Genomic DNA, 121,629 nt, shown 5'->3' with positions numbered 1-121,629 from the left:
TTTCCATCAAACAATGAACTCAACAGATGAATAGGAGGCACATGTCTTCGGAGGAACTGAGATATGGAGGCGCTTCGGTTTAGATCAAGGTCACTCAGATGGGATGTTCCATCAGCACCTCCCTTCAGGAACTGTCGGGGGAGTAACTCACCTATCAGCAACAGACGGGGGCTGTCCGGTTCAGCTCAAAGTCTGCTGTCAGACACACACACACACACACACACACACTCACAATCGCTCACCAAAATACAGAAACACAACCGCACAGGCGCAGACTCACACACCTCATAACCTCCCTGCTGTCGCTCAGCGACAGGGGGCTTTCAGACCGAGGTTTGTGGCGGTCATGAGGCACTGAGAAGAGGAAGAGAGAAGATGAAAAGAGAGATATGAAGAGGAAAATAGTTAAAAGTGTCCGACTTACCCAATATTTCCAGACAGATTTAGACTGCTCTGTTGTTTTCTTTTCCTTTCTTTAGCTATCTCAGAGGAATTGAATGGAGGGCAATAGTGTTTCAGGAGTTTGAATGTCCACAAAAAGAACTCCTCAATGCAAACAAAAGATTTTTTTTTAAATCCAAGACAGTAACATTCCAACAATCTCTGTCTTTGCAGTCGCATTAGTGAATTATGAGGCTCAGTAAGAAATATAACATTTGATGCGGCATTAAATGGACATAAGGGAGACGGGGTCAAATCAAAAGGTGAGTTACATCTGGCAGCAGTTAGTATAGAAGTGTCACATGGCAATTGTCTGAATGCCGCTTCAGTTGAGCATATCCTGTACCAGACAGCTACCATTACAAATCTCTTCAGAGATCTAGGTTTGGATTTGTCCATGCAGGACTTCAGTAGAAAGGTCCAGCCCGATGTGAGAGAGGGAGAGGAAAATGCACCTCGTTCACTCACATGGACTCTCACAACAGGGGTGTCCAAGGCGTTGATTGCGAAGGTGGAGCATGAAGAAAAATGTCTGTCATCTGATTGTTGACTGGTTTTAGATCTCTCCTCCTCGAACATACAACCACAATGTGGCCTATTGCTTAAAAGCAGGAAGGACCGCATGAAATTTTTGATCTCTAATTATCGTTATTTTTTTTATGTTAATAGAGAATCCACCAGTCTCATTACTTTCCCAATCTGATACTTAGATTTTTTTGGTATAAAGTATTCTTTATGATAGACAATAATACATTATTTGTTGATCCTCCCGTGGATGGCGCTGATTTCATTTGTTTGAGCCCCACAACCCCGATGTGCTCCAGATGTCTGCAGTGGTCACTTAACTGTGGCATGTTGTCTCTCAGATTGTTGTAGCTCCAGTAGTGGATCGTTATGTTGTTTTTTTTGTCTGAAACATAATGTCAGAACAGCAGGACATACTGCATATCCAAAAGTTTTTAAAAGCTTGATGCATGGTTACACACCAGAGATTTTTTGTCTCAAGCAGCAATTAAAGCCGCTCTCCATGAGTCATTCGCCGAAGATATATCACTCTTCTTGTATCTTGTGGATACCTGTGCATTTATAAAATCATCTTTACTGCTCATATTACTGGCAACCTTCTCAGGTCTCCATTAAACCGCATGCAGTCTCTCCTAGACCATCTTTAAAGGCCAGTTTTGGAGTGTACCATTTTAGTGCAGCTAAAACTTTACACTTGCTTTCAGTCTGGCACAGCAACACGATGCTTCGACCATAACTTTAACTAGGTTGATCTAAATACGGTCGGTGTGAAAGCAGCATTACTGAACCCCCAGCAGTAACCCACATCTTCACTTTTAGATGTCTCATCAAACTGGTTGCATTGAATGTAGCTCTGATCCTCCATCTCCTAAAATGCTGGAATTGTACATGGAAATAACAGTTGTACAGTTTTTGCTTCTTTTTTCTTTTTTTTTTTATTCAATTTTACCACATAGATAACATTTTAGGCACTATCTTGCTAATGCTGCTACAGTGGTGTTATTTCATGTCCTTCCAATCAGGACATCCACTGTTAAACATGTTTGAAAAATGTACTGATCAATTTATTGTGTCAAACAATTATGACATCTGTGTGGTAGAGCTATGATGTGCTAAACAGGGTTTTTGGTACTCTGAGTAAACCATGTAGCTGCATTTTCAATGTGGATTTACCCAGTTTAAGGTCATGGAGGCTGGAACTATTCTAGACAGCATGATGTAAAATACAGAATACACCTCGGGTGTCCTTACACAGAGAGATCAGTAATCACATGATGTCTCACTCGAGGATCACACAGATTCCCCAGTTCTTCCAGTCAGAATGTCTGGAATGTGAAGAGAAAACAGGGGAAATACAGGGAGATTACACAAACTCTTCACAGAAAGAAAAAGTTTAAGGAACTCCTGAGAGGAGCCAGTTCAGGCCTTTCCTTGAAATGTCCCAGGATCTGCTGTAGATCTTGTGTCTTTGTTGACAGGTGCTGCATGAATTTTTTTGGTGGGTTGAAGTGTCTGGGTTTTTTTCTCTGCCTGGTCCACACTGAGTCATGATGGCACTAAACGGTAAAAAAAAAAAAAAATTCTAGTGGATGGACAAAAATATGATGCTGACTAATATTCTTATTCAGCTGTGGTTGGTAGAGCAGGTCGTCTTCAAATCTTAAGGTTGCAGTTCAATCTTCCACCTCACCCAGATGTCAAACTGTCCTTCAGGAAGACACTGAGCCCCTGAATTACTCCCAGTAGAGATTGAGTGTATGCACTGCAGCCGTCAGTGAGTTAATGTGTCTGTGAGTGTGAATGGGTGAACGTGAAAGACTGCTGAAGCAAATGGAATGCATTCGCCGCTCCTCTAAGTCCCTGTTATAGGCCGTACCATATCTTTTTGTCCTCACAGTTTCATCTCTGTATTACTGCATGCAATTTTTTTTTCCTTCAATTTTCTTCTCATCTCTTCATCCATTTTACCTCGCACTTGGCGGGTTATTACCACAGACCCAAGTCAGTGTTGTGTTGAATGCGAAGTTGTTTGGATGAGCAATTCACTCGATATCAACAAAGGAGAAATCCATTGTGGACAGGCATGTTTTCAGCAGGCACACAACTCCACTCTCGCTCTTGTTAAAATATACACGTTTCACTTTACTCATTATTTGTATCATACTTTCATAAACATTTGCTGGAACTGCACATGTAGGAAAGATATCTCATCTTTCGTGCTTTTCTGTGTCTTCCTGTGTGTTCTCCTGCCTGATTGTGTTCACGATTATCAGCAAGTGCTTGTCATGAACACAGTTACAAATCAAAGGACATATTTTTCATCTTATTATCCTCCTCACTTGTCTGCACTTGCTTTGTTGGTGACTGTAGCGATCTGCTGACGTCAAAAGGAATGCCAGATGCTGATTTCGAAAGCCTCCCATGAAGAGCTGACAGGCTTCTGTTTATTATGTTACTTTCAAAAAAATCTAACCGACGTCTTGTGAAAAACAATTAACACACAGTCAGACTGAGCGCCGCATCCGATCAAGCTCATTGCTGCAACACCTGAGATTTCCTTCCTTTTTAAAAAAAATCTGATCCCCAATCCTTGGCTTCTTTTCTTCGGCCTGCCAGTACATGTTGGATTCATTCATGCCGAGCAATATTGCATAATTTGTGTCGTCAGCGGAGCATTCTCATGTCATGCACACCCCTCGGCAATTCCACTGTTTCATAGGTTGAATTCACTGTGGTTTTAACATCAAGTGCCGACCAGATGGTTCAGTTTATGCGAAACAGTTGCTTGTAGTAATGAAATTGTCACAGGTTTAATTCACTGTGTTTTAGACCCGTTTGGTTTGTTGTTTTTGCTCCAAAGACATTAGTTTGTTGGTCCACTTTCAACACTGTGATATTTTTTTAGTGGTTATTTTCGGAAAGCCTATTGTGCAGTAGCCGCCTTGTAGCAAATGGCAGCTGAGAAGATTACCCTCCGTAAATGAACAGAAGAATGTTTAAGCGCACAAAGAAGACTGGAGTGAAAGACAAAATTGAACCACTAAAGTTAATCGCCTCACATGTTGAGTCACTGTTTGAAAATGGGTCACCTCTGGGAGACACACCCTACAGTGTGTTTGATCAGTTGTACTTGGTTAGCCTAGAAAAGCATCCCAGATTACAGTGAAAATAAGTTAAAGTACTTCCGAACAATACTCAAAATTGGTCCAAAGTTATTTCAGTTTGCTAATGGACTCAAACAGCTGTCTCCAGGGTAGGAATCCTGCTTCAGATCAATCTAACCAACCCTGGCCTCTTTCATGCAGATTTTCCAGCATCTTCACCACCTCCCTTGACTTCTTTGTTTGTGCTAATCAATGAAGCCCAAGGGCGCCGTGTGCATATCTTCCCAATGCCGGCGGCTTCGACGAAATGGCAACATTAGACTCCGAGGGAGGCAAAGCGCAGCGCCTGATTCATCAGGTGGCCGAAAACATGACTGCAAATGAATAGTGAGGCTGCTTTGCTTGCTGGATGAGTAAACAGACCACTGTTTGCTAACAAATTAGATGTAAACAATGAATTCAGAGCAAAGGCGTTAAAACGCTACACTGGGTTGCGCTGATTGGACTTTGTTGAAAGGCAGTAAATGATACCCGACAGAGTGGATATGTATACGGTAATGGAGTGATATATTTAAACTGTTAGACATATCTGAACAACTGTGGATAAAAAAAAAAAAAAAAAAAAAATATTTTATTTTCTGTCACAATGACTGTTTAATGAACAGTGTAGTTTAATCCTCCTGGAGTGTATGTGGATGTAATTTATGAGGAACGGCACGCTGAGGAAAAGTTTTTGCTTTGGTTTTTCAGATTGCTGCACTGGCATTCGTCCCCACTGTGAAGATGGATGGTCTCCATTCAAGTGAAGGAGAGCTGTATTTTATCATGCAGTGCTGGTGTTCAACTGACAGTAGCACTGTGTGAAGTGTTAATATTTTGTGTTGTTGCTTCGCCCAAATATCTACATTGTACTACACAGCAATTTCCCTTGCTTGTGACCCCTCAGTCGAAGTGTTGAAAAACAAAACAAAGCAAAAGATGATGTAAATGAAATGCAGAAAAACAACAAGAAGTAGCGATAATGAAGGATGAAAATATAAAAGCATTTAGAGTAAGAGAATAAAACTGACCAAAAAAAAAGGATGCTTTAGTGAAAGGCAGCAGCACACAGAGAAAAGTCTTCAGCTTGTTCTCAATGAACTCTTCTGCGTGATGTTTGGTTCTGACGCTGGCAACGGAAAGGAGGCTTGATCTAGATAACCTGAGAGCTTTGGAAAGTATCTTGACCCTTAACAATGCAGAGCTTAGTAGATCAGTGGTGGTATATTAGTCAATTTTCTGACTTTCAGCACAATACAGCCAATACAAAGACCTGAAAATTGTACTTAAGTGATTTTCATGGGAAGTTCAGCTGTGGTCTTTTAATGATGACCAGAAAATAAAACATGAGTAGTCCAGTAAGTGAATGCATACCATATTTGTAGATTTTGTTAAACTGCTTTATAACTTCAGTTTTAAGTTGAGCACAAACTCGTTTTGTTTTTGTTTGTTTTTTTACCATTTTGGCTCCAAAAACTTTGACTTCCTTTATTTATCTATTTTTTTTGTCTTTGTTTAAGCTGAAGAAAGTTCTGGCAATCCAGTTGTAAATCTTTGTCTCACATGCACAGCTATGATAACATATGTTTTTGTTATCCAGAGTCTTAGCCAGTGGAAGAACATAGATGAAACAAAAGTGATCTGAGGATGGAGCCTTGTGAAACTCTAATAATACAGTATCTATTTGTTTAGAGCAAACTCGAAACTAGCTACTGAAATAAAGAAGTCCTTGTGCTGTGGGTAGGATTTCAAGTTGAACATCCAGCACTGGATCGATGGACGACAGTTGGCCATGATTACAAATCCAATTTAGTCAGTCGGTGGCACTGAAAAGTAAGCCAGACTAAGGCAAGTGAGATTTATGCTTGTTTCATCACTGTTCCTTTTCACAATAGTTCATTCACAATCCGGTCACATCACGGAGTTATTGTGCCACAGCAAGTCAAGTTATTAAAAACAAAACCAGATTGTCGTTATTTCTTTCTCATGATGCAACACTTTGGTAAAAGGTCCATCTGTAAGCATCTCGTGATACCTGGATTTAGCAAAGGAATAAAGGTGTTTTAAGTTAGTTATTACCTAGTATTCATTATTAGGGGCCAGTCGTTTTCAGTATGGGTTCCACACCAACACCAGATTGTGCACAACTAGAGATGCAGTTAATGCAATGATGAGATCTCAGAACACTAGATAAGCTTAAAAAAAAGCATAGAGGTATAAAAAGACTATTAAATATTTCTATTGGAAGGAGAATTTGTAAAAACCCTAAAGTGCTGGATGAGTCATCAATCATTCAACACAATGCAGAACATATTTTGTATATCAGATTTCATTTTCAGATGATATCATGCATTGATAAAGAGATCAACGGATAACAAGCTCCTGGACACAAGATAAAAATGATGCATTTTTTTAATTCCTTCAAAACTCTGCAGATTCTCCCCATGGGGCACTGTTTAGTTCACGCTTCCACAAATCTCCTACTCAATTAGAAGTTGTTGTTGCTATTCTTGACAGTAAGTAGTGCAGGCTGGTCTTTAATGTCACGTAACAGAAATTTGCAGGTAGTCAGATGCTTTGTATCTGCGACGTGTGTCCACGCTTAATCCGTTTTGCACATTCATTCATAGATGTACGCTCTCCCTCTCTCTCTCTCTCTCTCTCTCTCTCTCTCTCTCTCTCTCTCTTCCGCACATACCAATGTCCCTCCAAAGACTCTCACATCTGACAGCTGGAGGTCAGGCAGGTCAAGTTGATTGCTGCTGCAACAGCTTTGATCTCAGACTTAGTGTGATAATTTCCCGGACTGAGTTCTACTGGTCTGTGTGGCTCACTGGATTCCACAGTGTACCAGGGACAAGGCTCCTCTGCAGCAAAGAATGAAACCGTCCCCGTTGCATTTATGTCTAATTCCTCTCAAAGGAAGCCCTGTCATACTTGTCGGGGGAGCAAGGGACTTTCTAAATAGCTTGTTTGGTTTCCAGTGTTTTTTTTTTTTTTTTTTTAATTGGACATAATCAGCAAATGCATAAACAAAGTCTCACAAATCAGCAGTCATTTCACTATATACTAAACAATGTGTGCGATTTTAATCCACATTGTTGCAATTCGAGTACGCATTGTTCCGAACGGTGCGAAGTAGACCTGAGATATCATCCCTCTTTCTGCAGCTGTATCACCACGGCACATGGCCTCTGAATTGTTCTCTTACTATCTGACGCCTCCGTGTCAGGACAGTTTCATAACCGTTAAACCTCTTCACTGCATGATTGTCTTAGTACACAAATGATTCCGACAAAGCTGCTGCACCCAGTTGAGTGGGATTGACCTTGTTGCCTTGCCTCTGAAAAGAAAACAAAAGTTGAGGACAAACTGCTCAACAATCGACAGCGTTTCAAATTTACTGAAACTAAGAAAACACGCTTTCCAATGGTAACATGAGCAAGAACAGCGACAACATGGCAGCACCGCATCAACTTTTAAATGAAGCAATAATAAATCATTCATTTCTAATAATGATTATTCAACAAAAAAACAAAGTTGGATCTTTGACTTGTGTGTTTGAATTTTGGGAGGGGTGTCTCAGTAATTTGGGTGGGTTGTCTTCCAGTCAGCTGAATTTGGGCTTTTGATTGGATGCTTTTCCAGTTGGTAATACTATCAGACTTAAACATGATGCTTAAGTGGTTTGGACATTTGTATGTTCTTCCTGTGTGTGCATGGGTTTTACAGAGTCCAAAAACATGCTTAGTATTTAATTGCGTGAGCGTTAAATGTCTACTTGTTTAAATGTGAGTGTGTGACTGTCTGTCCAGGGTGTTTCCTGCACTTTGTAATGCTGAACTGGACAAAGAAAATGGATTGACAGACGTTATCAGAGAGGTTATGGCAAATGTGCAGTGAACCGCTAATGTGCACCAGGTGTGTCCACGACCATCTGTGCAATACTTTGGTTTCCACCAGAAGCACAGAAGAGAATGAACCCACACAGGAAGTAGCCACAGGAGGCACACTGCAACTCCGTTCTTTTCCAAAATAATCATCTCTCATCGAGGGACGGATCGTATTTCACTTCTTAATTCAACATTGCATCATACCTGGAGACAAAACACAGACATCAGGGGGCACAAAGGAAAGAAACAAAAATCAAGACCAATGACTAAAAACTCCAAATCAACAAGTCAGCATGCGTGCATGCACGTGTATGTGCAAATGGAGGAATGCAACAAATCATGAAAAGCACTTTGAGGCTGCTGATGCGCCACAAATTTTGCCACATAAGTATCATCCATTTGCCATAGCACTGGACTGAGGAGAAATCATTAGGGAATAACTTATTCATCACAAATGAGTTGCAAACAATAAACTTTGTCAGATGTGACATCAATAGCACTTTCTGACAAATTAGCCTGTTTTCTGTATCTAAGGACGTTGTGAATGAACTGTCACATCCTGACTTACTTCATTATCAGGGTCTTTACAATCTCGCGGTGCTGTCAAACATGATTGCTGTTTTACATTCAAGAGGTGTTTTATTCACCTTGGCTTAAAATGGGACAAAGGCATGCTGATATGCTGTAATCTCTTGATTTGGACAAAGCGGCACGATAACCATAAACAACATGATGCTTCTTTTCTTTTCACAAAAGCCACAGATTTTAAAATAAGCCCCAAGCGCAGAGAGAAGTATCTATTCAGCCTCTGAAAGCGTTTAGAATCTGACACTTCACCACATTCACAGGATGTGATGTTTATGGTAGCAGTGAATTGATTCCGACACAGACGATGTCCTTTTGTATTCTTTGTGTTTGTTCTGTCACCACTCTGCGTGTTCCTGCGTGAGGCTGGGCATGACACAACGTGGGCGGCGAACAATGCAGATACAACAGTGGTGTTTATCGTAATCCCGGGATTTTAATGAACGAAGACACCAATCAAACTGTTAATGCATGTCTAGACTACTTCCAGACAGATTCCCATCCTGGGAGAATCCCAAGGTTTCGTTGAGGTAATGCTGTCGTATTTAGGGATTTAGGGTGTTGAAATAACAAAGTGATACTGTATTTTGTAATAAGTCTGCTTGGGATAGCAAAAAACGGACTCCTGCGGTCACCTTTTTGTGTGGTGGTGTGTTTTCTGTGAGCGGACATCAGACTGTTTCAGTGACGCTATTTGTCTCACATGATCTGTGGCCCACTGCTGACATTCATGCTCTCCTATCTGAGTTTCACACACTGAGTTTCCTCCACCCCTCTCTTGTCTTGTCTTCTGCTTTTGTCCTAACTGCTCCTGACAGGAAACATGTTTTCTGTATTTGACTTTCAATAGTCAGTACAGGCATAAAAAAAAATAAATAAAATGTCCTTTCACTCTGGGTGCAGCAGAGGACTCGGACTGTTTGGATTTTTCTTGCTTCTCTGCAGCCAGTGAGCATAGATGGGTCGTAAAAATTATGCAGCGAAGGTCAAGACAGCATGAAGGTGAAACACACAGTAGTGTGCACTGGCAGATTAGTTAGCACTCATTTCTGTCTATCTCCTCTGAGTATTTTCATTTTATAAGGCTCTGGTTGATGTGGAATCCACTCTGGCGCTTTATGTAAAACCACTGCCCTCTAATGTTCTGTAATGAAAGCACAGCCACATCTATTCCTAGCTGTAACCCCAGGTGGTGAAGCATACTTGTTATTTTTAGTGATGTTCAAAAGTAAGGGTTTTTTTTTTTTTCTTTCGTTCTTCTTTTTTCCTTTTTCCCAACCCAGCCAAATTTTTCAAACTGCTCATCTCTGTCTCAGATGCGCACTGGATTGGAAAGCCCAAGATTGACAATCACACTTCCCAAGATAAATCTTCTGCCAGTTAACTTGCTGGGGAGTCACTGCACTTCCACAGTGTTTTGAAGAGTGCTCGGGTTGATAGCGCGGCTCCTTGAAAGGTTTTTAAAAGTTTGCCCAGCCATGCTTGTCAACAGTGGACGGATGATAGCCAAGCTGGTGCACAGACGTCAGTGGAGAAAACCTTTCAGCCAAGGGCCTCGTAAACATGTTCGATCACTTTGCTTTTTTTATAATTGAGACATTTCGCCGTGGAGTTGAAATGCTTGATGCAGAGATGTTCTCTTAATGAACATCCATATCTCAGCACTTTCCCCCTCATTTTAACCCATTATATCCTCAAATCTCCTTTTTTTTTTTTAAAGATGACTTCAAATGATTCAGTTTATTCTTGAGAGCGGTGCCAGATATACTGCAATTTGCTGTACTCCTGTGACAGCCGCGCTCTTCTAACTCTCAATGGTTATTGCATCAGAAGAATGAATGAGAGCAGTGGTGGTGAGATTGGGCCCAGAGGGGGAAACAGTGGTACTAATGGGACCTTAATGAAAATCTCAAGTATGCTCATTAATGTAGAAATATACACACATAATGCACATGGGCAGGCAGGCTGATCCAGCCTCTGTTGCACACCCCTATGCAAACATTCATGCGGGGGAAAAACAGATGGGTTTGTCACATCACCTCCCTTTTTATGCTCTGCTTTTATCTCCCCTCTCACACCCATCACTTAAAGCAGTTTTCGGTATAATTAGGAAGAAACAAATAATAGTTTGTCACCATCACTCTCTGCATAAATGATAAGACAGTCTGTATAGGATTCCTCCTGTTCTCTTTGCAACCCTCCTGGTTGATTAGGCGGAGCAGGTGTTTTCTTGACATTTTTTTTTCTGCCTTCTTTTCTACTAGTAATTGATTCCATTAAGTCAGGCATGCTGGAGGAATTCATTATGCGATTAGTGAGGTGCAGGTTGTTGGGATGGAGTCTACAGATCGCACAGTGAGATGGGCAGAGAAAGACAAAGCTAATTTGTCACAATTCTTCACAGTCAGATGCCTTGATAATTTCTGTCCCCACAGACCCGCAGTGGTGACCCACCTGAACACTGGACTGGATCCTCTGGAGTCCTTTAGGTGCGGAGAGAATGGAGGAGTCTTGATCACACTCGCAAGGGAACAATCTGCAGGAAAGCGGAATATGAATATTAAATGAAACGTATCTTTGTATGCATATCTTCAATTTTTTTTGTAGAGTTTTTGTAGAGTTTGGAAAGAATTGCAGACCTCCTGGGTGATCTGTTATCGTTTCTGCTTGGCTCAGCCTGAAGAAGACAGTCTGTCCGCGGTGCAGTGGCTCCCTCTGGTGGCTGAATCAGAGCTGCACCTCCATGGTCACTGAACGGCTCCTGCGGATCCTGAAACAATCAGCAGTGAAATTATATAATTTGCTTCGTGTGTTTGAAGCTGTAATTAATGCTTCTGTTGGGGTACAGTCTTTGTGAGGTTTGCATGTTATTCTGTGCATCTGTGGGCTTTATCTGGATGCTCCTACCTCTTTCCAGAGTCCAAAAACATGTACTTAAGATTAATCGGTGGCTCTAAATGGCAAGGAGGTATAAATGTGTGTGTATGGTCGTCAGTTTGACTGGTGACCTTTCCGGTGTGTATCCTGTCTTTCGGACTTTCCCATAGTCGGCTGGGATTGGCTCCAGGCCCCAGTGACCCGAAGTGGATAAAGCACTGAGAATTTGGAAGGATGTCTGAAATTCTAAGTCAGTGTTGTCCAATCAACAGTCAGTCCTGGGTCCTGGAGGGCATCAGTCCGGCATGTATTTGACATTTCCCTGCTCGACAGTCTTGATTGTGATGAGTGGCTCATTACCAGGCTTTCTGCAGGGCTTGCTTATGACATATTCACCAGATTCAGTTGTCTCTATGCAGTGCTACATCTAAAATGTCCCCCAAAGTCAAAACTGGACACCACCGGAGATACAATTAACAAATTTCTTGTCTATGCAACTATATTCTTCTTTATTTCAGCTACTTTGGGCTTTTGAAGGAAAACCTACCTGGCTGTCATCTCACAGTCAATGTTCAGAGAACAGCAAAACAAACCTTAGTAACTTTGTCTGCTGTATAAAGGGTTAGTTCAATATGTGAAATAATAATTAAAAAAGAGGTGCTGTGTTTTGAAATTGACATGGAGCCATAGTTAATTCATGTATTGTTTTTTTTGACCTCCAGCTAAAATGTGACTCTGTCAACCCAACCATGTCACCGCTTGTTGCTATTAACCTATTGAATCACAAAATCCCTCTTCAGCTGTTTTCCCCTTGTTGCAGCACTAATTAACTTCTCGAGTCTTTTGTTGCTTCAGTCCTGACTTTTTCAAAGATATGTTGTTGCTGTTCTGAAACAATCTTATTTTCAACAACTAATGCGTCTATGTCTCTAGATTTATGAGTGTTACATATCATTGCGTTCTGTTTTAATTCACACACACATCATTCCGACATGTATTAAATCACAACCCTTAAAATAACTGCCTGTTTTCATGAGTCTTTTCTGCAGGGAGCTTAAAAATGGTGCTATATTTGTAGGGAATACCTGAACAGTTAACCTAACACAACCCCAGATAGCCTGCTGACCCCCGAGATACGGCACATAAACTCTGGGAGTCTCTCAGAAAAGAAACAAATCAGGAACAGCTATTAGTTAACATCCAGCTAAAGACTCGCCCCTTTTAAAAGAATTACACTTTAGAAGCACATCTAACAGTAACATACATGTTTTTCTCTTCACTCCTGTAATGAAGAGCTTAACGCTCCCTCGGGCTGAGTGTTGCTCATTTAATTATTCTTAGGATATACCGTTCCTCCATTAATGATTTCATCATATCGATATTTCCTCCTAAAAGCGTTGCCCCACAGTACCAAGCTAAACTTGTAGCCCCAAGGTTAGCTCATGAATAATACAAGACAGAAAACAGTTCTTTCTCAGCAAATTTTACTGCAAACACATCCATATACTTTATATGGACTTTATTTATATAGCACGTTGTACTGCTTCAGCAGTCCTTTAAACCACCGGCCTCATTCACAAACCACAATTATTCTCATACACACATCAAAGGCGATTGGCTGGGAAGCGAGGGTGCTTTGCTTACAGACCATTAAGTGTAAGTCAGGAATCAGTGTTTCCCCCACAAAGATGCTTTAACACATTCAGGTCGGAATGGGGATCGAGCCGCCAGACATGGCATCAGTTGACCCAACTGAGCCACAAATGCCCCAATTAGGAATTTTGAAAGATATCTCTTACAATTAAAAACAGTTGACACAAAATTAATTATACTTTGTAACATTGTAGCTGTTTTCACAAAACATGACTAACATCCTTGGATTTCTTTCAGTGATGTTTTATGGATCATTATAATGAGAAAGTAATATTGTCTAAAGTAGCATTTTGGATTGGATTCCTTGTCCACATAATGGAAAAATGCCTATTGTAGTTACCACAATGGAAAAGAGTGACAGCAATTTTCACAAAGTGTCCTATTTGTTCTTTCTAAATCTTCAAAAGTCTCCTAGAGGCAACATTTTGTGAAACGTTTTGACTGTATCGGGTTCTTCATAATAATGCTGGACCGAGCTCTCTAACACAGAATTACCCACAGACGGATATCCGGAATATTGTCACATTCATCATAAATCCAGGTGTCTGTAGCGATAAGCTATTTGATATCTTTTCTTTTCTACAGCTTCATTTTTATCAACTCCATTAACATTGTTCCAGTTTGAATAAGACTTTTTTCTAATGATATAAGTTAATGTTACCAAATTAATCAAAATGAATATCTAAAAAAAAAAAAAATTAAATTAAATAGAGCTTTGACTCACTTTAAAACAAGATGCCTTTCAAGAAATTGTCACCTTTTCTCAACTTAGTTGAATTCAATTTTCAAGTACTGAGGATGTCATCTTCCCTCTCTGAAGAGACCATTAGTCACTTTCACAACTCTTTTGAAAAGGTATGAAGCAAGTATTCAAACTCAGTCAATTTGTGTGGATTTGCAGGAAACTCTGGCGTCTGTGTGTAGGATTATATAAGAGAGGGAGCCTGAGCTGAAGGTGTTTGTGTATGACCCTGTCGTTGTTTCCGTGGAAACAGGTGAAATGAATTCTATTTGATCTGACATGAAAGTCATGGTGGTCAGTCTGCTGTGGCCTGAAATGACATACGCACACATGCACATAGACATGCACAGTAAGGACCTGAAAGTGTTAGTCTAAGTGTAATTTTTCCAATGAGGATTTTTTTTCTTAAAAATAATCAATAGGGGATGTTTGTAAGCAGACTTGTATTCATGGATTTGCAATATGTTTCTTATAAATGATCTATATGGCAGTGCTGAGAATACCTATGTTAAATGTGCTCCTTTTCATACTGATAAAACATTCATTTCATAAGTTACTGTTCAGCTTTCTGCATATTTCAATCAGTATCTGGTCCAGAATCCCAGTATGAGCCTAATGAACTCATTTGAATTGCTGAATATGCTCAACATTTCTGAAATTCTGTGTAACCTTGCAGACATTTTTTTAGTCTGAATCATATTAATTGTTACACAATATTTGTAAGGTAAATATGAGGATACGCTGGTGGCTGATTTGTTGCAGCATGCAGCAGGAAAAAAATAAACCAGAAAACTTGTTTTTATTTTGTATGTCCTGCATATCTTGGCAATGTTTTCAAAAAATATTTGTGCCATGGTACTGATGCACACTGTAAACCTGAACAAGTTCAGAAAACTCAAAATTTTAGTCGTAACTGATTACATAAGAAACTGTCAAATGTCAAATGAACTGTCAAAGATGCTGTCAATCTGTTGAGTCACATTATGCTTAAAAAATGTGTTCAGTTGACTCAATCTATATTCTAAGTCAACATATTTTTCTAATTCCATAAAGTTAATGTTTATGTCTACTTCATACTTAAATGATTTGACTTAACGATACTTGTAAAATTAAATTATATCCACATAAATGGATGACACTTACATAGCGCTTATACACTGCACTGACAGAGCCAAAGTGCTTTACATTCACACACAGAGGCGGCTGGGGGAAAAATACGGTTCCGTTGTTGCCCAAGGACACTTCGACATGCAGACAGAGAAGACAGGAATTGATCACACGACCCTTGATTGTGAGATGACACTCTCTCCACTGAACCACAGTCGCCCACATACAAATTTAATGCACAAGACCCCTGTTTTCAGTTTGTAATGCTCAAACCCAATGCAGCTGCTATGGACCAGGGGTCCAGCAGATCGCCACTCAAGCCGTTGCATGATGGCTCATGGAAAGATCAAGAGGTTCTGTCCTGGAAAGACATGCCAAAAAAGTAACTGTGCAGATAGAGTTGTGTACATGTAACTGTAAATCTGTTACCATGTATGTATGATTGTGCTGTGTTCAGTGTGGTTCAGGCATGGAAAACTGATCTGGAGGTTAATATTTCTGTAGAGGGATGGAATAAATCCTGCTTAATGGCACAAAAACTATCTATTAACACCAGATTCAGACTGCTGCAATACAATGGTTATTTATAACGTGTATTACACCTGTAAAACTTCATTATTTTAGTCCGAATATTCCAGATGTGTGTGTGAAATGTGGCAGGGAAAAGGGACTCTTTTTCATTGTATGTCGCAATGTGTGGAACTTCAATTGTTTTGGAAAGAAATCACGGATGTGATTTCTGACCTTAATCAGTTGTAAGGCACCACTGGACGGCAGACTTTGTATTCTACACATCTTCCCAAACACTTTCAGAGGCACATTAAATGACAGGAAACTCGTGCATTTTTGTTTATTACAGGCCAAACACATTATTGCTTTACACTGGAAAGACATTGAGAGACCGAAAGTAATAAATGGATCAAACTGATGTCCAGCAGTCTGGCTTTGGAGAAACTGACCTATGTTCAAAAGGAAAACTTGAAGACTTTAATGAAATTTGGTTACCCTTTCTTCTCGCCTTGTGGAAAATGTCGACATGTAAACAACTTTGCTGCATTTGAGTGAAATGCGTGTTTTAGGGTGAGGGGATGGTGTTTATGTTTGTACGTATTTTTGTTTTTCTTTGTATTGTGACTTCATGTTTCAAAGTAAAATTTCAATAAAATATTTGTGAGAAAAACCTTGCAAATGCTTTGAAGATCCCAAAAACATTTAAAGTAAGACATATTAAGGCTGTACTTCTAAGAACAGACCGGAGTTTGTATTAGAACCACGGCATTGTTCAGGAAATGCTTCAAGAAAGCACTATGTGTGAGCTCACTTTGTAATCCACAATGTTGATTGATATGTATATAGCTACAACAGAAGTGATGTGTTAGAAAACTCTTCAAATTTTAGTCATTAAGTCACTTGACACTGAGTTCTTATTAAGAAATTATACATACAACATATCTAAACCCTAGATACAGTTGTGGATGCATGGCTTCTTACATAAATAGGACTTATCTCAGTAATGATCGGAGGGATTTTCTACTGATCTACTGAATTTCACTCCAATTATAATTATCATTTTAACTTTATTTGTCTCTGCTGACAAACTATCACCCCTGTCCGAGCGTCTCAACCGGTGTAAGATTTGTGACTGAGCCTTTCAAAGCGGTTTGCATGTGGAGTATTTTTACACTCAATGCTTTTTAGAATAAGTCAAAAACTAATGCAACGGTCATGACACAACTGTAATTAAGGTTACTTACATTACTTTAAGTCTAGGCTGTCCAGTCTTGTAAATTCTAACATACTGTCCTGATGAGGAATTATCGGAGTTTTGGGAAATTAATGACAATTAAACCATTGTTATACTGATATTAGATGAGATTTTATTCTGGTTTGATATACAAGAGCGTTCCCTTGACTTATGTGTCTATTTTCAATGATGTCAGCAAATACAATTATTCAGGGTCTAATTCCCAAAGCAGCATTTTAACAACCATAACATGATATTTAAGCACTTTCAGAACGCTCCACCCCAAAGAGCGCCTCTGAAAAGACCTGAGGGTCGAGGCATTTGAATTCACGGCGCTAATGATTCATTTCCCTTTTCCCAGTTCTGTTTTACTTCTCTCTTTTATGCAAATATAATCTCCCATCCCGTTTCTGTCCTCCGTATCTCTGTGTCAAGTGCTGCTTCATAATATGTGATGTGACTTAGGATAATGATGCACTCAGACGCTATGGTATATTTCTGTGTGGTGTGTGTGTGTGTGTGTGTGTGTGTGTGTGTGTGTGTGTGTTCTTGTATTTCTATCCTTGTCGGGGCCAAATGTCCCCACATGGATAGCAAAACGTGGAACAACGTGCCTTGTGGGGACCTTTTTTCCGGTCCTAAGTAGGAGAAACAGTGTTTTCTTGACCATGTTGTTGTTACTGAAAAAAGTAAAAGTGCAAAAACATTTCTTTAGGGTTAGGCTTTGTTGTGGTGTGGGTTAGGGTTAGGGTAAGGGTCAGGGTTAGGGGCTAGACATGAATGGGAGTCAATGGACGGTCCCCACAAGGATAGAAATACAAGACTGTGTGTGTGTGTGTGTGTGTGTGTGTGTGTGTGTGTGTGTGTGTGTGTGTGTGTGTGTGTGTGTGTGTGTGTGTGTGTGAGTGTGTGTGTGCGCAGTTGTACCATTTAAAGTTACAAAAACTGTGATGAATTTAGGATGCGTCTCCAGAGTCTGGTAAGCAGCAGACTATAGCGAAGTGCTTTGTAAAAACATTCCTGTTTTGCTTACACCAATCACAGTACATTATTAATAAACACGGAGGGTATTTGTACAACATATTGCAGTCATCTTCCAGTGACTGCCTGCATATTTCATGGTCCAGATGAACTGCTGTACGCTCACCGTGAGCTTTCCTTCATAGCATTCCCGTGGTTTGGTCTTCATTTCAAAGCAAATATCACAGGCGAACAATTTGCTAGATGCTGTAAGACAACTGTAAGCCTCAAATCAATGCAGTTACTTCAGAAATTATTAATGTTTCTTTGACTTTCCAAGAATTAAGTTGAATGTTCCTCGAAGTAAACACTGCAATGAACGTTGATGTGAGATTTTCTGTAATATTTTTTTCTGTTAATGTCAAGAAACATTTTCAAACAATTTTTTTTAATAATATGAAGTTTGCATGTTCTCCCGGAGTGTGGATTTTCTTCAGGTATTCCAAAGTCACCTACATGTGATGTCAGTCCTGTAGCTCAAATTGTCCTTAGATATGAATGTGTATGTGACTGTCTGTCTATATAGACTGGCAATGTGTCCAAAGTTCACCCTGCACTAAGCTTGCTCAACTGATGGATTGATTGATTGATTGATGATTGATTGATTGATTGATTGATTGATTCCAGTGAAGCAGAGCAGGTAGTATGCTCTGGTTCATATATCATTTTACTGAAGCACAACGCAGCATTAACTTATATTTCCATGAATAAACACTGCAATGAAAGTCCGTGTTGCTTAATATGGTTGTTTTTTTTTCTGTTGTATCATCGTCATAGCGAAACAAAAAGAAATGTCGATGGTGTTCACCCAGCAAACCCAAATACGTTTGCACATGCTCTGATTCCTTTCCACAGCCTAAAAACGTGTTATTAGTGACTCCAAAATCATCTGCAGGTGTAAATGTGAGTGTGTGGGGATGTTCGTGCTGTGATGGACCGGCCCCTGTCCGGGGTGGGCCCTGCTGTCACCCGTCGTCAGATGGGATCGACTCAAACGCTCTGCAACCTTTACTTGAATAAACCGGAGATAGAAGATGAGTGGTCGGTGTTTCCGTTTATTTATTTCTTTATTTATTTTTATGTAAGCCACTGACTCACCAAATTATTCCAAACAAACCATGGATGGTTGAAAAAAACTAAACAATAAATATTTTGTCTTAAATTATTACAAATCTGTGTTTTATTCCCAAATGTCACGTTAGATAAGAATTAGCTTAAAAAACTGTTTTTTTTCTGTGGAAATTCACAAGGATTCTTGTATATCTATCTGAATTCACCAACTATTTTTCTATTTCTTTGTTTTGTGTTGTTTCCCTTTTTATTGATGTCTACTCTTTAGTATCTCTCCTTTCTTCTCCATCAGTGATGCAATAAGTCTTTGTTCCAATAATAGATGATGGGAAGAGTTTTGACAGACTTTCATATTTCTGACAGATCCATAAGATTTTACTTTGTCCTTACCAATGCCAATACACTTACCTGCAACATATCTTTCACTTTATGGCACATGGAAAAAAAGAAAAAGAACTATTGCATGCCCCCCCTCACCCCCACCATCCCCTTCCCAACACACACACACACACACCACACAATCTAGGTCACCTTGATGTGTGGAGCTGAGCTCAGCTGTGTGTGTGTGTTTCCGTGTGCACATTTACAGTAAGTGTTTATGCAACCTTGTAGTTTGTGTTTTCGTCCTGTTCTGGCCCCCCTCATGGCCACATGACTCCAGAGAGTTGACTCATTAGACTGGCTGTAAATCACTTAGCTCCGACTAATTGAATTGTAGAAGCTGAAGGGAGATGCACTTACATCCTTGTTTGCATCTGCGTCGATACATTTTTAAAGCAGACAGAGCCGAGCGTCCGCAGTTAGTATTTAATGATAATTCACCGTGAGTGAAAGGATGTGGAGGGTAAATAAATGAATATGAGCTGTCATCCCAGTGTAATTTGCATAGAGGGCGGGCATCCAAAAATCTATCAACAATGATAAACAAAGCAACAACTCCTGAAGGCTTTATTTTTAGCTATTTAACATCCTAAGTGTCACAAACCACCCATGAAACCATCTAAACAGAGCAAAAAGTCCTTCAGCCTTAAGATCCTTGAACACCACAAGGAAGATGGGACAAGGGCAATGTCACAGCAGGGCACAGGATTTGGAAGTGTTTGGACATGGTTGCATAAAGGAAGGGTCAGTCTGCACTGTTATTTCAGCTTGTAATTGTAAAACACTTTTAAAATTAAATAACAAAGCTTTTGTAAATGGTTTTTCAGGTGAGAAATTAAAAATTGGGGGATATGCCTTCTTTGTCTTTGGCGTGCCTTTTCAGTTTATGATCAATGATGCTGAACAGAAAAAAGAAACCTGGCTTTACTTTGTCCCCAGGGAACATGGTCCGTGCATGAAGTATAATTCATTGTTCCACGTGATCACAGGACACCATCCAAGCCCTTTCTAATTTATCCTCCCCATGTTATTTCAGTGATGGCATTTAGTTTCCTGACTCTATTAAGCTGGAAAGGGTTTGAAAAAGCAATAATGAAACCCAATATGCTGAAATTGGTTCGTACGTATGTGGACTGACTCTGTATAAAGTCATTTTGAGCACAAGTGAGGGTGCTCCACATCCACACGGCTGCATTGACAATAATAATAATAATAATAATAATAATAATAATAATAATAATAATAATGATAATAAGAATAAGAATAAGAATAAGAATGTTTTTTTTAACTGTGTTTAGATAAAAAGAGAAAAAAAATCCCTCATTGGAGAGGAGGTGCGTAAGAGTATTAGTATTGGCATGACCCAAACAAATGGAAATGCAGCCACACACACACACACACACACACACACACACACACACACACACACACACACCAGTAGTAGTAGTGGGCTGTCTCTTTGGCTCAGTACCCCACTAGTGATCTCCGTGAGAGGAGACGGTGATGACGCCAGCGCGTAAGTCGGCATCTGGAGACGAGAGGTGCTCCGGTTGCCCGGTTTGAACGGTGAACACAAGTGCCTGCCTCCAGCGCACACCCAGCAGCAGCTCCTCGTCCTCAGGACCCGGGGAAGGCTGCGGTTACGCGCGCGTCCCCAGTTGGATCGTCTGATGCCGCGCTATGTCTCCCTGACCATCGCCACGGGTTTTTTTTTTCTGACAGCCCTGCTTTAAATGCTTTGCAGTTTACAGGACGGTAAACTTTACGAGCCAGCGGGTCACACTGGACCAATTAAAAGTGGGGGAAAGATATCAATCTACACGGGTGAAAATGTCCACGACGCGCCAGCACAGCTCCGCGGCGCCGAACCAGAGCCACCTTTCCGCGGAAACCTACGGCGCGACGGACCCCTCCGGGAGACAGACGCGCCTCGTGCTTTTCGGTCTGTGCCTGGCCATAGCCGCCGTCACTTTGGTCGGAGGTGTGTACTCGCTGCTCTCCCGCCTCCGGATGAGGAAGAAGACCTCCCTGTGTGTGATCGTGGCTTCCATGTCGGTGGACGACCTGCTCAGCGTGGTGCCCCTCTGCCTCTTCATGCTCCTGCAGTGGGAGACCGACGGGGGCGAAGGGTCGGGCAGCCTGTGCACTTTGTCCGGACTTCTCTACGTTTTCCAAGGCGTTTCCAGCAATATGAAGGCTTGTCTCATCGCAGCCTACACTTTTTATGTCACCAAGAGGTTCGGGGGTGCTCCGGTCCGCGCGCCGGCCGCTCGGGGTGATGTGGGCCGTGGCGGGCGTGTGGGCGGTCAGCCTGGCCGTCAGCGTGCTGCCTCTGTGCGGATGGGGCAGCTTCGCCCCGGTGTCTCTGGGCTGTTTCCCGGAGAGCGACAGTTTTTACACCCTCCTGCTCTTCTCCTTGTACTCGCTGTGCTTCTGCGGCTTGCTGTTCTTCTTCGTCCCGCTCACCTACCAGCTGCTGTGCTCCACGGAGCCCCAGAGGACCCTGCTGTGCCCCGGGTACATGGACATGGCGCGGGGGCTGAGCGGCTCCGCCGGCCTCTGCGATCTCCAGTCCTTCTCCCGGACAGCCTAAACAAAAGTTTCGGTGCGTACAACGAGCTGAGCCCCAGTTCGTGCGGGACGGAGCTCCGGGAGAGGGAGGACGGCGGTCTGTCCCCGGGGTCAGCCCGGGGGAAGAGGGCGGCTGCTGTCGGGGACACTCCGGTGGGGTTTGCGCAGAAGCGCTTCTCCATGATCTTGGCTGTTGTCAGAGTTATTCTGTGGATGCCAATGATGGTAAGATGGAAATCTTATCTTACAGTATTAATGATTAAAGAATATCTTTTTCGAAACGAATAACTTTTTTTTGTTTAAAAATAGGAATGTATTTTTCTGTTTGCATTGCTCTTTATTCTTGATGGATTTTTGTGTCTAGATAATTGTGACAGAGGATACTTGATTACTTCTAAAGAAGCTTAAAAAATCTAATTGAAGATGAGATATGGAAAATGTCGTACACTACCAGGGAAAACACCCTTTTCCACAGTGAATAACTCGGAATTGTCAACCTTCCCACTGTGAGAAATACTTCTGAACCCAGTCAAAACTGTGTAAGGTGGGAATGATTGGAGAGCTTTGAAAAGTCAATCTGGCATCAAACAATCCAGTTGTGTTTTTAATTTCACTTGAGAAATGGTATTTATGAATTATTTAATGAACCATCAAAGCCTCAACTGAAGTGAAAATAGCTTTGATTGACTTGGAAACACATAATACCAACTACAAACAGCAGCATTTCCATATGTGGAACTGATGTCTGTCAGTAATAATGAACTTCCAAGCATCTGTTCATCCTTGTGTTGGATTAAATTGACTCAGCTTGGCCAAATCATAACATTCTTTGTTCTTAAATATAGCCAATCAAAGAAAAATAGGACCATCATATTATGAAATACAATCATGATTACCTCACCTGTTTGTGTGTAGACTGTTTGCCATATTGGTTTATATGTAGCTAAAAGTCAGAAGACAGTGGCATCCTGAAATACTATCATATTGTCTTTTCAAAGCCATTTCTAAGAAATAAATAAGTAAATAAATAAATGATTTCCCTTAAAATGTATCTTAAATTAATTTGCAGTCACAAAGATACCCTTCATGTCAGCTGAGGTGAGTTTAAGAACAAAATGTTTATGGTAGTAGACATAAATTGAAATATTTAAAATGAATGAAACACTTTTGAAACAATTAATTGTCTCATCAAGACTGAATAAAGACATTTTAGTGTTTTTTCCTGCAAGAATATAGTGAAATCATACTCAAGTATAGTTGTAAGGCCACTAGTATTCAGGGTTTCCTTGAGATGCAATGAAAAATGCTTTGAGTTTAAATTAAACTATTTATTTCATGTACCTCCAAAAATGAACATAAGCAATAAAGGCACAGTCAACATCAAGATATACCATATGTCAGCAGTCAGTGGTTGGAAAAACTATAAATATACAATGAATTTTCCTGTTTTTTCATCCCAGTAATTATACTACTTTGGTGTTGCCTTTACAAATTGAAAGCTCGCTCTTATTGACATTGCTGGGCATTTATTTCAGGGATCAGCACAAGAAAAATGTTTCACTTGTTGCTGAACCACATAACAATTTAACTTTCTGATTAAAAAAAAAAAATTAAAGTCTTTCGTCAAATAGACACAGCACACCACTTTAAATCTTTTCATTTTGTATTTTGTAACACCACTGACAATATTAAATTCAACCAAAGAAAATTAAAATCCCCCCAAAAAAGACAACCCAGTGTGAGTGAGCAGTGTGTGTAATTTCTTTTCATTCATGCGCCACCCTCCCACCATTTCCTCATGCATATTGAATCACAGACTCCTGGGTGAATTAATTTCCCCTACCCTTTCGTTCACAGACTTCGGTGTTGGTGCGCCATGCGGTGAACGCACGCAGCTCTTCCCTGGAGACCCTGAGCTTCTTTCTCACTCTGCTTGCCCCTGTGGTCACTCCGCTATTCGTGCTGTCGGAGCGCTGGATCCACATGCCGTGTGGCTGCTTCATTAACTGCAAACAGGATCCACCACAGGAGCCCTCAGGTAGATGATGACGAAATACAAGTGTAGCAGATACGCACAGCATTTGTATTACTGAGCGAGCTCATTTACATGATAGTGGAGTAAAATTGTTCTTTCTGTTTACAGCGATGAAAAGAAGATTTGAGTTCAACCTTTCCCTCCAACAAGGCTATGGGGTGTACAAGTTGTCACATGCCACCATGTCTCACAGCAGCTCTACTAATGAGAAGTCTGCTTATCACAGCCTTTTTAACTGTGACTTCCCAAATGCACGCCTTGATGCACTGGAAAGCGGTGGCCTCTCAAGCCTTGGGCCCAATTTCGATTTCAGCACCACATGTGCGGTGGACAGCTCCTCTCATGCAGACCTTCTTTTGGAAGCGGTGGCAGGTGGCGGCGAAGCGCTGGCTGAGTGCCCTCCACTTCCCCACGAGATCGCCAGAGATGATGAGGATTTCCGCTGCGTCCCCTCGCTGCCCCACATCACCGGGAACAGGATCACAATCTTATTGACACATCGTCTGTGTTCGAGGGAGCGGAGAGGAGGCTGTCGCATGAGGAGTGTCGGAAAATTGAGCTGACAGACTGGGAATGGTTGCAGGAGTAAATCGGAGAGAACACCCAGACAGGTACACCACTGTCCAGTGCAGCGTCTCCATTAGTCTTATCTCAAACCGTTAAATTAGGTAATTTGTATCTGTCATTCTGAAGTTTATGGCTGACTTTAATCTTTTTTTTTCCACACCTTCGCAATGTTTCTTTCCAGAAGTAGCCTAATAACTGCTGCTTTACCATGCAACATACGACTGTGTGCTTCAGTGGTTAATGTGGAGGATTTTTTTTATTATTTCACTCACTGTGTTTACATCGTTGTATAAAAAAACATGAAATGTTGTTTTATTACGGTGCACCTGTGCAAAGATAGGCACATAGATGGTATATGCCTGAAAGGTATCAGTACACTGTTAGTTTACTTCAAAGAAGAGTTTTAAGCAGAGAGAGGAGTCTGTGTTTGTTGGCTTGTCTCTTTTTTCTTCTTATCTTCTTATTACCCTCTCTCCTCTCCTCTCCTCTCCTCTCCTCTGCTCTCCTCCCCCATATCTTCATCTGTGCTATGCCTCAATGGGCTCTGACTAATAGAGCAATTGATCAAGTTACTATCATATGCTTACCCTGTTATTCAAAAACCGGTGTGCATTCATTGCTGCTCAACAGAGTGTAAAATCAGACCACAAAGTTCAGTTTTATTCATCGATTTAGTCTGAGGATGGTTGTTCAAGGCAATTTTAACAGTTAACAGTTTCAGTGTGAATGAAATATATCCATTGAAGGTTAGCTCCCTTGTGTGTGTTATGTGCGTGAATGCTTTTGTGCAAGCTTCTCTTTGATTATGAGTCCAAATGAAAACAAGATGAAAAATAAATAGGCTAGTTTTAGATTCACGCTTTAGTTCAGATTTAATCAGACACATATTGTACTCAGTAAACAGAATGAAGCACTGTCTGTCTGCCAAGGCTTAAAGTTGTCTCATAAACTTATGATTTATTCAGCTATTAATTCTTCACTTTCTTACAGCGATTGTGAAGTCGAGAAGTGTAAACAGAACAGCTCAAGACAGTTTGCTACAGACACACAGACCTCAGCCCTCTAATCCATTTTTAATCCACTTCTTTTTCTTTTTCGTTGACATTGTGTGCTGTTGTAATACCACGAGCTTAATTCTCTTTGTATTTTGCTACACCCAACTGAATTGTTAAACAAGGACAAAACAGCATTGCCTAATGATTAATGTATCCTGGCACTGGAGATTCCAGACAAAGATGAGAGAGTAGCCTTACTCTGCTCCCATGAAACAACAGAGCAGCCACAGGCATTACCTTTGAAAACAAATTGTGGCTTTAACAACAATTGCACGATAAGGTTGCGTTAGTCTTGCAAAAGCTTAACTGGGACATGAACAGATGTTTGAAACATGTGCGCGGTAAACACACATGCACTCACTTCATCTCTGTCTCTATTTCTCTTCCTCTGCTCTACTTATAAGTTTGAAATGTTTTGGCTTGAAAATCACCAGAGGGTGGAAAATCCATGGAGCATGCATCTACAGCTTGGCTTTGGCACTCACTTTGCATCATGTATAAGTCTGAGACGCTCACTACTGGCTTTTGCATGTGTGTGTGTGTGTGTGTGTGTGTGTGTGTGTGTGTGTGTGTGTGTGTGTGTGTGTGTGTGTGTGTGTGTGTGTGTGTGTGTGTCAGTGCTTGTCCTACTTATCAGTTTCTCGGTTGCAAAGTTAGTTCCCTATGTCTCCTCAGGCCTGATTTATTGATCAGTGTGTAAAGAAACCCACAATTAATTATGGGTTTCATAAATGGACCAACACACTGCATGTATAAATATTGTAACCTATCTAAACAAATGTAACCAAAGTGACAAAAATGATATCATACCCATACTCATAAAACTTCTATTTCCCAATCCCCCAAAAAACACTGAAGTAAATTCTACCGTATATACGCTGTGTCGGGAACAAAAACCCAAACAACAGATGAATCCTGTCGCTGAAAGAGTTGTAATTTATAATGTTTCCTGCCTGTGTGTTGTTCCTCGTTAGTGGACCAGATGTCATTACCCGGTGCCTTTTCTCCTCACTGTTAGCCCCTCTGGCCTTCTGCATCCACAGGGAGAGGTGGAATTAAGGCTTAAAGACATCTTTACCCTCTCTGTGACTTTATACTCTGTTAGTGAAGCACAGAGCCGGGGTGCACTCACAAGCCTTCGCCCTGAGGGGAAATGGAGATCTAATGTGCATTCAAATGCAGAAAACAGGAACCCGCTCACTCTTCTGAGAGCACTGTAAAATAAATGTTTCTCTCACAAACAAGATTAGAATGTATACAATTACAACAGCAGATATTGATTTTTGAATAGACTTGAGCATAACACAACCTCAATCAATATACAACAGCCTCAATAGGATCTGTAAAATCACAGAAAATACCTTATAGGGCTGGATTACTTATTAAACATGGTGTGTTTAATGTTGTTAAGCAAATGGACGCAATCATATTTAGGGTAACACCATTCCTGATCGGATCAAGTATACAGGCTTAGAGGTTCTAGAAAGGAGCTTCTGTTCAGAGGTTTGAGGGTAATTCTCTCGCTGTCGACAGGTTGTCGCTGTGGCCCTTTTGAGCAAGGCGTTACCCACACTGCACTGCAACAAACAAGGAAACGTTAGACACAGTGCTAAACATGCTCACAACAATCCGCCTCTTGGTAGCTCTACATGAAGATTTAGAATCTCTTTTGCAAACTGTATTATCTAGTGCTAACTTATCCTTTTTGAATTGATAATTTTACTGGACCAGTGAAGGAATCGCTGGGGCTAATAGATCAGTATTATGAATGCTATTCCTCGCGGTGCTGTGGTTATGAAGTTTTGAACATCAGCTGTGATTGAAGACTTTTCATAAACAAATACGTTGGCATCTCCACCACAATCGGCTCGACTGGCCCTTTGGGAAACATGGGTGCTTAATAATTCCATCATCATTCATTCAAACATGTCTTCCGGTCTCTCACACATCAATATTGCAAACAAAGACAATGATTATTTCCTTCCCTGCTTGTTTTAAAGTAGTTCACATCAGTGCAGAGTTACATTTCATAAAATTTGTTTGCGGAAACTCTTGTGTCCATTAATGTCCTTCCCACACCGACGGGTTCTGAATATTATTAGATTTACTTGACAGTTTGTTGTTGGCTCAACATCATCGCCTCTCTCTGCCTCCCCTCTCACAATAATGCCAACACTGACAGTAAAAAAGACAGAGAGAGACCAAGAGATTGACAACCTCTTTGTCTCTATTGTGCGTCACAGTCCCAATCAGATCATTACATTGAACTAATCTAAATAATTTAGAGGCTTGATGAGACCTGCTACAGTCTCCCTGCTGTCGCACCGCAGGATGCGTCTCCATTTGCCTGTAGGCTTTTTTGCATTTTCTCAAACGCATTTTCTTGACACAGGCTCACTTTGATACACTCCACAGTAACGTAATCTCTATAAGACAAATTAAAGAATACCAACAAAATCTGCAAGATGATTAAAAATGTGTCTAACACAAATAAACCCTGGAGGAAGAAATAAGGCAAGCCTACAGGAAACCCGGACGAAAATGGGTTGCTGCATTTTCATTAAAATGACATTATTCAAATCAAATTACTGAATGAAAAACTGATAACGGGTCAGTGAGGAATTGTTCATGCCTCTGTTTTTTTTTTTTTCTTTCTTTCTTGCTGTGAACCTGAGAGATCTGCATGGATCCCTACGATCTAATTTTAGCTGCAGGGCACTGCAGATTGGTCTCTTACATGTAAGCCTCATTAACTCTTGGGACAGACTTGATTGGTCAACATCTCGCTGCACTTGACATCATGGGTGCGATTCATCCTCAATTAGCTCAAACAGCTGAAATGAGCCGCATGGCGATCGCTTCAGCGGCGCGAGGCCTCACACACACGTTGCAACACGATCAGCTCATGAGTAGGCTAGTGTGTCGAAATATTGTGTTCAACCAAGTTAATATGTGAAGATCTTGCTGGGATGTTCTCTTACTGTTTTGTTCCTGTTGTTTTTCTATGCAGAGGTCGTCGGGCGGCCTGTCAATCCCTCTGTGTGCCTTTCAAGGCACGGTGTCTCTGCAAGCTCCCACAGGGAAGACGCTGTCTCTCTCCACCTATGAGGTTAGCAGTGACGGGCTCAAAATATCCCCAAACAACGCCAAGAAGGTAACCACCCTCACTGCTTCATTCACATTTCTTTTCAAACACCAGTGGTGATTCATGTGCAAGGCAGATCAACAAAGAACTGTTTAGCCTATATACTAATAGAAAAAAAATTACGAAATAGTGAATTAGTGTGAATGGTTTCCTCAAAACCAGTCTTCATCATATTTTGCCACTATACCAAAATAAATTTGTTTGGTGCCACAGAACATGTTTAACGGTTAAAGCTCGTGTCCGGAGTTTCCATTTGTTTCAAATGTATGTATCATTTTTTAACAGAGCTGAAATGTGTTAGTCTGGTTCGATACTATAATAATATTAGCATAAAGCAATATAAAAACTTATTTGTGAGTTCTGCCTTCGTCTCATAGACCCCCATGTTATCCGAAAAAGCGCCGGTCAGCTTCAGCCAACAGATTTCGAGCTTCCGCTTTGTCATGCTGTCAATCAACGTGTGCGCGCAGCCAGAGAGACTTTATGCTTACCTCAGATATATCCATTGTCTGCTAAATATCCACCGTAAACAGGTAAACATGTAGGATGCTGTAGGACTCACAGGCACTTGTTTTTACCCCACAGGTAATGCGCGAGCACAATTAAAGGGGCGTAGCTTGGTCGCTCACGAACGCAGAGGGAGGGCGGAACCTCCAGATGTTGGATTAAAAAAAAACTCTCTTTCAAAACTCTGGACACGAGCTTTAAACTGAAAATAACAAATTCTCTATAGCTCTACTATACGTGAAAATTGTAGACAGTTAATGAAGTTTTACTTGGTTTGGGTTTGGTGGCTCTTCTAATTCTTTAAGTAGTCCTAACATTTTAGGAGTTTTTTGCTGCTTTAGCTGTCTGTTGTTATGTAGTGGCTTTAACAATTCGGCAGTTTAGGTAGTTTTTGCTCGGAGCGAGACAAAGACACTCCATTTGAGGTATAGTCTTGTGGAAAATAAAACAAGATTTAAAAAATAAAGAAGTTATTTATATATCATTTTTTAAGGTTTCTGTCTGCAGTAGAAAATCAAATATTCTTCTGAAAAGCCTTACCAGCTGTTGCACATGTTCCCATAAATACATGGTTCTTCTAGGTTGTGTATTTTTCACAGTTCTGTCCAGTTCCAGGAGCTGAAGTCCGCTGACTGCTGGCCACTCCATGTTTTCAAGCTTATACCATCTTGTTCTTTGTTCCTGAATTAGTTCTGGCATAACTTGAATTTATAGCTTGAAATTGGGGTATTTTTCAAAAAAATAAATGAGGACAATTATTTCCTCAGTCATGGTGTGATTATTGTTTTCCACTTCATTTCAAGATAAATTATGAGATTCAAATGGTCGTACAGTTTTTGCATTGCTCATATTTTGCCCTTCTCCGTCTCAAAGGTTGAAGTATATCGCTCCAAGTCGGTTGGCCATGAGCCTAGTGCAGACGATCCAGCATCAGGCGGCCAAGCCGGAGACGTGAATGTCAGCCGCGTAGGGATGGGGATGGAGATTGGCATGGGCATGGGGATGGGGATTGGAGGCGGCGTCGGGGATACCAATGTCAAGATCCACCTGGAGGTTCTGGAGATCTGCGACAACGAGGAGGCAATGGACAGTGTCTCCATCATCTCCAACATCAGCCAGTCCTCCACCCACGCCCGCTCGCCGTCGCTGCGCTACTCCAGAAGGGAGAACCGTTTTGTCTCCTGCGACCTGGGCGAGACGGCCTCCTACTCTCTGCTCATTCCCAACAGTGGCAACACAGAGGTAGAGACCATCAATATCACGATACCGGACACTGTGGAAGCCCACCGGCAGAACAGCCGGCGACAGACGCAGGAGAGCTCGGGGTATCAGGAGGAGATCCAGCTACTCAATGAAGCCTACAGAAAGCAAGCTGGGGAGAGAGACGAGTGACAAAGCGACACAGAGTAGGCTCTCAGGAGGCAGATGGCGAATGCTGCAAGATAAATTTTCTTAATCATTCCGCATTAACCTCTTTCTGGTCATTACTGTAATGAAGCTGACAGGTGACCTGAGTAGAGAATCATGAACTGTCATGAAAATCTGTTTACATCCTCTTGTACTTTCTCCCACGCGAGCACACCTTTCACCTCCTTGTAGATTACACAGGGATAGATTAGCTTGTGCGAGGACAGCTAGTTATAGTTTGTGGCGAACGTGAGAGAAACCGACGAGGTGTGGGGGGGAGGGAAAGAGTATTTTAGCAGCGTCCCCGCTCAGACTCTCACCATATGGCAGCCTGTCGTCACCGAGCAGAGACAGCACGAGAGGGGAGAAAAAAAATCACTTAGACTGAGAAAAGGAGGAGCTCTGGTCTGATCATATGTCTGATATGAAACAGCTCCAGCGGACTACGTCACTGGTGACTCAGCCGCGAAAGGGAGGGGTCACCTGACCCGTGTATCTGACTCATCCGAGCGTGCGTCGTCCTTTTTAATGTATGAGAAGAAGCCCTGCCCGCAAGAGTAAAGGCATACGTACGACAGCGATGTCTAATAATGTCACTGACCGGAATGCAGTATTGATGTTTCTCTCAAGCGAATGTGTTGAATCTGCATATATTTATTAGAATTGTGTTTTTCCTGGCACCCAGCTCCAATACCTATCATGTATTTCACAATTCTTGTTGCTACTATCCAATTTGAGATAGACGACTCATCCCTGTTGAAAATCCAAACATTAAGCGGGAGAATAGAAAGGAAAGCAGAAACATTTGAGGTGGACGGTTATCAAGGAAGAGGTTGAGGGGATTCTTATGCATAATAGCGTTCTGCCTCGTGCGTGTTTGGTGCGATTCAGATGAGTGACTGTGCATATTTTACTACATTAGGCAGCATATGAATGTACATTTCAGAGTCACTTTGGGGGATCATCTCTCCGCTCTGCGTTCACTTTGCATCCAATCAGCAAACCACTGGGACCTCTCACACACGCACAAATACAGGACTGTGGTGAAATTTTCTGCCCAGGTATTGTGCATTTCACTGCTTGTTTTAAAGGCAACATGGACTCTGAACATCTCTCAGAATCAAACAAATCTTTATTCTCCTGAATAACAGTATATCTATTATTACTTATATTAACATTTACCTTGTCAACTGTGTAAAATCTGCAGAAAAATAGTTAATTTTAGAACATGTATGTATTTAATTTTGTTTTATGGAGGTGTGTCCTGTATGTCAGCTGTTACGCTGCTAGAGCTTCATCATCGGTACTGTGAAGAATTTATTTGTGTAAGCTTTTAAATTGTGTCCTTTAGCAAGACCACTAGATTAACTGCGCCATCTCCCATCATCCTGAAGACGTTTGTCATTAAAGATTCATACCAGAAAATTGCCTTCAACAATATTGCAATGTATTCCTGTTTCCAGTGTTCCCAGGCGAGGGGCAAAGAACGTACAGGCACATGAAGGATGACGAATAGAAAAGTTGTGTTCACTGTCAACATTTCAGCCGCTAATGGTGCCAAAGGTTTACAGCTGAGCAGTGTTTCATCTCGGCTGCCTAATAGGGTGGAAATAATTCCATCATCTGCTTTCTCTCAGTATTCAACAGTTCAGATTCTGGTCAAGCGTCCACGTAAACCAAACTGATCGATTGGCTGTGATACGTCTTGCTTTCTGAAACATCAGCTGGACCCGCTTTTACATGATCACTATTCATCTGGGGAATGACACATTACTGTGGAGTCACGTCTTTTGCCAGTAATGTGCTATTAAGAGATCGTTATACATTTTTTTAGCACAATTGCAAGTGCTGGAGTTTCCACAAACACTTTAATCATTACTTCGGTCGTATATGTAGAGCTGCTGTTTCTCTGTCCTGCTTCCTCTACCTTTACAGCCAGACAACGTTTGCATTTAGTCACAGCCCTAAAGGTTATCTTATCATTCTAAACTCTTATTGTTATTCTCATATCTCTGGTAAGCCTGTTTATTTCTTTATTAAATGGTGCTTCATTGCCAAGAAACATTTGTGGGATCAGCAGTGTCTGACAATGTGAGTTGCGTCCATGGAAAAAATTGGACAAATCTCTACCCATACTGGACAGATTTTCTTTGCTGCTCAGTGTTGTTTGGTGGATTGGAGGAATAAAGCCTGAAGAAACAAGACGTATTAGCAATTGAATGTTTTTTTTTTTTCCATTTCATAGACAGGAGTGGTGTATCAAATGCCCTTATATATCCACAACAGTCTGGCACTCCGTCTTCGTGGTGATCACCAGCCTGCTCACACGCTGCTGTTTCCTACTCTTCAACCAGTATTTGTGGAGAGGCAGCCAACATGGATGTGTTGGTCAGTCTGGCACGGACGTGTATAGTGGGATTGGAGTCAGGACTGCTGGCAGGCTATTTTATCCTCTCCACTCTCAAATACTGGAACTAGTGTCCGATAAACCACACTCAGCTGTCTTGTCTGTCTTGGAGAATACACTGTGGAGACTGTGAGATTACTGCTGGCATTCTGCTTGCATTGAGAGGTGACCACTGATTGTCAGCACACGGGGTCACCAGAAGCTCAAAACAAGAGTCACAACAGTAAAGAATGGCTGTTTGGCATCACTGGTGACAATTATGGATAAAGTACACCTTCAGTTCTGCTGCTCATCCCACAAATGTATGTTCCCCAAATGTAGCACCATTTAAATGAAAGAATTCTTTTTTCACCTATAAAACATGCATTTCTGTATTTTTTTAACTTTATTCAATTTTCCTTTCGTCAAGCATCTTCACACAGAAGCTACGAAGCAACTCATAATTGTATTAAAATACAGTAATGTTTCAAAACTTGCCAATATTGCTGATTGAAAAAAAAATGCTATATAGACTGACCCAAGTATCAGAAAAACAATGGTCGCTGTGTGGAGGATTACAGGAATGCCACTGATTCACTAGATGATTTTTTTTTATTTTATTTTGTTTTTTACTATCCCAGGTTTTTCAGGTGAAATGGAATAAGTAGCAAAGGCCTCGCATTTTCTTGTCTTTTCAGAGAGGAGCAATGGAGAAAAGCACAGTTGTCAAAGGAAAGAAATAATTTTAAAAAAACTGTGATTATACAGTTTTGACCAGCAGCGATTCCTGAAGCGTTATAATTCTGTATGATTCAAGGACTTTTACCGCCCACTCATAACCTCTGATTAGGCCAGAGCAATCAGATGCTGGAAAGCCTGCATCGAAATGTATAATCAGCCGCAATGTTCAAGACCTCCAGTTGAAAAATTGTTACCCTTAAATTATTTGTTGAACATGTTCAGCTAAAAGACAGAAAGAAAAACTGTAGCAAGGTGAATACGTGTATTGTTGTGGATTTTTATTTTTTTAGTATATAGGCTAAACAGTTCAGTCAGATCAGAAGGAGTTTGTATAGATGGCAGGTAGTCCACAGGTATGAAAACTAGATCTGCTGCTTTGCTGAAAGAGAGCATATGAAAGCTTTCCATCTCCTTTCATATCAATTTGTTTTCACAATCCTTCCACTTCTCCAAAGGCTTTCTTCTCACACATCCTCAGCTTTATTTTCAGCTCCTTCCTTTTATACTTTCCTCGCCAATTTTACACTATTTTCCCACTTTGCTTACTTCCTGACACAGGCTCATTTCAAATCCCTCATCTGCTCCTGTTAGAGTATCCAGCTGAGATACTGAGACCACCACACACACCACACACACACACACACACACACACACACACACACACACACACACACAAACACGCACACACACACACACACACACACACACACACACACACACACACACCACACCACACACACACACACACACACACACACACACATATTTCAAAATAATGTCACGGATAAAGTACTGGCAGCTGCAGGAGAAACATGAGACACTGTGAACTCAAACAAGGGTCACCTGCACACTGCTGATTCATTTCTTCTTTTCAATCTGACCTCAGCTCAGAACCATCATTTTATATTTTTTTCTGAGTTGGACACTGCACATTTTTAAAGCCTGCGGGTAGATATTGATACTAAGGGTCTGATGAAAGTCATGTTGTACGAATACAATCTGATAAAATTTCTACTTCAGTTTGACTCGACATTCTCCTGAATTCACAATAATTTATGCTTTCAAGACATGTGACTGCTCTAAACCCTGGGATTTTTTTGTTTTTCGACCACAGCATCTCTGTGAATCCCCTCAGTAACACAACAGCTGGACGCCGACACGCTTCACAAATGTTCATTTTAACAGTTTGTAAAATAAAACATATTCATGAATTTACCATTGTGAGGATAATGGCTGGTGTGAAAGGAAGAGGTTCATTTGAAAGTGATGATCCGTGATATTTCTCGACAGCAATGCAGAGCTCCAGCGTGAGATTTATACTACAAGCTCCCAAGAGAATCACGCACAAACCTCTTTTTAAACCACCATGATGTTCTTTCATCTGCACCGTGTCCTTCATCACGGTGTGTCTTGATTTCACCTTATTCGGTAAAGACAGAAATAGAGAGTGCAGTAGATGGAGAAATAGATACTTAGCAAACATGGCTTTTGATCATTTGATATTTCAATTTGTTTTAAAAAGATTATACTTCAGACGTTTAGTTTTAGAACAAACATTCAATAGCAAAAACAATCAGAAGAGCCAGTTCCCCCTCCCCTCAAGAAAAAAAATTCTCAAAGCACTTTAAGTCTTCAAATTGAAGGTAATACAATTGATATGAAGTGTAACAAGCGTTGTGTTAATAAGACTATCTATGACTATTTATGAAACCACAACATTACAAACTGCACACATTTCTGCTGCTTGCTGCTTGCTTGAAGTCAGGTTCATAGGATGAGCCAATCCCAACTGGGAAAGGCAATATCTGCCACGTACCCACAAAAACTCGCTGATGCACAAGGAAAACATGCAAACTCCACTCAGAAAAGTCCGTAGCCAAGAAACAAAATATTATTATCTGGAAGTCCATCTACAGGAATCAAACCCCCTATTGATCAGGCAATGTTTTTTTCTGTTTTTTGGTTTGGGCTTTTCACATTAACCACCTGCAGTTGATACAGCAGTTTGACAGATTCACATGGAGGGGCAGGGAACACTTTAAAGCTCCATTTAAGGGTGAATGTAGAACTGAACACTGCTCCAGAGCCACACATCGCATATCCCTGAGTCAGGAGTAACGCACTAAAAATTAGATGACAGTAAACAAAACTCTCATTGAAATGAACAAGAACCAAATACTTATTCAAAGAGCAGCTTACTTTTCAACTGTTTTAGAGAACATCTGTGTTCAGACAGTATTTATTCGCTCTCTCAGAAAGCACGACATCTCATGACATATATAATGAAATGCTTCATCCTTGAATTATATATGGCCATGGAGAACTGACTGTTGAGTTTTATCTAAGTGCATTTTCATCATCGCAATTTCACCAGAAAAGCATCCAGTGAATCCTTTAAATCTTAAGGTAAAGGACATCCCCCCCACCCCCCCCCCCCCCCCCCCCCCCACCCCCGGTTCCATCATGCTTTAGAGCTAAAACCTTTGAGATGACAGCTTCCAGCCGTCATGGCGGATCTTTTCCATTGGCTGTAACCTTTAAGGACCAAATAACAGGTCACTCCCTAATGTTCCTGTGATGTCAGGGTGAACATATTGCTGCAGCTGCATTTAAACCACCGCCTGCCTTTTTCTGTGCATGGCCAGTACTCAGACATGCAGCAGACATATAGTTGTTTCTTAGGAATCATTTGATGAACTCACATTTGATTTGAATAAAGCGTTTTTAGCACCTCTGTGAACAAATGTGCCCGACTGATGAAACAGATGGCAGAGACAAATCGCTTGCGCCCAGAGAAAAGGTCAAGCATCATTTGTTTGCAGACAGAGGGCCGTTCTGTTCATCAGATCACCAAAAAACTCAATCTTCTTTCCTCCACAGTTGGATACATTTCAAAAAGTTCAGAAACGAAGAATGTCAAGCTGAGAACAGAAAGGATACGGGCTAACCAGACCAAAACTGACTGCAAAAGCAAGAGAAATGAGTGAGAAATAACAGCAAGAACTGTTCTATGTGCAAGCAACAATTACAGGATATCATTCTTTTCACAGAAAGATGTCATTTATCTTGTATTCATGTGACACTGCTGTTTCTTGTGAGACATTGGAGCCCACTGTGTGATACGACCTGCCAGTGTTAACTATTTTTGTTTAGTGATTATGTTAGTTAGTCCTCATGCCACTTCTGATTTTTAATTTCCTTTGAAAATACTGTGGACACAGTAGAAAACACTCAAAAATATGGAATTGGAACCATCCGACATTTTATAGTTGAGATGCTCAAGGAAATGCCAGTCCCATTTTCTCTTTCGGTGTGGAGCAGTCCAAAACAAAGACAGCTACTGTAGGACATTTTTAACATTTATAAGGTTCAATGAGGAATCCAATCCTTATAATAAACCCTCATAATCCTCATAAAAACAATGTAAAAAATACAGTAAAATGGCTTTTCTCTCCAATTTATTTTCATTGAGCCAATTGCTAAACCTAACCCTCATTATAAAATAAATCACTGTAAAAAAAAAAAAAAAAAAGAAAAAAAAAAGCATTCCTCTCTCTGTTAATTAATTGCGATTAATGCAATTAAAACTACCACCACTAGTTTAAACACAAGCTGGGGTCTTTCTGTGTGGAGCATGCATCTTCTCCTCTTGTATGTGTGGGTTTCTCCCACAATCTATAAACATGCAAGTGAGGTTAATTGTTGACCTGATATTGCCCATATTTGAGAAAGTGAATGTATTGGTTGTCTGTTCGGGGTGTACCCTGCCCTCACCCACTGTCACCTAGGATGGCTCCAGTGCCCTGGGACCCTGCACAGGAGAGGCGGTGACAACATTTGCCTAAGCTGCCCAAGTTTATTGTTGACTCCTTCCAGCTACTGCTTTTCAAGACCGAAACTCTGCAGGTTCACATCAAATATCCAGTTGTTCAGGTGGAGCAGACAGCCTACCTGCAGCACTGCTATCCCAACAATCCTCAACAGACAAAGTAAAGACTATTTTGATCATGCAGTGATTAAAATCATGAATTTCATTTTCCCCATACTTGTATTCCTAACTGTGAAACTCCAAAACACCTAATATGTGACTGGTATTAAAACATTGGGAAAAAAAAAACAGTTTCTTGAGTTTTTTCCCATTTAATTTTATCTTATAAATGAGGGAGTGTATATTATTATTATTATTATTATTATCATTATTATTATTATTATTATTATTATTATTATTATTATTAGCATTTGTATTGTCTTTAACCTTCCAGTTTATATACTGCAAATGCGTAAATAACCTTTGACCCCAAGCTTTCAGGATAAATTGTAGCTTAACAATAAAATAACAAAACCAACAACCAATCAACGGGCGTAACGTCTTTATTCAGCTGCCGATAGGCTGACGTCATTTTGACTCGACTTGCCGGATAGAGAGGATCGTCTGTAGCTGTTTATCCATTTCTAACTTTATATCGTTGTTGAATGAGTACGTGAGTGCTTCTGCACTGTGTCGCTGTCAGGGATTTATCTGTCGCTCGCTGGATACTTGTGGTCACGTATTTTTATCGTCCGCACTCCAGCGGGAAGCGGGTTGCGGTTCAGCAGCGTTAGCAATTAGCTACAAGCTAACGTTCAGAGTTATTGAGTGTTCGGTGCGATCGCCGGCATGAGTTATGAATACGGCGGCGGGCGTGGAAGGAGAGGAAGAAGAGGAGGAGGTCGTGGAGGAGGTCGTGGGTACAGAGATGGAAGCAGAGAGAGGTGGGATAGAGGAGGTGGTGGTGGAGGAGGAGGAGGAGGTCCAAGGGGCAGCGGTTCCGACTTCGACCAGGACCGAGGAGGAGGACCGCGGGACCGTCCTCCTCCACATCTCAAGGGTCGAGAGATCGGCTTGTGGTACGCCAGATATGGAGTTGTCAGGAGGAAACAAGCCGACAGGAGAGCGGTACGGACCGGGTGCAGTATTAATCCATCAATGTGATGTGATGAACATGAAAATTATAGCCGGGTTGTTAGTCAGAGACCAAGATTATAATGTAGTTCCGTTATTATTATTATTATCCTAATAATAAGCTAGTTACCTCACTTTGACATGTCACATTTATTCATGACTGAACGAACACATGCTGCTCACTTCAAATGATCAAGGGAAGGGAACAGGCAGAAGCCAGTGTTTGGTTTATGCATATCCTGTAAATTCTGTGGCATAACCTGGAATATGTGCAGCTTACATGCAAAAACCCAGAACAACATAAGAGGAAAACAAAGGAAACATCTTATCAACATCGCAGAGAAACCGATAACACAGTATTCACCTTCCCTCATCATTAGTCTGAACTGTAACCCTTCATTATTGTGCATTTCAGTTGTTGTTGGATGGTGATCTACTGAGAGTTTAGCTTCAACTATAGAAACACATATATGTTGCATGTTAGTTCTCTCTTTAAGTGACTCAAAAAAGCCCTGTTGAATCACTTTGGCCTTCTCTCAACTTGAAGAAAAAAAACTCTTGAACACAAACAGGGAGACTTCAATTTTGAGCACAATACAATGTTTCCTGTTTTTAAATTTCTTAAATGAAATACTGAACCACACATAGGGAGACTAATCCATTCAATTGCTATTGCTAATCAACGAAAATGTAGTTAGTCTGATGCTTCATGTTGATATAACCTTTGCAGAACTGTTGAATGTAAGAAATCTTAGTGTCAGTAATATTTAATACGGGCTATAAACTTTAAATGAACTGCTGTGCTAACTAGGGCTGAACGATATATCGTTATCATATCGACATCGGGATATGAACATTCAGGACATTAGTTTTTCCAAAATCAACGATATCAAGATTTCCCCTGCTTGCCCTGCATGTCAGCTCGCCCATGCACAGGTAAGGCCAGCCAACCACAAACCTTGTTTACTGGTTGACAGCTGATGGCAGAGGGCGGTTGCAGAATCTGCACAAACGAGTTTGGTGGTAGTGACAGTGAGTTCTCATAAATAAAACTGCATTTTTTTTACATTCTTTTGTATTCTGATGTTTTTATTTTTATGAAAAATGTTTAATATTCACTGAATCCATTGTAATATATTGTATTGATATCGAGATAAGAAATTTTGCCCATATCGTTCAGCCCTACTGCTAACTTCATCAATGCCCAGTTTTCAATTTCCTTTATGCTTTGTCCATCAAATGTATTGAACATTGTACACATTTTATAATAATGTAAAAACAGGGCCAACAAAAGTGTCTTGAGAAAACAGGTCAAACGATAACACAGCACCTATTAAAATCTGTGTTACAAAATGCTGTGAAAGAAATCATGAGGCACAACATGAAGCAAAGGAGAAACGAGTCAGCCAATAGGAAAATCTGAAGCTCTTAAACATAGAAAAGGATGAAACACAGCTTTATAGGAAAATAAAGAAATCTAAATATATCATAACTTAAACATTAGTCCTGATTAAAAGGTAAATTGTTAACCCAATATATTACTCAAATATGCATTTTAAAGTAAGCTTGGAATATCTTTTTATTTTTTGCGAAATATAAAAATATAGCTGTTGGTCAAATGAAATACACTATGATACCTTTTGGATCTGCAAAAATGTTAGTTTCATTCCACTATCAATTCAACGTTGTATCTCCTTATCATGCAGAGCAGTCGTGCCATGACCTGGTTCAAGAATCAGTTCTTCTCTTATTGAGACCTAATGCATGATTTTCATGAATTTTTGCAGATCACCATTCAGCCATAAGAGAATGTCCTTGTTGTATTTCATCCTATACGGGCAGTTGCGTAAATGCTTGTCCATATATTCCATGATAGGTCAAAATAGTTGTGCTATCTGAAATAAACTGTGGGATGAGTTGATAAAAATTGTAAACTGGTTCTGGATTCTGGGCCAGTCCTGCACAAGCAGAAGCCAGAATTTCTCGTTTAGTCCACAGTTCCAGTGGGATAACAGTGGATTTAGTTGACTGTTTCAGTGATCTGTATTTAAAATGAGACTCCAAATCCATGTTCCAAACTTCTCACAATTTAGGTGCAATCAAGTCTGAATTTTCTCTTTTGTTTTTGTGTGTTCAGCGGGCAGTCGTCCAGATGGATGAGGCCAGAGAGCAGCACATTGCTAAGCTGCTTTCCTCTGTCCAAAACGACCAGCCTGGTCCACAGAGAGACAGCAGGGAGGGAAGAGCTTCGACGTCTGACAACTGGCAGACAGCTGCCAGCAGTAGTGGCCACTGGTGAGAACAGCTTGCATAACTTTTCCACCTGTCGCTCTCAAGCTGTGGATTTAAGCTTACAGTCAGGAAAATGCAAAAACTTGAAAGGATGAGACTTTCTGCCATTTCTGATTTCTTTTTTCCTGCTCTAAGTTCTTACAGTCTGACTTTTAACATGTTTTTTGACGATCAGTTACTTTGATGGGGACATGCCTGAAGAGGATAAAAGAGAAAATGAGATCAATTCTGAAGATGAGGATGAACTTGACCAAGATAGGAAGAAAAGTTCTCAAACATCAAAAAGGTAATCTTTTAAGAAAATTTAAAGAGGTATCTCATTTCAAAAACTATCCTATTCTTCAATAATGTCCAAAGAGAGCATTCTCAGATAAGTAGTTAATAAATGACTGTGTAAATGTGTTTTAGATCCCTCTCTGCAGCAGCAGGTAAAGATGAGCCTCCAGATCAGTGGGATGAAGAAGAACTGCAAGACAAAGAGAAACCGCAGCCGGAGAGGATGGATAGGGACGTGGAGTTTTTATTTCATAAAGTAGTCAGAGACAAGTCACTGGATGAATACTTGAAGATCGATCTGCAAAACCGGAACAAGAACAATGACATGCTGGTGAGTGTATTGAGCTGTCTAAAGTTTGATATAAATAGCTTCAGCCAGGTCTTCCAGCTATACAACCTCGGTTGCTCTTCTTCTTTCAGATAACACCATATATTTGTGATGTAATCTGGATTAAAATTCTCTGTACAATTCAATTTGTTTGTGTTTTGTGAATCAGAACAGTATCTCTGCTTTTACTGATGTTCAGTTTGCAGGAAGTCGTGATGAAGGGTTTGCTATGGTGGGTTTTGTGTGGTGCCGTTATGCTGCACTGCATTACAATGATCACTGTGTACTTCAAAGGAATATCTGTCAGTGTACAGCGCATTCCAGCTTGATGCCACTGGAAACTGCATCAAAAAATAGTTTATTCTAACAAACTAAAACTGAGAACGACTGTAAAAGGAGAATTTTATTGCATCAGATTATACACCAATACCAAAAAAAAAAAAGGCTCATGAGGCCATAATACAGCAAAAAATGAAGTGGAGAGCTGTGTCTTAAAATGTATATTTTCCCATGATTGTTTCTCTGTTGACTCTCTGCCATTTATTGCTTAGCTGATGGGTCTGTTTACAAATCTTAATGGTTTACAACGAACAATATAGCAGATGCATCATATATAAATTGTCTTGCATATTTGCCATTGCCATGAATCATGAACCGTTTGATATCTAGAAATTTGTTAAACACCTGAAAGCAGAGAAATAAAGCTTTTTGCTCATATACTGGTCTTTACAGTAGCCGCTTTGGAATTTACCAATACAACTGTCCAATAATGGTAAAAATACCAGTGCGTCTTTTTCTTTATGATAATTCTGCAGTTGTAAAATCAAATTGCATCCAAACCTCGTAGTCGTAAGCATAGCATAATATTGTCATGTTAATTTATTCTGGGCAAACTATGTCATTTTATCCAGTTGTTGTTATCAAGGTGTAAAGTGAAACATTTTGCTTTTGGTTTTTCTAAATTTTACCTTTGATTTTGTTTGGTATTTTTTTACTTTCTCCTCCAGAAATTCAGGGAGAAGCTGCCATCGTATTCTAAAAAAGAGGCAAGTATTTGATTTCATACTAGTTCTTATCTAAACGTTTTTATCTCTTACATATCCCTCTAATTAATTCAATAATCTACGTTGCTGTTCAATTTTTTTACACTGCATTTTTTTTTTGTACACTTTGTTCCTGAACAGTGTAACACGAATACATGAGCCCTGCTTTGCTTTGCCTTACAGGAGCTGGTGGAGATGATCAATGCTAACCGTGTCCTGGTGGTGAGCGGTGAGACCGGATGTGGAAAAACCACTCAGGTCACTCAGTTCATCCTGGACGACCACATAAACCGAGGCATCGGCTCCACGTGCCGGGTGGTCTGCACGCAGCCGCGTCGCATCAGCGCCATCTCTGTACGTCTCTGCTGCCGAACATCTCCCGCATCCTTCTTGGTGATTTCGTAATAGATCATTACAATACCAGTAGTGTGTTTATGGGCGTGTGTTTGTTGGTTGGCAGGTAGCAGAGCGTGTAGCAGCGGAGAGGGCAGAAAGTGTTGGAAACGCAAACTCTTGCGGTTACCAAATCCGCCTACAGAGGTAAGAAAGTCTTTTCCAGCACCTGCTCGTGCATAAAGTGGATGTAAGTGTGTTGGTTAAATATGCTCACTGTTTAACTGGCACCCACAAACTTGCTTGGTGGCTCGGAAAAAGTCATCTGTTACAAAGTCCACACTCTAAACGATGCGCCAAAAGTGTAGCAGATTGTCGAAGCTGCCACAGGCACACTTCAACTCTGCTGTTTTTTCCTGGACTGAGCACACACGCTGTTTGTAAGATTGAACAAAACAAATGTTTGAGGTTCTCAGCAGGGGTCCTCACAGTGTGGGACCTCCGTCACAGAGCTTAAAGCTCTCTGCATCCACCCAGTCTCCCAACTGTCAGGCTTTTACCCTTCAATACCATAACACTTTAGTTAGATACCTTTATTTAGAATTAATTGGTAAAATCTTTTAAATGTCAATTACACAGCATCTTGTTGTTATATATTGTGAGAATTCTTTCATAATTTAAATCTCACTGCACCCTCTATGAAAGCTTGATGGACTCATATTTGAATGTGAAATATTCCTCTGTGACCTGTGGCTGCTCTGTGTCACTGTCAAGGCCATCTGATTCGGTTACCAGTGCGAGTCTTAAGTGCAAGGGCCGAATTAGGGTGGACGAACGAAATGTAGTGAGAATTAATTCCGCAGGAAATTGTTTTTGAAGAAGAGCTGGTATGTGGATCATGAGATGGGAATCGTGATTTGAGAACGCGCTCAGGAAGAGACGTCTGCAGAGGAAGACATGGCGAAGCAATCTAAAATGGGTTTTGTACAATGGACTTATGGGATAGGAGAGGTGGAGGAGTGGAGAATGAGACACATGTAGTTGAAGGAGAGAAAAAAGGCGAGCCGGGTCTAATAGAAGGGGAGATTGATGCAGGGGATTACAGGCAAAAAGATGAGAAGGAAATGATTACTGTCGAAGAAATGGTAAAGGTGATAGATTGAATTGAGGACCATTTTCCACATTTTCTCAATCTTTTCCAGAGGTGGTGTTTTTTTGTGTTGTTTTTTTTCCTTGCTTCTTGGAACTATACTTAATATTCATAGATCTCTTGTAGACCCAGAACAAAAGCAATGCTAGTTTTTGTCGTCTGTTTATGTAATGTAGAATGGCTGCAGTCTCTCTTTTTCTTTTATTTCTTTTATTTTTGCAAAGCAGTGCTCTGAGAACCCACTCCACAGCTTTTAATGAGTATATGCAAAACTGCACCAGCTGTCTACACTTAGAATCTAGTGTACAAAAGTTTATACCTGTGTTTTTTATTGTGTTCTCCCAGTTGGTTTTAACTATCTTTAAACCAAGCACAAATCAGCTATAATTTATGTGTTGACACGCAATGTTTTCTAGTCCATTTGTTTTTGCATTATTGCAAAGTATGAACTTACAGATAAGACAGTCCTCTTTGTTTTAGCTTTTTCTGGTTTCCAATTTAATTTATGGTGATTTATTATTAATCTCCCGAAGATAGAAATGAGATGAATCAAAAAGGAACGTCACGGTTCTAAATTTCTTTTGACATAAAGACATGTTTTATTTGTGTGCAGTTAGATACCACCCCCCCCCATCTGCCCAGATACATGAAATAAATGAGGTTCATTTCGGTTGTGAAATATCATGTAAAAAAGTCACTTCTGTGTGATAGTGAGCTTGTTAACATGGCCATAGAAATCTGACAGCAGGGAGTACAGAATCAGATCATCATATACGCAGTGATGTAAAACCTACTGGTATTTTTACTGCTTTGTTCGTTGTCTTTTGTCTTCTGCTCGTGTCTGCTTTCTGAGTTACTTCTGCTTATTCAAATGTTTAAAAAAGAAAAAAATTCTTAAAGAAAGAGTCACTTAAAGAAAGAAAAGAAAAAAGATTATGGCTGGATTAAGGTTAGGTCTTAGAAGACAGCACACTGCTGCAATACTCCACAACATTACTTCATGTTGTGTGCTGAATATCTTGCTGCCCTAGTTGACTAATTGACAAATATAAAAGCAAATCCTACTGGTTGTCCTCAAAATGACAGATTTTATTTTGCATCAAGTTGCACTAAAGAGAAGCGTTTTTAAACCCTGATTTAAATGAGTTTCTGGCATCAGCCTGAAATATTCAGAAAATTTGGAGTGCAGAGAAACAAAAGGCTGCCAGAGCTGGTATGATTTTGATCTTGAACGCGTTCCAGATGAGGTAGGTGTTTTTTAGGTGCAGGACTTTTGAAGATATTTTTAGTTGATATGTCAGTACGGCGCTTTCTGAATATTTTGGTATTGCTGCAATGAAGTCAATAACCATGATCACTGCAGCCACTCTGATGTGATGTGAAACTCATTCTCTCTCTACAGACCACTGATTATCATTATTGGAATGACGCCTAATGATGGCTTTTATGAGCTTATTAACTAAAACTACTCATTTCCTTGTAAGTAGGCATAGTAACTGGTGACTGGACTGACTCCATATGTCCCAGATTAACTGATCAACCAGGTGAAGCGGCTGCAGGCTGCTGTTCCGTGGCCAGGAAACTGGGTGCTTACAGGCTGTTTGTGAATAGTCAAATAACCAGTGAGCAGTGAAGCTATCGATGAATCAGCTGTGTGTTGAACAGGACAGGCTGTTTGCCCCGGGGCTTCCCAGCAGCTCGGTAGCACCTGGCCCCTGGCAGATCCGTCCCGCAGCGCATTATTTACTGTAGAAACCTGGTACCGGCTCTGTTGCATGTTAAAATTTTATTTGGTTATCGGTGTAATTTACTGAGATTATTGATGTTTTTATCTGTATCACTGCTGCATCATTGTGTCATCTCTGTTTTTTTTTGTTTTGTTTTTTTTTTCCTGCCGCCTCGGAGGGTCACTGTTTGTTTCACAGCTCTGGTTGTTTGTATTTCTTGTTGACTTTGTGAAGCAAGCTTATAATTCTGTTCTGCACTTTGTGCTTCATGAAACATTCATTTCAGTTTTACCCCTCTTGAAATTTTCTTTTTAAAATGTCACTTTTGCATTAATTATACAACAAAGCCTTTATCGAGGTTCAGTTGTTGGTGAAATGCTTTTCTCAGAGAATAATCAGTTTCTTTTTTGGCCGGAATCAACCTCATTTAAAGTCTTTGGATGATGATTTGTTGGATGATTGTTCTTGACTGATGGATCCTGAAGCTCAAGCACAGTATGACTGTGGTTACAGCGTATATCTAAGGAATGTTTCATAGCATTATCAGTCTGAACTTCATGCAGTCGGCTCACTTTCAACATTCAGCCCAGACAAAGTAATGTTTGAACAGAATCACACCCAATTAAAAAAACACAGAAAAGGCAATTACATGGTTGACAATCTTAAGAAAAAATAAAGAGATTATCAGATTAACCCTGCTGTCACAGTGGTAAGAAGTGTTCACTGAAATGGAAGCTTGTCCTAGTCTGTTATTTGAGAAATGTAAAGTTTCTCTCTCTTTTCTTTTTTTTTTTTTTCTTTCATTTGTACAGCCGGTTACCACGGAGACAAGGTTCAATCCTGTACTGCACAACAGGCATCATCCTTCAGTGGCTTCGCTCAGACCGGTGAGTCTGCTCCCGCCGCTGCTCTCTCGTCCTCGTCACATCTTCTCCCTGCGTTTCTTCTCTGCTCTTCCTTTTCATACCTCCATTCCAGCTGTCCTTCCTCCTTCCCCCCCATTGATTCGTGGCAGATTCTACTGTGTGTCTGTAAAAGATTCATTAGTATGGGTCCCCACACACACACACACACCTTTGTTGACTCATCCTGCATGCTCTTTCTTGCATTCAGAATGTCTTCAGAGTAAAAAAGAAAAGAAAGGACAGGCGAAGTGAGAGTAGCAGACAGCTTTGCCTTATTGTCTTGGTTGTGTTGCTTCATGCTCTTTCAGATACTTGACATTACTCAAGCGATCCATTTTAGAACTGCATGTCGGACAAACCCCGACAATGTTTTGACTTTAAGGTAATTTTCCACACCAACTATCATAAAAACAGCATTGCCCGCCTCTGTGGATGGTAATTATTTTATCCTCTTTGAAATGGCCACAATGGAGCTTCATGAAAATGCCACTATCCCTGCAAATAAACCACACAGTACCATCTCACAATCATCTTTTTTTGATTTGCTTTTGTTGAAATGTGGAAATGATTTCCTATCCGATTTCTAGAAAGCACAGTTGTGACCTGCTGGCAGTGGGATTCAAACCCGCAATGTCAAATCCAACAGTCTGTATTTCTGCTGCAACCTCAAATGTATCAAATCTCAGCAAAATACTGAAATTGTTCATGTTTTCCTTGCGAGTTTTAGCGGTGGGTGGCAGACAAATTTGTAGGCGGAGTATTGCCACCTGGTGGACTGTAGCTTGGCAGAATTCAACCTGCTAACATACACACTCAATACCAGACGTGGGCAGGTAGCAGCCCACGGGACACCCGTGGCACCTGGATACATTTTGCATGGTGTCACAGCCAATTTCCAAATATCAATAAATCATTGGTTTCACAGGTGATCGAGGAAATAAAATCAATTCAAGCCCATTCCAACAAGGTAACATTTGTAATTGCTGTGTAAGTTGTGTAATGCTTCAGCGCTGCACTGATTTATTTACCTTGATATAGAGGCATGCATTTGTTTTCAGTCCATTCGTAGCAACGTTCTTTTTGTTGTGGTGCTGATTCAAATATTTGCCAGGACAGGTGAAATGTCGGACAGGTGAAATGTTTTTTTTTTTTGCTCCTCACAATGATCAGAGTGGCTCATTTCGGCCCGTTTTTCACATTGACAGGTCTCTGCACAATGAACTGAAATAAACAGCTGGAACAGTTCCATTGGTACAGACGCTAATATATAATAGCTTAGTTTCTCAAAAAAAAAAGCTTCTTGTCATAAAATTTTTTGAAAGTTAAAATCAAGTTAGTCTGACCCCCCCCCCCCAAAAAAAAAAAGAAAAAAAAAAAAAGTCATTTTTAAAATATTCACTCTGAAGCTTCATTGTTTAAGAGCTATACAGCAGTTTGTTTTGAAAACTGAACGGTTCGTTAAACAGAGTAAGGAAACTCTCGTCTGCGTGGGAGGCAAACCGCCGTAATGGAGAGAAAATTACCAAGTGGGGACAAATAGTCTCTTGGGCTTCAATCCTCAAGAGCAGCAGCCCTGAGAGCGTTGGCCGGGCCTCCGATGGGGCCGCTGAAGTGCTTCAGGTGGACGCAGCGGCAAGACAAATCCCAGCGTCAGGGGAATGCCCTTTTACAATGTGGTTTTGCTCAGTAGCTTTTAATAAGATATGATCAGATGAACTGAGTGAAGTTCAACACTCCTGCTCTGCTCCTGTTTGTTTTTCAGGTTGTTGTCCAGCATCAGTCATTTAGTGTTGGACGAAATCCACGAGAGGAATCTGCAGTCAGATGTTTTGCTCGTCATTGTGAAGGACTTGCTCAGCCTTCGGGACGATCTCAAGGTCATCCTCATGAGTGCGACTCTCAACGCGGAGAAGTTTTCCAAATATTTCGGTATGTTACCCAACATATCACGTCCAGCATATATTTAGCTGTTGGTCTGCTCTCTGCTGTTAATTATTCCTTTAACTCGGGCCTCTTTCCCTTCAGGCAACTGTCCAATGATTCACATCCCTGGTCTGACGTTCCCGGTAGAAGAGTTCCTACTGGAGGACATTGTAGAGATGACCAGGTGCAACCACATGACTCCCGAACGTGCTTGCTGAGCTTAACATGCGCCATCTCACAATCCGGATTCATATAACGATGTCTTGCTGCCAGATATTCCCCCCAGAATAAGGACCGCCGTTCCTCGTGGAAGAGAGGATTTTGGCAAGGGCGCCAATCCCGACCCGAGAAGGAGGAGAAAGAGGCCGAATATAAAGAGAGCTGGCCTTGTTATGCGCGCTCACTGCAGGGAAGGTGAGTAGATGTGAACAGCAGGCCAGTTAATTTGGCCGAGCAGCTGCCAGGTTGATAAAAATGTTGTTTTGGTGGGAAATGGGACAATTTGGCTCTGTGACACTCGCTTTTTTCAAATAAACAGCTTCATTTTCCTTTGAATATGAGGTTCAGATTGAGCCGATTAAGTGCATAAAGGTCAAATGCTGCAATCATAATTCTGTCCTGCAAGCGCTGAGAGAAAAGCGAGTGCTCTGGAGCACTTGACTGTCTGATGGGTTTGTTACATAAACACTTTGTGCATAAAGTTTCCCTGATGTATACATATAGTCGTGTGCCTACACAATAGGTAGCTGCAGGATCTGCTGAAGGGCGAATAAAATAATTTTGTAGCTTCCTGATGCCAGCGTTGATATACTGCCAGAGTTGATATCACCATGTTTTTACTTGCATTATTGTTTCAAAATAGTTTAAAAAAAGTTAAAGGGATTACACCGTAAGATCTGGTGGCAGTTTCGCAAAGAAAAACCCTTCACAGCTTGAAGGAAATGTCAAAAATGGAAACATTCCTTGGGCTCATATGACGTTTTGTGAGAAATAAAGACAGTTAGACATATATTAAATCTAGTATTAAGGTGTGGTATGACAATATGATTAATGTTTAGTGAGTAGAAAAAAGTGTCATCTTTGAAAATAATGTAAACATAATATGTCAGTTCAACTAGGCGTTGTTTGGTTTCTGGATGCATAGTTATGCATCCCTGATGTGATCAAACGGGTGTTTATAGTTGTTCATCCTTTCACAGATACTCCGACAGCACCATTCAAACTCTGGAGATGTTGGACGGTGATGACAAGATTGACCTGGAGCTGATTCTTGCTCTGATTCGTCACATTGTGCTCAAGGAAGAGGTCAGCGTAACTCTGTATCCGCTTTCTGTGCAGAAACCGGAGATTGGTGCATTTTTCAGTTTGAAAATTCATTTTCATGAAAGTAAATTTGAACTGCGGATGAAAACGGTATTTCAGGGAGCATTCTGCGAGCAGTGACTCACAATCACTGGAATATGACTTTGAAAAAAAGCAAAGATCAATGTTCTTGAACTCGAGATCTCTTAACATTTAGATCATACACTCACAGAGAGCTGTGGTCTATGTGGAGGATGATCTGTGGTGAAATGAGAATTAATATTTGACACAAGCGTTTAAGCCGACAAAAGGAGAGAAGCACACGGCATGCCTAGGTAGAGCAGATGGAGGGAACAGGAGGGATCGCTTCCTAACGCTCGCTGACATAAGATCAGAGGAAGTCGCACCGACCCTGGCGACGGATCCACGCTAATGAGTGATCGAACAGATGCTCTCCCGTTGCACACCCATTCCAGTTTTTCTCTACCCAATTCTTGTGAACGCTCCTCATTTTTTTAAGCACATTTCGAGTTTCCTTTTCAGGCTGTGGATGTGTGAAATGCAGCGTCAACCAAATCACGAATCAGAAGCTCAGGGAAAATAGACTCAACTCGTGTTGCCACGTGCCAACTTCTACAACCTGCAAAACCACATTTCTAGACAATTTCACTGTAAAGAAGAAAAGAAGTCACCTGACGTGGTGCCAGGCAGAGGCTGGGCTCAGGTGGAAGGCTGGGTTATTTTCCATTCCCGGTGTAGTTCTCTTGAAGTGCCCTCGAGCAAGAAACGGAACCCAAAGTTGCTCCCAATCGTGTGTGGGCACCTTGCATGGCTCCGTTTGTGTGTGTGTGTGAGTGGGTGAATATGAGTAACGGTGCAATGAACTTTAACAATAAAGAGAACATTTGCTTTCCACAAAATTAAATTCATCGGAAACATAAAAATGTTCCCAAGATTTATGTTTTGCAGACATATGATTTGTAAAACAAACTCAAATCCATTCCAATAGTCATTTCAGTTTATCAGCCATAAAACATCCATGGAAATGGTAGATTATTTTATAACATCTTATGTTTTCCTTATTTTAATAATCTGAAGCAATAGTCATCATAATAAAGATTTTAGAAAAAATCCTGGAAGCCTTATAATCTATTTATTCTAACTATTGAAATAATGGACATTGAGTGGAGTCTAGTTCAGAAATGGAAAATAGACCGGGAACGTCTGTTGTTGCTCAGAAATGAAGTCCAGAGAGTTCATACTGTTTGTGTTAACTTTGTTTGTAGCAAACATACATCAGAGAGTCGAGGAGAAAGACGGTCCGGTCCCAGAATGAAGAGCGACTAACGCAGACAGACAGAATAATTATCCTTCCACCATATGAAGCCACATCCCCATCAGTCACAGCCTCGGCGAGCCGGTCGACCGGCTGATCCGCCGTGGCACAGGCGCACGGCTGAGAGAGAACCGGCTGATTCACCGTGACGGGGCTCTGAACCGCGGATCTGGGGCGTCTGCCAGGCCTGCGGCTGTGATGATTGGTTAATTATGTTGCAGGGGTCTGTGATTAGACATCCAGGGGGCTGGCATGAAGGCAGTAATGAATGCTTGCTGGGTGCAGCTATGTATGAGGGCGTGTTGCCAAGTCATTGGCCAACACAGCGGAGGTTACTGTACTGTTGGCTAATTTTCAATCAGAATTAATGAGAGCCTCTTCCTGTGCTCCATGCATGTGAAAACCTGTTTCCTTCACACTTTAGGATGATATAGTGCTGGTATCTAGCCCCTCTTTTGTACATTAATGTTAAAAACACGCATAAAGTCCCTTGTTTGCCAGTGTTTGACCGCTGGATTTTAAAATTACTTTTAATTAAAAGGCAGGAGCACTCGGGGCTACTTAATGTCTCTAAATTTCTCCTACCCTTCTGGTTTTCTGATTAATGAATGGCGCTGTTATTTTTATGTGGTTTATTCTATGTCAGATACATTTTATTCATGTAATGTGTTTGATTTAAATTTAGGTCACAACATTATGAAATGTAGCTTTTGCATTTTAATTTTAAAGATTGTTTACATATTTCTTAAAACCTTTCGGAAATGTCTGATTCGGTGACTTTTTGATTGGAAAGTAAACAGCACATACAGAATATCTTCATTGTATTTAACTCTCAGAATAGTGTGGAATTTGAATTCATTTAATTTTTTCACTAAGATTGTTTGCACATCATCTTGAAATGGATATTTAAAGAAAAGAACCTATTTAATCAGGATAATGCTAAAAGGCAGTTGATGATAGGAACAATTAACATTAGTGCCAATGAACTTTATGGCCTTTTAGCGTCTTTACCTAATGAGAGCGTGCTTACTCTGATTTGTTGCGCTTTGATTGCTGGTTTTTTTCCCCTCAGGATATTTGACTGATTGACTGAGTTGTACGAGTTGGCATAAAAAAGACGCATTGTAAAACCATCTCTAAGAAAACAGCTGAAAAACAAGCAGGAAGGGAAAACGTGTTGAGGGGGCTTGAAAAAGCACAGTGTCTGCATTGAAACTCATTATTCGGCTTTCCCCTGGTGAGGATTCATTACCCTGAAAGAGCTCAGAGTCTTTCAGGGTGAAATTGCAGCAGCTTAAAGCCAAAAACACAACTGTCTCTCGCGATGTGCGACGCCCGCTAATTGAGCCTCGTCTTACTGTTTTTATCGTCACTCTGAGCGATCTTGTGTTGCGAAAGAGAAACTGGCGCAGTACGTTAAGGCTCGCTTGTCTCAAACGCATGCGGGCTTGATCTTCCATGCGAACACGCGGATGCAGAGCGCTGGGGCTCGAATCAGACAGATGGGTAAAATAATTCCGACTCTCCATTTGAAACTAATGTGGAGAGAGATTTCCTCGGTTTTGAGAGAAGCACAACAAACGCGGTGAGTCAAGCCGACAAATCCATCGTCAGCTCAACATAATACTGCAGAGTATCAACTCTTTATCAGGTGTTAAAGTGCTTAAATGGGACAGTTTGATCTGCCAGTGACCACGTGGATGCACTCCACTCACTGTTTGGCCATCTTTCCTGATTTCTTCTGTCAGTCTTGTTTTTAACTGTGGACTTATTGGCAGAACATATTTCATCGTGCCTTTTTTTTCTTCCCAAATATGTGATTATTATGGTGCAGCAGTCCAGTATGTTACATTGTCTACCAAAGAATGTCAGAATCCATGTTGTTTGCGATCACTCAGCTGCCCATCCATTCGTGCAAAACCACGTATTTAAAATGGCGTGTTCTTACTTTATCAGCTGTATTCCATACAGTGCAGTCAGTGTTATTATAGTTTTTTTTTTTCCTTAGCTTTTCTCTCTACTGGAATACCAACAAGCTATTTTATTCTGCGATTGTTTTTTTTTTTCTTCTTTTTTTTTTTCCTGTTGATCTTTTTCCACAGCCAGCAGTTGTGCAAGTGTACTTTTTTGCAAGGACTAATTGGCTTCATTTTTCTTGTCCGCTGCTGTGAGAAAATGAAGCCTCTTCACACAGCAGAGGCTGCAGTGTAGTGGAAAGCCGTTATTGTCATAATGACGCTGGCAGGGAGTGTCAGGACCTACTGTGCGCTCGGATGTGGAGGTTGAGCGCTGAGGGCAAGTCGTCTGCGTCTGTCTGGGCTCGGCTCTGATGAGGCCGCGCCGCTCGCTCGATTCGCTCGTGCTGTAGCGGCTGTTTGCGGTTTGCTTCTTGTTTTGTTGTGTTTCCTCCGATCATGTGCCCGCTTCGATTTCTTTCGGCCGTGCGCTCACGGCTCGGTGTCGTGTTTTGACAGGAAGGAGCGATCTTGGTTTTCCTCCCCGGCTGGGACAACATCAGCTCTCTGAACGACCTGCTCATGGCTCAGCAGATGTTCAGATCAGGTTTGTATCAGAGCGACGCATGTCGGCCACATGTAGAAGTGAAGCACCCGCCGCCGACCCACAGGGTAATAAAAACCAGGGTTTAAAAGATCATTATTCAACTGGAGTGTTGTTTTGTAATTATTTTTATTCCCCCTGCACTCAAAAGCATTTGATCATTTACTTACTTCAGTAATTGGTTTTTAATCTGCAGAACGAGGCAGAGTTTAGTAATCAAGGGATACCCTGGAGGAGAGGGAAGGTTTCTCTAAGCTCATCTGAAAGCACATAAGCGCATATGGTATGGTCTATCGAACGCTGGATAATCCCAGTCTAAAGCGCACCTTACTTAATAAACGCATTGAGGCACTTAATTCACTCCACTTGAAGAGATTCAGCAGTGGTTTGGCTATACACTAATCCATTGATAATGACTGCATGTTACAGACTATAACAACAGAAAGAGGAACAAATTGTGTCGCACCACAAACTCCAGTCATTTGAAACCGAATGTAAAAACTTGCATTTTCAATTTCAATATTCAAGAAAATGCAAATTCAATTCTTTTTTTCACAGTTTGACATTTGGATCACCAGAAAAGTGCAACACCTGTTAAGGTTCAAAAGCAGAACAGAGGAATTTGTTGAGGACAGAATGACGTGTTGAAGTGGGCGTACAGCACAAGAACATGACACCTAAATTCACAAGAAACTCTTTTGGATGTTTCATTTGACTTTATATGTTGCAATTTTACCTTTCATGCCATTTTTAATACCAACTTTAACCCCTCATTTAAATGTTTTTTTCGTCATTTTTCAGATTTTGCATTTGGTTTTGTCTTTTTTTTTTCCTCTTAACATTCGCTATTAAAACAAAGTTAGAATTTTTCCGCCAAAGTTTAGCTCCTGCAGCTGAAGCTCTTTTGAATTCATGGTAATATCCCCAATTATATAAAAGGGAAGACTCCATGCAGCCTCATGCTCTAGAACTTGTCTTTTATATTGGCCAAAAGTTCTAAAGTATTTTTTTTCCTTTCTCTCTCTGTGTGGTGCTTTCTTTCAGATCGATTTATCATCATCCCTTTGCACTCCCTCATGCCGACTGTAAACCAGACGCAGGTCCGTGTTTTCCTCTTTCTCGGACTGTTTGAGTGACTGCTGATTCTCCTGGTTTTTATTCCCTTTTCAGTATTGGAGGAGTCCCTCCTCATCTCTCTCTCTCTCTCCCTCGTCTCAGGTGTTCCAGAGGCCTCCTCCTGGAGTCCGGAAGATTGTGATTGCTACCAATATAGCTGAGACCAGGTGTGTGAGTGTGTGTGCATGCCGATTTTCTTGTCAGGCCTTTTTACATGCTGCATTTGAAGATGTTTTTTGGACCATTTCTCAGTCAAGTTCAAAGAAAAATGGGGTGTGTGTGTGTGCGTGTGTGTGTGTGTGTGTCTACACACGACATCATAATCTGTGTGGCCATCATTAATGGAAATGGTGAATTTGGAGCAAATTAGAATGCAATTTCTTGGATTGATTGGAGTAATATTAGCTTTGATGGAAGACGGAAGACTGACTGGTAATTTGGAGTCGCATTCACAGCCACACACACGCTCGCGCGCACACACGCTCGCACACAGACAGACAGACAGAGAGTAAATCAAGGCGCTGTCTGAGCTCTGCGCTCCCCTGTCATCACTCCTCTAAATATAGAATCTAAATCTACCAAAGGGCTAAATTTTATTTTCTGCTTTGCGTGCATGTGTATGAGCGTGCACGTGCCTGCTTCGAATTCTTAACTTAGCATTTTTGACAGACCGCTTTGAAGTTTTATATCTTTTTTTTTTAATTCCTTTTGTACTATTTAATCGTAATTCCAGCATTTTTTTCCCCTTCTTTCTCTCCATCTCCATCTTTCCGCCCTTCTTCGCAGCATCACCATCGACGACGTTGTCTATGTGATAGATGGAGGCAAGATCAAGGAGACCCACTTCGACACCAACAACAACATCAGCACCATGGCGGCGGAATGGGTGAGCCTGGCCAACGCCAAGCAGAGGAAAGGGCGGGCTGGCAGGTGCGTTTTTGCTCTTCTCCACAATCACCCAATTCGGAGACATATTTATAATGAGCGCACACTCGGTATTAATCCGGTGAAGATATTTCTCGTCGATTCTGTTCTCGGGAGTCGTGTCTCACCCCCCCCCCCTCCCTCGCCACTCTCTCTTTTCCTGCTTTCCCCATCTGTAAACACTGAGACGGTGTAGCCGCTCCCCGCCTGCCTCCAGCCTGTGACTGTGACTCTGCTCTGTTGATAGCGCTGACATGAAAAGTGTAGCAGGGCCCAATTAGCAGGAGCTGCTTACTGTGTGCAGTTTCATCCCACTGATTTTAAATTAAGCTCTTGTCACAAGTCTGATATAACATGTAACCCTTTTTTTTTTTTCTTTCTTTTTCGTCTTCTTCTCCTGCATTTAATTCAGAGTGCGCCCCGGGAAGTGCTATCATCTGTACAACGGTCTCAGGGCCAGCTTGTTGGACGCCTATCAGTTGCCTGAAATCATGAGAACGCCGCTGGAGGAGCTCTGCCTGCAGATTAAGGTGGCGTACGAGGGGGAGGCGGCGGAGGGACAGTGAGAGACGCATGGATGCCTGATGGAGAGTTGAGACGAGGACAAGCTTGCTGTGAATGAGGTTTTTGGAGTGTGTGTGTGTGTGTGTGTGTGTGTGTGTGTGTGTGTGTGTGTGTGTGTCGGGGTGGGAGAGGACCGACCTGCCATTATTGCTCCTGCGCTGAATTACAGCCTCTCCCACCTAATGAGAACTAAGGCTGAAGCCTCCCAGGCTGACTCATGCCCCCTGCTCGCCACCTCCTCCCCCCCCCCCCCCCCCCCCCCTCTCTCTCTCTCTCTCTCTCTCTCTCTCTCTCTCTTTGCTGACAACATAATCACTCCTCTCACAGGGTTTGTTTTCTCATATAAACAGGTGTTTTCTTCTTTTCTGGATTTATTATTTATTTTTATTATTTTTTTTACACTTTCTCTTTTCAAATCCTCACACCCCACTCAGACATATTTTAACCAGTGCTAATGGAACATTAAGCCAGAGTTCACCGGTGTCTAGTGGTAGCCGCGATTGTTCTCGCCAGTGGTTTTATTGGATGTGCGTTTTTTTTTCTTCTTTTTTTTCTTTCTTGCTTAGTTGGATGTATTCAAGTGTGTGTGTAATGTGGTTTTTGAAGCTTGCGGGTGAGTGGCGGACTAATGCATCAGGCTGTCGTTAAAGTGAGAGAAACACTGACAACATGTTAACCCTGAGCCCACTCTCTAATGCACAAACACTCCCAACATCAACCTATTAGTCACACATGGAGATGCGCCTGTTTCTTTACTCTGCCGCTTGCCGCAGATAGATGTTTGGTACATTTTAAAAGTCTCTTTTCGATATAGAGGTGAATGCACACGTCGCGAATGCGGCTCTTATCAACCCATTTGTTCTGTATGCAGTTTGAAGAGGAGCGTGTTAATGCGGTTAACTCTTTCTGTTAGCCAGCCCTGTCGGTGAGCTCTGGTTCCTTCTCAGCTGCAGTTTCAGAGAATCAAACCTCCCATCCGTCTTCCCCACAGCTTTATCTATCCTCTGAGTTTAGGCGGGCTGGAGTGGATCCCAGCTGACGATGGGCAAAGACACCAATATTCCTGTTGAGGATGTTTTGAAAATCCTGGCACGCACAGATTAAAACATTAGCTTGAACTGTTACTTTAACTGTTAACTTTTTTCCTGAAATGACAGTGCCAACCACTACGCCATGCATGTTTTTATTTTACAATCGTTGTTGTTTTTAATCGTTAGCATGCTACTTATTTTCCATCTCATCATCTCAATCCAATGTTTGGCCCGTGAATCAGTGTTTGCAACAAACGAGAGGCCAGTCTTCACACTTGTGCTGCAGTTCTTGGTGTGGATCAAAGCAAGAAAAAACATTTCGCGCGCACTGACATTTTAACGAGCCGGAGGATATAAACAGACTGAACTCTGGATGCTCCACTGATATTATGCAACACGACTTTCATAACTTCCACAACAATGCCATGTCCTGGTCTCATTCCGTTTTGTTCAGTTTACACCCGGACGACAACCCGTGTGTGTAAATAAATGAAATGTTTCTGCATGCATCATGTCTAGATATTGAAGCTCGGATCGATTGGCCGATTCCTGGAAAAAGCCCTGGACCCTCCGACGACACAGGCGGTCAACCTGGCCATCAAAAACCTCAATGACCTGGTAAGAAATAATAAAGTCCAGTCGAAAACAGGCATGTATAAAGAGTTTATGCTGCTTTATGCTTTAGTTCTTCTCTCTGAATCGATTCCTCTCAAATTTCCCAAGACTTGTGATATTATCTTCAAACAGCGTCTTTACTTCTATCAACCAGTTAATTAACTCACTAATTGTTTCACCTTTAATGAAGTCATTTGGCAATAATCTGGAGTACAAAGTGGCAAGAATACAATCGCCCGGAGGGATTGGACGGCTGGAGTACTTCTGAGAGACGAAGCAGCTGCTGACCTGAGTGTTTATGAATCTGCTCGTTCCAGGGAGACTGTTTTACTACTTACCATTTGTGGAGGAGGCAGAGAGAGATCAGTCACCATTAAAGGGAGGATAAAGATTAGAATGAGCAGTATTTCATTCTAACAAGGTTAAAACATGATGAATTTCAGTGGAGCTGGGAAGCATAGTTTGTATCTGGCAATAACAAAACTCAGTTGATTTGCTCCTGAGTTTTTAATATCTTTAATGGGATTTTTCTAATTAAATAAGATCAGTGCGTACAGTTGACACGTTTTATTGGAGAGCAGTTCTCCCTTTTAAACTAGTTTCTTTTTCAATAAAGGCTTTAGTTTCTATATTTGAACCAAGCGCTGCTTCCTAAATTGTGTGAGTGTCATTGGGTTTCCTGTGGATCTGCTTTAAATTGCATTACGCCGAGCCGCAGCTGATTAAGTGCGGCGTGTCCTTCCTTCTGGATGTTGTTACACTGTTCTGATAGAACGCCCTGGACGACGAAGAGAACCTGACGGCTTTGGGTTTCCACCTGGCCCGTCTGCCCGTGGAGCCTCACATCGGGAAGCTCATCCTGTTCGGCGCTCTGCTGGGCTGCCTCGACCCCGTTCTCACCATCGCCGCGTCTCTCAGCTTCAAAGATCCTTTCTTCATACCTCTGGTACGACGCAGAGATCTCAGACTTGAAAGGCTGCGTAGGCAATGGCACACAAAACACACTTTTCCTCTTTGGAACGTTTCCATTTCTTCAGGGTAAAGAGAAGATGGCAGACATGAGAAGGAAGACTCTGTCCCGAAACTCAAAGAGCGACCACCTCACTATCGTCAACGCCTTCCAGGTGAAGGGGGTCACGCTGATCTCACCCGGAATTCCTTTGATGTCTCTTTGTAGTTGAAACTGATCCAGTGTTTCGTTATCGTGCATTGAATCCGCAGGGATGGGAGGATGCCAAGTATCGTGGCAGCAGGTACGAGAGGGAGTTCTGCTGGGACAACTTCCTGTCTGCCAACACTCTCCAGGTGAGGCGTTGACTTGATTCGATGAGGCAGGTTGCATCTCTCCGAGTCTTTTTAAGCAGTGGTTTGTCTCGCTGTCATCCAGATGCTGCACAACATGAAGGGCCAGTTTGCCGAACACCTCATGAACACTGGATTTGTTAGTAGCAAGAATCCCAAAGACCCCAAATCGAATGTCAACTCGGGTAACTGAGCCAGCTGCTCCTGTCCATCCATTCTCAGAAATCCAATAAGCAATAAAACGTGTTGTGCGGCCATGCGAATGTAGAAGCGTTCATTTATTCTTTCTCTTCTCTCCTCAGACAACGAGAAGTTAATCAAGGCGGTGATCGTGGCCGGCCTGTACCCCAAGGTGGCCATGATCAGGCCGTCTCACAGCAAGAAGAGGCCGGGGTGAGTCTGAGCAGGGATTATCACCGACAGACAGGAAACGGTCTGCACCGCATAAGATAGAGATACGCCACAATCGCTCCCATCGATCTCTTCTCTGACAAATGGTCCTCGCGCTGCACCTCATCATGGGAGCGGTCTGAGTTCTGTGAGGGTTCTGTGACAGGTAGCCGAGGCTGTGCAGATTCCATGCTAGCAAAACTGTCAACAACCAAAAAATAAATAAATAACAGCAGCTTAAGATCAATGCAGCCTTTGGAAAATCACCCCAAGGCAGCTGTCATCGTCGTCGGCTGTGACCTGTGCGCAGGAGTCTGACGCACACATCAGAGAAACACACACACACACTCGCAGCCGGGCTGTCGTTTCTGTTTGTCTCCGACAGTTCCAGACCCAGGTGCACGGCCAAAAACCCCAAGGTCTCCTCCTCCGCGCGGCAGAAAAATTAACCACAACCTTGAACCGCTTTAAAAGGCGCTGCGTCCTCGCCGCAGCTTTTCCCGGATTCGCAGCCCGATGAAACGCTTCTTGTTTCGCCGCTGAATCAGACGGCTGTCTGCTGCTGGGAGCGCGCTCCCCGCAGTCAGGCCGACACGCGGGAGTTTGGAACGCGGTGTTACTTTCATGTTGGAAATGATCAGCTGACTGCATCGCAGTTTCTCTTAAGATCTTCCCGTGCCAAAAAAAAAATGGCAGGAGGCGTTCTGCCTGCCTTGTTTGAACAAGCCAGCAGCACCTGATGTGTTGTTTCTCGAACAATTTTCTGTCATGGTGACAAAATCGCATTCTGGCAGCGGTGCGTTTCCAGACAACTGGTCAAATAGCAGAAATGACATGGAAGAGTAGCACAAGTGTAACAGTTTACTATTGTACTGGTGAAATTTGACGTGCTCAGAAGAATGAACCGCTGAAATCGTCACGATTAATCAATATCTATTCGGGTTTTCTTTTTTTGCTAACATAAAGTACTTCATGTAGTCCTGATATTTTTCAAGCAGAGCTCGGTGGATGGATGCTTATATTTAACTACAGAAATGACTTTTTTCAATTTCAAATAGCTGCATTTATAAAGATATAAAAACATTCTGGTCAGTTGTGCAGTTTTTAAAACAAGATTCGAGAACTTTAAAAAGTCCGCTTCAGTTTGTCTGGACAAAACATAAAAACTGACTGAATTGTAGCTCGATGAACTTCTCCGACGATCATGGTTTTTATAAATTTCATTTAATGCCTTTATAGTTGAGCCAGTTGTATAGCGGTTGGTAAACAGATTCATCTGGAGTTTGCATGTTGTCTCCTTCCTCCTTTTTCTCCCATACATAAAGACATGCATTCAGAGTTAATTAGCGGCTCTAAATGTGCTCTCGGTGTAAACATGAGCGTGTGAGTGCCTCTGTCTCTGTTTGTCTGCCCTGTGATGAACCGGGATGGGCTCCGCCGCGTCACGACGCCGAGTCGGATAAAGCATTACAGAAGATGGATAGGTGGATATTGAGACAGCGTGCCGAGGAGGATCACAGGAGAATCGTTTTTTTTTCCATTGTCATTTTCCCTCCGAGTTGTAGGATGAATGCCAGAATAACTCAGAAAATAAGACTTATTTTTGTCTTTGAATTGCCGTCCGCCTGTGTAGACCGTTTCCCATCATGCTCAGTAACGGCACACACCTCGTGATTTTCAGTTATTCATGCTTGAGGTTGTAAGAGATTTCAGTTTCATTGACGTTTCATTCCTGTAATCTGCAGTGGTGTTTGTTGAATGCGTTACATGAGAGCTGTCTCAGATTTTCTTCCTGTCCTGTGTGTGTTAACGTTCCGTCTGCCAGGGTGAAGGTGTACACGCAGGCCGACGGAAAGGTGTGCATCCACCCCAAATCCGTCAACTCCGAAGAGACGGACTTCAACTACACGTGGCTCATTTACCACCTGAAGATGAAAACGAGCAGCGTGAGTACGGCCGAGGACGTGCGAGCGCGTCGTGTCGCGCGTCGACGCCGCCCCGCGTCTTCAACACCGGGGCGCCCGTGGCCGAGCGTCTGTTTGATTTCGCATGTCTCCCCCTGAAGGGTGCATGCGAGTGGAAAGGAGGGCCCGGCGGTTAAAGGTTGGCAGCGGTGCCACGCCAGCTTTGCACTTAATGAATATTTGATTAAAACGCCGCCTTTCAACTCCCTCTCAAAGGCTCCGGTGCTTCAAAGCTTCCAGACACAATGTAAGAGGTGGTTTGGGGGACTGCAAAGCGGTCAGCGCCGTTTCCTGACTGACGCCCTCTCCCTCTCCCTCTTTTTGTTTCACTCCTCTTATTTTCTCCTCCCTCACATCTGTCTTTGTTCTTTCCGTGCCATCTCTTTCAATGAATGCGTCCATGCAGCAGCAGCAGAAAAAACACCTTTCATGTCCTCTCTGATTGCCGCCTGAGTCTCTGCCTCTCACTTTCCAGCCTTTGTCTTTATGAAGGAAACTATTCAATCTCATTTCTCTGTGATTATTTGCAACCATTACTTTTTTTTTGTTTTTTGAGCTTGTTAGTGGCTTTGCGCTCGATGATGGGTATTTTTGTCCGTAGACGTATGATGTGCTGAGGAGTGCAATATTTTCAAGGTCGTTTGTTTACCGCGAAAGAAGGAAGCAGAAGGGCTGCAGAGAAAGCCGGGGAGTAAAAGCGAATGAATGTGTGGAATGACGTTAAACTTCGTCTCTGACGCACTTTCCTCTGGTGGTTCATCACATTATACATTCATAGGGTAAACGCAGTTGTCCCTGCTCACTCTTTGCTTGTTGTTTTTCTTCTCTTCTGCCCACTCCTATCTCCTCCTGACGACGATGGTTTCCGGCACTTTTGTCTGTTACCTTCGACGCTGAAAGAGGTTTGGTTTTAACCTCAGTCTCCTGCTAATGCAGTCTGTGGCTTCTGACCTGAGAGCCAAGCGGTTTTATCGAGTGGGCGTCTACAGACGACAGCGCCACATAGAATAACTCTGCTAATTTCTCTATAGAAGAGTCTCATTGTGGAGCCTCAGCTGTCTGACACACAAACACACAATTACTTTGTAATTCAATTAAAAAAAACAAACAAACATTTTTCTCCTATTTTGTGAGTCAGTATTCGACCTCCTCGACATGAGCAGCTGTCAGTGAAGACCAGAGAGGAGCGGCGGTCGCTGCTGTAGTACATTACGGAGACGGGGCAGGATGACATTTCTCCTGACTCCGGCGGCTCTGAAACACGTTTCCCTCGCACAGCCTCTCGCCGCTAATGGGACACTCTCGGCGCCCGCCACCGAGCTGCTGTCGGGCGCAGAGCGTCATAATGACGCCGAATGTGTTGTTGTGTTTTCTCGTGATCCTCCCATTGTCGTCGTGCGTCTCTCACATCTCTGCATCCCCCCCCGCCCAGATCTTCCTGTACGACTGCACCGAAGTGTCCCCATTCTCGCTGCTGTTCTTCGGCGGAGACATCACCATCCAGAAAGACGAGGACCAGGACACCATCGCGGTGGACAAGTGGATCGTCTTCAGGTCTCCAGCTAACATCGCCCACCTCGTCAAGGTAAACAAAGCCCATGCTCACATCAGCAAGTCCGTCACAGAAACACTTCGACCCCTCTTATGAGGGCGATTATACTGAAGCTGTCAGGAATATGTGCTTTGCTTCTGCCCAATCTCCTAAGATAACATGTTTTAATTATCATGTCTGTGATTGGACGATTCGACTGCCAAAGTCCTGATTTCCCCGGTAAATGCAGATTTATGCGCACGAAGCTGTGCTATTCTGCTTTTCAGTCAACTACACTCAAACATTTCAGACTTCCTACCAAACGGCTAAACTGTGACCAAGCACATCTGTCAAATTGAGTCATTGAAATTATAGCAGCTGATTAATGAAAATGACTAACTGTGGCTAGTTTTAATCAACAGGTGTGCTTTTGATACTTTCCCATTAAAATAAGCCCAGTAATTTGGAGTAATATATTTTCATATTCACCCAGTTGAACTTTGCCCACCTGTGAAGTACATGACTGTAATCAAAATGTTTAAAAAAAGAACAACAAAAAAAAAGCGCTTTGTTCCACAGAGTTTAAAGAAAGAGCTGCACAACCTGCTGCAGGAGAAGATCTGTAACCCGGCCCCCGTGGACTGGCAGAACCGTCAGTCCAAAGACTGCGCCGTCATCACGGCCATCATAGACCTCATCACGACGCAGGAGAAGCAGTCGGGAGGCGGTCAGGGCTACGGCAGGACGTGGGCGCCCGCTCCCAGAGGATCACACCTGCACTTCGATGACGACGACGACGATTAGCGAGGGGGTCAGGGATTGAGATGGCTGTGAAGATAAGGCTGTGGAGATCACGGGTCGGTGGACATATCCCTGATAAGCAGCTGACCTTCTGGATGAAACCTCGTCGTTCTCTGAACACAACAGGCCCATTGTTCCATAACTTAATTCTCAGCGACACTTCATTTATATTAGATTTACTACATGTAATCTGATTTGTTTCATCCTGTCTTCTTACGGTTTACTTTAACTTAGATGTCATGAAATTTAAGAGGAGAAAGAAAAAGGGGAGGAAAAAAAAAGTTTGTATTGACATTATTTGAGATGCAGCTGCGTTTTGCAACTCCACCAGAGCTTCCATGTTCATTAAGTTTGTGACGGGTCACACTCTTGTTTCCGAGCAGTGCCACTTAACAGCTTGAACAATAAAAAAATGAAGATGCGCCGTCACCTTGCTGGGCTTCATTTGCTTGATGAGGCTGAGAAATCAGCATTCCTGCATGTTTCGATTTAATTCGCTCCGAATGTCCAAACACAACACATCGCTAATTTATCATCCCAAATGTTGCTGCAGGAGGAAAAGGATAATAACTTTCTGTTGCCTATTGTGATTATTGACAATACAAGACAAGCTTCAGGCCATTAAGATTTTATTCACAGTGGAGCAAATTAAAATATATATATATATGGGCTGAAAGAGTTTCTTCAATATGAAAACATACATGTTGTAAAAGAGGCTGTTTTACATATTTACATCCACACATGATTTACAGTATTTACAAGAAGAGGAAGTGACTGAAGCAGGAGGAGTCCGTGCCGAGATGAGTGGTATCAAATAGCTTGTGTTCCCTGAGTGCAAATGCAAATCCGTCCTTCCGAGAGCGCGGCTTCCTGGTGCCGCCGCGCCTCGGTGCGTGTCGCTCCACAGTCGCAGTTGTCATTTGGGCCGGGCTCGGAGCGCCGGGGCTTGATGGATGGTGTTATCGTTGCACTGTGTCCAAAACCATTCATTGCCTTTAGCTGAGCAGCACTAAAAAGATGACTCACACGGGACAATCGCATTAAGGAGGGGGCCCGGGCGGGACCGCTCAGCTCTTCCGCTGCCGCCATCAGCACACACAGATTAATTTCAGCGTCCTTCTGTGACATGACGAATATAAATCCTAATGGGGAGGTATTTATTAACACACTCCTCTGGGTAGTGCAAATCGTGGAGAGGATTATGGGTATTTTCACAGAGAAGAGTGATGGTGACATTAACAGGCGACATGATAGATAACAGATACTTGGCTCCTCTGCCTAACACTTGGATGAAATTTGAGATTATGTCTTTGAGATTACTGTAAATCTTATTACCATGCCGTTGACTGACTTTTTTTTTTTTAATATAAATTCACACAAAACATGTCTGGCTTCAGATAAGTAGCTTTCATGGTTTTCCTCCTTCTTAAAACCGGCTTTACGAACAGTACAGCTGCTGTCCTCCAGGAGCTCATTGACTTGTGTCCTCTGTAGTTGACGTGTTGTCCAAAACCATCTTAAAAAACAAAAAAAAAGGACATCCTGGACCTTGCAGCAATGGAATGGTAGAATTCACAATTCAATTAAAATCAGAAAACAGATTGAATCAACCTTTTTTCCCTTGTCCCAGGAGGGTCCCCCCCCCCCCCCCCCCCCCCCCCCCCCCTTATCTGTAAACACAAGCTTCCACATACAGTATGTACGCAAACAAGTGTATACGCACGTTGATATGAGAGTATGTGGCCATTGGCAAGGTCCTTAACTCTGCTTGCAGACCTCATACATAATGAGCAACTAGAGAACAAGAGTTGCACAGGCCTGGACGTTGTACTGGTTAACAATCAGCTGGTGAACTGGAACGGTGGTCTGCAACCATCACAATCAAAAAGAGTCATCTCCCCCCGTCACTTTAAAGAAAATCAGCCTGGGGATGAACAACTGAATTAAAATACTAGAGTCTTTTTTTTTTTCCTTAGTTAACTGAAGACTGATGGCTTGCAGGAAAATGTGTGGTGCAGGTTGTCGACACTCAGGGTGTGTTGTATCTGATGTGTTGTTCTACTTAATCGCCACAATAGAAGCGACTGTTTATTTACGCGCAGATTTACACGCCCGAGCAGAAGACGTGAGAAACCCATCATCTCCACAAACTGCAGCCTCTCTCTAGTGGCTTCCTTCAGTTTTGACAGAATTACTCACTAAATAAAACATTTTTTTATTTCGTTGCACAGCTGACAATCCTTCACAGACTCTTGTCTTGCTGTCTGGTGTGAAAAACGTGACACTGAAATCGTCACGTCCGTTTTATTTGGTACAGTAGCAGCTAAAAGACTGTTTTGATTTTAAAGGTTGCAAACCCCTGGTATAGAGAAAAAAACCCAGAATGATTTCATATCTGAATGATATCTGCTGTTACAGCAGGGGAGCGAAGACATAAAACACAAAACAAGCAATAGTTGCAGACAGCCAAAACTCTCAGAGGGGAAATATGAGAATATAAGACATCTGAGAAGGAAGGATATTACATTCACATAACTTTCAGCAATGATAAACTCTTTGCCACGTTTCAACCTCATTCTGAAGCATAAACTCTGATTAATCCCCAAAAAAAACAACCCAAAAATATTTTTTCATGGAGATATTTGTTGTTTGAAAACAAATCTCACTAATTCAGAAACGCAATTATTTTTTATATGTGAATGCAATAAACTCCCGTACTGTGCAACAAAACCACACTTAAAAATATGCAAAAAAAAATAAAAAAGGCTGCATAAGTGCACAGACAATCATGGGTGGATGGCATTCACCTGCGTATGATGAGGTTTTCCAGCACTGGGAGGAGAAGCTCCCTTTTTAAATTGCAATGCAATTCAGTCCAAAAAAACAATTTGTCAAAATAAATGATATCTTTACCTTCCATTTGTTTTTGTTTTTTTTTTCTTTTTCATCATGCTTTTGCCTAAAAAAAATAAAATAAACATCACCATGCTGGGGAAAGTCATGCCCCTGAACGCCATGCCCCCCTGACGGAGAGCCGCTATAAACACGTATCAATTATAAATCATAGTTTCTTATGTCACTGCCTTTAATGTCGCTGAAACGAGCGTGTTTCACAACAGTAAACAAGCTGCCTTGTTATCACCTTCATAATCAGCATCTTCAACGTTCCACACGCACCGAATCGCCCGGCCACGCAGAGCCCGAGCCTCATTAACGGAGCGCACACCAGGCTGCTGTCAATTACACACCGTTTGGTCTGTTCCGCCTCCTGCGGCGGCGGCGGGATGCAGCGATCACGCCGCACATCACTTACAAAGAACTAACTGGAAATTAAAAGGAAGAAGAAAAAAAAAAATTCACAAATCACAGACAGTTCTGTAGCAGGGTGTTGAAAGCAATGACTTTGGCTGTGGGTGTGAAGTTTTCTAACCAGCCAGGGAATTAATCAATGTGACAGATCCCTCTGTCAAGCCATCCCGCCCACACAGGGACCAATCAGTAATTGAGGAAAATCTCTATTCTTCTGCCGTGTTTGTTCTTAACCGTCTCCGCTTTGAAACCCCGCACAGCATGCCTGATGTTTACTCCATGCTGAAGCAGAAGTCCGAGCGGCGGCCGCCATCCCCATCCCACACGGCGGCCTCCGCGGCTCCGATCGCGGCCCGCTCGCTCCCCTAAGGCAGCCCGCTGACGCTGTTACTGAACTCATTTGTCTGAGTTCAGCGTTTAAAAGGGCGGGTCGCCGGCGTGTCGAGAGGTCGGCGGAAGGCTCGCTGAAGCCCGGCTCAAACGTCCCGTCACACATTAGTCTCCAGGCCCTGCAGGCGGTCCAGCCGCTGCATGTTGCGCTCGATGGTGGCCTGGCACGTGATGGGCTCGGCGCACTCGGTCAGAAACCAGCCCCGCTCTCCGTCACGCAGCCGCTCGCCCTCGTACCAGCCTGGAAGGAAACATCACGCTCACATGAGAACCGGAGGATGTGTTTTTGTGGAGTTACTGATGCCGCCTGTTCTTCCACGTGAGAGTCGGTTGCTATGGCCACCAAAAAGGGGAACGACCTTTGGCTTTTGTGTGTGTTAAAGTAGATTTAAAAGAAACATCTTCAAGCCAGCGGCTGCAGAGGCAGAGAGTGTGTGCATGATAAAAGAGGAGGCGGGAAAATAAGATAAATATTCCAGAGGGGGGAGCGAGGCTGGAGAGGGACGAGACAAAATAAGATGGACTGGTAGAGCTGACGTACCGTCTACAGTCTGTGAGACCAGAACCACGTCGGCCACCTGCAGCGACAGCTCGTCCGGCTGCTTGGCTGTGTACGTCCGGATCACCTCCACCTGCATGGCATCTGGAAGAAAACGCAAAGCAAAACAAGTCGCTAAACCACAAACTCCCTTCATTTTCCCTTCATTAACGTCCTTCAAAAAAAACGTGGTTTCATGAAACAGCCACAAGGTGGAGCCACAGACCAACTGAGGTGAGAGAAGCTTTTTTTCAGAGGAGGACATTATGAAGATGAGGTGTGCAGAAACTCACTGGTTCTGTCCTGATTCTTCTCATTGTTGACATTATGGCCCAGGGCGCTGATCCATCGAGCGCGCTCGTTCCTGCAGAAACACGGAACAGAGCAGGACTCATTACGCCTCTCTGAAGAGTTCTCACAACCCGACGCTGCTGCCCGAGTAACGTTTGAGTAAAGCAGGTGAATACAGATTTCCACTTGCATCATTTTGTCAGTTTACTATATGAGAGGACATTTGTGACATACAAGCATTCTTGCATGAGCGCTGCATAGATAGTTGTGCAAACAAGTCATCTTGTTAAGAAGCCAATTGTGAGTTTTGAAATGCGTTTCCCAAGCTGTGTATCATCCATTACACACACCTGCGTGCTTTACACATCATAATCTTCCATCCTGTGGAGCAGCTGCCTTTTTAATCACTCTGATACTGAACACACTGAAATAAGGAGCTCTGCAAGCTTCCAGATTATCGAGGTAAATAGATAATCTGGTTGCCGAGCGAGTGTTGAATTCCCTCCCTCTTTGTCCTCCGGACAGAACAGAGGTGTGTTTTCAGCCGCGGAGAACAAGCACAAAAGCCGACTCTGAGGAGAGGACAGACCTGCTTTCTGCTCTCTGTGTCTCCTGTGTGTGGTTTATGGGAAAAAAAACACAAGTGGGTGGGGCTGCACAGGTCAGATTGCCTGAAACTCTAGCTCTCATTTCACCTGCTCTGATGGATTTAGAAAGAGAAAGAGAACCAGAGCTGGGGGGGTTCAGGAAGTGAACCGGGGGGGGGGGGGGGATATCGGGGTGGCTCGCTGACTCAGCACTGTTGGCCTGCATCATGCAGATGAGCACAACATGCACAGTCGCAGTCTGAGAACAGCCAATGCAGTGACCCCGCTTCACAAAGGCTTCAAATGGGCCTAAACAGCCCAAGTCTCTGAGTCAGACCTCTTTGTTTTTCCCACATTGTAGACACGTTGTTCAGATCCTAAACTATGTCAGCCCCCCAGCAACAAACAATAATGAAACCTCTGTAACCGTTACCATCAAACATTCAGCTGGAAATGTCTGACCTTTGGAATTATAACACATATCAAAGCAATCAACTTCTCTTTATCAAAGATGCACTTAGCTTATGTCCGATATTCATAATAAAATCAACTGTTGTGTTTTGGTTGTTTGCTTTGGCAACATGTTTTTAAAACCCTTATTCAGAATTCCAGAGAGACTTTTGAACTATTCAAAGACTTTTTAGCAAAAATATGGGAAATGTACCAAGTTGGACGTAGCTTCCATCGGGTTAAGTCTTCCTGTCCGGAGCATTCGGGATAATGACTGAGTGTATGGGGCAAGATGGAGTGAAGTGCTGTGGTGAACTCTGTATGACGGAGCAGTCGAGTAATCTTTAATTCCATGGGAGTGGGAGTAATAAACTCAAAATACTTGGTAGTATTTGTTGGAACTTGTACTTTGATAAGTGATGTATGATCCACGTTATTTCACTTCAGGGCAATTAACAGAAAGTAATCTAGTGTACTGCTTACAAACTTTAAAACCATGAGTCACAACTGAGTAGACTCATGATTTCCTTGATGCTGATGTAAAACTAAACAACCTGCTCTGTCTGCATTTGCTGCCAATGTTTGTGTCTACAAAGACAAATTAACTTCACTGCAATTTTTCACCTTCGTGACACTTATTATTGACTATATTTTGTCTGCTTTGAATTTCAATTTGAGGTCATTTAACGGTCGTTGTACCCGTCAAATATTCTAAAACTGTCACACATTTTAGTGTGCGTCCCTGGACTGGTGGTCGCCCTGCTGCTGACTTACATGACTGCAGCAGGACAAACATGAACATGTGTTGAGGGTCAGTTAACGGGACATTTCACCCAAAACAGCACAGGTTGAATCCGAAAGGGCATCCAAATCAAATATCACATGATCCGCTGTGGACTCTCCAGAAGGGAACAGCCGAAACTCAAACACATCACCGTCACAGATGAAAGTATTAATTCATTCATCAGGAAATCAGTAGAGTTGAAAATGACCATGAAAATGAAAATTAATGAAAGCTACTGCTTTTCAAATGCGTTTAAAATAAAATGTACTATATCCTCTCAGAAGTAGCTGATTAGTAACCTCTCTGTGATATACGTGCACGTTCTTCACATTCCTTCGGGCTGCTCTGTGGGAAACGGCAGCTGGTACGTGTTGCTGTGGACAGCTGGACACACACGCCAACAGTCGGATGCATGTGCACAGTCGCGACGAGGTTGTCTTCTCACGCTAAAACAGCTGAAATACTTCACATAAATCATGAAGGTATGCGGAGTTAATTCACAAATCCAGCGGGGAGCCACGCGTGGGAGACACGCCTAATGCTTATCTGTCGGTTCTCAGGAATGCGCCAAAAGACATTTGAATTGACTGTAAGAGTGTTTACATTCTGCGTACTGCAGATGCAGCGATAGCAGGCGTTCGCCCTCTTTCCCCGCCAGGATTTGCGCATTCACGACCGTTAAAGATCCTCTCTCCATTAGCCGCCCGGAAGAACACCAGAATGCTGAGAATCATAAATCTGCTGTCAGCGGCTCTTGTTTGGCCTTTGAAAAGAGTTCCACTGCGAAGCCTCTTTCACATCAGCAGATAGAGAGCGATGACAGACGCTCTCTTACCGTCAATCCTCAGACGACTCCAAATTACCACCAGGCCACTGGAACTATCTCGCTTCGGATTCTTCCCGCAGCCTTTTCTCTTCTCTCTTATCAATTTGTTTATTTCAACGAGTCCCTCGCCCCTTTCCACATCACACAGAGTGGTATTTGGGTACAATTGCTGCTTCTCACAGGAACAGATGGTATATCTGCTGGAAGGAAAATCTACAGGGGAAATTCCCAGGCAGCTGGAGCGATTCCCATTATTAGGAAACTAAAAGAAAAATCAAAACAATACTTTAGTGTGCTACAGGGGTAGGAGCTCTACTCCTCTGGCCGGGGCGGTTACATAATCTCTGCTGCTTTGTGTTATAGCTGCATATCTGACTGACACAGTTGTTTTGCTGCAGACTTCTGTGGCCGCTCTGTTCCACCAATAGAGAAGCACTATTCACCGAGTCGGGAGTGGACACAGCATCAAGTTGACGGAGGTAGGAAGGACGATACACACACACACACATACACACACACACACTGAACAAAAGACGCTCACAGAGAAGGGAAAGGACACAGACACGGATGAGTAGAAACGGTCTGGATTCGGCCACACTGAGGCTCTTGTGCCATCTGTCTGTCTGTCAGGCGTCCTGATACGTGTATGACAACACCGCTAAAGGTCAAGGGTCACTCGGTTATCTAAGTGCGTTTGCCTCTTCGACCTTGCACAGTGACACAAACACAGGTACAAGCATCAGCCTGCATGGTCGAATCGAGTAAATGGAAGCAGAAACAGCAACACAGGCGATGTGAGAATAGGTCTTTCTGTAAAAGTTCCACAAAAACAAAGGCACGCCTGTGGTGGGTATGTGAGGAATTTCACATTGAAACTCAAACTGAATAAATTTGGTGGTCAGGTGGAAAATATTGACATAAAAAAAAAGTTCTGCTTTTCAGTGAACATACTAATAAATGGCAGGCAGGACAGTGTGTGCACACACTAACACTCAGTCTCAGACAAATCCTGCAGATCTGCATTTTTGTGGGATTTGCTTCCTGAACTGTGACAACAAACCAGCAGATTTACCCACAAAATGAGAATAAAAAAAATAAAAAAAGATGGAGAAACTTTACACACTTTAGAAATAATTGTAAAAAACTTGATTATATCTTGTGAAGTGTGCAGATACAATCATTTAGTGGGAGCTGTAATACTTCACTAAAGAACGGTTTTATTTGTCTCTATAATTTAGCATGAGGTGAAGTTTTAGCTGAGAGTAAAGGGACCTCATGCTGTGCAGCAGGAGCAGCACGTGGTGTAAAATGTATTCTAATGTACAGTGAAAGGTGAAAAAACATGCTGTGGCGACCCCTTTGAACAGAGCAGCTGAAAAAACCTTATTATGCAACGTTCTTCCCTCAAAATTTGAAACAAAGCTTAAGGCGATCAAGAGTAAAATTTGGAACATTCATTACTCATAAATTTGGTTTTCTGATCTTAAAAAAATGACTGTTCATGGAATGAATCTGCTCGGATAATCAAAAAACAACAGAGAAAAATAAGTAGTTAAAAAAAACAGTAAGTCAATTAATTCAATAGCCAAATGAGTCAGTGAGGTAATTTATTGGAGAAAAAAAAATGTTTCTTATAGCTTCTCATGTCAAATATTTTAAATGATTTCTAAGGAACCATGTTATTTTTGTTCAATTCCATATGCTGCTATCCCTCTTAAAACTAATAACGAAAACAATAAAAAATAAAGTGTTTTAACTGACACTGAAAATGACTCCATCTGTAGCTGCAGTTCTTTTAGAAACAGACTGAATATCGGTCATCTCGACTACAGAAACGCTTCCAGGTGTCGTGACGGGTCAGCTCTCTAAATCAGGACGAATGGAAGGAAGTCATTCTGTGCTTATCCAAAACAAAGAGCGGACCCCGGCCCCTCCGCTCGAAAGACGGAGCACGGGCCGGCGAGGAAGCATCACAGAGAGTATGGCCGCCGGCGTGCTGCAGGGGGAGCCGTGGGAAACGGCCCACTTAGTAAGGCTCTGTTGCTAGGCAACAGCTTAAACAATGCCCACAGTAACCACTTCAGCTATGAAGAGTTTCCAGTCCCCCCCCCCCCCCCCCCCCCCGCCCCAAATCTACTCAGCTCATTGAGTACAACAGTGAGAAGCTCCACACATCATTACATCTCAGCCAAGGGCCCCAAACAGCAGGGAGCCGAGGGGTTTTCCACAACCACTCACACTCCATGGAGGAGGGGGGGGGGGGGTGAGGGGGTCTCCTCAAAGACAGCGATCAACAAATCCATTAATAATACACTGCGATTTGGCCCGTCGTGACGATATCTGACCTGAAACCTGCGATCTCATGCAGTACGGCGAGTCGGGTCTGCGGATGCTCTGTGTCACGGCCGTGAGGCCAACAAAAGCCTGTAATAACCGTCTGACTGTCAGAAACTCACCGATGGGCGACTCATTACACCGCACAGCCTCACACCAACTAACAGGAATACTTCCGGCACAGCGGTCACCACTGCAAGCAGACAAGCCGACCGATTTCCATAGAAGTGAAATGAAAAAGGAAAAAAAGAAGAAGCAATATTTCAAATAGAGGGCAACTTTGTGGAGTTGTAGCAGCAAACACAGTCACACTCCCTTTAATTCTCTCAACCAGTGGAGGTCGAGCAGTAAAACATGTTGTTGCACCCGAGTTACGCAGTTCATATTGTACAAAACACGAAAAACTGTAAAACTCATACAGTCTGTAGAAGCAACAATGCTAATCAATGACATTACCCGGTATTTTCCTTGAAAAACAGGAACGGCCATTAGCAAGAGTGAATATATAACATGACAACTAACAGCTGGGAAAAACAAAGTAGTAATATCTGATATCTTTCAAATGCAGTATGTTGATTATCTTCAGCAGCAGGAATAACTATAGGATCAGGGTAAAGCTTTGTCTTTAAATATCATTTTCTTTTAGTTTTTGAGAAAAACATTGTGATTAAAAACAAGCATTGTAGTAAAATTAGGATTATTTCATAAAAACATACAGTTTACAATTAAATTTAAGTTACTAATTGTATTTACTGTATATAGCACGATTCATAGATGCTTCAAAATAAAGCACAAACACCACTAAATTAAACTAGAAGCATTTTCTCAGCAGAGAGAGCAGACATGAGTCTGGCTGTACATTGTAGATCCCAGCAGCCATTAACGCTAATGCAATGCAATCAAAATTTACTAGTTGGTGCGACGCAAAGTGTGTGCACGTGTCAAGGCGCACGGTTAAAAATACAACTTCTTAGAAGTTAGTTTCTGTTTGATGCAGATTCATCTGACTGGTCAAATCTTTCCATAACGAATGTTGAAATATAACTAACTGTAAGCAATCAAAACCTTAAAAGTCATATTGATTTCAGCTTGAGCAGAACGTCTGCAATGTGTTCATTCCACATTGCAATAATAAAACAAACAAAGCTGCTGTGGCAGTAGCAGTTTTGTCTGTGAACATTGGCAAACAAACCACCAAGGTCATAGGACTAGAAGCCAGAGGAGGATGTGTTTTCTAGGATTTATTATTTTGTCTTACTGTCTGCAAAAAAAAAAAAAAATCATGATAAAACAATCATCAAGGCAAACTGTGGAATATACAAAACTCATCTTCTTAAAACAGAATGCAATGTTAATGCACTGAGGGAGAAAAGTGTCCTCATCACTGGATCCAGACAGTAGTTAACAACACATTTTCTCATGTGAAGTTTGGGTTCTGGCTAAGAAATGTTTCAAGCCTGTTATATTTACCCAAGAAATTTAAATATCTGTGGTTTTATATTAAACGAGCTGAAACAAAAACCAAACACTCCCCTGTAGAGCACAAAGCCACAGTCTCTGTGATGAGAAAACAGGAGGCTTCATAACCACACAGGGGTGAGGGGGGACTGACCCCATGCATGAAAACACTCCTTAGCAAAACCTTGAGCCACCGGCAAATAATCACAGTTAAAACAATGTGTGTGTTTGTGAAGTGGCGAGTGTGTGAAGACACAAGCTGCTACCCCGAGCAGAACAGATAAACTCTGTATGAAGAATAACATATGGTCGATCCCTTTTGTTTGTGTGGGTTACATAATGCTAGCAGCCTCGCTTTTCACTGTTTGCCCCACAAAATGAGAGGTGGGATTGGGGGGGGGGGAGATACAAATCCAGGCATGACTTTCAAGGATTTTCCAAACAGCTGACTGCATTTCCAGAACTGAATGAAGGAATCGTTCTCTCTGCACATGCCACAACTTTCGACAGCAACCGCCTGACTGTAAGCGCAGAGAGTTTCCTTTCTCAAGAAGAGAGTGGGCTGGAAGACACGCAAGTCAACAGAATCTGATGCAGACTGCTGTCTGTTTTACAGTGCAAAATGCAGACAGCAGAAAAACAGACCATTACTGAAGAACTAGAAGCAACAAGAGAGGCTAACACCGAGTGGAGAACAGACGTAACAAAATATCCCTGTGACTTGTAACGGTGGAAAAAAGGCTATGAAATAAGAGCTAAGGAAAGATGTGAGGGGGGTTTCTTACTTCTGGTTAAAAGGCATATTGGAGCTCACACAGAAAAGATAAGGGGGCAGAATTCTGCTCAAAGAGGAATATTCAGCCAATAAAGCAAAGTAACTGGGGCTCACAATGCTGTTTTCAGCTTAAGCCCTGCAGATCACACTCAAACCATATGAGTGCAGGGAAGTGGCCGTATCGCTGTAAAAGCATGCCGGAGCCAAAATGATTTGCAGATGCCTTCAAGGAAATACAAAACAAAAACAGCACCGGAGGAGGAGAGGGTGGAAGATGAAGCACTCACAGCAGCTCTGCTCCCAGGATCATGGGCACCTTCTCGTCGGAGTGGTTGCTCCGAAAACACAGGCGGAAGAGGTGGTTGGCGCCGGGCTGCCGCGAGCTCAGCATGCTGGCAGTGGTCCGCACCGGTGACAGGTTGATGTCCTCCGGCTGACAGGAGCCGACCCAGATCTGATCCCTCAGAGCGTAGTCTATCACAGAGTAACTCTCCTCGCTGTCAAAGACACAAAGCAGAAGGAGAACTTCAATGATTTTCCCTTTGATACAGGGCTCACACACACACGCACGCACGCACACACACACACATGCTCACACGCACACACACACACACACACACACACACACACACACACACACACACACACACACACACACACACACACACACACACACAGACAAAATCAGTCTGCAAGAGGGTTGAGGATGACCTTCCAACAGGATAAAGAAGACGTGGGTCACACAGTTTGGAGGAAACATGCATGTTAAAGTGAAATGCTGCTGTTTCAGGTAAGATTTCAGGTTCTTCCTCACAGATTTTACAATAACTGCATTAAAAAATCACCAATTTGAAGACGTACTTATCTTTTTGTATCAAAACAAAGGGAACACAGGGGATATTGTTATTCATAGGCTATAATAAAACTATTTCACCAGTTTGGCCAAATAATAACATAACAGTTTGAAGCTCTTTAACTAAAAGGGCTTTGATGCTGCAGGTGAAATAAAACAGAAACCATGTCAGCGCTCCTGAGATGAGTGATCGGCTTCGAGGGGAAGTAAATGAGACTCACATCCAATCATTCAACAGGCGTATGAAACCCACAGCGTACGTTATGAATCCCAAACACCGTGAGAGCGGTACGAGTCAATGAATTATGCATGAAGCTTCAGACTGAATGTTTTTTCCTCCTCATGCAAACGTGTCATTCCTGCAGACGGAAACTAACTGAGACTGGATTTGACTGTCAAATTCCCCGAGAAGCCAAACTCCTGGATATCCTGGACCATTTTCAACAGGGTGAGACACACACAGCAGTGTGAGGAATACACAAGATGAACAGTCTTTCTGTATGGAGTCCTCATGTTCTATGTCCAATAAAACAACAATCTGTGTTTATTTTAAAATATCTGAAAAAAATAAAATATTACCAGTTTATGTTTGTAACGTTTAATAGAAAATAAAAGGCTGATGGTGCATCATTGAATATATAGAATTCAACAGTTGTTCATGTTTTCTGGACTCAGTCTGTGTATTAAAAATTGTGGCCAACAGTTACACATGTATAAAAAAGGAATAACATCTCACTAAATATTCAAATATTTTGACATAAAATAAAAGTGATTTTCATCCCTTTTAAGGCTGAAGTGATAAAAACAAAACATTGTTTAAAATGTTTCCCATCATGTGCAATGACTCTCAAATGCACGCACCAAAGCTTTGATGGTGGAAACAAACTGAGGAAAATACATCTTTTCTGCTTTCTAATATTTAGAAAAGCACTTGTAAATAAGAATGAGAATAGAAATATGAATTAAAAAAAAACACAGAATAGTCCTGTTGCACACATTAGAAATCAATATCAGTTTCTGGGCCCCCTGCCAGCTAAAACCCCCTAAAAAAAAACCGATGCATGGCTGATAGATCAAATGTCTGCAGGTCTCCAGTGCAGTGCCGCAAACATGCAGGCATCGCCCAACTAAATCAGCTGCCCCCGGTTTCTTCAGCACATGCCTTCTCTCCGAGTGAGCGTGACCCGACCCTGCGCCCAGCAGTACGGGAGTAAGGTAGAAACATCTGGAGCTGATTGTCTAATGTGGCACTGAATACTGAGGAAAGAAATATGTGTGTGTTTTCTTGCTGCACTGCAGAACGGGAGCTCATGTGTGTTTGATTAACCTGAAATCGAAAGCAGCCACGTTCAGGAACTACGTACGGCCATCAGCTTCTAATCAGCCGGTATGCAGATTAGAGTGGATTTCCAGGCTGCAAGCATACACACTGAGGCAGTGGCTGAGTAAACAGGACTGAGTAGAGGTTTTGTCCTCGTCTTGTTGTCTCTCTCACACTCAAACTCTGGACGCCGAGCAGGTCACGACCAGTGGAGACAATCCAGTCACAGTCGGGAGATTTTCAACAAGGTTCAACTGCTGCCCGTCAGCCATGATTATCCACTAATCAATCAAGCTGTTCCGAGTGTCCTAACTATAAGCACACGCTCCTCTCTTAGGGGAATTGTTCAAGGACGTATTTGGGAAATGTTTATTTCCTATTTTGCTTATAGGAACAGAGCTGGGTTGAAGTCTGCTTGACGAAAAGACTTCAAACAAGAAGATACTGAGCTGGCTAGAACCCACCATACAGCCACAAATCAGGCTTTTACCCTTTGGCACAGACTATACAAACGAAATGAAAGGTTAATCATTCAGCCTTCGAAGTGCTTTCAAGTGCAACCTGTCAAACAACAGCACGTGGAAGTGTCCAGGTTTAGACAACAGGATTTTCTACCCTTTTCCTATACAGTGAGAAGTATAGTATGCTACTAAATATAGATCTGTAGACTGTAACCCAGGAATTGTTTTACATCTGATTGCAGTTCCTTTTAAACTTTCCAACAAATTATGCATCCATCCATCTTCTACAGCACTTAGTCCCGTGCAGGGTCGCAGGGCGCCTGAGTCTTTCCAAATTAACACAGGATAGGAAAGCAGGCCCCAGCTGGTAGCTGCTCCCACAACCTTCTATGCAATGCATCAACCTATTGCAACTGTCTTGCATTTCAATGTATACCTATACAGGGGTGGAAAAACCCAAATCAATGTAAAGAAAGGATCAGATGCAACCTTTAAGCTGCTTAACATAATTATTTCTTGTACACAATCCATCAGAAATGTACAACAATTAATCATTTTTCCATCCACTTTATTAATCCACTATAATCAGGGTTAAATTCTCTAAAGCACAGTTTGGATACAGACTTCAAAACAAACATAAACTATGAACATATTTCTAGATTTTTCATCATGCAGCAGCACATTTAGCTGCAAAATTATTAGAATCACATAAAACGAACCACTTGATTACTGATCAGAGGTACAGTAAAATATTCATTCATTGATTTTGCAACCGGTTCTTCGAATTGTCAGTGATTCGGCTCCTTCCAAGCCTTCAGGTAGAATGCCTGGAATACCATGAACGTGACACAAGTGGGTGGGGCCATCACATACTTGTGGGGTGAGCAGTTTAGATTATTGCTGAAAGAATTCAGGTCGGTCGCAGTTGACTTGAATTTAAGTGAGGAGGGTCATAAACCAAAATATTTTCAGGAAAAATACTGGCGGAGCCAACAGCTTCAACACATCCCAGTTGGTATGAAAATCACTCGGCCGTTGGCGATAAGGCAGCTCCTGTGCCAGCTACCGCATTTCTGATGTACAATCAGATCTTTAAAAGACAAGCAGTACGAACGCAAACCTCCAGAGAGAGAGAGATAGTGTCTGTCAGATGTACCGTACGTGTACACTCACACACACGCTCCATGATCAGCTTTGAGACGCTGGAGCAGAAAGTGAAGGGGAATGTATCAGACAGACACGCTCACAGAAGAAAACGGCACAGAAACAGAAAAATAAATGGGTAAAAAGAGAGAGTGAGAGATGGAAGCCTCCACAATAACGAATGTTTCGATGATGCCCAGCGTTCACACAGGAAAAAGGGGGGAGCTGAAGATGAGAGAGGAGCCAGCTGGTGTGTTACGTAAGTGTTCCTGCGAGCCAGAGAGCAGATCAACACTTTTCCGCTGCGTGACAATAGCTGTCGCTGTCTGACATGGGGTGGGTTCGCCTCAGCCAGCCCCAATTTGGATGCAGTTCAAAGTCAATAAAGTGAGCAGAACTGGTCAACCGAGAGTGCAATAAAAGTCTTTCAATGTTTTATAAGACGTATGAAACCGAGACGTGGCGAGTGGATCCAACACAAAGTTTACTTTCAATCAAATACTGTTTCATGCCAACTGCAAGAAGCATTCTGAAACGTGCAATCAAACAACACAACGTCTTTATCCTGAAGATAAACAGGCCTGTAATCTCAGGTTATAGGTATGTTTATTTTTCTACTGTTGAAGTGCTGTGGGGGTGACCTTTTCACTCGTTTCCCTCTGGCTACGATAGTATTCCGAGGAATGAAAGCTTGTGCAAATGAGGGAAGAGTAAGATGAAATCACTGAATCATGCAGCACTGTTGCGTTTGGTGCAGAGCGCTGGTAACACAGTTCATCCTCCGGTTCAAAGTGGTTATTGAACGGTTATGTCTCGGCGAGTCGGTGACCTTCTGGAGCCGGGCTCGCCCTGCTTTTGTTTTGATTACTACAGATGGTGGAGTAGCGTGCCGCAGCAAGGCTCCTGACTTCCCCGCAGTACAAACCAATATTATAACAGCTTCTCCCATTCAAATGCACGCACACACACACACACACACACACACACACACACACACACACACACACACACACACACACACACACACACACACACACAGATTTCTAAGCACTCCCTTTTCTCAATCCTTCCTCCAAACACATGCCCGACACCACACACTGCTGGAGTCTGCCTTCCCGGATCAGATTCCCAGAAAAATATCAAAAGGAATGTTTCTTTTTTTTTTCTTCTTCTTCTTCTTCTTTTTGCAGTGATTCTTAGGAATTCTCTGCAAGTGGAGGAACAATCAGTTCCAGACACAGAGGAGATGGACGGGAAGGATTGTTTTCCTTTTTTTTTTTTTTTTTTTGGCAAAAATAGAAACGCACTCATGCACACACCCACACTACACACAAGCAAATGAAAACCACATCGTTTCAAGGAAGCGGTCTTTATGGTTTATGCTTCGAACTCTGGAGGAAACAGAGATTGCGGGAAAGTGGATTCAGTGACAGGGCTGACAATGACCAGGTCTGCTCATATATGAAGCACCTGGGCCAAAACCGGCCAGACAGCAGCTCTACTCCAGCCTGCAAATAAACATTTCATTTTAAATACAAGTAACTAGTGCTTCAAATATATTATAATATGAGTAGTGAAACCCATCACTGAGATCTGAGGTGAGAGATTTCATTAAAAACTGTGACCTTATTGCAGTAGCAAGGTAGAACTTCAAACTTCAAAGGTATGTGGTTTGAAAATACAGCATAAAAGCTGTAGTAATCTTTGGACTGAGCTCTAAATCAAGTCAGGTTTAGACAAAATTAAATGACAAATTGTAAGCTGTTCCTTTTTTGTCCTGTTTTATAAAGAGATATTTAAATAAATAATTCACAATGCACTGACATGTTTTTTTAATTGAAACTAGGGAAAAAGTTGAGCTGCTGTTATTTTAAGGTTATCCAAATGTCCTAATTTTAACCCATCCGAGACAAAATTTGGCTAAACGTGTGTTTTACGTCACTGGTCGAGGTGATTCATAGCACCAGGACACGTTAGAACTTTGTCTACGTGCAGAATATCAGGTGGAGCTCCGGTTTTCAATGCCAGGTTGCAGCAGGTTCGGGTGAATGCACCTGTTCAGGTGAACACACCCATGAGAAACTGGGGCATGAGAAACTGACTGCACAGCATATCTATATATAGAGACTTCATTTAGCATCATAAAAATCCTTATCAATCGCGTTTAAAGCATTTTTTACTGTGCCTGAAGGTTTCCTCCACTTAAAACAATTTTGCTTTCGGTTTTCATTTGCCAGTAATTGTTCATTTTATAAGCCATATTTCCCAGAGCAAGGTCAAATTAGGATAAAATACAGACGACATATGCTTAACACTCCTGAATGCCATGAAAAAACGAAGGCTTGCTGGTCAAACTTTCGCTCTCACTGAGCCACAACAGGTGAGTCACGAGCAACACCCAGGTAAACCAAACACAGGCCGCGTGACGCACCTCTTCTTCCTGGTGACGATGAGGACGTCGTTGAAGAGGAAGAAGTACACCTGCTGCCGGGACGTCCGCTTGAGGAAGATGCCATTGTCCTCCACGAGCGCCGTCAGCTCTCCTCGCTTCACCATCCACCTGGAGGAGGAGACCAGCGGGAAGGGCTGCAGGGGAGGGAGAGGGGAACGTCAGGGTCTGACACCGTGTGTGTGTGTGTGTGTGTGTGTGTGTGTGTGTGTGTGTGTGTGTGTGTGTGTGTGTGTGTGTGTGTGTGTTGTTCTCTTCTTATGCTGTGATGATTGTTAAATCACAGTATGGATTGGTGCTGTATGTGTGTGTTAACAGATGGCAATGCAGATTAAAAATATGTTTACTAATTTCTCTATTTACATTGTAACTTTTATCTTTTATTGTTTCTTATCAATCTGTTTCATTGCCAGCTGTGTATTATTGTACATTTTAAGCATTTTGAATTGCTTCATTGCTGAAATGTGCGACACAAACAAAGCTGTCTTGTCAGGGAAAGTTGGATAATGGTAGAATTCAAATGAAATAACCTGACAGACTTCTCTTTTTTTGTTGCCATTTTTTATCAGTTGATGTTCAATTCTTGATAGATATGAACTTACAGGAAGCAGGAGGACTGCTATACGCTGACTGGAGGTAAAACATGACTAAGTTCAAGCTAAAAATGTGAAAAATCCTCCTCTGACTATTTCCAGTCAGAGCTGCCACCTAGCAGATTCAGACATATTCTTTATAACATATTTTAATGGTTTTATTTTGTACAATCAGTTGGAAATGTTTGATGCAGATTATATTTCTGTTTTTTTTATAATTTGACAATTTATTATGTTTTATTGTTTACATATTATATTTCAAGTTATTTTCTTTGTGAAAGCATCTCCTTTTTCGGTCTGCTTTCTTATAAAACACTTCATAATGCAGTATTAAAAAAGTGCTACAGAAACTGAGCTCGTCACTGATTTAAAAAGTAGGTTGATTTGTTTGAGATCACGCTAAATATGTATCGGTTCCATGTGTTTCATGCTACACACATACCTTGATCTTGAAATCCAGCTGAGAGTTGATGGTGTACATCATTTCTGTCCTCTCCATTGTGCGAGCTCCTTCGTTGCACTTTCTCACCACCTGATCACAGAGAAGTAGAATTTATTTATACAAGAGTGGCTCATCTTTTCAATTTCATCCAGTTACTGTAGCATAAAAGCAATGCTGATCGGCTGCAGTCTAAGTGATTTGTTCATACTTATCGGCCACACAGAAATATGGAAATGTATTGAAGTGATGTTTAAAGCCTCTGCCTCACTGGACAGCGACAGTTCAGTACAAGACGGAGACATACGAATGCAAGAAAATAATCAATTTTCACTCCTGAATTATTTGTACATGTTGCGCAATTGTTGCAAGAGTGTCACATCAGCTAAACATAAAATTAGGTTCAACGTTAATCTTGAGTTTGTAAGATATTCACACTACAGAAAATTGCGACTTTCTGGTAAATGCAGCTGCCTTTCTAAAGATGTGAAAATGTTGTGCAACAGTTACAGGAAAGCCACATGACAACAGAGAATTCTGGACCGTATAAATCTGAAATGTCTTCCCTGTCCAGTTGGACACTAAATTGAAAAGAGGATTGCAAAAAAAAAAAAAAAAAATATTTTAGGCATCATTGTTTAGTTTGAGGCTTTTGTACAAAATTAATAGTCTAAATTATTTGAACATGAAACAGTCCTATTTGTAATTTGTCACAGTTCAGTCAGATGACTGTAATGAAAGCAGCATGATGCCTTCAGTATTTATCTGGTAAACTGACCACTGACCTTGCTGACTGCCTGTAAAGCTCTTGTACACTCTTCATACTGCGCCGAGTCTTTTGGTGTCTTTTGACAAATTGTCTGTAAAACAAGGATTCAACACACAAAAAAATTAATTGATAACAAGCATGCAGAATAACACACATAGACTCATCTAAGAAAAAGTCTGACAAAACATTGAAGCTGTGGGAAGAAAAGACTCGAAAAACCAAAACTTTCTCAGGATCTGAAAGTCTCTGAGTGTACAATCACAAACCTCAGTGTCCCGAGAGACAGTGACAGAGGGCAGGAGAGGAGGGAATAACGTCAAGCAAGAAGGAGGAAGAGAGGGAGGGACGGTAGAGACGTGGCGCCAATGTAAACATGAAAACTGAAGGGAAAGAAAAACACTGAAGGAGGACAGAGGAGTGAAATCAGCTGAGGTTAATAAGGAGTGATGTAAGGCCGCGTGCACATCTCTGAGGTCAAAGGTCATCTGATGCCGAATGAGGGAAGCAGAAACAAACAAATGGGTTGCATAAGAGGCCATCTTGTCATCACAAAGTTTGTGCTACTGTATGTCTTCGCTGGACTCACATCCATGAGAAGAGGCAGGCGGGTGATCCTCTGCATGGGCAGGATGAGGAAGGAGATCATGGGCAGATTCCTGCAGTCTGGGTGGCCCTCGATCCTGGTCAGCACGTCCTTGAAAGCCGGATTCTTAGACCTGCAACAGAGGAAGACATGGGTTGACTTGATGGCGAGCAGGAAGAGCAGCCACGCTGGATGTAATCCATGAATGACGAGATAGGAAAAGCTATTTGTCTGTGTGTGTGTGTGTGTGTGTGTGTGTGTGTGTGTGTGTGTGTGTGTGTGTGTGTGTGTGTGTGTGTGTGTGTGTGCGCGCGTCACTCACACCAGCCTCTGCAGGGTTCTCTGCTGGTAAACCTCGTTGGAGCAATACGTGACGTAGGGATCAAAGTTGGACTGAGCGTGTTTGCAGACGATGTCACTGATGTCGTCGATCACAATATTCTGCTGGTGCCTCTCCTCCAGTTCCTTAAAAAACCTGAATAAAAGACAGTTTAAGATGAAGACGAGATCACACTATCCAACTCAGCTTGGGCCGAGATGAGCTCATGAGATGAGATGGGCTCCAGGTGAAGGCGACACAAGTCACTAATGCGCAACCCATGAGTCACACACCGACAAAAATATAGGTCGTAGTGACCGACACAAAGTCAGGAAAGTACGAAGAGCTGCCGACGCCTCACCTCTACACCCACTGTACGATGACAGCAGAGGAACTCCCCACCACTTAAAATAGACACAGCCGACCATTAACCATAACACAGAGGCTCTTCCTTTTCCTGAGATCCACCAGATGGCCGGTTTAATGGCTCCCTGCATGTCCCACTTCAAGAGAATAAGTGTTGTTGCGTGCATAGGCTAAGGTGGCAAACAGGAAACTGTTGTACAGACACAGGACGCTGACCTTGACCGGCTACATCAGGATCGAGCTCATCAGCAGAAGCACCCCTGGAGCCCTGACCCCACCTCATTCCTGCTCACCACACACACACACACACACACACACACACACACACACACACACACACACACAATCACTGGAAAATGATGCTATCTTTGACGTCGGAGCCTTGCGTCTCAGCGTGACCCTGCACTCTGTGAAGTTTATCCTTTCTAATGAAGGCATGAGCACATGATAACATGGAGCAGCTTCTGAGCTGGATCAGGTCAAGGCTTTGGCCCAGCGTTGTCATAGGTGAAGAAGTGGAGGCAGAGGAGATAAACCAGGGAGGGAAAATTCAGCAATGGTAACAGAAGGCCACTGACTAGGTTATTTTATTTAATTTTTTTAAATGTTGTATCTGATAAAATGTATAAACACTTTCAGAAAACACTCTCTGGAGGGGGGGGGGGGGGGGGGGGGGGTCCTATGTATTTGGGTAATGGTCTCCTGCCATTGTGCCTGACTTGTGCATAGGAATGAGAGCTGGGGAGTGAAATGGGCTGCAACATGTCTGAACAAAAGCACAACACAAATTGCTGAAGAATTTACTAATACCACCATCTATGCAAATTGCAAGCCTGAGAAACAGCAGTGCTGTCAATCTACACGTACCTAATAGCCTGGAGACAGTGAAGGGAATTATCTGGTAGCACTGGGTTTCCACAGTTTCTCCATATATTGTTATAAATTCAATATAAACAGAGAAGACAACCTTAATGCAGTTAATATTTTGGTGTTACAAACTCCTTGAGCAAATATCATGAAGAAAGAGTAACAGAAAAGGCTTGAATTCCCAGCACTTTGTTACTAAACCATAATAAATTAACTATTTAACAAAAAAAAAAGAACCCAATAAAAAAGGCTTTTCACATGTGCATTTTTGCCTGGGGTGAAGTAACACCCAGGGAAACAGTAAAAGGGTCGCGTAAACTCATTTCACGCTTTGATTTATTAACCCAGATTTTGCTGTGAGGCGTCACTCTGGAGCACACACTTACAATGAGAAGAAGAAAAAGTTTTCCACTCGACTCTGTTTCACTGGCTAAATGTGATCTAAAGTGCGGACTTACTGGAGTCGACTGTCTCTAAAACAGGACACCAGACTTCAGGGTAGAAAAGCCTCTAAAACTTGAACACTAACTTGAAAAAGAAGGATTTTTTTTTTCTTTGTGATTGATAAGCAAACTACAGTTTCAGTGAAGTCTGTTCTCAATGAAAACACCTGAAAAATGATGTGAAATGTTAACCTGACACCTCAGATAAGCCCATAAAGAAACTGTCAATCATTTGTGAAAATGACGTCTGGCTGAGCACAGAACAGCTGAGGCAGCACAGTTTTCCCAGGTCTCACTTTTTCTGACCTCGGATCCATGAATGTTTAACTCAGAAACAGTAATTTATGACTATATGGTCAAGAGTGTTATTTAACGGTCGTATAGACCATATAGTGGACACTATTACTAAAATGGAGAGCTGAACTCAACGGGATTTCAACAGGAGAATGACATCTCTCATTAACTTGTATGAAACAGGCGTCCGCTTCAGTGCTTTCAATCAGTGAAGTATGTATGTACTCCATAATTGAGAGGAACTGTGTCCTTTGTTGTTTGCCTCAGACTGTCTTTCACTTCTTCCCCGGCTCTGTTCTCTCTCTGGCCCCACAAACGCTCACATCCATACTGAAAAAACCCAATGCTGCATGAACACCATGGACTGATGAAGAGAACTCCAGCTAAAGTGGACGAATCTCTGCAGACAACGACACAAACATCCATCCATCCTCTGTCCCGAGAGCTTGGTGATCTTCACCACGAAAAGAACCATTTTTGTTCGATTGGTACTGGAAAATATTTGTCTGGTGACACAATAAATATTCAACTTTCAGTTGGAGTTTTTTTATATATACAGAACAGATGACATGTCGTCACTGATTTCTGCCTGTTAATATTGGACATTTCATTAGTTTAGGCAGAAATTAGCAGCTCTATATTCTATACCTACTTTATCCAAGTTTTGAGTCAAGAACAAACAAAATTGGAGATGACAAATCAAACAGGGAGGAAATGCGTTTAGCACATGCTTCTACTGTGATAAATAAGAAATATATCAACCTCAAGAATACCTAAATGAAGCCAAACCAAACTTACACATGATATACAAGATATAAATCTGTGCATAATAGAGTTTACAATGCTTATAATTCAGTGCACACACACACACACACACGTACTTTTTGCTTGCCTCGCAGACATCGGTGATGTTTGAGAAGAGGTGGTGGTGCTCAGTCTTAGTCATGGCATCGCTGAGCTCCGCAGAGTTCTTGAACATGCGGATCAGGATTTCCAGACTGTGGAGATAAGAGTGCTCCGAGGAGATCACCTCAAAAATGGCCTGAGGAAGGAAACAAAATAACGCAATGAAGGGAAATCAGCAAAGGGCGGCGCAAATTCCAGGTTCATTAGCTGGTCTGTGTAATTAACATGTCTGACATATTTGTGAGCTTCGGTGATGTTCGGCATGTAAAGAAACAAAGCCGTGAACATTTAAGTCTTCATGAGTCAGCCTGTCTTTCCCAACATGCCGTGCTTCATCACGTGTCCACTTGAATGAATTTCCTCCTGATAGCCAAACAGCTCATGATGCAGATTTCCTCTTGTACTCTTAATGGGGCTTTTATTTGTTGTGCGTCGAAAAACAAGCTGCTTGACCTCCGTAGTGCTGGCTGACCGTGAGCTTATAAAAATGAGGCAAAGAAAATAAAAGAATAAGACTCCTACCTCTTGTCTTTTGCGCTCCTCCTGACTTATCAGGTCAGACAAGCCACTTTTTTTCACCTAAACAGTGAAAAAAAAAGAGAAAAAAACAAGGGATGTTTAAAGTTAAAAAAAAGATTACAAACACTTTGCAGACTGGTTTGTTTAAGGTCACAAGCCACCTGCAATTCTTGCATGGGTGTGCTCTGTCGCTTGTTTTTGATTGTGAGTATTGTCTCAGCGCACAAACAAAAGGAGCACTTTGCATACCAAACTGAGAGAGGAGCCCATGAGGTTGATGAGGAAATGACAATCTTCACTACATACGGAGGCGCAGGGTGAAAGCACGAAACCCTGAACCAGGAGCGTCAAACATTCACCAATAAACCTCACAAAGAGTATTTAACGAGATTCTCCACTAAAAAGGTTAAGGCTACTCTTCTTCATTTCTTCACTGGGGATCAAACAAGACTAGTAACTAGTAGTAACTTGGCTGTAAACATAAAAAGGTGTGCAGGGTGCGACTGGTGGCATGTGGCTGGTGAATTTTGGTCTACAGATTTGTTAGTAAATCTGTGGCTTTGTTAGACTGAAGATCCACTCGATAAAATGTATTCCTCCTTCTCATGTTTCACTATATTGAACCAATGTTCCTGCAGGAGCAGATCTGTATTGAGCTGAACTAGTTCATGCAAACAGGTAGAGAAATCCTGTCTTGCTATTTCCTTATTTCCACTAGCTTCCTATCCGGTTCTGTAGAAAGGAAGAGGGAAGTGATACCACACTCCCGGAGGAGCAGTATCACTTCTGCAGGAGTATCTGCCCCGCAGTGCTCAGCAAACAATGAGAACAAATACATGCAGCAGATCAAACATATCAAGTGGTTCTTCAGGTTAATTCCTTTCCCACAGACAGACATGAAGAGTCATAGCTCTCGCTTTCGTTTCTGTTAAATCTCTGTGCTTCTGTAGCAGCTTTGCTTTAAGCAGCTTTGTTTTTTCGAGTTTTTAGAGTAGGAGTAACAATGTGTCCTGCTCTATCAGCTGCAGTCGGCCCAGATTTGCAGTTTCATTTTAGTTTCACTGGATGTAACTAGAAAGTTACCAATTAGTTATTATTATTCAAAGTCAACTCAGTGGCATAAATAACACGAATGAATGTCAACTTTGATGTTTGCTATTTTTAAACATGGACAAGATCAAAATTTCAAGACTTGACTTCAATCACACTTTACTCCATGACTACCACACCTCAAAAATACTGAAAAGACACGAGCCTAACAAAGTTTGCTGAATAGGTACCACTTATACATCTGATCCTTTGTATTATATTCAGAACTGAACGTCCTGCTACACCAGGACAATCACAGCATTGTGGGACGATTTACTTGAAAACAAAAATGAAAGTATACTACATGTGTTGAAAGCTCACGAACCAAAATTTATTTAAAGAAACTTTCTGGTTAGCTTGAAATGATCGATGTTTCATCTTTTTCTTGTTGAAATAAAAAAATGAACACAATTGTTCTCTGTTTCAAAGTTTCTTAATTCATATTACTAAATATTCCTAATTCTAATCCTAATTCATGAGAGCCTGAGTGCATTCACCCTGAAACTTCAGAACTAATCATAGCTGACACTTCATGTTTTTAGTCAGCCAGTCTTTCCAATCGATTCAGAATGCAACACATAACTCTCGTTCTGGCTTCCCGTGCATTTCAAAATTCATTCTGGGATTTTTCAATTTGTTTTTTCAAATCTTGAATGTCCTCGCCCGCCTTGCCTCTCCGAGCTGCTTCACTGCTTTGCTCCTCAGGTCAGCTGATCAGCTGCTTCTGGAGATACCGAGGTCTGAACAGACGCTCAGAGGGCACGGAGCTTTTCTGTTGCTGCCACTCCAAAATTCTGGGACGAGCTCCCACTGAGTGAGCCCTTTCACGAACACTGTCCATTTTTAAAACTGATTATAAAACTCATTTTTATTCTTTAGCTTCCATCCGAGCAAGAAAAATTTCAATTCTTTCCATGTTATTGTTTTCAGTGTTTTTAGGCAGTGGTTTGTTTCACAGTGCTATATAAGTTAAATTAAGATAAGCTGAGCCTCACTCACATCGGCACCTGTATTTGTTCCTACACTTCTAAACAAGTAAACAAGTAGATGAGAATACCTGAACAGGAAACTAAATTAGGTCCACTATATTCCTATGTTGTTGTTTTTCCCCCCATTCCAAGCCTTAACTAGATTATGTAATGCAAAGCCACCACCACACGTTTCCCTTTTCCCAAGAGGCAGCATTTTAAGCATATTTGCAGTCTGACGACTACACAGGGATTTAAAGTCTGACGACTACGAGGGGTTTGCCAGCATGTTGGCACTGATCCCAGCAGGGCTTCCAAAAACTTCCTGTGGGCTGTGTTGTCTGCCTCCCAGCATGCTTGAGTGTGAGAAGAAGCACTCCCTGCAACGGGGGGCAGGGGGATGCAGAGACAGTGGGAGGATGGGTATACGCAGTGGCCAAACTGGATATGACAGCATTCTTTAAAGCACTCGCATTCCAAGACCCAACAGACACGGCAAAAGATTTAAGCAGAGGAATGGGAACAACCCTCCTTATGTCTGTGTGCATGTGTGTTATGTCTGACCACGCTGAGCTGGCTCCAGGAGGTGCGGATGGGTCGGTACTGAACCACGATGCCGTCATCAGGTTTGGCCTCTTGAGCATCGGGGTCCTCGTCGGAGTCGTTGTGTAAAGCCTTCTCCTGATAGTTCTGGTACAGCTCCTCCTCTGAGACACACAGAGAAGCTGTCATTATTGCAAGAAATAGCTCAATAAAAAAGACAAAATAAACAGTCAGTGAAATGAAAATGAAAATCTCATGAAAACCAGACAGATTCGAGTTTCTCACCCTCACTATCAAACGTCCGCTGACTGGTCAGAACCTTCTTTCTGTCTGGACTCTGAAAAACAAAACCAAATCCCAGAGTTACAAGACATTCAGACACTTTTTTTTTCTTTCTTTTTTCTAATGGAATAAGACTCGTGCACCCTCCTGTCACCTGTCATGACCTGCGGCTGCTCTTTCTGCTAACCTCTTTCAGTGACCCCGTCTAATTGCGGCACCACCGTGTGCTTATGTGTGGGCACAGTGTCACATTACGTCATGTCTCCTAACAACTGCTTTAATTGTTTCCTTGTAAGGCTTTGTCCCAAGTTCTGCTGCTGGTGCTGCCAAGACTGCCTGCCTCATCTGTTCCACAACACTCCATCTCTGTCGTGATTTCACTGCTCAGACTTTAACCCCAATACTGAACGTCCAGGTCACGGCACTTAGCAAACATTAAAAAGATCACAGAGGCTGCGAAATCAAAATGTCTCGTGACTAACTAAACAAACGCAATGCGATGCCAATGTTCACAGTGGATTTATAAGATTGTTTATGCAGATCAGAGTTAACTCATCATTGAATCTCATGTGACCATGACTGAAAGCATTGTACGCCCCAGATGGGACAGCAGTCACGGCTCTGATCACACACACTCAAATTCATACCTACTTGCAATTTCAAACCGCAAAATAACCTCAAGTGGATGTTTTTGGGCTGTGGGAAGAAACCAGAGTTCCTAAAACTGTAACCACACTCAGGGAGAACATGCAAGCGTTGCATGGAAACACGGAGAGAATTGTTAAACTTAAGAAAACTCACTACTTTTATCTGCTTTAAATAAAACAACACTTCATAAGAGCTGCATATGTATATGTTAATTTTAAAGGGTTTCCATATTCCATTGGTATAAAGTCTTGAAATCCTTTTGACTTGAGGAAATCCTAACAATAAACTCTCTGAACACACAGATACATTTTCTTCACAAAAACACATTCACCCACCTTGTTTCTCTCCTCACTTTTCAGCTTTTCCAACACAGGACTGACAGCCTTTGAAATCTTGGGGCTGACAGAGCTGGGCGTCCCGGGGCTCCCAGGTTTAGCTGCTCCAGAACTAGTGAGGCTTCCGGTCCCTGCACTGGCTGGACTGCCCGACGAAGTCAAGTTATCCATATCTGACCCTTTAATGTCCAGCTGCGACAGCTGAAGGGTCCTTGGATCCAACGTTGGGACCTCTAGCTCTACTCCACTCACAACAGCTCTCCTGTAGGATGTGCTCCTCAAGCCTCTCCTCAGCATTCCTGTGCCCTCACTCTCCCCCTCCGTCTCCACGCCATGGCCCCCTCCTGTAGAGAAGTAGGCCCCTGTTTCCACCATGCTGATGGCTTTCGCCGCCCGCTTGGAGGGATCCAACCCCAGCAGCCCTGCCAAGCCTTGTCCCTGAGTGCCAGAGGCGGCCGTCTTTGTCAGTCGAACGTCGGACGCTAAACCCTTGGGAATAATCTGCTGGGTGCCCATCTTCAGGGCAGCGGGGCTGTGGGTGCTGAGGACAATGGAAGGCGAGGGGGAGATGGATGGGGAAAACGATGGTGTGGGGGACAGTGAGGACACGGAGGAAGATGAGGAGACATGTCTGGCGTCTTGTGAGGATGGAGGCGTGTACATCTGAGACTGCCTGAGCAGTGGCTGGCCTCTGTCTGCAGGTGATGGCGAGCGAGGGGTGGGGGGGTCTGAGGAGGTTAAGGAGGACAGAGAGAGGATGCTGGAGTTGGAACTGTGGGAGGGGGTGAGGGTGCGGCGGGTCGGAGGAGAGGAGCTGGAAGTGGACGAGAGGGAGGACAGTTCACAGTGGTTGCCATTGTTAGGCGTGCGTTGAGGAAAGACAGGTGAAGACCGGTCAACTGAAACAGAGTCCAGGGAAGATGAGTTTGTCCCAAATGCTATCTGGTCTATTTGAGAGTTCACAGCCAAAGAACCAGAGACGCATTTCCGAAGGACCTTAGGATGCTTCTCCGGCCATATCGAGTCTCCGTTAGTGGTTTTTCCCTTGGTACCGGCTCCATTGCATACTCTGTCGGTCAGTGAAGCAGACTTTTTGTCCTCAGACCTAATCTTAGACAGTGAGAAGCGTCCACTGGAAAAGTGTCCAATACTGATGCTTCGAACTACTCTGGTCTTCCTTGAAGGTTTGTGTAAAATGTGCTTTAGCACCGTGGGGTTCCTGTCCGAGCACGGCGACGCCACCACCAGCCTCTCAGCGGGCTGGCTCAAGGTGAACGGACAGCCATTGTCCTCCACGGGGAAGTCCGTAGTCATGACCCCATTCATGTGGTAACTGTGGGGTCTGCTTTTGGGTTTGCTTGAGCCCTGACGACTATTACCATTATCTGGACACCGTCTCCACAGGGGCGTGATGTTATTATTGGACAAATCCACATCATTGCCAATATCCATGGTTGCCGTTGATCCGCTTCTTGCTTTAATACATCCAAAATTGCAGGTCACAGTGCAAACACTGCAGCCCGGTGAGAATCACTGTTGGAACTAACCGAAAAAGAGAAATCATAATCAGCTTAAAGAAGGACTGTCAAACTCATTTTTGTCAAAAACTACTAAACTGCAAAAATATCAACATCAACTTTATCTTAACACAATCTTTTACACAGATCACTGTTTTTTTGTTTTTTTTTTAGTTATTGTTTCCCAATGCATCATTCAATTGGATTTACTCAATTGGATTTTACTATTTTTAAAAATTCACCTTTACTGTTGTGCTGTGTTGCTAATTTATCAGCAGAGGAAACAAGTGTTCACTGCTTCACTGCTCAGGTCTCGGTGTCTTGTTATGTCTGCTACTGTAACTTCAACAATGTAATCCCTGCAGTTACTTTAACAGAAACCCCTCAGTAAATATGTTTCACCCTATTGCCCGGACTGGAACCTCTGACTGATCAGTTGTGGCCCAGAGGCAGTGTGTTTGATACTCCCGGTTAAGAGCTTCTCAAAGTTTACTCATTAACCAGGCCCGAGAGCTGGTCCTGGCAGCTGGACTTAAAGAAACAGGGGGACCATTTGGTCAAGCTCCAACAGGAGGCAGCCCCAGAGGACAGCTGAGGTCCTTTTGTATGTGCTCACTGCAGTGAAATGCCCCAATTACAGCACAAAGCTGCCAGGATATTGTTAGCTGTGGGGAATTACTGTAATATAACAAAAAAGAAACACAATCACAACAAGTTCAGAATATGAGTTCAGAGCATTTTTTAATCACTTCACTATAAGCTCTCTGCAGGGATAAGTAGACGGAGTATATAAATCCTGAAGAGTCTCCGCGGGGGAGGTGAGCGGTTTCCAGCAGGTTGTTGGATCAAACTTACCTCTAATCGGCAGATCCGCTGGAGAAAGCCGTCATTGCTCCCGTGCTGTCCGTAAACAAGCGCCTCTGGCTTAAAACTTGCAAAATGAATGAGCCTCCCTGCTCATGGTGTCGAAATTGAATGGAGTTTGTAGAAGTGGGCACGCAGCCGGAGTCGTCGGTCACCTCGGCTGGAAACTTGCGCGCGTCTGAAGCGCAGCGGAGTGCGCAGGAGTCGGCAAGCAGGAGGAGGAGGAGGAGGAGGAGGAGGAGGAGGAGGAGGAGGGGAACATTCCCAAGTTCACTGGAAGTCAACACAAGTATCTGATTAAAAAAAAAAAAAAGGCTCCAGAAGTAGGCTCAAGGGGGGAGAAATCATTTAATTTGTTCTCACGTTAAAATTATGCAACTTAATTACACTGATATGTGAAATGCGTCTTTTTCTGATCAGACAAGGTCTTTCAAATTCTGTGTAGCCGATTAAATACCAGATTCTCTGTGGGACTCAGAAACGCATCAAACCTTAGAATTAGTTGGATTGCCTTCTTATAAAACGGATTAATTAAAAATAACAATTCAAACCAGTGTTTATTGTGACCATTGAGCCATCAAAGAAGCTCTCAAGTCTGTTTGTTGTTCTTCTTCTCAGTTTTGGATAGCACTTCCCACATTTATATTGATGCATTTTGGACAGTCTCTTCACTCCAGAGACAGTGTTGCTGTTGGACCACTCACTCATCCTCTTGTCTGTTAGTCTTATTTTTCCTGACTTTGGCCTGTGATGGATTCCCATGCTGTAGGATAAATGTAAGACTCAGCTGAAGCCTCTTTATTCAAACAGCTTTTCTTTTCAGTGAGCTGATAAATAAATACGTCCAGTCATGTGAACGAAGAAGTGGTTTCCAAACGCTTCAAAAAGAAACTGTGAATAGAAAGTTACATCCGATGAGCTGTGAATGGACCTGTTGATCTCGTGCGCCATCGCGTGGTTACTGGTGAAATTACAACAGACCAAGACTGAGTCATAAGATGAGTGCACTGCCTCAAGCATTTCTTTTGAATCTGCTTTCATCCAGGGGACAATATTCTACGCATTTTTACTGAAATTAATACAAATTAAGCAATAATACTAGTAGCACTACGAGTAGTCGACTACTCGTAGTGCTACTAGTATTACTGCTTAATTTGTATTCAATTTCATGTTGTCAAAATACTCAAAATTAATAAAGGAACTATTTATGTGAGTTCATTGAATAACTCAAAGCCATTATAAATAACCTTTATTTGATTAAATTTACCTTCATAGTGGTAGGATGTATGCTTTTTTTATATTCAGTAATAAAGCACAATAACTGGGTTTCAGCATCTCTTTCTGGAGTGAGTTAGGCAATAGAATATCTTCTTAGGAGATGAAATCATGCAATTTCAAAAACATCTGCTTCCAAGTAGATGCCACTTGTTGCTTAATGGTGGGTGAGGCGTGTAAATCACTGGAAAACAGATGCACTAATCTGCAGCACTTCATCCATTTGACCGCTAGAGAGCGCAACAGTCACGTTCACTATAAATCATCCTTAAATCAGTGTAACACAAAAGATACTTCAGATGTCCACTATCAGCACACAATGGGAATTAAGACAGCATGGCATATTTTCACTTTTATGAGCAATATTTTCAACATGTAGGTCATACTTAAGTTTATGTTGAACCATTGAATTTCTACTTATAAAATCATATACAGTTTGAATTTATATTCAATTTTTCTATGACTAACTTATTATTTTAACTGTTCCTGCTTACAAACATACTGTGATGTTTAGTATTCTGAGAGAAATGTGGTTTGAAAGATATTGCATGTGGATGAACTGAATGGAATGCCTGTAATCTGCACAGACACAGCTGATGTTAAGACAGAGGAATCAATGTTGTTAGTAGGTTTTGAGAATACTACTTTGACTTTTGGATTTTAGATCATTTGGATAGCTGGTTCAAATCCTGAAACCAACTGTGGCTTCTTGAGCTAGACCCTTGGCTGCTACCAGCTAGTCAGAGTGAACTATGGGTTGGATGTGGAGACATTTTCCCAGAAAGAGCTCATTCATGATTCATTAGTCTTCCTGGACGGTAATGCACTTTTAGACAAATACCAGAATAACATGTCATTTAGTCCAACATACATGCATGTCTGTATGGAACATTGTTACATTGTTAACTTATCCACACAAATCTATAACATGAACGAAAACTGAACTCCACCGCAAATCTCACAGTGAGATTATCACCACAGTTAATCGCCACTGCTTCCACAATTCTCTGTATTTACATGCTTGTATTTGTTGTGCAGACACCATTCAACTCTTCCTCATTATGTTCCACAGAGGAAGTATAGCAGCCTATCCTGTTGTATTGTTTGAAACAGGCTTTGAAACAGGCTCTTTATTTCCGCTATGTTGTCCGGCTGGAAAAAAAAAAAACTACAAAAAAAGTTTTTCTCCATCTCTGACTGGACATTGATCCCTTTGCTGATCTGAACCTGATCAAAACTTCAACAGTTGTTTCGATGTCCATTCATGGACATTTTGTTTTTCAGTAAAGCATTGATGATGGAAAAAAGCCTGAAGAATGAGTCAATCTCCACATTTATTTTTAAATTTTTCTATCTATCAAACATTTATGAGAGCAAAACTTCAGAAGTCACTGTTTAGCCTTTTTTTAACTACTTAAAAACTGTTTCTTGTGGCATTTAAAGTACAAATGAAAAGACGGATAGACAAACAAGTGAGCCTGTTAATAACATACGCATGCCTCGCCAACACAGAAATGTGTTATTTGTAATTAAGTGGAGCAATGAGATTTTGTTGCATGAGATTGAATAGTATCAGACATGGATGAAAGATCCGATAGAAGATAATTTGTTGGAACGGTGTCTTTGCAGTAATGAAAATTGTAGATTATTTGAGCTTTTATAAGAACTATAAAAAGATCTTAAAGGTATTCTACATATTAAAGTGGCTCTAATTATAAACAAACAAATCTTTACAGCAGTGAGTACAGGCTTAAAATTAACTGTATCAGTAGATTCTCCAGGTTTTATCCCAGGAAAATGACAGAACTGAATGTAATGTACATCAATGATTCCAGTTAGTTCAGGCAGGTTGCACACCAGAGCGGCCATCAGACTATCAGAGGCCAAACACAGATGAAGACAGTCATACACACTTACATTCTCAGTCACAGGGCATTTCGAACCACCAGCCAAGCTGGGAATTGTTGAATTGTGTGGAGGAACTGGAGTTCCTGGAGAAAACTCAAGCTCACACAGGAATAACATTTATATGTGCTCCCCACAACACCGATGTGTGGCTTTGGACTGAATATGATGAGAAACAGTTAAACAAAACACAAACCTGTATGTTATCAAAGAAGCCAACTCTAATCTTGATCCAATGTTAATAAAGAGAAACTGTATTAACACTAGTAAAATACAAATATATAAAGAAACTAACAGAAAAGCTTTGAAAGGCTTACAGTGCACATTACAGAAATAAAATGGATATCTTGTTATGCAGAGTGTTAAGGATTACTGCACGAGTCCTTGTTCTTTTGTTTATAAGCTGCTTAACGTTCAGGGTTTAACTTGAAATGTTCATCACTCTTACACCGTGTACATATGCATAACACTGCAATTCTATACCAGAGAAATCTTGAGCCAGTTTTCTCTATTGAAATTATAAGGCAATGTTTTAGACAACACCACACTAGTTATCACTAAAAGAAAACTTTGAAAAAAAAAATCAACTCGATGGTTTGATTCAGTTCACACTTCTAATTCACATTCCTCTTGCATTCCTTGCTTGAGCTTCAGTTTTCAGGCTGGTTTCACCATAATTTTCAAAATATTCTCAAGGACTGGGTTTGAAGGGAGAGGAGGCAAGCAAAAATTTATGATCTTATCTATAATTTTAAAGTTAGTGATGGAGCATTGTTATCCGACAAATGTGAAAAAGGAAACTATCCAATATGCACAAGAGACAAATTGTGTCAGTGCAATTTAAGGAGGGTGTTTCAGTCCTAATGTTAGTTGGAATAGACTTTCTAACTTGGATGCAGCAGGTGTGAAAATCAGATTTTCGGGGTTAAACAGGCTGGTTTGTAGGTCTGATTCCCTCTGCTGACATGTTGTCTCAACCAGCTCCTCCGAGTCTGTGAATAGGTTAACATTAGCTGGGTTAAATACAGAGAAGCGATTTATGCAACTGACTCAAGAAAGTATAACATATGGAAGATAAATTAACTTAATGGTAACACCAGTGATATGGACGTCTGGGGAGTCTACAGAGAAAACCCAGGTCAAAACAATTTGTGGAAAAATACTAACACAATGCTTTTGAACATGCTGAAGAATGAGGTCTGTGGAGTGACCAGCGTATACCAGGACCACGGTTTCTGACACGACACACTGTTGTTGAATTTTAGATGTCATTTTCCAAGTCTTTGAGCACGACATATGAAACTGAAAGTCAAAATTCTGAGAGTTGGTTATTTCACAAGCTCTGAAAAATGACAGCAAAACCATCCGTGTGTTCCCAGACACGTGTTCAAGTGGAACTGGAAGGAGCACAGTAAACTCAAATGCCTCATGAAAAAGCGACTGCGGCAAACACACTCGTTCGCACCAAAGACCAATCTAGCAACACAACATCAGCTGTTGCGTTTGGACTACAGGGAGAGAAATCTACTGCATGCACAGGGAGAACAAGCAAACTTCACATGGCAAAAAAGCCCCAATTCCAGAAAATCAGAAACAGGGACATTCATGCTGTGAGGTCAGGCTAGCCACTGCTCCACAGTGCCCCCCCCCCCCCCCCCCCCCCCCCAGATGGATTAAGATAGACTAAATCTCAGTTCTGGTCACTGTGCATGCTCCACTCTGGTCCAGAACGGACTGGTCTGGCATAAACAGAATTAAATCTGCGCGTGAGCAAATGTGGTACAAGAGCTCTGAGCAGAAAGCTGAGGATGGTCCAGAAAGTCAGGAGTCAGATCTGTGTGTAAACAGCTTGGGTTGCTGTGGTGTCTCGTATTAAGCAAAGCAGCGAAGCCTGTAATTCAGATGATTCAGTCATAGGAATTGGCAATGACAATGGCTGTGAAAACATGGTCTCTACTTGCAGAACTCGGAAATGTGGCGATCAGATAATTCCTACATTTAATGACAGTATGGCAGAAGAATCAATGAATAAGAAAGCATGAGGAATTTACTGGAGCTGAACAGTTCTAGTGGAGTGAAGCATTAAAAGTGTCCCTTTGCATTAAATCTCCCATTATCTGTCAAACACAACCTATTTAGAAGTATTGCAGGAATAGATGTGCACACCTATGTGTCATGCTACACAGTTTTGTACCTCGCTTTGGTTCAATAGCACACCTCCCGCTTTGTGTTTTTTGTGAGTTAGATGCACGACTCCCTTCTGGCCAGATTTGAGGATTAAAGCCACGACACATAGAGATACAGTGCACACCACATTCCCGAGCTTTCTCGGTCTTCTGGCATTTCAAAAAAGCCCTCCACACACTGACCTTTTCTCAGCACACCTCTCTCCCTCACTCCTGTTTTTCCTCTGACTCACTGCTCATTGTACTTCTCCTACTCAGCTGTGCTGTTTGCTCGCTGTCCTTGCTTTCCCTCCCCTCACCCTTCGCGGCCACCCACACGTCTCTTCATCCGTCCTCTCAGAGAACAACACAAAGGAGGACTAACGACTGTAATTACCACTGCAAAAAGCATGTACCAATCAAGGAATTTGCCAAAACGCATGCATTGATCATATTGTGCATTCACAAGGCCTGTGTTAGAAAACTAGGACGGCAGGCTGACTATGTGCGGCGTGAGCGGATTGACCTCGGTTTCTCACACCTCAGTGCACCTACAGAGCACACACTCAAAGTACAGTATCGGTGTGACGGGCATATCTATGTACTCGCATGCATATGGAGCCAACACAGGGGGCATCTGCCACATATACATAAATTTGAACCCAGGCTAATCACCATGGTTACAGGCCCTTTGGCTTGTGCTGATTGGCTGACTCTACTGCGATGACCCGTGATTGACTCTCCCATGTGGGTTCTCATTGGCCGTTTGCCCCAGGACGATGATGTCACCATGTTGGACACTTTGCAATGTGTGGCACTGAAAAATGCATTGCCGGGCACGGACAAAGAGAAAACAATTGGTTCAAAGTTTTGGACCCAAACTAGTGATTCCTAAAGGCCTTTGGTGTTTGGACTAATCTCTCTGAAATAATAATAATGACAGCAAGTCATATTGTCAGGGAGGGACATATACAGCTGTGAGAGAAACAAACACGCAGATGCTAAGATTTGCATGAAACTATCTCAGAAAGGCAAATTTTCCCTCCTGACAGCTATTTTCTCAAAATCTTGCAATCTATCTGGACTTAAATCAGTCATTAAAAAAAAAAATCAACTGTAAAAGCTTTGTTCTCATTAGTGTGCAATATTCCACTCATCTGCTTCAGTTAATGGAAATGTCGTTCATATGTAATACGCATTTTTTTTCAGCATTTTTACATCTCTTTTATTGAATATGACGGCTAAAGTAAGTAAATCATCACTCTCACTGATCAGTCATCTTTTTGTGATCTACAAGCTCCAGCTTCAAAGCTGTGCATGATGGAAATGAAAATGAAACATAACCCACTGACAGCCCTGCATTTTATGAATGACAACCTGAAGGTGGTATTACTAAAAACCACAGTGGAGCTTATTATGCTGCCAAAGATTTCTTGATCTGAGGTGGAGTTTGAGAGAACTGAATGTGAGTTGGTTTAGGCAACACAGAAAATTTAAGAGTAGCTCAAGATGCATGCATGAAAATAATCAAATGCAATGAGACACACAGATATGATATTTCCTGATAGCTAAAAACATTAATTTATTAGCTCTGTTTACAGTATTAAAAAAAAATTAGCTGTATAACCGTGTGGTGTTATATGCTTGTGGATGGTCTGTTGTTTGCAAAAAGTAAAAACAAAAAAAAATCACAACAGTTATTAAAACAATCTGTTACCTGTTGAGTGCAGGGACGGACTCACAAACGCAAAGTGAGAGAAAATCCAGTTCAGTGATCTTTAATAAAAGCTTAGTTTGTCAAAATAAACAACAGCAGCAGAATCAACAAGCTAAGTCAGTCAAAAAAAGCAGAAGGAAAGCACATGAGAAAAGATCTTCCTCATGTGCTTTCCTTCTGCAAAGACAACCTAATGAACAAGCTTTGACCTACACGCACGCACACTTGTGCACACATGTGCACACACACACACACACACACACACACACACACACACACACACACACACACACACACACACACACACACACACACAGTGACTAATGATACACAGATGAAATAAAATCAGCGCAAAGACAGAAGACAAGGAAGACAGATAAACGACCAAAAGAAAAGGAACCAGAAACAATTCAGTCCTGACATTGTCTGAGGTTTGTTTGATCTCAAACCAGAGAGAAAAAACATCTTGACAGTGGTTTGAGATTAGTGTGGCACACATTATTGTCTTTTTACTTTAATCCTCCGAACGTTTGTTCGCAAAAATTAAATGGAAGATAAAGATGTTGGGAGAAGACAGCCCACATTTTTTTGATCTTTGCATTACTTTAATCATTTTAGCAGCCTTTATCACGGTAAGTCAAATGGATTCCACCTACAGTATACTGATCAACCTGATACCTGCTCGAGTTTCTGTGGTGTCTGGTGTGTCTTCTGCTACCTTACTTTGAATTATTAAGCCAATCGGCTGTGTCATTACCATGCGACCCCGGCCCTGCACAGGCCCCCTCTTCCTCCTCCTCCTCCTCCTCCTCCTGCTGAGTCATCTCAGCCCCCACCGCCACCCCGTCCAGTCCACTCATCATGATTCCCCCTTTGCACCATTCCCATCTCCCTCCCTATACGCCTCAGTGAACCCATGAAGGCAACTAATTACTCTTCTCAAAGCTGCTTAACGAACCCTTTAATTAAATAAAACTGAAATCTCTCCTTGCATTGTCGCCGTAATCCACACCTTCTCCAAACCTGCGGATAACAGAGCCATGCTGTCTGGGGCTAGTCTGGACAAAGCTTACAGGAGGATGAGCTTCGTGGAAGATGGAGGGGAAGAGCAGTTTGTTCAGGTAGCTGGGGTAACGTTTCGGCTAAGCCGTGAAACCAGGTGTGTTTATAGGCCAGTGGCTTTGTCAGTAAGCTTTCAGATTCTGTCTCTTTCCCACACGGTGTATTTGAATAGATGACACTGTTTGACTATCAGCTTAGACCCTTGCTTGGTGAAATGAAGGGACTCACTTGAGAAATGTGTTATTTTAGATAAGATCCAAAACAGCGGAGAGGATATGGGAAAGATTAGTCATAATAACAATGATGCTACCTATTAAACACACCATTATGAACATAAGCACTTGATCATAAACACACAATTTCCATTCACAAACCAGGAACACAGAGAAACTCGACAGGAAGCAGTGATAACATCATTTCCTCATGATAACTGTGGCTGTGGGAAAGAAATGTGGAAGTGTCTTCTGTGTGAATGACAAATTGTTTCACTTTTTACTGCAGTCTTTTCACACTCCGAGAGGGACATTGGGTGACGCCAAGCTTCAGCAAGCTGCAAAATGAAATACTCTAATTGTATCAAAGAGAAAACCGATGCACTGATGAATCCTGATATTTTTCTTTATCATTTCAGTGTGTGATTCCACCTTTAGCTGCTCATTCTTTATTGTATTTTAGGTAAATAGCAGAAACAACTGAGACCCATTAGCAGTATCTTGGAGGTAATTAGAGAATAATTGCTTACCTTCGGGATTTCCTGCAGCCAAAACACAAGTCCCATGGTTCACACCTTTGTCTTTCCATGCGTAAATCCTACACACACACACACACACACACACACAGACACACACACACACACACACACACACACACACACACACACACGCACACGCACATATATGCCCCAACAGACATACCATTCACCCTGCAGCTGCAGTTTGAGTCATCTGCTCTTTAAATAGAACCGAAGAAGAAAGGACAGATGTAAGGATGTAGGCTGGATGAAGGTCTTGTGGCACTAAGCGCATCCATAAAGTGTTACTTGTGAAAGAGAAAATGAGAAAGAGACCAAGAACTCAGGTACGCTGTTGTAAACGGATGTAAGTCTGTGTTTGAGCAGGAGGCCAGCAAACACTGACAGTAGTTTACCCTCAGAGGACGTAAATAAAAAAAGCTTTGTTTTGCTTAGGTTGCATAGACAAGGACACACACACACACACTTGAATACTTGCACACTACTTAACAAGGACATTCAGGGACATTGCTTTTTCTTACTTACAACTTGCATAAGCCTGATCTTTTCTTATCCCTAACCTTTACTGTAGGGCGGACTCAAGTTAAGGAAAGGATCAGGATTAAGTCTGGCCTTGAAACAGGTCTTTCTTTGAAATTACAAAGATTTTGTTGAGGGTGGTTGATTTTTTTGCTCCGATAAGGACGACTAAAGTCCATATTTCTAGTGTGTAAACAGATTCACAGCACAGTGGCTTCACACTACAAACGCACATTTGTGGGATTCATCCATTCAGAGAGAGCAGTTTAAGGTCCCTCGTCCTTTACCCAAACATCACTACTTAACCCTGACATGAAGAAGGAGGCAACACCCAACAAGTGTTACTAGGTGTAACACACACACACACACACACACACACACACACACACACACACACACACACACACACATGCTCAACAGAGGGCCACATCTTTGTCCCTCAGCAATTAATGTCTTAGTCATATTGAGCCAAAGGCTATTTCAGTACTCTTCCAGCTCAGGTTCCTGGGGCATTTTTGTCGCACGTTTTGCGTCTTCCATATTTCTTTTGCCTCCTCTCTGTTTTTCTCGGTGACAGGATTGTGTGTCAAAAGCTGTCGATGCTGATTATTATTGATGCATCTGACTAGGCCCACCTAAACTCTGAAACTTGCTGCGGCGGTGGAAGCTATGTGTGTTAGTCTATTTCCTGACACACGCACACACTTTCACACTCTGAGACAAAAAAAAAAAAAAATCCAGTTTGACAACCCTCGTCTGCTTGACAAGAGAATACAGCATGTTCAACATGAGTGTCCCCATAAATCACTTGAAAATACATCCATCTCACACACCTCACTGTCCTGTCACTCAGTCATAACGCAGCGTCCCTCTGAATAAATCCCTCCTCCTCATCTCTTGTCAGTCTTCCCTCCCACACCTCTCAGCTCGCCATGGATCGGCTGTTCCTGAGCAGACCGGAATACTGCTGAATGACAGTTCTGCCCAACACACCACGTCTGCCACTGACAAATCTGGCAGCATCCCATTCTCTATCATCTGCTCACATTGTCTCCCTCTAAAGCTAAATTCCTTGTGTTTAGCTTGTGTTCAGTCTCCAGGATGCAGGATTTAGTTTCCTCTGTATACTGACATCACTGTCAATTTATGGATTCCTTTCTTTCTGGGTTTCTATTTTCCTTCGCCAACGCTGCAAAAGCGCACACATTTTTGTTACATAAACCAACCTTGTGACAAAAAATGGATACAAACAACAGCTGGGAGAGAGACATGACACTCACCACGCTGTTAATTCTTTCCAGCACTTGTGACACATTATGAAAGCAGCAGAATGGAAATTTCCTCTGACCGTCTCCAAATGCGATTTTCTGTAAATACCCTGCGGGATCTATTGACACAGTGCACGGTCTCAGATGGAGGGAGTCGTATGAAGTCATTGTCACATAATCGAAAAAAACTGCAGGATGGCGAATACATTGACAACAAATGATTTAGGACGGCTTCCCTCCACGGCAGCAATGAAATCATCACCGACACGCTTACATCCTCCACTGCAATGTGACTGCGACTGTGAAGGGTCTGCGGGGCTGAATGGAACTGTAAGTCATCCCAGGGAGGAACAGGTAGCTGGGATAATACAAGGAGCAGTCATGGCCACCAGTGAACAAAGGCATGAGCTCATCATTAAAAGAAATGAGCTCATGTCTATTCTGTTAAAGCGGTAGTGCCACAAAACAAACACTTCACTGCATCAGAGGTGATACTGAAATGAACGTCCCTCATACATTTTTGTTTGCACGGTGACTGTTGAAACGAAGCATGTTTGTCATTGTTCAGAACACGTTGCTTTGATTAATCCCGCATGCGCATGTGTTGAAGCGTTCATGGGTCACGCCAAATACCCAATTTGCTCTTGATGTGTGAAGCCTCACGTTGCAGCTTATTCATGTCTAAATCAATTATTTGATTTTCCGTCTAACTTTTAACTTGTTTTTTTTTTTTTAATGATATCACACTGAGCTTTAAGCTTCTTTCAATGTTTGACTTTAATTTGTTGCTGAATTCCTGTAAACCACCATGAATTGCTTCGTGTCTGAATGGTACAGTTTAAATACATTTACCTTGCCTTTGCCAGATGAAGCCATCTAATTAGTTTGTTTCATGATAGGGAAATGTCAGAGTTGAAGAATTTGAAAACATCTCCTTAAAATTAATATTCACTGTAAGATTAGTGCTTTCCTATTTATTGTATATATAGTTAATGTTTTCATTCTATACAAACCAGTTCAAATCAGTTTTTTTTTAAAGGAAAGGACAAACTGATGAAGAAAAGACCAACTGGAACATCTATGGGCAAACTGACCCATGTGTGTTTGAAGGTTATGTCTATGTTTCTGTATCTAAAAGCACTGTAAATAATAACAAGGCAATGATTAATTTACTGGCGAAGAGTCGTAGAAATGCTTAGATGATGACTCTGCCTTACAGCCTGAGACTGAAACTGAGAATGATTTCCCACAAGCCTCCATTTTAGGAGTGTCAAGTTTGAAAAACTGAGATTTTTTTTCTATGCTTAAGGTGTAAAAAGTCCCACTCCTTTGTGGGAAAAAAATAAATCTAAAATTTTCAAACTGGGGACTTCCTGTTGGGAATGTGACAAGAGCGAATGATGCTCAAGCAGATAGATGATTGGCATATGTGTTAATAGCACAATACAAAGTTACAGCTGTACAGCAAATGTACGGATCAAATTGATCAAATTAAGCAACATTTCATCCCCCTCTCGGATCATATTTGTGATTATGAGCTCTTAGCATCATGGTGCACGTTCATGCACTCTGGCAGCACCAATAAAGCAGCCCTGCGTCATGTTGCAAGTTTGTTATTGTCATGTGAACACTGTAAACTGGGATGTGGGACCATTTCAAATGGCAACTCTCCAGCCCTCAGCTGCATGAATGAAGAAAGAAAGCTTTCATAAATGATGCTCTTGAGGAAATTACTTCTCCGCATTCAGCCCATCCTATTCATAGCTAACTGTAAGGAGAAGCAGTGGGCTGTCACTGTGGAGCTATTGAAGGTCGAGGGTCTTGATCAGGGACCACCACAGAATGCAACAAAAAGCTGTGGCAAGACAGATGTTTTGTCAAAGTGCAACAGTATATTGGTGGATGACTGACGTTCAAAAAAGTAAAACTTGACACCAGAAGCCCCAGAGCTGGTGATCTTCCATCATTAGCCAGGCGTCAAACTGTGTAAACTGACGTGGAAGTCATTGATGAAGTACGCTGGTATTGAAACAGCAACTGACAACTCTGTATTGCACTCTGTTCTTTATTTGGATGTCTTTCAAAATACATAGAAGAGGTTTTAAATCTCTGCACGCTCTGTTTGAAATGTCTTTATAGAGTGTTGAAAACCGAAGCTGAACTAGGAATTTACTGAAGGGACTTTACAACCTGTGTGAAAATATTCCGCATTCATTATTATGAGCACTCGCTTATACGCCTCATCTTGGTTTATGTCAGTCGTATAATTAGTTGTGTCATAATGCAGATGTCTGCTCTTCATCTGAGAACAATGTAAGAAGCCCTGCTGACTGACAACAAGCCCACGCAGGAGCAGGAAAAGACGGAGGGAGGGGAGGAAGAAGGAAAATGTGAAGGACGGACAGACAGACAGACAGACAGATAGATAGATAGATAGATAGATAGATAGATAGATAGATAGATAGATAGATAGATAGATTTAGCTCTCACATCACAATGTCCAAACGACAGTCTTCTTTGTCTTTTCTTTCTTTTCACTCCTTCACAATACCAGATGAAATAAAGAGCCTGAGGGTCCAGAGAACTCTAATCTATTTTTCCTGCTCCTACACACTGTGAGTCATCTATCCACGCTCAGCCAACCCCTCCTTTATCTACCTCTCTCTAAGGATGGCACATTGGACGAGCGCCTCCACTCTCCGATGAGATGTTTGACTGTGAGCCCCGCGCAGACTAATGGAGCCCTTCACCAGGACACCCTTTCAACATCTCCACCTGAATTAGAAGCCCGTAAAGCAAACCGGGCCACGGGGTTCACCTCGCCCGCCGATGCCTGTGGATAGCAGGTAGTGATGCACTCAGCTCTCAGTCTGGCAGCTTCTGTGGATCAGTCACAGCAGCACGAAAATCTGTGAGCAATGCTACTCCTTTTTCACAGGTTAGCATGGAGGTGAAGACAAAGAATCACACCGAGGAATTGGTTTCTTGGCATAAACACTGATGTCCAATACTTGTTTAGTCTCAGTCGGGTTAGTGAGCCATAATACCTGCTAACGGATAGAGATTATCCTCTGTGCAGACGCAGTCACAATATCTGATGCTTTGTGATAACTTCACTGGATATTTTGAAGGAGCTCCTGACCTTGTGCGCTGTGTCTTCTCCCACAGTTCTTCCTGTAATCCCTTCAACTTCTCTGTATCTTCACCTTTTCTGAAAAATATCATGGGTTGTCAATACATATCAGAAAGAAGCACTTTCAGTTAAAAAGTAAAAAGCATTTTCTTTCAAAACAATGAAAGACAGGAAGCCAAATTCAAACAGGATGGTATTACCCACTCATTTAGCATTTTTTTTTATTCTGACTGAGTTTTGTCAATGGGTTCATCCTAATCTTTTTCAAGACTTTACTTTGATTGGCAGTCACTCTCATTGTTATGTTTAATAAACATAATTGAGCATTTAAAATATGAATGCTCCTGAGTCTTGCTCCTCATTGACTTTTGGTGGTGTATTCAAAATGTGGTTAGAGTCAAATCAATAACTGTCTCAAAACAAGAAAATATCTTCAGTGCTGTGCATGTTGCTGAATATGAGTGAGCGGCGAAAAAACACATTTTCAGTTTGAAATATCAAACTGCCAAGATGACGACCGCTCCAGAAACTGATAGATTAGATTACAATAATTGATGAACAACAAAATAAAGTTGGTGCTTCCTCATTTGAAGAATAGGGTGTTTTGTCGGTACTGAATGATTACTGCCAGAAGTGGTCATGGAACAAAAACGCCTTAGTTTTTAAGCTGCTATTCAAAACATGAACACCGCTGGATGCAACACATGTTGTCTTTTTATACGGACGATGGTTGGAACTGTCACAAACTACAGCCTGTAAGACACAAACTGGCTTTTGGATGAACAACTGTAAACCACACATCCAAATACCATGGCGTCACCCATGTACTGCTGATTATATGTGCAGTTTATCACATATGCAATGCACTCAGAAACTACATTCAGCTTTAATGTTTATGGGTGTTATTTATAAATCCACATGCATTAAGATTATGTGGACATTGCATGTTTTTACGCATACAACACAACACTTGAAACCAGAGACTTGATCCAAAACAAAATAAGGTCAGTGTGTCTGCGGGTCGTTGACAGGGCTCTCATTCAGCGGAATACAATAGTACCACCCAGTACAGTCGCCTCAGTGTCCCGTCTGGTGGCCAAATGGCAGAATGCAGACTGACCTACAGTATGTCTCCTCTCTCTCTCTCTCTCTCTCGCTCTTTTTTTTTTTGGGGTGGGGGGTACGGACTCATTCACACAGAGCACAAGAGGCCTCTCAGTGCAGGAGTGAGTGGAAGTATTCATCAAGGGAAAACAGTGAATTTGGAAAACCGTTTGACAGGAGGGGAGAGGGCAAATTCAAGCAAGCGTCTCTCTAACACACACACACACACGCACGCACACACACACACGCACTCACACAGACAAAAACAGCCACGCAAATTTGGAACCGCACCATCCCTCCCTGTTTCAGTTTCCTGTCAACGGCTACAATAGTATCTGCCTGCAAGCTGTGTAACCCAACCCTATCTTATCAACTGCAGGCTCAGACACAGCCACACAACTCCACAGTGTGTGTGTATGTGTGAGAGGGAGAGGGAAAATGTGTGTGTTGGTGTGTGTTCCCCCAAGAGGCATGGGGAATGAATTCACTTCACAGGAATGCACAGCTGAGTCTGGGAGTTTTTTACTTCAAAACACCTACTGTATGTTATAAATGGTGCTACTCTACCCTAACCTCTTGTGTTTTGTTGATAAAGGAACTCAAACAACCTAGATGACCTATAAACTTATCAATAAGCATTTTCCAGTAGTATTTACCACCTCTTTTCTTGTTCATGCTTAAAGCTGATTTGCTGAATCATAATAAAGAGTCCATTAATTGATTATGCACATTTAATGAATTAGATTTTACTGAAAAGAACACGTGACATTACACAGGAAATACTTCTGTATTTAAAAGCAGACATTGAAAAGAAAAGTGTTATTTCTGTTTGGGGTCAGCTAAAACCCAGAGAGGCTTAACTTCCTGGAACTGAGGGAAAATGAGGAATTTTCTTATCTATTCTGTGTGAATTTATTTCGTAATTGCATACAGTCAAAAGCAAATAAAATAAAACCTTGTGTTTCTATCCAAGATCCTTTAATCACATATGCGCCTACGTTGCGGTTACAACCTGTTTCATGTTCTGTAACCATCCATGTATTTTTCTGTCGCTGCAGCTGTTATAAGCTTAAGAGAACATCACCATTTTGTCCTGGCTTGAATACTTACTCTTTGCCGCCTACAGTTCTCTGAAAATAGACAAATAACCCACAGGGAGCCTGAGAGACACATTCAGAGCTCTGCACCTTGAGAAACAGCAAATTGCCTTTTGCCAACCACCTTACCGTCTCTCCTTCTCACTCCTTCCTCTCTTTCTCACATTTCCTACATGTTCTGAAGTCCCAAACACTGTCAAGCCTGAAAAACGATGATTAGATAGAGGATGAAGATGAGAAGAAATCGAAGTGAAATGTCAAAGACAAAACCGTTCTTTTCTATTGGATGCTTGCCAGCGCTGGGGCCAAACCTGTTCATCACATCGTCGACTCGACAAGCAAGTCACAACCTGATTTCTTTGCAAGAAAACCCTGTTTGATTTCTGGAGTCTGTACTGCTTGTTTGACACGTCCATGCAGATATGCAGGGCAAGTGATAATAATTTAATTACATTGCTTAAAGCCCAAAAATTCAAACCAGTATAAGGTATACAAAGATTGTAAAAGGTAGAGAAAGAGACAACTGGACGCACTCACATTTACACTATGGGCAATTTAGAGCAACAAGATGACCTTCGACGCATATTTTTGGACTATAGAACAGCAAGGTACATGGGGAAAATATACAGAGAGCATTGGAACTTCTCAAAGAAAGACCCACTCCCAAGCTGCACATGAAGACCCTCAGCAAGAACCGAATTGGACAAATTCTCACTGCTAGGTTACTATTCAACACCAACTATGCATTGCTTTTAAAACAGTATCCTAAATATTCCCTTATTAAAGATATAATTCATATAAAGCTGCATTAGTTTTACTCATATACTGTATATAATGTCATATCACTATTTTTTGGTCAAATCCATCATGAGGTCCACTTAATGCGAGTAAAAAAAAGCAAAGCTTACACAACAATGCTCATTATAATATGAGAAATGTTTAGCAGAAATTTAACAGCGATTATAGATATCTTGTAACTGTAAGGCCTCTCTCTCTGTGTTGTACAACATTTTAGTCAAGTATCCCTTGCTTGTCTGCAACTTACAGAAGTGTGAAGAAATACAGGCGTTAGCAAATACAGTCATTTGCCTGATGAAGGGTTATTTCAGTACCCAAATTACAGCATCCATATGCCTGATTTTTCAGCCATTTAGCCATAGTTTTAATTTGGTTGGAATACAAATTTAAGATCTTACCTGTAATAAAAAAAATGATATGTGTATTTTTTTTCCTTCAAAACAAACAGCATTATATAGAACAGATCACTGAAGGTTTTGCTGCTTCACGATACTCACAAGTCACAGCATAATTATACACTGTACATAGAGGGAGTGAATGGAGATACAACAGACAAGTGCAGACAGCGCCAATTAAATGGTGGTTAAAGTGTGTTGTTGTCATGGTGACGATGCCAGTGGGCTACCTCTGAAATTCAGTTTCATATAAAATGCCGTTGCTTTTGTTCCTGTGCCTGTCTCTTTATCCTTAACCTCTCTCCTCTGAGTCTCTGCCTAGTATCTGTTCGACTGGCTGAAATGCATCAGAAGCGGTGTCCTGGTTAACCAGCCTCTAAATGCCTTGTCTCCTACACCTCCCCACTCATTGTGTGTCTCTTTCCATCCGTCTCCCAGCTGTGCCCTCATCCATGCTGCCACGTTAGGCAGTTAGCAGACACAGTGGTACAAGGAGCCGTGGTGGGGGTGGAGGATTTGTGCCACAGGGGGTTTACAATCTGTCTCCCCCCACATTTCTAAGGGAAACAGCGTGTTTCATTGTTTACTCGGGTGTTCAGAGACACTGAGGTAAATGGTTTTATGTGATCTGCCTAATCTGTGAGAGAAAGCCTGACAGGAGGAGAAGCGTGGGAGCTTTGGAGTATTTTGATTTTAGTGACCTTCCCTTTTGCACTTGCAGTCTGGCTGCAAGTCGACACAGGTATGAAGCGCAGACAGACAGCTGAACATGCAGGAGGGATTAGAGCAGTATAGCTGCCAGTTTGAACTCCCTAATTGGAAACCGAGGACATGTCAAAAAGGTATTTTTCCAATATAGAAAATGCCCAGATTTTCACATTTCAACACTAGAAGAGAACCATTTAGTAAATACTCAAAGATTGTGTGATTCAAAACATCAAGACATTGACAAGAGATGGGAACCATTACAACACACAAGTCAGTGAGCTGAAAACACTAACACCGGAGCGCTCACATGTCCAGACAAGCAGCGGATTACCATGAACTGCTGTACTTGGAAATAAGACAAAAACACTTACACTGAAATGTCAATAATAATTAAACTGGAACACAAAGGACTTGCAGAAATACTGTATGTACAGTAAGTCACAAACAAACGGGAAGTCAGAAATCATAGGTTCCTAAAGCAATATAAATATTTCCTCTGTTCTTTGTTTTTTATTTCAACAAATTTATGTACCCTAAAGGTTGATTTCAAACCTGCATGGCACACCTAAACGCTCATGTGCCGCTTCATCTCAACACTCAGAGTGTACAAGGTTAGCGTCTGACGGGCCGCTGTGAGGAAGAAAGACTCGAGGGCTGCAGGAGTTGACATTTTCTAAATAAATACAGTCAGGGAGGTGGAGGGTGAGGAAAGAGAGCGAGCGACAAACTGAAGAGACAAGCTTCCACGTGGGTAGTCAGATGTGTGGGAAGAAGGTATAAGTTATTATAGCTCAGGAAAGGCTTGATGACTCAGGTAGGCTGGGGGCAAGTTGCTTCGGAGAAATATGGAAGGCATAAGACAAAGACAAGTATAGGCAGGCAGGCAGGTAGAAATCAGCCTGTCATGGGGAAGGGAAGAAAAGGGAGGAGGACGAAGAAGAAGAAGAAGAAGAAGAGGAGGAGGAGGAGGAGGGAGGGCAGTGAGGAGAGCAGAGAGACTGACAGATGAACACAAGGCAGGCCTGTTGGGTATCACTGTTATACAACAGCAGACGGGAAGGTGCAGACTAATTACAATGCACAATACAAGTACATGATACTGAGGCTGGGCTAATTGTGTTTCGTGTGTTTGCGCATGTGTGTGTGTGTGCGTGTGTATTTGTGTGTGTGTGTGTGTGTGTGTGCTGGTGTCTCTGCTGCCTTTGCATGCGGGATTTATCTTTGCCCAGCAGGCAGTGTTGTACCATATGGTCTTCAGAGTGGATATTCCTAAAAAAAACTAACAGACACACACAGGCTCAGAGACGTGGCGGCACACACATGAATACAGACATTAGTGCACATGAGGAAGGAGAGGAGATAAGAAAGAGAGGGAGAGAGACAGAGAGTCATTGGTGAGTAAGAAAAAGCCATCTGTCCGTCTCGCATCAAATCTACAAATCACAAATCAAACAACTATTACACAACAATCTAACTTCGTGATCAGAAGTGTTTTGCTGTCAGATGTGAAAAATGTTCAGGATTAAACAAATTAGGACAGCAACAAAAAGGAAGACTGAAACATTCTGATCACAAGATCCCCTCCCGCCCCCCTTTTGTTCTTCTCCTTTTCTTTCTTTCTTTTTTTTTTCTTTACATTTTTTTCCCAGGCATCCAGTATGGAGCAGCTGAAGTGATAACAGGATATCCTCCATGAACTCCCCTCAGACAGAAGACCCTCTGAGGAGAGGGCAAGCTGGCTGGAGGTCCACTAAGCCCTCAACAGCCCATATGGTCTGGGGGCTTACCCACACTGAGATGACATGGCAAAGGGAAGCCCGAGGCTGAATTCAAGGACAGGAAGAAGAAACAGGAAGAATGAGGAGGCTGTGACTGGCAGCTGACTGTTAAGATGTGTGCCATTAAGGAAAAGAACAATCTGTGTGTTTGCTGAGAGTTTTGTCTGACATCAAGGTAACGGGGGGGGGGGGGGGGGGGGGGGGTTTCATGCATTTCAACAGGAAATGCGACATGGTGGAATTTTTTTGTGCTCCTGCATCAGGGTAAATAAATAAAGAGCAGTAATGACTCTGTGTCATATGATCCACCCGCGCAGTGACACTAATGGCATTAGCCTGAATGAGAGACCTGCAGCATGTGCTCCTCATATCTCTCGCAGTCCTGTATCTTCTGTCTTTCTCTTTTTCCATCTAGCTGTCACTAAAAACTTGTTTTTAACCCTTATTTTATTTTGGCATTTGCTTGTTGTTGATTGTTTTCTTTTCAACTGTTTGTGAAAAAGTGTTCTGGCAAAGACTTGGTTACAGCTGATAGATCACACGCTCCAGCCATAAGCATAGCTATTATTAGCATGATCAAAACTGGAGTCAGCTCAGATACATGGATTAGAAAGAGGATGGCGTCGTCATCCAAAGCACTCATAGGAAATTTTCTTCCTTCTACGGTATTCATGGCACTATTGGGGGCAGTGGAGATAAATAATTGAAATGTGGGGAAATGAAGACAAAGTGACAAAGATCCAGCTGGCCCCAAATCAAACCACAGATGCTGCAGATATGTGGTATGCGGCTCAAACATTCAGCAACTGAGGGCCCTGGGGCTTTGCTTTTTTTTTTTTTTTTTTTTTTTTTTTTTTAGTAAATGAACCCCAAGAGGATCGAAGGTGGTTTGAGTCTGTAGGCAGTGCAGAGATGCTTCCCAGTCATGGATGTTCTGTAGGTAGAAACCCCTCAATTCTCTGCTTTCACTGACTGCCACTCAATAAGGGTCAACTTCACTCAGTCACTCACTTTTGTTTTGTTTGTTTGTGTTTTTCTCTGAAAAATAGCTTCTAAATTTGGTTTGAAGCGCAGGACATAATTTGGGAAATTACGCTGCTATTTCGGTGAGTTTAATGTTCACTAAGCTGACTAAGGTAGGGTGACCATAGTGTAATAAACAAAGCTACTTGGCCCAGCTTCAGGATATTTAAAGGATACTTGAAGTTCATTAAATGTCATTATAGTTCAATCATTTCCTCTCTGTATCAATCAATATAATATGTTTTTTTTTGTTTTTTTTTGTTTTGTTTTTTTTAATAATCAGACATGATTCTCTGAGGCCTTTACTGACAAGAGTTTAGAAGTGCCGGTTTACTTCTCATTTGTCAAAACTGAGACAGTAAATGAGGAAGTTTCGTGTCAGTTTGTCTGCAAAGCATCACTGGTATTTTGGTACTTTGTGAGCAGATTACAGGCAATGTGGGTCTGAAACTGTGAGGCCTGCTCTCTGTTCGTGTGAGGAATATAGCCGTTCACAAGGCGGCCACTTGAGAATTACGCCACACTCAACAAATTTACATAGTTTTTTTGTGCAAAGCACCGCGATTTAACACTAAAATCATTTGAAAAACAATTTTTTTAAAAAAGACAGTTTGGGAATTTAGTAATGTCCCCCATGAGCTTCTCACACAGGACATGAAGAGTTGACACTTTCACAAAAAAGAGGACATTTGGTCACCTAAACTCAGCCTGCCTTCAGGGAACCAGGAACTACAGAAATAAAATTTGCATATGGGAAGACTTTACTTCTCATACTTTCACACAACAACACAAAAGCAAGAACTACCATCAATTGACACACACCCTAAAAATTACATGTGACAAAGAGCTGGTTTGAATCACCACCTGTTCAAACCAACGAAAGAGCAAACAGGCTGAAGGAATGTATTACCAAGCAGAACTGTGTGCCGTGGGTATAGAAGATGGATATCATTTGTTTTTACCTAGTGCACTTTTTTTCCCAAGGTCAGATATTAAGATTTGAGAAGGGTAACACCATAGAAAATTTGTTAAAGTTGACCAAAGTCTGCAAATAGAAGTTTTAAGGGGAAGCAGAAAAAATCCCTCTCACCACAACAACAGCTCCATCTGCCAAAGGTGGAACTTATTAGCGCCACCTTTTCAATCCTGTTATAAACAGACTCCATTCTAAAGAAAACAAATGTTTCAGATGTTGTTCACATTGAACACAATTATTATATTATAACTAATTCAGTAATATCAACTTTTATACCTGTAGATCAGGGCGACGCTGCCATAGTGTATGAATCTTTATATAAACTTCAAGCAGTCGATTAGCAGCATTTGATATGTTGCACGCTGTCGCCGTCATGGTGGGAACAGTCTTAAAAACACACTGCATGTTGATATGAGTTTGACGGCTATTTGCTGAAGTACAGTAAATTATGTAAATCATAAAAGGAATGATGGGACTTTGACAGAACAATTATTAGCTTTCTTGCTAAGGGTTTTGGTGACATTCTCAGCCCTGTGATTTGATAGTCAGACTAACCTTGCTTTAAAAAAAAAGAGAAAGGAAAAACAGAACCAAAAGTGAACAGGCATTCAGTTCCAAAGGTAAACTAGTCACCTTTAAAGCACACCTGTTAATGTTTTCTCATCTGAGATGAAGCAATCTGCTGATAAGAATTACAGACTTATCTTAAATGCATTTATCTTCTCATCAAAAAGAAAAAAAAACCCTTGAGTATTATAAGCTGTAAAAAATAAAAAGGTCTGCTAGAGCCGGTAGCCATACAACAACAGCAGATTTTTCAGAACCCATTACAGCAGGCCCAAAAGTTGACAATAAGTCATACTAAATGAAGGAAAATGTGAGTGAGAGAAATAAGCAGGGACAGGTCCCCACATGCCCTGGAGGAGGGAGGAAGAGAGAGGAGAGAGGGGAAAAGGAAAAGAGCAACACAAGGAGTGACACTGAGTCACACAGCGGGACAGGAAGTCTTCGATGGAGACGCCCTTCCTTCCTGTCGGCACACTGATCACCAACGCTAGACACCATTCAGTCCCACATCACAGGACAAATGTGACGAGCATTAAGGGGACAGTGCTGTACGCTGTACTGTCTGTATGGGAGTTATAAAGAGCGGTATTGTCGAATCTGTTTCCCATACTAACCAATTTATTGATCATGAATGTGGCTACTGCACAGCGGTGTAGCTGATGGCACTTTTGCCTCATGGTGAGAAGTTCCTGGTTCTAGTCCTGGTTGTACCTGGGGGCCTTTATTGCAGTTTGCATGTTCTAACTGTGAGTGTCAGTTTTCTCTCGATTCTCTGTATTTGAGGTATACAGAAAAAAAGGCATATTCATCTCGAGATGACCTTTATTCCTTCAAGCCCCTTAAAGTGCTTCTCAGAAAGATTGTGCATCTCATTTGCAAACCTTGGTCTTTTCTAAATCATAGCGTTAAACAGATTCCTCTTACATAATGCTTTCCCGCTGCTTCAGACACTTTGCATCGTTAGTCACATGCACCTGTATCGACAGTGGTGACAGATGCCACGCAAGCCACTCAATCCATCCAGTGGGAGCTATTTGGGATTGAGTGTCCTGCTTTGACACATGAACAGGAGCGCATGGCGAATCAGATCTGCTAGCTTGCGACTGAAAGATGATCCTCTCTCCCAACTTAGCCACAGTCACCCCCATGAGAGTGAATCCGAACTCTTCAAGGTAAAGGTAAAAGGTAGTTTCAAAGGTCTGGATAGTGTCTCGTGCTTTTTGCTGGTAACTGCTGGTCTACAGGCACAGTGGGTCATTTTAACTGTATTTAAAAGCAGAGAGACGATGATACTTTGAGCAACCTCACACTGAGCTTGAGCACAAGTTGATCAGGAACTAACTTCATATCCAAGCAGGTGCCAAACGGCAGAAAGGTGCTGCGAGCTTCAGATTTATGTGCTGCTCCCACCTGTTCACTTGCTTTTTTGGTGATATTATTGTTCCTGCAGCCCAAGAAAGATATTTGCATAACAGACTGTGAATTTTTAACACCTTCTTTTAAAAACAACCGAGGACTGGATGCAGTTTTCACAGGCGGACACCGGCCGGCTGAGTTACATCACACCGCGCGGAGTGTAATCTGTTGCGATGGAGATAAAAATGGACGGTGGCCAGTTGACGATCCTCAAATTAGATATGAGATTGGAATGCCTACGATCCATCCTACTCACACGCCAGCCTCTAACCTGCAATTCTCAAGGATGAAGAATTAATGACAAGTACCACACCTTCAACTTACCACAGAACTTCTCCAGGTGCAAATTAAAAAGGTGCCTTGGCAAAATTAAATCAATGGATGAGTTTCAGATAACGTTCATAACACCTTCCTTGTGCTGTCTGCCTCATCATATCTTCTCATTGCATGTAATGGATAAAGGTGTAGTGGATTGAATCATAATAACCACTTGTGTCTACTCTTGCACTGAAAGTTTCTCAAAATGCAAACATGTCATTTCAGTGTTTCATCTTAATGTAAGTAAAAGCCACCCTGACCCTTCAGCCTCTATGAAGAATGCCATAACATCCAATCAGTTACAACAAAATCCAACACTTGAGGGAATATTATCACTATTGCCCCCGATGATGTTTGCAACCTGCACACTTTTGATTTTTTTTTTTCCTGGGGATCAATAAAGTATCTATAATACACAACAAATCATTCTCAAACCAGATCGTCTTTCAACTGTTTCTTGAGAAAGGTTGAAAATAGTAATCATAAAAATGGGACATGTACAGAAACACTAAATTTAAACTATTTTTGTTCATAGAAATGCTCTTCATCACAACTTAAATACATACTGATACCAAAACAATAATATAACATGTGGTCCCATCACGGACAACAGAGTAATGGCTTCGTCATATGCTCACTGAGTGTGTGTTGTCTTAACGCAGCGAAGCGGCGGTCCAGCGATGTGGGTCAGTAGGCTGGAGATTCCCAGTGTCACAGGAGACTTCCTCTTCCACAGCTCCACACAGGATATGAGCAATTTCCTCAGAGCTAGACCTCTCCAAAAGTCACTGGAATCAGTTCAATATGGAGGAGCACATCTGGGGCATCTTTACAATAACATAACGACAGCTTCACGTGTGACTATTGTGCGCGCAAGAACAATGAGAAAGTGGGACACGCGGATATGATTGTGAATGTACATGTTGTTTTTAGTTTTGCCGGCACATCACCAGGGCAGTTGTGGTTAAAATGTGTGTGAGTCATGGAGCAATGACCTTGTGTGACGTATGAACGATGATTTGGCCGCAGAGATATGAGTGTTTTGTTCTCTGTACTGCACTGGCATGCTCACTTCCAGCTGCTGCGTGTGTGTTGGAGAGAGAAACCTCCTCTGGCATTCTGGGTGTGGTAGTTGTGTAATTACACATTGACAGCTAAGTGGCCGGGCGGCCGTGCCACACGCTGTTCGGTCGTGACAACACTTCCTGCCAAGGCCATGTTTGGTAACTGTTTCCGGAAGGTGGCCAAGCATGAGACATCAAAATACGATTTGAGGTTCTTTCCTTTTTCTGTGAAGAACAAGATGTGCTTAATATCTTAAAATGTCGCAACAAAGATATGAGGCAAGTATTTTTACTGTAATCTTGTCGGTAGTTATTTCCACATTTAGGAACAAAAATATGGATATGATCCTCAAAAACAATCCCTACAATCTGACAAAATAGGAACCAGCAAGACATTTTTTCTGTTAAACACAAAACCTTGAGCTATTTTTCATAGACGCTTCCTCCCACAGTGTACTTTTCCTGCCCCCTGGTTACTCGAGTTATAAAAGAAACGTTGCGTAAATCTGCCTCAGGAGAATAGTTTGACAACAAAACTGCATGCTTACCACGCAGAAGGTAAAAGGCCAATTGATCAAGACAGAAGAGGAGTGAAAAAACAAAAAATAAAACATGGGAATCCAAAAATAACGCCAGAAGTAATTTTTCTGGGAAAGGCTAAATGAAAGTAAATAAAAGGAAAATGGTGTCAGGAACGAGATATAGATAAAACATGTGCATTCCAAAAGCAGAATACAGTAGAAAAGTTAGTGTTTCACATGATTTAGCAAAAATAGTGACATTTTCTAGATAAATCAGATCGATTATGCATAAAATGAATCGTTTCAAGTCTTTTATTCTAATAATTTCTTCATCATTTTAGCTTCTTACTCATAAAAAATACAGCCGCACGTAATAGTTACCTGAATTACAGAAAAAGTACCTGAGGTTGGAGTCCAGGTTTGGGAGTGCCTCAGTGTGGAGATTGTGGGTTTATCTCTCAGTTCAAAAACATGTCTCTGAGGTCAGCTGTTGGCTCTAAAAGGCTTGCAGGTCTACATGTGAGTCTCTGTGATGGACTGGTGACCTACACCCTGCTTTTATACTGTGATCGGCTTCATCTTACTGCGACCCACCTTTCATGAAGTGGTAGATGATGGACGGATAGAAATCATGAGAATCAAAAACTGGATCTCCAATTACTGTTTTTCTTGAGATCAGATATTTTCCTCATCATTTAACCACCTCTTCAGTTCGTGTTGTGTAGAAATAACTCAGCAATTACATTTCCAACTAATTTTTTTTTTTTTAAAGTATCTGTACTGACAAATAGAGAATTTCTAGCTTTGAAAGAAGGAACAGGTGGCAGGAATCAGAGAATGTAGAGTAATCTTCAGAACAAAACCAGAAATTCTGCAGAAAAAAAAGGGGCAAAGATGTTGGCCATAAATGGGGGAAGAAGGTCACGGGTGTCACGGCACGTTAGTCAGACTGCTGAAGTCACTGCGATGACAGGAGGGCAACACCACGGTGGTGGGAGGCAGTCACATGAACACGCTTCCAACCCCGGAGGAGGACGCCACTAACCTTCTTCCCTCGACAACCGCAAAACCAGCTGGGGGAGGAATGGAGAGGGAACGGACGCAGGAGGACGAGGCTTCAAGCTGAGCTGAGATGCAAAAAAAAAAAAAATCTGTGTTTGACAGCGCACGAATCCACAGAAGCTGGATTGTATAATAGGTGAAGACAGATTCCTTTGACCAGAAGGCCAGTGTTCACATCGCACTGACATCAAGCATCCCGTCCCGGTGAGGCCAAATCAGATAGACACCGATTCCCAGTACGAGTCGGTTTATAAACTCTCTGGGAATTGGAAATAAGAAAGATCAGATGATAAATGTCCAATACGCGTATCTGGACGTCACTACTTTAAGAAGGGTTGAATTATTATATTATTTACCACGCACAAGTCGTGTTACATTCCTGCAATAATACTTAATTACAATTAAAAGCACTTTTGCGTAAATGAAAACTAAAATACTGCCCAGTGTAGTAATATCTCTTTTAAACCAAAATTTTCACGCAAACAGCAACCTGCAAAAACCGGACACTTTGTAAAGAAATGAAGCAATAAAGCATTGGATCCAAAATGCAAATCAAAAGGTTTGGAGATTAAGTCCAACTGTTGCCATCTTTTACAGTAATATATTATTTGAAAAGTATCTACATAGATTACATGATTTCATTTTAAGTAAAAGCAATATGAAATAATCAAAATATAATCATGCTATTACTATGCTGAAATCAAATTATTTGTTTCCTTTTTGCTGTCTAAAGATATCATGTGA

The 121,629-nt window shown here is 42.0% G+C and overlaps 3 protein-coding genes across 3 annotated transcripts; 2 read left to right on the top strand and 1 right to left on the bottom strand.

Annotated features, from left to right (window-relative positions):
• Positions 1-20,935: 20,935 nt before the first annotated feature.
• On the top strand, positions 20,936-30,454 carry LOC115400541 (probable G-protein coupled receptor 149). The gene is given in 9 exon segments (XM_030108491.1): positions 20,936-21,423; positions 21,425-21,761; positions 21,764-21,978; positions 23,611-23,791; positions 23,897-24,252; positions 24,255-24,365; positions 24,367-24,399; positions 28,421-28,564; positions 29,936-30,454. Coding segments are annotated over 9 exon segments (2,307 nt in total). The 5' UTR covers positions 20,936-21,012.
• A 7,570-nt stretch (positions 30,455-38,024) lies between these two features.
• dhx36 (DEAH (Asp-Glu-Ala-His) box polypeptide 36) lies at positions 38,025-64,459 on the top strand. The gene is made up of 26 exons (XM_030108031.1): positions 38,025-38,532; positions 40,676-40,833; positions 41,006-41,116; positions 41,239-41,437; positions 42,442-42,480; positions 42,661-42,831; positions 42,938-43,017; positions 46,500-46,574; positions 48,355-48,521; positions 48,618-48,699; positions 48,789-48,929; positions 49,715-49,820; positions 53,628-53,715; positions 54,757-54,812; positions 54,931-54,995; positions 55,615-55,758; positions 56,165-56,282; positions 57,867-57,965; positions 58,735-58,908; positions 59,000-59,086; positions 59,184-59,267; positions 59,350-59,449; positions 59,567-59,657; positions 61,480-61,600; positions 63,051-63,203; positions 63,729-64,459. Exons 1-26 carry the CDS (start codon positions 38,254-38,256, stop codon positions 63,951-63,953), a joined length of 3,213 nt encoding a protein of 1,070 aa, XP_029963891.1. The 5' UTR covers positions 38,025-38,253; the 3' UTR covers positions 63,954-64,459.
• A 772-nt stretch (positions 64,460-65,231) lies between these two features.
• On the bottom strand, positions 65,232-94,428 carry LOC115400270 (rho guanine nucleotide exchange factor 26). Its single transcript, XM_030108032.1, has 15 exons — positions 94,255-94,428; positions 91,883-93,424; positions 90,903-90,954; positions 90,639-90,781; positions 88,021-88,077; positions 87,474-87,634; positions 84,626-84,778; positions 84,307-84,436; positions 83,737-83,811; positions 82,955-83,044; positions 81,902-82,056; positions 75,980-76,189; positions 68,481-68,551; positions 68,191-68,292; positions 65,232-67,890 (listed from the first exon to the last, which is right to left on the bottom strand). The coding sequence occupies exons 2-15, from the start codon at positions 93,332-93,334 to the stop codon at positions 67,748-67,750; spliced, it is 2,994 nt and encodes a 997-aa protein (XP_029963892.1). The 5' UTR covers positions 93,335-93,424; positions 94,255-94,428; the 3' UTR covers positions 65,232-67,747.
• Positions 94,429-121,629: the final 27,201 nt, after the last annotated feature.

This window comes from Salarias fasciatus, chromosome 14 (assembly GCF_902148845.1).
Source record: "Salarias fasciatus chromosome 14, fSalaFa1.1, whole genome shotgun sequence".
NCBI lineage: Eukaryota > Metazoa > Chordata > Actinopteri > Blenniiformes > Blenniidae > Salarias > Salarias fasciatus.
Note: the sequence above shows the minus strand (reverse complement) of the source record. Positions and strands in the feature narration are given on the sequence as shown.

Coding starts and splice junctions, on each gene's coding strand:
- dhx36 (XM_030108031.1), top strand. CDS start 38,254: ATGAGTTATGAATACGGCGGCGGGCGTGGAAGGAGAGGAAGAAGAGGA. Junction 40,834..41,005: donor GCCAGCAGTAGTGGCCACTG/GTGAGAACAGCT, acceptor TTTGACGATCAG/TTACTTTGATGGGGACATGC. Junction 59,087..59,183: donor CTATCGTCAACGCCTTCCAG/GTGAAGGGGGTC, acceptor TTGAATCCGCAG/GGATGGGAGGATGCCAAGTA.
- LOC115400270 (XM_030108032.1), bottom strand. CDS start 93,334: ATGGATATTGGCAATGATGTGGATTTGTCCAATAATAACATCACGCCC. Junction 90,782..90,902: donor GCGGACGTTTGATAGTGAGG/GTGAGAAACTCG, acceptor TGTGTGTCTCAG/AGGAGGAGCTGTACCAGAAC. Junction 84,437..84,625: donor AGAACCCTGCAGAGGCTGGT/GTGAGTGACGCG, acceptor CCTCTGTTGCAG/GTCTAAGAATCCGGCTTTCA.